At 37.5% G+C, this 126,903-nt stretch overlaps 4 protein-coding genes and 1 long non-coding RNA gene across 15 annotated transcripts; 2 read left to right on the top strand and 3 right to left on the bottom strand.

The window, feature by feature from the left end:
• Positions 1-5,615: 5,615 nt before the first annotated feature.
• On the top strand, positions 5,616-43,008 carry USP53 (ubiquitin specific peptidase 53). 6 transcript variants are annotated; one of them, XM_085222831.1, is made up of 17 exons: positions 5,616-5,792; positions 14,665-14,846; positions 14,960-15,331; positions 17,365-17,457; positions 21,484-21,618; positions 22,902-23,015; positions 23,096-23,178; positions 23,468-23,573; positions 24,442-24,588; positions 25,162-25,311; positions 25,761-25,932; positions 26,776-26,925; positions 27,854-27,997; positions 28,256-28,988; positions 30,613-30,686; positions 35,645-35,744; positions 36,561-43,008. In XM_085222831.1, the coding sequence occupies exons 3-17, from the start codon at positions 15,188-15,190 to the stop codon at positions 37,534-37,536; spliced, it is 3,321 nt and encodes a 1,106-aa protein (XP_085078957.1). In that variant the 5' UTR covers positions 5,616-5,792; positions 14,665-14,846; positions 14,960-15,187; the 3' UTR covers positions 37,537-43,008. The 6 variants fall into 6 exon arrangements, with proteins under 6 accessions (XP_085078957.1, XP_085078952.1, XP_085078953.1 ...); XM_085222826.1 differs by having other exon boundaries at positions 14,665-15,331; XM_085222827.1 differs by having other exon boundaries at positions 5,616-5,832; positions 14,665-15,331.
• A 1,428-nt stretch (positions 43,009-44,436) lies between these two features.
• LOC104910711 (uncharacterized) lies at positions 44,437-45,847 on the bottom strand. Its single transcript, XM_085221945.1, has 3 exons — positions 45,791-45,847; positions 45,217-45,706; positions 44,437-44,770 (listed from the first exon to the last, which is right to left on the bottom strand). Exons 1-3 carry the CDS (start codon positions 45,845-45,847, stop codon positions 44,487-44,489), a joined length of 831 nt encoding a protein of 276 aa, XP_085078071.1. The 3' UTR covers positions 44,437-44,486.
• Positions 45,848-47,005: 1,158 nt separating this feature from the next.
• FABP2 (fatty acid binding protein 2) lies at positions 47,006-49,978 on the bottom strand. Its single transcript, XM_003205711.5, has 4 exons — positions 49,822-49,978; positions 49,014-49,186; positions 48,351-48,458; positions 47,006-47,538 (listed from the first exon to the last, which is right to left on the bottom strand). Exons 1-4 carry the CDS (start codon positions 49,886-49,888, stop codon positions 47,488-47,490), a joined length of 399 nt encoding a protein of 132 aa, XP_003205759.1. The 5' UTR covers positions 49,889-49,978; the 3' UTR covers positions 47,006-47,487.
• A 7,896-nt stretch (positions 49,979-57,874) lies between these two features.
• On the bottom strand, positions 57,875-121,757 carry PDE5A (phosphodiesterase 5A). 5 transcript variants are annotated; one of them, XM_085222840.1, is made up of 21 exons: positions 121,622-121,757; positions 106,035-106,617; positions 104,522-104,611; positions 96,278-96,349; positions 95,139-95,228; positions 93,885-94,022; positions 93,102-93,169; positions 91,061-91,169; positions 87,795-87,879; positions 84,052-84,227; positions 82,562-82,621; positions 78,255-78,401; positions 76,402-76,527; positions 74,275-74,369; positions 70,254-70,341; positions 69,005-69,105; positions 68,841-68,918; positions 67,315-67,378; positions 66,658-66,732; positions 66,064-66,147; positions 57,875-62,811 (listed from the first exon to the last, which is right to left on the bottom strand). In XM_085222840.1, the coding sequence occupies exons 1-21, from the start codon at positions 121,723-121,725 to the stop codon at positions 62,674-62,676; spliced, it is 2,571 nt and encodes an 856-aa protein (XP_085078966.1). In that variant the 5' UTR covers positions 121,726-121,757; the 3' UTR covers positions 57,875-62,673. The 5 variants fall into 5 exon arrangements, with proteins under 5 accessions (XP_085078966.1, XP_085078967.1, XP_003205758.2 ...); XM_085222841.1 differs by having other exon boundaries at positions 82,571-82,621; XM_003205710.5 differs by lacking the exon at positions 121,622-121,757 and adding an exon at positions 120,692-120,831.
• LOC109367301 (uncharacterized) lies at positions 63,981-123,333 on the top strand. Of its 2 annotated transcripts, none has more exons than XR_014883024.1 (3): positions 63,981-64,145; positions 97,488-97,540; positions 119,691-123,333. It is a non-coding gene; the product is annotated as an uncharacterized LOC109367301 (long non-coding RNA). The 2 variants fall into 2 exon arrangements; XR_014883023.1 differs by lacking the exon at positions 63,981-64,145 and adding an exon at positions 96,952-97,363.
• The last annotated feature ends 3,570 nt before the right edge of the window (positions 123,334-126,903 follow it).

The following is a 126,903-nucleotide window of genomic DNA, read 5'->3' as shown; positions in this document are numbered from 1 at the left end:
CTCTAGTGAGAAAATATGCTTTGTAATGTTAACCACAACCACCATATTACTCAATTTTGTATTTATTAAATATTGTGTTTTTTTTTTAACTTAATTTATGTTGGTTTTCACCCAGAAAGCTCAAGTTTGCCAGAGAGATGGTCTATGTGAATCCAAGGAATGAGACATTCAAGAGAACATCTCTCTCATTCTGTCCTTTTCCTGTTACAGACGCATCCACTCTCATTGGCTTATACCCTAGGAGAAAACAATGAACCAGACATGCAAACTTAAAAGGATTGTGCAAGACTCATGTGAGACAAAGACTGTCATTAAAACTTTGTTTGCTACAGCAGTCAGATGAGGACACAACTTCATAAAAAGGGCCTGATATGTACATCACGCATACAAGGTTCTCATACTGTTGCTGTTCAAGGATTTTAAACGTAACAGCTTAAAATAGGAGAGGATTTTCATTGCACTGTCATTCCAAAAAGGTAGATTATCGGACTGGAAACTGGATTATCCAAGCAAAAAATTACTCATTTGCAAGATTTATGCAATCTCCGCTCTTTCCCTCAATCCTGAAGAATGAACATAATTGTGCACACACAGATCTTGTTTCACGCCTATCACCATCAATAGGTCTGGAGGAGAATGGAAACCAACGTTTTCTCACTCTCAGTGTGAAACTCTGCATGACTGCAGAGTGAAATTGCTTCCATCAGCTTATTGAACATTTTAGCACTTGAAAAACTACTGGGAATGGTCAGGATAACATACAGTGTGTAAGAGCAAAATACATTCTGTTTGCTCCTGCATCTAAAGGAAGAGAACTTAAAAGTTAGTGTGTTTATGCCCTATGAAGGTGTGTCTACTGTTAGTTCACGAAGTGGTCAAGTCATTCATGTCTTCTAACGTCCTAATATTTTCTACCCTTCTTGTTACTGCTGATATTAACCCCTGTCTCATTATTCTTTTGCATTTTTACTTTTGTCATCACTATTTCATATTTTCCTCTGTTAGTCTTTTTCTTCAATTATACTTCTGCTCACTGTGTCCTTAATTCTGTAGGTTTTGCCCTTAGTGCTTTCTCCTGTATGTGTGGAGCAGGGCTGCAGCACGTCCATAAGCAGAAATACATAAGGCTAGTAAAATGCTTTTTAAAAATAGCATTCCAGAGAGGCCAAAAAAAGGAGTGGGAAACCAGCTGACTGAGCATCACCTGTCTGCCTGAGAGAGTCTTTAAAGAAATGCTCCACTGGCCCATCTGGAAGAAGAAAATGAATGTGAATGTGTGTATAAATTTTAGCCCCTATACAGGCTGTGGGAACAAGAAGAGAGCACTCAGATCACTACATTTCATGTGACTGCTTGCTACAAGCTACTTAAAGGAAAACTTTGCTAGAGTGTGTTTAAAAGAAAAGGTTGTGGGTACATGTGTTCATGGTTAGGGAAACACAAGGAATACGCCTAGGTAAAGTGACCCACAAAAGAACGTGCGCTTACTTAACTTCCTGAAAGCTTAAGAGAGATTTTTTACTTGCTCTACTTCTGTGTTTGATCTTTTTGTCATAATACAGCTAAGCAAAACAAACAGGAGAACAGCTCTTGGACTAAAGTGTCAAGATGTCCTTTCAGCACCCCTAGAAATCACATGCATATATAATTATGATGATTTAAGTAACAAAAATGCTATTTTTTTCCTCTGGTTACTTTACTGCCTTATAGCTCTTCTTCCTACCAATCCATTTTTCTTATTGCAGTGAACTCTTGCAGTATTATAAAGTCTTAGAATATTTTTTTCTCATCCCTTGACAAAAAGTATAGACTTGATCTGATGATATCACAAAGGCTTAGAGAAAATAGAAAATGAGGCATTCATAAGTAGTCTAGCAATACAGCATCTTAAGATACCTTTATCTTAATCAAACATTACCACGCTTCTGCCTGTGCAGAATAGGGCACAGTTTCCTTGACCTCCTTCTTTCTGCAGGTTCCTCTAGAAGAATGATATTCTCCATTCTTCTTCTGAACAGTTGCACAGCCTCAGACAGTCTCTTTAAGTACTCGGTCATTACTTACAAAAACACAATGGCAGCTCCCAGCCATGGAATTAAATGTATTTTTACATTAAAGCGTCTTTGAATACTTGAGCACGTAAAATTCTTTGACAGTCTGGTTAAACAGTCTAGGCGATATAATGTGTAATGGTGAGTTACGTTGGTCCAGAAGAGCAATAGTAACAATAACAAATATATGAGCTACTCAATAAAATATACTTAACTCACTTTTTAAAAATAACAAATTCAGTCTTCTACTCCTTCAAGGAAAGTTAAAGCAGATATCATTTCTTTATAAATCATCTGAAGAGGATAGTAACTGGTTGAAAAGATCGTTGTAAAGACGTTCCAAGTGTTAAAGAAGAAATATAAAAGCAAATCGAGAACGAGTGTTCTGGAACAGCTACAGATCTGAAAATGTTCATAGAAACAATGCATATTCAAAATACATGACTCAAAAAAGTTATTTCAGATGAAGAAATCTGAATTTATTTACAGATCGGCCAGTGGCAACAGCACTATGAATCACAATGTAAAAACATAACACATGAATAAACCTTGCCACATGCAGCTGTGAAACACAGATTTCCATCTCATTCATCACTGAAAAAGAAGTACAGTGCCTGCAGTTTTAAGAAAAAGAAGGCAACCTTTGGATGCCTTCTAACTATACTAAGATTTTTCTTTCAAACTTCCCCTACGTATATTTTGTCCTGGACTGGAGATGCATATAGCCAAGCCCTTGGATGTACTGAAGGATCTGGACAGGTTCCATCTGTCACTGTCAACTGCATCCCCATAACCATCCACTCCACCACATCATTCTTCCTTCCTTTTGAAAATCTTAATGTTCGTCAGTCAGCCTGGAGCTAAATTGAATGGCTGGATTTCTAAGTAGAACACTGAATACCTTTTTTACTTTATTCTGGATCCCTTTCTTCTAAGCATAACACTCTTTTAACCCTCCAGTCAATTCTCTGGTTTTACAACCTATGTTGTTAATACTATCAAATTTTTACATAAACATCTGAACTAAAAACATGTAAACATTCTTCTGCATCCCTGCATCATGCATAGCACATATCCTGTACTACAAGAGGAAATAATTTGCCCTTGCAGCATTGTTTTGCATTTGCATCACTTACTCTAATTTTAAAATTCTTCTTTTAGTTCATTTAGGGCTTCCTGTGCCACACCTGTGTCATTATCCATCTGAACTGCATGGGAGACTCTCTTAAGATTCCCTGGTAGAAAATCTTAAAATATGCCATAATTAGAGCTCACAGACTACATTTCCTCTGGAAAAAAAAAAAAAAAAAAAAAAAAACCAGCATACGTCCAAAGGGATTTCTAAATAGATCAGCAAGGAAAAACAAATCTGTGCTGAGGAAAGGGCAAAGGCAAACAAGAAACTAGCATACAAGAGAAGCAAAAATATCAAAATGAGGTCATAATCACAGTGAAGTCATAATCCTACTTTGGGATTCACAGATGCTTCTGCATGATTGCCTTTGCAAAGAAGTAATGCAGGAATCAAAGACTAAATTGACACTAAGCAAAATGATATGCAGAAGGTTTTTTATAAATATACCAGAAGAAAATATTCTGACATGAAATTGGACTTTTTGGTGGTAAAGTTAACATGCTGAATTTAGCATGTCTTTACTTCAAAATTTATAGCGAAAACTAGGAATTCAAATACCTATCAGTAAGCAGCTAGTACAGTACTACATAAACTATAGAACACAGGGCCTGTGCCAAAATACTGGATGAACCTGAGGACAATAGGAGAATCAGATAATCTACTCCCTTCAAAAACCACAAAATTCAGTAAATGTATGTATTATTTTCTGTCAAAAATGTATACACTCTTAAACAGATACTTTTTACATGCCAATTACCATCCAAAACATCTGACAGTCACAAGAAAGAAGTTTATATTAATCTTGTATTAAAGCTCTTCCACTTGAGAATATGACTATTCAAATCACAGAAAAAGGTGGAGATAGGTATAAAAATATAATGTCCGGACAGTTTAACTGAACTTCTTTTCAGTGCATCATGGTTTTTTTGTTTTTTTTTTTTTTAAGTAAAATGTTGTCTGCTTGATCATAAAGGTTGGAGAGTGACACTGAGGAAATTGCCTTTGCCAGCAAGACTTTTACACAACCAGCAGAATGGAAGAGACATTAGCAAGATCAGGCTGATTAAAAGGTATTAAAACTGAATTTTGTGAACGTGGATAACAGTTTAACTAAAGTATGGTATCTCCGTAAGGCAGTGAGGTATCTGACACAGGACCTTGAGTCCCACACAGTATTTTAAGAGTGAAATGCTGCGATCTGGAGATCTAACAGTGAGGGCAGTAAACTTTACAAGGATTAAGTGGCAGAAGACTTCATAGTGAAAGTGACCACACATTCTGTCACATAAGCACTCTTCAAGCCTTGAAAAATCATAAAAAAAGGCAACTGGAAAAGTGGGAATGTAAGAAATTGTGTGCTAAAGACTGATCCTGGGCATGGCAATAGTTAAAGTATCATTATGAGTGGAGAAGTGAAATGCGTTAATGAAATCCACACACTTATCCAGGATAATGACGATAAGAGCAAACCACTAAAAGCACTCAAGCAACTAGAACTGCAAGTATTCACAAACAAGTAATCCCTTCTGAAAACAACAAACGGAAGCACCCCTCCCTCCCCAAAATAATACAGCAGATAAAATAATAGGAAAGCGACTTTGGGGCAATGACCTGAGGGCAGCTCTTTAGGCGATACAGCACAGCGTCCAAGACAGCAACGTGGCACTGAGACGCAACGCAGCTTTGGGATGTACGTGCTGGGCTCAGCCTGCACAGCCCTACGCCCGCATTACCTCACAGGCACCTTCAGCAGAGCCCACGTCTGCGGGCAGATATCCTGCAAGGAGCGCTGAGGAACAATTGCTGGAAAAGCAACCGCTGCCCCGTTCTTTTTAACAGGTTATTAACACGAAAAACCGGTAGTTTGGAACAGCCCCAACGCAGGCTTCCTGGCCTGCAACCCACAACTTCGAGAGCCGCTCCCCCACAGTTACCTGGGGCACGGCCGCGCTGCTTGCACACACGGGAAAACCGCACCCTTCGCACATAGGCCGAGAACGATACTAAGAGAGGGGATAAGGAAGGGGTGCCCCCCTCAGCTTGACACTGCCCCAGGGCCGCCCGGCAGCCTCAGCCCCATCTCAGCCCGCGGTAGCGCTCAGGGCCGGCGGCGCGCCCACCTCGCGCTAGCGGGCGGGAAGCAGGAAGCGCGAGGCTCGTCGCGCGACCCCACGAGGACGCCGCCGACGCGAAGGGTGCGGGCAGCACCGCGCCTACTGCGCACGCGCCCTGGGCGCGGCACGCCAACTGAGGCGTCGCGCCGGGCCCCGTCACCACCCGGCCTTTCTTCCGATCATCGCCGGGCGCCGCTCCCCTTCTCCCTCCTCCTTCTTCCTGGCGCCGGGCACGCGCGGCGAGATCCCGTCCGCCCCGGCCACGGCGCCGTTCCGCCACGCGTGCGCGCTGCCGAGCCGGGCGGAGGCGGCTCCCGAGGCGGGGTGGGCGCACGCGCACGCGCCGCCAAAGAAGGCGAGACGCGGGGAGACGGAGGAGGCGGCTGCAGCGAGGGGGGAGCAAAAGTTGCCGTGAGGGCGGGACCGCGGCTGGAGTCTCCGCCGGGAGGGGGCGAGAGAGGAGCCGCGAGCGGGCGTCGCCGGAGACGGGAGGTGAGGCGGAGTGCCCCGGCTGATCCGAACTGGGAATGGGGTATGAGGACCCTCCCCCGCCCCCAGCCGGGATGGGGCGGGATGTGTGGGGGCCGCTTCGCCTGAGGGCGGCCGCGGGTCTCGTCCCGCGCGGAGCGTTTGGGCAGAGGGTCGCCGCCGTCTCCTCGCGGCGCGGTGCCGCGGCTGAGCGCCTCCCGGGGCCGCCGTGGTGCCGCGCGGAGCGGACGGTGTTGTTCTCGCTCCGCGGGTTGTGTAAGTGGCGGTAGGCCGGCACGGCGGTACTCGGCTCTGAGGAGCGCGCGGACTGCGTGCGGGACGGGGCGAGTTCGGGGGTTGTCTCGCTGGGGGCCAGAAGTTAATGTTTAACGCGGTAGTCACATGCCCGTCAGCGAGCTCGGCTGGGGTGTTTTCGGAGTGTTTGGAACAGGAAATGCCAGTACAGGTAGCGTGGAGCTCGTTGAAATTTAATCAGTTCCCAGCGTTTGCAGTCGCCCGCGTAGTGCTCCGGGTGCAGGTGGGCGGGCGGCTGCGTGCAAACTGCTCAGCACCCGGCGCTCCGGCTGTGCCCTGCTTTGATTTTCAATGCAAATACGTTAAAAGACGCTTTCCAGGGGTAATTCGTCTCGTTTTCTCAGCGCGTTTTTTCCTCTTCCCAAAGTAAGTGTGGTTTTTACGTATCTCCTTTTAATCCTTTGTAGCGAACGTGTTTTGCCTTGAAGTTTTGGGATTATTTTAAGATTCGGTCCTGTGAATGGCGTTGTGCCTAACTGGTGATGTGCAGCCCCTTCTCCTGTTGTCCCTGTGCTGTCCTGTTGTGAAGTGATGACTTTGGCTATCAAAAAGCAAGAGTTTGTTGTAATCTGTATGCACATTAATCTAAATAAAGAACAATGATGTTTTCCTGCCTCAACACTGCCGCAATGTAAGATATAGTTACAGTTTGTCAGGATTTTTAATATCATTATTTCTGTAAAAAGTTCTTGCCCTGGACCAGTTGTTGACATGTTGACAGTAAAAACACCAAAAATGTACTTGATTTTTCTGTCTAAACTTGATAGTGCATAATTTTTTTCCAGTTATATAGGATACATGGTGTATGGCAGGCAGAATTGTTTGGTTGTGGGATCTGTGGGGCTCCAGGGCCAATGCTAATGCTGTCACATTTCAGTTACATTGCTTTTCAAGGTCTTGGTTGCAACACTTGTGTAGTTTTTCCTCAGCTATTGGTGCTAGATGCAGTAAAAACAGCTCTGTCACTTGAGAGGCATAGCATCAGAAGCAAAACCTGTTCAAAAACTTCTTCAAAAATGCTTTTTTGGCTTAAATGGAAACAAGCAGGATTTTGGCAAGGCACGGTGAAACACTGATGTGCTGAAGCTGCACCAAGGTTATGGACTTGGTTGGAGTTTGAGCTGTGTGTACTGAGGAAAGAAGGTTGTGGAAAGAAAACTTTGGGGGAAGAAATAAAAACTTGGTGTTTCTCACATCTGTTAATTATCAAACATTCCAGAGAACAAAACACTTCATAAATGACCGAGAAGATGGAGAAACAAAAATCTCTGTAGGTTGTTGTTGTTGTTTTTAATAATATGTCTCTGTGTTTGTGAGCTGTGAGTTAGGATGGTTGGGAATAGTACTCCTGAGATTTCATCACATTCAGATTGGTTTGAGATCTTGATAGGTCTGGTATTTAATGTATGCTGATACTTGAATTCAACAGGGAGAAATGCTATTATGAGAGAACTCAAAGATAACTTGCTGCTTTAGGGCATTTGGATTCCAAATTTTTTATAGCTGAGACACTCTGCTGCCTTCTCTGCCTCTTCTGTCCTACTTCTCCATCCAAATTCATTAGTGTGAGTTTCTATGCATGATGATTCACTGTAAATACTGGCTCGTGTCATGTCTTGGGAATTTGTCTTTAAGATCTTTACTCAGAGTTGCCATTGTGGCTATTTCTAAAGTTGATTCTTAGTTGCAACGGTTGAGAGACACTGCTATGTTGTTTTCTTTTACATGCAAACAGGAAAGTTTTCATTGGAACAGTTTAAAGAAAAAATTGTATGCTTTTACAGAAGCCATCTGTGATAGCATCTACGCTTTTGATTCTCCCATCCTGAAAGGATATGAATAAATATGACATCACTGAGCAGCGACTTAGCTTTTGAGGGACTCTTAAATGGATGTGCAAGAGAAAAGACAATAGAGATATTTAAAATAGAAGAAAAGTTTGGTTTTAAGGTCTTCAGACATTGGGTGGAAGTATTTTGAGAAGATTGAAATAACACTTTTGTCTCCTGAGACTTTGAGTCAGTTTTGAAAGGAAGAAAGAATGTGTCAGACCATTAGTACTGGCTGGTGTACTTGCCGTTACCCCATGAAATCAGGGCTAATTGTCACAGCTGGAGATGTACGTTAATTGGTTTCAGTAATGTTCTTGTTGCAAATCATGTCTTGCAAGTATGTGCTGTTATCAGTGAGAGGTTTTTTGCTCTGATGTTTCAAAGACTGAAAATATAAATTTTTATAAGCATGTAATTTGAGGGTTTTTGTAGACAAATGGAAACTGAGGACTACTAGGAGCATTAGATGTGTATTACAGCAAGTGAGATCTGTTGTCACATACAGTTCAATGCAGAAATAAAGATGGGGACAAATTACTACAGTGACCGAAACATTGAGTCAATTATTTTTATAGTGGCCTTTTCATGGTATAAATAAAGATTTTTGGTCTGTTGATGAAATTCGGCAATTTTAAATGACAAGCTTTAAACTGACAAAAACATTCAAATTTTCATGATCATAAGGTTTTGGATTTTTGCTGAATTTTGTCCTGATGGGGAGGTGGAAGTGTTAACAGTCCTAATAGCGTTAGCTCAGTGTTGAAGTCTAGCAGTTTTCTGTAGTACGTTTTCTTCTTCCAAATACATTTAGTCTCTATTCTTTCCAATGTATTTAAATTCCTAAGGTATAACAAATTATCAGTTAAGAAACTGATTCACCAGAGTCATCAAATCGCTGAGTAGGTTGCCAAGCTCAGCACAGAGGTGTGAGCTGCCAGCAGAAGCAAAGAACTGTATTGCTTAAAATTAACCTCGTTGTTGGGCACTGGAGCTGTTTGTCACTATTCATCTATGCAACACACTGGAACGCATTGCAAAATGAGACTGAGATGTAAGTGCTGATTCTTTAGCCAAATTTCAGACACGGTCAACAATTTCTGAGCCCACTGGCAGGTTTCTACCCAATCTAATGGAAGTTACAGAAGTCCGAACAATGATTGTGCATTTACAGAGTGCATGAAAACGGGCACCTGGCTGGAAAAGCGAGAGTTTGTAAGCAGCTGCAAGGAGCAGAGTTGGTATGTACCCCAGCTAGGACTTGGAGGACTCGGTAACCCATGAGACGTAAGTTGTGTAAGGAGTCGAGCACTTGTAGTTCCAGTGCCCATAGAACCAAATGTTTATCTCCCCAGTTTTAACTGAATGCACTCCAAAGGTGTCTAAACTCAAATGTGCTTATAGAAAGTAGGTGATGTAAAGTAGTAACTATGCCATTTTCTGCGCTATTTTAGCAGTGTTAGTTTTATATTGAAAAGACTGTGCAAGCCCAGGGTATTTGTATGAAATTGGTGAAAATGTGCGTTTTTGCAGATTAGTGCATTTCTTGTTCTGGAAGCCATAAAGATAAGTGTCAGAAATGTATTTTGTCCTGTATGTCTGCACAGCTAATGGTAGCCTGATGCTCGATGGGGAATGGTGATGACTGAGAAACAGTTGCTAAAACTGATCAAGGTGGAAGAACTTAGGCTGATAAATAGCTGTTGCTTTAAAAGTTCATGATTTTTTTTTTTCCTTTGGTCAAGAGTTGCCATCCAAAATTTGTCCCTTGTCTGAAAGGCAAGAATATTTCTTTGATTCTCAGATTATAAAAATCTTCCATAGCATGTTAATTAACTTCATATAAAACATCTGCTTTGCTGAAAGGCTGGAGTTCTTGAAGACTCTGTACAGTTTGGATGAATTATGATCAATCCTCAGTCACCCACACCTTTGTCAAGCCAAGAACTTATTAACCACTGAAATTTAAAAGTCCTTTATAAATGCTTCAGTGCAACAATGGCTTACTATGGATATGAAGGAAGAGTATTCAGCTCCTAATTATAGTCCTGGAGAAGACTGAATTTAGGTCATGTGAGTCAGTGGTCTTGAGTTGATTAGCAGCACTGCTTCTCAGGTGTTTGGAATGGCCTCCATTGAGGGTAGGGAATAATATGCTTAGTGGATGGTTCAAATCAGGCAAAGTTTGCTATGACTGAAAAGCATATCTGTGCCAGCGTCTTCCACAATAGCTGTCTTTGATCTTGGCTTTTTTTTTCTCAGAAAAGCAAATCAAAAAAACTTGAATGCGTGATCTAAATTTCTCAACATGATGGTACTATAAACTTTCCTCTCCTTAGGGAGAGGCGTGGGCTGCAAAAGTAAATGCGTGACAAATGTTAGTCATATTGCTCATAGGACTGTTGGAAGGCTCTTCTACAATGCCCCTCTTGCTAGTGAATGAGAAGTGATGCAACATAATGTTTGATATAGGTTATTAGTGGAGAAGGGAAGATCAGTGGGATTTCCCACCCCAAGGTAGGACTAAACAATGTGATGTCTGGAGAAGTGTGTTGAGTAGAATTATTAGTCAGTTATTTTCTGTTCCTGGGTTCAAGTCTGACCCTTCTGGAGGAGAAAGATGGTAGTTAATAAAACAAAGGGACTACAGTGCCAGTTTTGTATAATTCCAAGCTTAGTATAGTTGCAAATAGCTTTTAAGTGGAGGAGCTATCTGCTATGTCCTTTTTAGTTTAGTTTTTTAAAAGGATTGTTGCATATTTGAGTTGTTTGGGGTGGGTTATTTAGTTTGACATATGTGGTAAAGAATGCAGTTACAGAGAGTAATTTTAGAAGATTGTGTAAGGATACCTTATAAGTAGTCACTCCTGATTTCCCCAGTGTTGCATTTAAATTTTTCTGGAAAGGTATACAGATGTTGTGGGGTTGTTGAAAGAGGTTATATGGCTGTAATACAACAGTATTCTAGAAAATGAGTGGAAAATGGTGCTATAAATGCATTCTGCAATATATTGTTTTACTTATAAGCTATTTGTGTGTCTTCCTGGTGATAATTGAAAAACTTTGTATTCACTGCTTTGTGGATGTGAAATTAAACAGCATGAACCTTCATGTAATGTGATGCTGACATAGAGCTAATTGAGAACCATTTCCCTGAAATTCTCACAGGGAGCCATAAATTTTTGAAACCCACCCCAATGGCCCAATGCTTTGTGCATGGAAGTTACACGTTATTGTACCAGTGAAATGGAAAACAAAGTGACTTTACAGAAGCTGTTAGTGAATAAACAATTATTGTCTTAAATTGTTTTGATAGAGTTCTATTCACAAATAAAATGTATTAGCAGTTAAAATATGCGGGCTAGATGGATTCTGAATTATCCTGTTCTATTCCCTTGGCCCCATATCCACGTGTAAGTCTTTTGCTCTAAAATATGGGGAAGTGGTACTTGGAAGTATGGTAAGAAAGCAACATAAAAATTAATGGGATCTTTTCAACCTCTATCACCAATATAAGACCCAAGGTCTAAAATGAAATCTTAGAGATAGTATTTCCCTAATTACTTCATTATTTTTGTCTGTAAGCTACTGTGCAGAAGATCCTTATCTCTCTTCTGCATTTAAAAAGAAGAGCATCTTCTCTAAGTCTTTTTCTCTGGATATATTTAAGACATATCTGGATGCCTACCTGTGCAACATGCTGTAGGGAACCTGCTTTAGCAGGGCAGTTGGATTTGATGATCTGTGGAGACCTCTTCTGACCCCTAAAATTCTGTGAATCTGTGAAACAAATGTGTCTTTAATGACATGCCCAAGTCATGTTAAGTTTCACTTCTCTTCAAATGATAAAGTAAGTCATGGAACAAGCTCTCTTTTTTTTTTTTTTCTTTTTTCTGCAGATGAATTATGGAGTTCTTCTCTATCCTTGCATTTCTTTATATAACTATCTGTAGTCCAACTTCACAAGCCCCTCCAGTGCGTTTGTAGTTGAATATTGTAAGGTCTGTTTTCAAGCGAAATTTAGATATTAGAAACACTTATTTTGCCTGCAACTTTTCAATCCTAATGTTGATGTACAGCCTACTTTAGTTTCCATTTCTTTCCCCTATTGTTCCATTGCTGTAGGCTGAGCAGTACTGACCTTGAACTGCAATCAACAGGGAACAGGAAAGCTGAATCACCTGTGCTGATGGATTCCCTCTGTTGGAGCAGTTTTGGAGATGTTAATATATAAGAAGTAGGGTAGTTTGTGGGTCAGACCCATACTGATTGTGTTTTCAAAGGTGGTAATGCAGTGAGAGATATTTTGGATATGCTTTGGAGCATGAATACTCCACTGCTTTAATTCTCCACAGACCATTCGGACTATTCCCTATCCAGTCTTTCCCACCTTTTGTTTCCTCTTCAATGTACCTGGCTTGATACTGCTAGTTACCAAAAATTGTCCATCTGGTGTTTAGTTTTGTTTTCTGACACAACAGCAGGAAGCTGGAGAAAACTTTCTCCAGCATTTCTCTATATGGGAAATTATTACAGTGGAATTAAGAAGTCTGTACTGACAGGCAAGCAGGTGCTCAAGAAGCTTCCCTGGTACTTTTGGGAGCAAGCTTTCTTTATGATGGAAATGTAGTAGGTCCATTTTTTTAGCATGGATACTAAAGTTCTAAATCAGAAATCAGAAGAAAATATTTTAGCAATTGAAAGAGTTGAATGTAAAATGTCCGTGCTTTTTTTTTTAATTTGTACTTAAACAGATGATTTATTATTTGTTTAGGAATTAAAAGTTACAGTTCTAAATGAACAGTAGGAGAGCTTGATCTATGTGCTGCTTCACAGCACCAGGCATTTTCAATGCAAGTTACTGGCTCCTACTGTAAGTGTGCCTGTACAGCGATACGTGTGTGTGTACAAGTGTGTGTTTGGGTGAGTGGTCAGAACCAGTTGTACATCCTGCATTTTTTTCTTGGCTCTTCTTTATTTCACTTTATTATAGTGAGCCATTGCTTTTTATTACTATGCTTTAAACTGTAGTGAAGCTTTTCAATGAAAGCATTTGTTGGAAATATTTTCTTCGCTTGCTTGCTCTCTGCAGATTTGTTATGACCTCTGCATGCTTTGCTTCGTGCGCTCTTTAATTGTTTTCTGTTGTTATCTTTGCTTTGCTTGTACCTTCACCTGTGCTTGCTTCTTTGTAGAATGCTTGCTGTTACGCTGTGTAGCACTGTGATTTCCATGTGGAAATAGAATTTGAAGTAGATACTCCCTTTAATTTAGGGTTCTAGTAAGATTTTAAACTGATCTATGTTTACAATTATCTACTATGTTTCGTTGTTTTTTTTTTTCCTCCTCCTGGGTTTATTGCAGCGAACATGAAGAAAGCACAATTATCCTATGATATTCTGTCAAGGTCAGTTTCCAGTTAGATTTCAGATTCTTCGCTCAGTGCTGCTACAGATCACACTTACTACTTCCAGTATTATTAAATCAAATTACTTACGGGTGAGATAGAGTAACATCAGTAAACAAACAGAAAACATCTGATTATGCGCTGGGCAAAAGGGACTTTTGGTTAGGTTCCAGTTATTGATTTTCTTTTTTATAATACAAGCAAGTGTAAATGCTTCTTTCAAATAAAAGGTTTTAGAGGTGCAAGTCTTCCTGCATTACTTTTGAAGCTCATGTGATACATTTCTGTGGCGTTGTAGCTGTACAGTGTTTGAGAGCTGTAGAACTGCTGGACACGGGTGTGCTGTGAACCAGTGAAGTCATCTTCCAACTTAGCTGTTTGTTGTTGGACTGCTGTATTCATCTGGTTTTGGAATGCTGATCTTAAAAGCTTTACGTAGTAGAAGAAAGTATAGTGGGAATCCTGCAAGTTCTGCAATATAATGATAATTTGATAAATCTCACATGCTTGTAAAATCTAAGATGAATAGCTTGTCTGTGAGAGGTTGTTTCACTTTTTTCAAATATGTAGTTATAATTGCTTTGTTTTATTTAAGTTTATTCTGTTCTGTCTCTAAGTATTTATGTGAATATTTTAATAACATCGAACTAGCTGGCCAATTCACTGTTGTATGTGCTATAAGCACACCTATGTGACGTTTTGCATGGAAGTCATTTACCTGGAAATATGTATTTTCAACAGCAAGAGAAACTTACTGCTGGAAAATGAAAGTCTTGGAATTGGTTACTGGGCAGCCAGCTGTAGGACAGCTATCAGAGTGTTTGTGGTCTGCTACTAGCTGTGGTTCTCCTGATCCGTTAAGAATGTGGGTAGGCTAATTGTTTCCTGGATAGTACTCAGCTTTCCATATTTTGTACTGAGAATCCATTCATGGCATTGTCGTAATGTAGACACAAAGTTAGGTGATTTGCTTTGATATTGAAATAAAAAGCATCTTACGTTTTCAGATGTAGAATAAAAATATTTATTTCTTGATAATGTTTTTATTGGACTCTGAGATTTCAAGTTAAAATAATGCATTATGTGATCTTTAAAAAAGCTGCAGAATAAGTTAGGCATAACTGATAATGACAGATAAAATATTGTAATTAAATATTGTAATTTTTCTGTCTCAAATACTATTAGGATTGTTGGGTGGAATTTTTTTTTCTCTTGCTCCCTGATTGTTGCATACCCCTTTACATTAAGGGGTTGTTTCAGCCATCATTTCAATTCTTTGTTTAGATAGTCTTTAACATTTGAAAAAGTTGCATTCTTATATTTCTCTTTTTTTTTCCTATTTCAGATTCACTGGAAAAAGAATGAGATAAACATGGAATCTTCTAAACTGGATTATATTTCATGGATCGCAGTTAAAAGTAGTAAGATGGAAGGAAGTCAGAGAATAGGTGTATAATGCCTGTATAAACTCATGATGTAATACAGCTCATGATTTATAGTAATACTTTGATATTCCTGAAAGAAGAGGTCAGTTACTGTGCAACATCCTTAATAAGAACTTTTATTCCAGTAACATATTTCAACCTTAACTGGACAGCGTATTTTTAATAGTATTTTTTTTCCTTTTTATTTTTATGAAGTCAGTTGAAATGCAGCCACATGAAAATTTTTAGCTGACGGACTGATCCTTGTAAATGACTGACAGCTACACCTGGGATAAGGGCTTAAACCCCCGAATGGTTACTGTTACAGTGTTGAATGGAATACCATGACTTCAGAGCAATTGTCGTAGGACCTTCTTTGCCTTGGATCCATCATATCCTTAAATATTGAAGTGTGAACAGTGCAATTATAAAGTCTAGAAAATAATGGCATGGGTGAAATTTCTAAGAAAACCTGGGGGTAACCTTGGAAAGGTTTATCAGCCTGGAAGTATATTGTCCCTGGCCCCTACAAAAGGCTTATTAAATGAACCAGGACAGAACAGCTGCTTTCTTAATAGTGCTGTTCAGGTAAGAAAATTTTTTTATTTACTGTGCGTTTCTCATTTTGTTGCAGCTTTGGTGGTCATAGCAGGGAAAGAGTTTTCTCGGAAATGCTGCTTTGACTGTTTTTATTGCATTATGTGTGTTCTGCAGAAAAATACAGCACATTTTTCAATGGTGTTAAATTTGGTTCTCAAATTACTAAACTTTTTAATGATGCCGAATGAGACAGAATATTATGTCTTTTGGGAACTCACTTTTCTGAAAAAAAAAAAAGTAGCTACTATTGGAGAAGAGAAAACTGTGGAAGTAAATTTATTTAGCATTTGATTTTAAGGGATTGTGAGTATTAAATAATTTGCCAAAAATGGCAGCATGTTATATTGTTTATATACATTGTCAGGAGTGCTTTCCTTTCAAGCTTTGTTTCTAATCTTAGGAATGTCGTATGGAATTAGGAGATATATCAAAGAAATAAACAGCATTTTGCTGGTTTTGTATGATACAGACCAACTTCTTGCAAGTATTTGCCTACGTACTGTTCTGTATTTATGTGAACTGTAATTGGAAAAATGTTGCCTGTTTAGATCTCCAAAGTATAGTTTAATAGTACAGTAGCATTAGCACAATAAATATTGGTCTTTCACAAGCCTGTTTACAACAGTGAATATGGGAATCTAATTAACTTTGTGATAGAGCAGTGCTGGCCTTTCTGGGTTGTCTGCAAGTTGGAATAGTTCATGAACTATTTATTTACTTTTAAATAAAATAAATAAATTGCTGAAGTGGCAGAGGTCTTAGTAGAGGCTCAGACTTCATATTTTAAAATGTAAGAACAAAAAAAAAGAAAAATGAGACAAACAAACAACCCTAAAAGAAAACAAACAAAAAAAAAAAAAACCCACCCCTAGCATAAAGTCTTAAAAATTGTATAAATTCGAAAATAGCAGATAAGAAATGGACATTATGTAAATATATATCTATGTATGTTTAAAACGGAAATGTATGATAGATTCAGCAGAATGAGTTTGCTGCTTTGTTTTTAGTGAGAACAGCCTGACCTATATTCTTTTTCAGTTTTAGTATTTTCCCCTAGGGTGGCCTAAAATTAAACCTAAGTCATTTTTAGTTACGGCTTCAGACAATCCTACCACTTTACAACTTGCTGCTGTTTATCAAACAGTGGGTGATGATGGTGACTGCCCTTTTGCAAGGAGGAATGTGTGTTCCTTTCTTTTCTCTCTTTTGTTCAACCTTCAGAACTGAGGTTCTAATGTTACCTTTCAAACCAGTACTTATTAATTTTAGCACTTATATTTATGGACATAATATTTTTCTTCAGGTTCGTAACTCGTGTAACTGTGCCTTTTGAGAACTCATTTTTGATGCATTTATTTTTGTGGGCTGTTTTGTGAACTGTTGCACCCATTGTAGCACTAAGACATTAAATGCTAGAAGCAATGTAGTCAGTGCAACCAAACTGATGTTACCTTTATGTACAATAGTTACACAAATAAAATGCTGCAGCTTAAAGCTGATAAAGCACCAGTGGATTATTATGATTTGTAGAAAAGCAAATAATTTCAGCAGTTGTTTTAGGAAGAGGGCAAAATGAAGCACTCTTCACAGTTTACCTAGCAATTCAGTTTCTTTATCTTCATTAATTTTGTTTGAAAGAAGGCTTGGAGGAAGGAGAGATGAAAAATAAGGTAGATCCAATAGCTTTATCCCTCTTCCGTGAAGCCATAGGACAACTGCAGTCTCTATACTATTTAGCTTATTGCTTGTTTCCTAAACAAGCTGTTTTCAGCTGTTTTCCCAACACAAATACAGTGCCATTGTAGATCTCATTTTCAAACTTCTGAAACATTTTATAAGAAGAGTGAATGCAAACCTTCTACGGTTTGCTGAGATAATAGAAAAGGGTGTTCATTCATGTAGTGATCTTGGCTCTCATGCTGTATGGTGGTAAAGTGAAAAAAATTATCTACTGTATGTCACTTCATTAAATGGAGAACCTTTGGATTATGTTTAATTTCTCTGCAATTTTATTCTTGTAGGTTTTATGGCAACTTGACATATTTCGACGAAGCTTAAGAGGTTTAACTGGACACGTGTGCCAGGGAGATGCGTGCATATTTTGTGCTTTGAAGGTAAATAATTAATAAGACTTTTCTAAGAAATCATCATGCATTTGTCCCTTTATGCTTTAAAAAAAAAAAAAGGAAAATAATTTTACTGAGATCTGGTAATTATTATATCCCTATAATTCACACATCTGACTAAATCATTCTTGTATGTAGAAGCAATTTGGTCTTAGAGTCATTTGTAACAGATGTTTGTAAGAAATATTTTCTTTGACTGTAGAAATTTTACAGTACACAAACTGTACAGCCTAATTGCTTAAGCATAAAATTTGTCTGTAGACATAAGTATAACCTGTTTTAAAAATAATAGCCTCATGGAGACTTTTTTCATATTGACATTCATATGCTTTTCTTTAATGCAGTGTTTGAATAGAGTAACAACATTACTGAGTTGTAAGTTATCAAGATTCTTTTTTACTCCATAGTTGATGGTAACTGTACAGAACCTAATTGCTGTACTTGTAAGTACTGAAAGGTATGCAGAGGTACTAGGAAATTAAAGCTGGTGATGTTTTACTGTTTGAAATTATGTAAGAGTTGCATATCTTAACTAGTCTATAAAAGTTGCATTTTGGTTTTGTAACTAATCTGAAATCTGGAAACAAGCATTGTGTTCTGTTAGGCTTTTACTGTTTCTACTGTGCTGGTATTTGGCTGCCTGCAGTAACTAGGGAATAGTGGTAAATGTCATATCTCGTGTTTCACTGGGATAAAAGTCTCACTGGAGAAAGGCATAGGGCTTGTGTGTGTATATATATATATTTATTTATTTTAGTAATATACATTTTCTACTTTCACTGGCAATAAAGGCACTTTTGGGTTTCTGATACAAGAATGTAGAACGTGTGTTGTGTACAGAAGTGAGAATAACTCATGGAGAGCACAGAAAGGAGGTACACTAAAATTGAAGTTCTTTGAGGAAGTGTTTTTTGAGTATAGTAAATTGTAGGCAAGGAGATGCCGAGTGCTTCTCAGGTGTTTGCGGTTAGAGTTCATTCACAGGGAGTTTTACAGACCAAACCTTGTTATTGAATCAGCTTTTTGACTGATTGCAGTATACTTAGTCTTCCAGGAGATTTATAGTCTGTATATTGTTTATTTTTTTTTCTGCCGTTTGTAGAGTTTGTCATGGTTGCAGTAAAGCACAGCTAATTCTCCACTGATCTCTCTTTTTCCAAACGGAGTTTTCTTAAAAGGTGCCATTTTAATTATTTGATTAAAATAGGTAATTTTAAAATGCCAACAAGTTGAAGTAGGTTTTGGTTCAACTACGCATGTTCAAACCAGTTTCCTGAGGCTTTTTTTTCCAACATTTAAAAAGCTTTTGACTCCAGAGAACTTGCATAAAAAACTCCAGTGAAATAGAAGGCATGTCAGAATCTTTTTGCTGACACTTGGTATTGTTACTACAGGAACTCCAGTCGATAACTCAGGGGTACCTGTCTTTTCACATACAATCTTATGTCTGTCTTGAAGTGATAGCTTCTAGTTTCCTGGAGCGTGTTGTGTGTATGGACTTAGATTTATATTTGATGTTGTAATGCAGGGTAAGCTCTGTGGCCTGTTCCCTTTGATGTGACCCATATTACATGTTAAGTTCTGGTCATATACGTTCTTGTTCAAAAATGCCTTGGAACTGCCTTTCAGAAATGCAGAGGGATTGAATGGTGTCAATTGTTGGAAAATATGTATTGAATTATATTTGTGAGCAAACATATTGCTAAAGTCATTGTATAAATACTGTAGCAGCTTTAAGGTGCTCAGAAATGTGAAGATGTCACCTATTTCACAGCACAGTTGAACCTGTAAGTAATAAGTTGTTCTGTTCCAGCGATGCTCCAGTTCTGAAGACAAGTTTTTGGTTTCATTCCTAAGCTGAATATGCCACTTAATGTACCTTTGTACTCTGTCTCTGTAATCATTGGAGCTGCAGTATGGAGATGCTAGATAGGTTTCGCATTATCTCAAGTTATCTACCAAAGCACCTCTAGCTCCTTCCTAAGGCAGCTGCAATTTATGACTTGCAATTTTCTTTATTCTTCCAAGTGTCTTGGATGTTTGATTGCTTTCTACAACACATCTTCTTGTGCCACTTTTCAAAATGGCTTACAGAACCTGAATATTTTGCATTGTCTCGTCTTTCTATTTTGAGAAGTTCCCGACAACACTGATAAGCAGTTTTACTGCTTGGTCTGGAATTGTTTAGAATTGTCTTGATCATTGTTTTAACAGTATAGTTGTGATCTTTATAACTGCATGGCCAGTAGCCTAGGTATTGAACCAGAAATGCTGTAGTTAACTCATATGGAAGTATCTGTCTGCAGTCATTATGTACACTACTGGTTTTGCATTCTTGGCTTATTACAGATACTGGTTGAGTGATTCTGTTTGTTCTGTGTGCAGCACCTAGGGCATTTTTACATTTATGTGGTATATGTTCTGGATGTGGATGCATTTCAGTAACTTGTGAGATTTTTTTTAAATGGTTTTGGACTGTTTTAACCTTACTTACTACTTCACCAATGAAAAACAATATTTAATCTGCTATATTTTTTAAACTTTCCTGAGGGAATTTGACTTTTTTGCTCTATGCAAGTGTTGCTCTAGGGTAGATGAATTTTTCTCAGCCTATTCTGTGAACTGAGAGCTGTGCCAATGAATTCTGTTTCACTTATCTTTAACTTTTTTTTGGTTGTGTGGTGGTCATGTGAGAGTTAAATACACTTTTTTTTCTCTAGACACCACTGGAATGGGATTTGAAATGTGGAGACAAAATGAGCATACATATCTGCATAATTCTGCTCATCTGTATTTTTTTTTTTAGACTGGACTTGTAAGGTTCTCTTGCATACCAGAAATGATCTAGCAGCCACAATGAGAAATAAGTATTTTCAAAGCAAAGTTAACTTGTATTGTTAGCTCTGTTAACAACTTATATCAATGTGAACATTCAAAAGTTTTGACTGTAATTTTTATTAATAGTCCATGATTTTTGGCATGAGAGGGAAGCCTAAACATTTGACAGACAGTGGAATGCATTATGGTTCATACTACTTTCTATAAGCACTGAAGCTTGGCATATCTGTTGCATCTTTGCTGTCTGACCAACAGATGTATATTTTATTTTTTACTGGGGAGCCAATGTGAAGAATGAAAATCCTTATTTCTGTTTCACGTGGCTTGTCTTTGCTTTGTCTTTAATTCTCTTCATTTTTCTGTGAAGTTTGACTTCAGAGAATTTTTGAGAGTGGAATAAACGCTTTAATATCCGCAAATGTTTTTTCATCCATTTAATGGCGTTTGATGTTCAGTTTTTAAACCCAACCTCCCTTAGTTTCTAAATAATGAGGTCAGTTAGATGTATCTCTGCCAAAAAAGTAGTAGTAGCCAGCTGTCTTTTCTGGGAAATGAAGAAAAAATGAAGTGCATTTTTCTTTTCCAGTTCTGGAACTGCAAATATTGATCTGTTTTCTTGCCTGCTGTATGTTCTGTGTGAGTAGATAGCTGATTTAATAACATGGATTACCAGCATTCTGTATAATGGCATTTTCTGCAGATGCATCATTTTAATGAATGTAGAAGTGTTTCAAGTAGTAAAGTAAATATATTCTTTAATGAATAACGTAAGTTAAACTAAAATGAGAAGTACTGTGTTATGCCCCAGGAGTTGCATTTCACCTGTAAGGATGAAATGCTTGAGCATGAACCACTATTCCAGTGACTGAATTAAACAAACTGCATAGTTATAGATCAAGGTTTATGTTCTTTCTGGGAGTTAAGGTCAATCACTTGCATTTTTATATGCTTTTTCGTTGTTTGCTTTTCTATTGGATCAAAGTACAGTTTGGTAGCTTAACACTGTATAATTGAACGAGTAACTGAGAACATGAAACTTAAGAGAAAGGAGTCATTTCTAAATGTGAATATATTTAAGTTTTTCTTATATACTTGCTGCATGAGAGCTGATGTACTTGAACAGAACTACAGTTGTAGTCAAGGCTAATTAAGCTACGTAATCATATTTCTTCCTAGGCAATATTTTCACAATTTCAACACAGTCGAGAAAAAGCTCTCCCATCAGATAATATGAGACATGCCCTGGCAGAAAGTTTTAAAGACGAACAGCGTTTCCAGCTTGGATTCATGGATGATGCAGCAGAATGCTTTGTGAGTACTTTATAATTGTCAAGTAAGATTATGTTAGGTTTCTGGGAAGGATACCAAGCTGGCCTATTGTTTTAATAGCTTTAGATTTGCAGGTGGGGTACAAGTGGCATAATTCTGTTGATCTTATTTTCATCAATTTATGGAGACAAAATGCCTGGAGTAAGTTTCTGATAATGTGGGATGGAGTAGTCTTAGATGTGCTCTTTGGTTTCTTCTCTGGTTCTGTAGCTCAGACAAAGGGATATGTGAAGCACTGCATGAGGTGGGTAACAAATAGCTTCTGAAAGTTTTTTGGGTGGAGAGAGAGATTATCTTCACTGAAGTCTTCTGCAGAAGACATTTCCACTTTTTTTTATCCAAGGGTGAATGAATACGTGAAGAGCTTGACTCTTGCTGCAGGTGCTGTCTGCTTTTATGAAATATCTAACTGAGAAGCTTGAACCTTTATTGGAGTCATAAAAGTCAACTCAAGATCACATGGATGCTGTCAGAGAAGCTTTTCTCAGAAGTCTTTTGTTAGACAATGGAAATTATTCACTTTAATAAATAAGTAAATAAATCAGTTTTAGAAACTGAAAATGCTTTTTGCTTTGATTACTTTAAGATTTGAACATCATCTAGAAGTACCTACAAATGAATAACTACCTGCTAGATGCGTTTACAAATGTGTGGGAAAATCAAATGAAGAACTCCTGTGGCTGTTTTGATTTTTGCAGGCAGGTTACTAAATGTCAGTCAGGAAAGGGGATCTTATCAGTGTTCAGGGGCCAAATGAATGACAATCAGGACAATTTTTTCCCTTTTGTTAAAAACTGAAACCAGGGATGAGTTAAGACATGCAGTTCATGAGCGTTTTCCGGGCCTCTGTCAGCAGTAGTCTTTTTTTGCATAGGCTACACTAAACAAGATTGGGTGATCAGATTGATAGATGGAGAAAATGCTCAGGTATGAAGAACTGAGACGGAGGCCTGATCCAGAAAAATTTCAGGCATTGCGCGCAATTAATATTGTCTTCATTTTTTTTTTTTGAAGATTCCCTTATTTTGAAGGAGAACACGCTAGGAAGTTGGAGTTGAATAACTTTAATGCTCTTTTGTTATGTTTGAAACTCTTGAGGTGACGAGAATTTACATCTACTTGCTTGTGAATAGGGACAGAGCTATGTTCATATTAAACCTGTAGACTGTAAAGGGGAATAGCTGCTGGAATATTGAATTGTAATGTTGCTTATGTATTCTGACTTCATCAATTCAGTTTGTATTTACATTGTTGTTTCTATTTAGGAAAATATCCTTGAGAGGATTCATTTTCACCTAGTGCCAAACAGCAACACAGATATGTGCACTTCAAAATCCTGTATTTCTCATCAAAAGTTTGCAATGACACTGTATGAACAGGTCAGAAATTAATGCTTTAACAAATAATTAGGTTCCACTGTCATGAACAAATAAAAACAAAAGAATTTTTATTTTTGTAGTGTGTATGCCGTAGTTGTGGAGCATCATCAGACCCGTTGCCTTTTACGGAATTTGTGCGTTATATTTCTACCACAGCTTTGTGGTAAGAGCTTTTGTTCTTGTATATGTCTCAGTTTTCTACACATAACCTCCTAGGAATAAACAAAGCATGGCAGAGGAATAATTACTTTTGAGATTGTATCAAAGGAACATGGATTTCAAAAGCAAGATGTAGAGAGATTTTACAGTCCAAAAAAAAAAAAAAATACAGGTTGCTACTGTTTTAGCTGTGAATCTTTTCTTTTTAGACAAACGATAGTTAAGATTTGGCTGAAAATTATTTACTCGTAAGAAGACAATTACATCTTTATTTGTCTATTTATTTTTTACAGTAATGAGGTAGAAAGAATGATGGAGAGGCATGAGCGTCTCAAGCCAGAAATGTTTGCAGAACTGCTGCAGGCAGCAAATACTGCTGATGACTACAGAAAGTGTCCTGTAAGTAAGCAGAGATTCTGTGACTTTGATTAAGATTCAATGGAGAGCTCTTTCAGATATTAAATCAGAGTAAAGTGTTCATCTGCAAGATTCATTGTGGCCGGTTCAGTGCAGTCTAGCTTAGGGTAAGAAAGCCTGTAACTCTTTTCTGTTGCTCCATTTATAGATAAACTTTGTTGTTTAGGTGGCCTGGTTAGAAACTTATTAACTCTGTGCTTTATACTTCACTCCATGTTAAATATACTGCTAGTTATTTCTGATTGGTCTGCAGTGGTGTGTATTGTTTGATCGAAGTACCTTCAGTTCATAGTTCATATACACTGACAGCTTGAAAAACTCTCACATTGGAATAATATGGTGCTTCTAATGATAAAATAGTTGTCTTTTCAACTTTTTCATTAAATAATACTATTGATAGTTATCAGTACTGTTAATTTAGGAATCATCAAAAAGTATATGAAGTATCAAAATAACCTGAAATGATGAAATGGGGGAAGATAACAAGATCGTGATGGTGACTTGAATGTTTTCAGAGCTTCATACTTGACCAGGGTGTTTGCTGGATGTAGAAGTTTAGTTGCAGTCTTCATTGGTGTTTATGTACTTATTATTGGTGTTTATTTATTTATTTAAAACAAAAAAAGATGGAGAATTTGATCTGTAAGTTGTTAGAAACTGATGTCATATTTTAATTTTTATATTTAATTAAGTTTCTGAGTTTTTTGTTTGTCTAATAACTCAACTTGAGAATACCAGGGCTGTTTTTTGGGGGTTATTTTTTTTAACATTATTTATTATAATTTATTGTAATATTATAAATTTATATCTAACATTTCCCTGCCACCATTTTGTTTTTCCCTTGCTCTAGAGTAACTGTGGTCAAAAAATAAAAATTCGTCGTGTTCTTATGAATTGCCCTGAGATTGTTACAATTGGTTTAGTTTGGGACTCAGAACACTCTGATCTGACAGAAGAGGTTATGCGGAATCTGGCAACACAACTTTATCTTCCTGGGGTATCTGACCTAAATTAACTAATTCTTTATTCTATAATTTAATCTGACATATTGATGTAAATATTAATATATGCATATAAATGCACATATATGTATGTACATAAATTTTTAAAAAATTAACTTCAAGTATTATGGCAAATATTCTGTGTAATACGCTACTTGATGCAGCTTTTGTGAGGAAAAAATCTTGTCAGATGTGTTGGTCTTACACCAAACTATGAAGATGAATGTAGATGAATTCCTAATTGAAAATCTAAGTATATCATATTTGGTTTGAAATCTGTAGAATTATTCCAGAGCACTGTTGTTTTGCTCTATCGACTATGTTAAAAACAAATGTCAATAGATGTGATAATAGGTGTAGTGATATAATGATACTTACAGTAATAGCTATAGTAATATAATGAGATGTAATAATATAAGAGATGTATTAAGTGCAAACTTATATTCATGAAAATCTGAATAATGCACACGGATATTTAATATCAATTACATTTTAGAAGTGCTGGAGTAGGTCTTGCAATCAAGGCTAAATGTTCTGCAGACATGTAAAAATATTAAACGTTTCTACAGCTCTTCTATAGGGTTACAGATGAAAATGCCAAAAACAGTGAACTTTTTCTTGTGGGAATGATTTGCTACACAAGTCGACATTACTGTGCCTTTGCTTTTCATACCAAGAGTTGCAAATGGGTGCTGTTTGATGATGCTAATGTGAAAGAGGTAAATACTGTTTTTACTGATAGCAAATTCAGTGATCTTTTAGTTTTCTTGGACACATTTTTTCTGATGCTAAGATTAAAGCAAGTTAGAAGAATCTTAATTTTAGTGAACTTTTATTTTCATAGGTCAATTTTCACAAATGAATTTTAGAATCAACTTGACTCCTTCAGATAGCAGATAATTAAGACTTTTAATGCTCTTCCTGTCAGCTGTTGAGTTTTTCCTTCTTATGAAAAGAAGAATTAATGACTGGCTATATTTGCAGTGTTAACGTTCTGCTGTGCTGCTGGTTCAAGCTTCTTGCCACAGTTTACATAAACTTCTGCTAAAATATTGATTCTTAATGTACCTTTAGAATTAGGAATTGTGTAGCTGATGCTTATTAAATTATTCTTTCCATAATTCTGTTGAATTAGTTTCGATACAGAAAGATGACTTTTTTTTCTTAGATTGGAACAAAATGGAAAGATGTAGTCTCCCGGTGCATTCGATGTCACTTTCAGCCATTGCTGCTATTTTATGCTAACCCAGATGGCACAGCTGTATCTCCAGAAGATGCTCCAAAGCAGATTATTCACTGGTCTCAAAGCAAAGCAACAGGAGGAAATGCAGAAGACTTAGGTAATCAGATGTATTTTAATAATAACTGTATTTATGAAATGAAGACTTGAAAGATGGGAATAGTAGATTTGCTGATATGTTCTTAAATATTTCTATCAGTAAGTATCTAAGGGGGTCTCAAAAGGAAAGAGTAGTGTACTTATTTAATACTGAAACTGTGTGTCTTGTCTCAATTGGTATTCCCACCTCAAACGTATGGATTAAGGGGCTGGGGGGGAAATATGTTTTTATTATAGATTGGTCATTGCTAAAATTACGTAAAGTAATTCTTTCAGAATAAAATCATAGTAAATTTGCATATAGAAGTGCTCTTTTGTATGTATTGATGCATTTTACCAGTATTTTAAAAGTTATGAGATATTTTAAGCAAAGCTTAATATAAATATGGGGGTATGTTTGGTGGTGTTTGCATATCCCTGTGCACATGCACGTTCCCCTCAACTTTGAGAAAAATCAGAACAATTGCAGGAAACTTATTTGCTCAGAGATTTTCACTGCTTTTTTTTCAATTTTGAATGTAACATACAGTAAGTGAAAAAGCAATTGAATTTGACATGCGTTCTCATATGATAAGTTGTGATAGGACTTAGACTGCTTCAGGGAAGAAGGAGAGGAGACTATTCCACTGCAGTCTGCCATTATGAATACAACAGTATATAAAATATTACAGAACCTTAATGCCTAGCATGTTGAACTGTAATGAGTGGGTTGATTGGCTGGTTTTTATTTTCAAATTCTTAACTAAGAATTATATTTTGAATTTTCATCCTGGGGATTTCAAATTAGGAAGCCTTTCATTCTAAAGATAGATATGTTGTTATTATTATTATTATTTTTTTTTAGGATGTGAGAAGCATTCTATTCCTAAATCAGACCATTCAAAAGAGAATGGAATTGGAGACTCTACTAGTCAAAGGGGTAATAAGAAACTTCAGCCAGATAGTTCAGCATTCAGTAGAAGCCACGTTCAAGCTAGTGGTGGTAAAGGTCCAGGTATGTACCTTCACCCCTAACTGCAATACATGGCTTATGAAATAGTTAATAGTATTTCAGGTATGTGTACCTCCGTGCTAGGACTATTTCCAACAATTCTGTCATTGTCTTTAATGGATCTTTGAATAGCAACTGGTGTTTAAGTAATGTCTGACATACTGAAGTGGCTCTTGAGGTCTTTTCTCAAACTTCACTCTGCCTTGTAATCATATTGTCTGATCAAAGGCATGTATGCAGTATTATTTTAAGTCTTGTATGTTAATATGTATGTTTGGGGAAAAAAAGGCGAAAAAAGAAAAAGGGTTTTATTATATATTTCTAAAGGTACATTTTCATTCTGTCAGTAACCCAGGCTTTCAGGAAAACAAACAATAACAACACAAAGAAAACTATAAGTAGTGATACTGGGGATTGACTTCTGTATAACATGTCTGTGTCTTTTCTCCAAACTCTGAATACGTGTCAGGGGGAGATGCTGGCTTCTCTTCAGAGACATTTCTATTCTGTCTTTTAGTGTTGGATTGCCAAGCTTTTTCAAACTTGAGAATGCCTCTTTTTTGATGACGTAATGACTCCAAAATAGTATTTACCTTCTGAGAAATTGAGGATTTTTTTTTTTTTTAAAGCAGTGACTCTGCTGCTTCCTTAAAAATATGACTTCACATTTAGGCAAGAATAACTTGGTTTCAGTTTTTTAATATAATTCAAAAAAGTAATATTTATTGGAGATGTTTATACACTTGTACCTATAATGTCTATCGCTTGTTTTCTTAAGAATCTATCCTTGTGACTTGTTAGTCTTTAAGTAGTGCTAATACTAAAATATAAATGTTATGGTGCATAAATACTACTGTGTATTTTGATCATAAATTGCTTTTTATTAGTGATCTTTGACAAATGAATTTTTTTTTTTTTTTTTTTTTTGCAGCTAAGTTAGCTTATGGTGATCAAAAGGACAGGCTGAAGGATATATCCAGAGAGTGTGCTCAGAAAGCTGCTGATATGAAAAACTTCTCATCTTTACGAAAAGATGCAGACAGAGGACCAAGAAGGGAGTCTGGGAGACAAAGAGGTAACGTTCTAGAGATCTGAGCAGAGGATCAATGAATCAAACAGATTTGCATATCTGTGTTAGCTGTGAAGGATTTCATTTTCCTTTCTGAAGAGCAGATTGTAAGATCTGTTTTTAATTTTCTGAAATATATACTGAATTTGTTACTGAATATGTTGAGAGAATGTAGGAAAAGTATGTACTGTAATAAAATCAGGAATAACTATTTTTGAGAACTTAAATGCAGCTTTTCTCTTTTTTCCTCTCCCTTCTTATTAGATTTAATTGGGGAAGATCGTTCCAATTTTAAGTCAGGGTCTCCTCCGGTTGGAAATGGACTTAGACAATGTATGGATCAGCGCATATACAGCAGCCAGGGAAGAGGGCCTTATAAACATGACAGCGTACCTCCCCAAACAAAACTTCCTGTACAGGTGCTTGGATCAAATAAAACAGAAACTTTTCCTGCTGGTGAGAAACCTATGCTTAGGGCCCGAACTGATGGAGTCACTGGCTATGATACGGATAGCAGTCAAGACTCTAGGGATAAAGGAAGTATCATCAGTAGCAGAAGCAGAAGTAAAGGCTGGAAACCCATGCGAGAGACACTAAACGTGGACAGCATTTTCAGCGAGGCTGAGAAGAAACAACATAGCCCAAAGCACAAGGCAAATCTGAACAGTAAATCTAAGCATGAAAAAGAGCGAAGCTTCAACCATTGGCCAAAAGAGAATCAAATCCAAAAAGGCTTAATGACTATATATGAAGATGAAACAAAACAAGATACAGGAAGTAGAAGTTCTTTGGATTCAGAAGGGAAAGGGAATGCTGAAAAAAGCAAAGGATTTGCAGAGAGAAAAATCCATGGTGATAACTGGCAAATTCAGAGGACAGAATCTGGTTATGAGAGCAGTGATCATATCAGCAATGGATCAGCAAATCCGGACTCACCTGTCATTGAAGGAATCAATCCAGCAGATGTCAAGAATATTAAAGAAGGTGCTTCCTGCAGGTAATGTTAGTTCTCTAAAGAATTTACATAGGTTGTCTACGCAGGAAAATAAGTTGTAATATTCATTTGTTGCTTCAGTCAAGTAAGCATACTTTTAATACTCTTGAGGATGTATAAAACTAGCAACATGTCTAGAAATATGAATGCAGACAGTTAGGAGTTAATCTTACCTAAACTCTGAGGCTGCAGCACTATTTATTTCTGTTGGGAAAGTACTGAGCACATCATTATGGTGCTGAGCCAGGATTTCTAAGCCCTGCTTTGGGCAGGGTGTGTTAATTTGAATTAATTGCTACACTTTTTTAGCTACAAACTTTTTAGTTACTGAGTAACTTGCTATTTGTAATGGAATACAACTGTCTTCATAAATCATATCTATAACAGTTGTATGGACAGGCTCCTGACAAAAAGATGGAAATGGCAGTAAATAAATAAGTGGTTAGTAGCCAAATTTTATTAATCTCGCTATGAATTGCATTAACAAGTATGCTGCTCTAGGGGTTTTTGGAGTTTCTGTCCATGGAGATGCTCATAACCCAACTGAACATGATTCTGAGCAGCATCTGCTCTAGCTGATCATATTTGAGCAGGGTTTTGGAATAGATGATCTCCTAAGAACACTTCTAGTATTGTTTGCTGCACTGAAGTGGTGATTATTGGGAACACTTAAGATAACTGGAGTTAAGTGACCAGTGTTGTCTGTTCCCCCTTGTATGGGGCTGCTGAATCATGGCCTGAACCTCTGATTAATCACCTGAGGCGAGCAATGAGTCAGCCACGGGAGCACAGGTGAAGGCAATTCTCCTGTGCTGCAGGAAGGGGTGGAGCCTGGCTCCACCTCTCCTAGACCCATTTAAGAGCTGACTGCCAGTGGGGAAGGATCTTTTCTGGAGATCTGCTCCACCGAGAGTCTATTTTGTGAGCCCAGGATAGCGTGAGTAACTTTCTTTCCTTACTCCAGTATAACAATTACATCAGCCAAGCTCCTGGATATACCATATCATCTGTATATCCATTGATTATACACCCCTTAAAATCACTGTAGAAAATATTCAAAATAGTTGTGCTTTCTCAGTGATCTATTAGTACATACTTTTTGAAAGTTGTATGAAATGTTTTCTGCGCAATTGGTGGTATTTTCTCACAGATGGCATGTCACTAGTGTTGTTTATAACTTTGGGAACCAGCTGTCTTTACTGAGCAGGCTGCTGTGATAATGCAAGGCACTTTTTCTTTCTTTTCTGTGTTGCATAATGAATGTTCTGCTGTTGCACTCTAGAGTAGGGCTGGGATGAGTGGGCGTATAATCCCCAGAACAAACTTGGATACACCATCCTCATGAACTGTATGTTTTTCAAGTATCTGTACTAAAGACTGCAATTCATCCTAAATTCCTCTGCATCATTACAGCTTGTCATGCAGGGAAGCTGTGCTAAGAGTATTCAAGGGCTACCTCTCCATCTTATGTATGTTCTGTAATGTGTTTTTCTCAGAAACATGATAGTGGTAAAGGGAGACAGTTTCAAACAGACAAGGTTGTTATACTTAATTCATTCAAGGGGATAACATTTGTGATGGTGCATCAGTAGTTTAACCCTTCAAATCACCTGTGCTTATTTTACAGCGAGCAGAATTTGTCAACAAAAAAAGCTGAAAATGTGTTACATTCAGTACCTCAGCAGAACAGAAACTTCTATGGTAAGAACTTGTGTTTAAAAAAAAAAAAGAGCTTTCTAGAAATAATTGAGGTATACCAAAATTTTAATACTAACATACTAATATCTCACAGAAGATGGAGAGGTTTCTGATGATCTCTTTTACTTTATAATGTTGCTGCAAGTTTGCCATGATTTCATTTATTTTTCCCCACTAAAACACTTCATTTTACCAGTACTCACGAGTTTTGAATGACACTGTGCTGGCATAAGGCATTTAGTTTTACTCCTTTTCATTGATGTTAATTGGAGTCTTGTTTGTTTTTAATACAACACAGGAGGTTAAATGTGACTCAATTTTTGTTGCGGTCTTTGAGAACCTCTTTGAGAACATTTCTAATTTTAATGCTTTTTCAGGAAGTGTATCCATTCCCCTTCCCTGTCCCTGCGAAAGTAAACAATCCCCTTCTTCCCATCCCCTCCTCCCCCCAAAAAGAGTACTTTTTTCCCTGTGTTTTCCCCAAAAATAGTTCTGTATGTGTTTTTGGTGGATGCTAAGGAGGGTTTTGTTTTGTTTTAAAAAAAAAAAAGGTCTGGATAGGCTGTGCTACGATTTCTTCTCCTACAAGATATGAGGCAAAATCAGGAAGAAACACTTGTAATAAGGAAACCTGTTTCCTTTTACATAATAACATGTCTACTGGATTTTTATAAATGTCTTGGCAGTATAAATGTTACAGGTCTCCATGAGGCCAGCCAAAATCATTATCTACTGTTGCTGGAACAATGGAATGGTGCTTGTACAAAGAGGTGCAATAAGTATTAAGACACTTCCCCAGGAAATGTTTGATTTTCATAGATATCATACTTTCATTTGAAGAATGTACAGTATAGTTTCTTCTAAGATTTAAATTTAACATAGGGGGTAGATTTGCTGTACTGCTGCTTTGTTGCTATTCCAGTTACTTTTTTGTTGTAGAAAGAAAACTAATTTGGTGTTTTATCTTGATGACAAAAGACAAGTTTTGCATGGAACACAAAGATCTGTTTTTCTGTTTTTTTTTTCTGCTGTAGTTCTGTACTATAACTGTACTTTCCAGTAGGGGGAAAAATAATTAGGTAGTAAAAACAAACAAACAAGAAACCAACAAAACCAAACAAACAACCCACAGAAAGCACTAGTTAAAATATGTAAAAGACTGTCAGGGTGTGAAAAAGGGAGCTTAATTAGCTTACAGAGTAAGCTAATATATTAAATATAGCTATAACTCACCATGCATTATATTTTTTCAGTACTGTTTTCTATTCCCAGTGACCCTTACAGTTATTATAAAACATTATCATAATAACTGTCAAAGAATATTGATGTTAAAGTCCTATCTATTCAATCTCTTCAGTGCTTCTATTTCAATAACTAACTTTTCAATAGTTCCTTACAAAAAAAAAAGTGTAATTCTAAATTAGAAGTGAAGTTCTCGCGTGTTTATGTTTTGCAAAACTACTTTTAATGTGATTAATAGGCTGAGGAAAAAATGAAGAATTTGATTATCACATGAGATAAAGATTTACTTAGACTGATCTTGGTTGTCTAAAAAGTGTGTGTGCATCTGGACACCTTGAGGAGGAGTCATTTATAGGCTTTGTTGTACCTCCTCATGTTATGTTTCAAAATATTATGAGCAAGACTAGAACTGATAGGTAAATACCATGTGGACTTCTAGAAAATGGTACTTCAACAAGTAAATACCCAGTCGTTTCTGAGAGTAAAATGAAATGTAAGAGATCTTCTGTAGCTGCTCATAGCAACTTGTAAAAAATATCTTGTCCCTTTGCAGGGAAATAACACAACTTTTAATTATGCCTACCATTTTTATTGATTCCTGATTTTAACAGGAGCTGAATGAGGATTGTGTCCAGTAGGAGTAATTTTGTCTTTGACCTACAAAAATAAACTTATTGTTAGAGTATTATAAAGATAGTAACGTTGGATCACATGGTGGTAATGCGAATGAAGTTGCTGCTTCTTTCTGTAGGAGTAAGCAGTAGATAACTGTAGTACTAAAGTAAGCGACCCACATAACCAATCTAATTTGTGTGGTTAAATTTGGGGAGGAAAATATTGAGCTGATACAGTGTTGTTAATTTTTATTTATGCATTGATGTTTATGACGCTTGAGTTTGAACTTGAGTGGTGGTATTTTTTGTGTATGCAGAACAAATAATATGAACAGTGTGGGGACAGAATTTGCAACCTTCTGTTTTTCACGCTGGAGAAAGGTGACTAACTCTTGGAAATACAGGATTAGGGGTATAAAATATCTTCTTGTGGCTTTTCATAGTAATAACTATGCTAGCTACTGATAATTATTTTCATAATAATAAAGTGCTTTCAGTTGTCTTTGTGAAAATGATCCCTTGACTCTGAAAGCGCACACCTATGAAATTGTCACTCTGACAATTTCAGTAAAAAGTATTCTTCTTGTCATGGGAAATGGTTGTTGAGTTCACTAGCATGAGACATCTCCAGTTCCATTTAAAATCACTTTGAAGCTCTGATGAATATGTCAGCAAGAGTCCAGATTACCTTTACTTCTTTGTCACACTAGTAAACCATGCAAACTAAAATTTGGGCATAATGCTGAAAAAGAAAATTCTAGGAAAAAATCAAAACTAGAGGAAATATGCAGCTAAAACAATAGGAAGAAATTTATTTTTTTCGGACATTGCAGAATTTTGCACATGTATGTGTAAATTAAGTTATTAGAAAAGAACTCTTTTTTTTGACTTGTTGGCTATAGAATGGGTGTTCATGGTTTTAAAATCTAGATTGCCTATTCAGATGTAAAAGCAAATGTTCATAAATCTTAAAAGCAGACCAGTTTATATTTGAGAGACCGGAATTACCTTTACTTAGCGGTAAGATGCTTATGACCTGTTGATAAGGCTGGCAGTCTCTAGCTGAGCGCAGCGCTCATGTGCCCCACATCTAGTTTTGCAAAGAACCTGGAGCCAAAATTCCCAATAGACTCTAAACCGGGTTTTAACCTTGCATGGTTCTCATGTCAGCAGAAGAGAAAATAACACATCTATTTTTAAATTAGCTGGAATTCTGGAGGCACGAATCGCCTGGTATCACTGAGCAATTTTGGTTGAACGTGTGCCATGGTCACTTTGAAGAACAGCTTACTAACCTTTGCTGCCTCCTCCTGACAGATTTATGATACTGCCTCTTGGAAGGACCTAACGTGCTGCATTCCTTTAGTTTGGCTTGGGATGCTTTTCACATCGACTCCTTTTGTGGAATTAAGGAGCAGTTGTATAGCTTATGCTTTTTTCAGAAAAGTGATTTACGGCTTAGCAATATCTACAGTAGAATGAAATATTTGCTATTTGATTACCTCAGTGTTATCTCTGAAGGCACAGCCTGCTGGAGCAGTTTTGAACTTCCTTTCAGTTTTAGGTCCTTGACCCCTGCAGCTATAAGGGACCATTATGTGAAAACCATATCTTCACATAAGCATTTTTTCTAGGATTGTGGTACTGTTTACCATGATGGAATAGCAGTAACTTTTTTTAATTTGGAGGCTGGAAGGAAAGGGATATCGAAGGTTTTCTTTTCAGGTATATACGCCTTTTCGGCCTCTACAATCTATGTCCTTTGTCAAAGATTAGCATCTTTAATCTTTCCTCTCTTGAAGATAGGACAGATACGGACCCTTGAAGCAAATCTCCATCATTGCTCAAAATTTAGTTGTTTGGGTTTTTTTGGTTGGTTTGTTTTTTAACTTCTGTCATTCTTTTGACTTAAGTAAAAAAGTAAGTTCACATAGCAAAATAATGCTCCTAGGGCTTTATTTAAAACTGGGGAAATTAACATGTTCAAATCAAAAAATGAACAATAAAGTTTACATCAGAAAAGAAAAGATACAAAACTTTTGAAATCTTCTCTGATGTAAAAAGGACAGTCTGTTACTTGTTTCCAGTAGGGTAAGTTAAATCTCTGAACTCAAGATCAATCTGCTAGATTATTTGAGGCAGTGCATGCTGTTTTTTGTGAAGTACATTCCCAATTTTTTTGAGATAAGTGACGTAGTTGCATGATATAGACCATACACTTAACAAAATTCAGCTTATTTTGAAAGGCTGTGAAGTAGGTGACTGATTACAATGAGCCAGTTACTGTGTTAGGAACGCTTACAGTAGCTATCTTTAAACAGGCTGTTGCTTGTCACTTGTCAAGAGAGTCTTTTCTATGTGGTGTCAACATGAATTCTTCAATGCTTCTTTTATTCACTGCTCAATAGGAGCTGCTTTGTTCAGAAATAGTATGTTTTTAAAAGCAAAGAATTTTTTCTGTGGTCAGTGAGTAGGAGTCTTTAGAGTGTATGTAGTACTGCTGGCCCACACTCTTAATGTTGCGTGCTTAGGGTGTGTGGGTGAGAGTGCTCTTTAACTACTCAGTGTCTCTGCAAACTGTGCAATTGTTGTAAGAGAATTAACAGTTATCTGGCATTTTATAAATGTTTCAAGAATGCTTAATGTGTTTCTCATCTTAAAAAAAAAAAAAAAACGAAAAAAAAAACCCAACCCAGTCTTACGTTACTCTATTTTGTTAAGTCGTGAAATTTTAGAAGTCATGAAATATATAACTTAAATTTATTTTGGCTGTCTGCATAAATGCTTGTATGAAAACCTGTTCTCAAAATGTGCTTAAAATTGTGATGTGTTAACATTTGAAAGCATGTCCATAGGACTCCAAAACTGGGATAATTACCCTTTCCTGACAATATTAAACAACAAAAAAAATTGCTCTATATTGTTTTGGACTAAAATATGTTCTGATTCTCTGAAGATTTTTTCAAAAATGTTACTTTGACTTATGTCAGATCCTATCAAGAGTTGTTTCTTGCTATGTTTTGTTTGCCTGTTAACCTCTCAGAAATCAAGGAAGGAAACTGGACTGTATTTCTACTTATTTTGAAATATTTTTTCCGTTTCCAGAGTCTAGGAAAGACCCTATCAATACAGAAGTTAACTGCAGACCTCATGTTAATATCCCAGCAGAGTTGCATTTGCAGGTGCCCAGTCCTCAAGTAAAGAGGTAACTAAATACTAGTATTAATTTACTATGTAATATTACTAAAAAATACTGAATTCTATAATGTGATAGAAATCACTGTTAACTACGTGAAAAAGAACAGATGTTAAATCTTTTGACTGATGACGCCCTTGGCATTTACCTGATTTATAGAGTTGAAAGCTCTGCTTCGGGGAAAAAATTAGTTTTAATTCTGGTATTTGGTAGATGGAACCCCAAATAACTTAAGTAGTTTTAAACCATCTTAGTAGTGCAACAACTTTCACTATTTTTGTTTTTAATTGGTATTATAGGACAAGGAGAGATTTAATGCAATAACCCAATAAAGGTTTGAGAAGCTTGGCAAGAAAGGGAGGAAAATGTTATGTCTACTTAAAAGCTGCGGCTGTATTCCTGTTGTTTCTGATTGAAACTGCAAATGCTCAGAACCTCCTAGAAATCAAGAATCTAAATGCATGTTTGGCACTCAAATGTTTTTCACTTTTTGAAAAACTGATGCATCAGACTGAGTCACAAAGATGTTTAAAAAAAACCAGAATTTGTATTTGATATAATCCAGAATCTCTAAGGAATTTTTTTATTACGGCTGTTTAATTGTCCCAAAAAACCTCTGCAGACACAGTACATTTCAGATGAAAGTAGCTTGTAGCAATTTAATAGAAGTTACAGTTAAACAGCTGTGTATTAACCAGACACCAGATCTCTAGTCAGCTCAAGGATATCCAGGCAGTATTACCAGGCTGTTGTTGTTAAAGGTGCTTGCTCATTTGGCCTTTTGTGTTTGTATAGATACTTATATCCGTTTTGTTTTGTTTTTAGAGCTGAAATGCCTGAGATTAATAGGAAATTTTTCCCATCGTCAACTCTACAACCAGTTGTTAAAGAGATTGTGAAGTCAGACAGTAGGAACAAGGCAAATGAACAGAGTTCTTCAGAGTGGCTTAATCCAGAGAGATTTGAGACAATGAATGTGTCAGCATACTGCGCTGATGGTGTATCTCACCCTTATACAGAAAACAACTGTGGAAGGAAGCCCATCAACAATGACTTTCACCCTTCTTCCCAACCGCAGCCTCACCATGCAAGAACATTTGGTCCCAAGGTGGGGTTTTCACCTTTTGTGCCACAGAATCCCTCAGAAAGGCCTGCTGTGTTGTCTCCTCCCTGTGAGCATGCCGGACACCAGCTCCGAAGGGTGGATGCTCTTTGGGTGCCAGAAGCCGTTTACCAGAATCTTCCTCCCCCCTTACCTCCAAAGAAATATGCTCTGAATATTTTGCAAGGATCAGAAACTAACTCAGTAGCTGATGTAAAATCAACAGAAGTGTTGCAGAGTAATTTGTTAAGACAAACAGGTACGCCTTTTAAGTCTGCATCAGAAACAAATGTATTTGCAAGCGAACAAAGGGAATTTCAAGGGAATGAGTTGTTTGTTCATAAACCAGATTCTCCACCTAGCTTACCAGTTAATGACTTTTGGTTGATGTCTGAGAACTTCTTAAAGAAAGGATCTCGTCATACAGGACCAAGTGCTGGCTATGTGGATGGAAATGATAGTGTATCGCTAACAACTTATTTTTCAGTAGACAGTTGTATGACTGACACGTACAGGATGAAATATCATCAGAGACCCAAGCTTTATTTTACAGATAGTGGAAGCTTTCACAAAGAAAAGCATTTAACACCAACTGGAGTAGAACTGAATGCTACGTACCATACTACTCTTGAGCCCAGGCATCCCACATCTGAGCAAAGGTACAAAGGAAATGTAGAAGGCTTACACTGCAGTAGATAGATGAAAAATACATCTGGATCTGACTGTTGCATTTCATGTAGTCTGTAAATGGGCACAGGACTTGAATCTGTGTGTGATAGGTTGGTACCCAGTCAGCTGTATTTTGCTTAGGAGTTTAAATGAATATGCAGACGTAGGCGAACAGAGGAGAAGAGGTGCTAAATTTCTAGGTCTTTGATTTATTACTCCTAGTTGCCTTAATGCTTACCTCTGTTACTTGGCTTGTCTTCTATAATTTATGTTAAAAAGGGTCCCTTTAAGTGTATGCATTTTACAGCAGTGGGATCAACTAGATGTTACTAATTGAACATTTGTTTTAAAGACTTAAATAGCTGCAGTATAAGAAGTGTTCCTTTAGACTTCAGTCACTACATAGTTAGGCTAACAAAAGGAATAAATATATTACCAGTAAATATTACACAGTGGTTGTAGCAGAGCAGTATTTTCCCTGACAGGCAGCAGGAGGTTGTTTTGACTGATGTTGCTGAGAGTCTGTGCTTTCACAAACCTTTAAGTGTCTTTAATGCAAGTTTATCCAGAAATTTTTCTAGCTTGCTATTTAAAAGCCTTAATAATAATTCTTTAGGACTGTTTTGTTTGTAAGTGATAGGTAAGATTGTTTTTTTAAAGGAAATTCAAGTAGAATCATAAATTCATACAATCGTTAGAGTTGGAAGGGACCTTAAAGGTCATGATTCAACTCCCCTACGATGACCAGGGAAACCTCCAGCTACATCAGGTTGCTCAGAGCCCAGTCCAGCCAGATCTTGAGAATGCCCCAAGAATGGGGCATCTACCACATCTCTTGGCAATGTTCCAGTGCTTCACTAACCTTATGATAAAGGAAAAAAAAAACACCAAAAACAAATGCTTATATTCAATCTAAATTTCCCCTCTTCCTGGTTTTTGAAACCATTTTCCCCTTGTCCTATTACACAGACTATGCTGAACAGTCTGTTCCCTTCTGTCTTATAAGCCCTATGTTGCTTTCAGAGTGCCCTTCCAACCTCAGTCAGTCTGTGGGTCTGCGATTCTGTGCTTTCTGCCAGTGCACCCTGGTTGTGCATCAGTTGTGCACTCAGCATCCTATGCCCACGTTCTTCCACAGAGTTCTGCATAGACACTCACAGATGGAGCATTTGTTCATGGAATCAGTTTATTGACATCTGTACACAGGGGCTCGCAGAAGTAATGAAGTCTCTCCAAGCTTGTGAATGATCACTGCCTGCATGTTAACAATGCTTTGTTGCAAGCCTCCACTCAACATCATCTTAAGTTGTATGAAGTCGGTTCCCAAAAATGAGGTTTGTCAGCAGAGAAAATGTGTGGGAGCAACACCCATATCTGTTGAGTAGTGTCTGCTGCTTGACTAGTATGCTCAGTCCTGGGACAGACAGGTTTTCCACCTTGCCTTTAGCAATGCATCAAGGCACGTTAGTGGTGCCCTTTGCTGGGTCCCTGCATAATCACAGCTGAGAGGGGTAATGTCACGTCCTGTGCAGAATGGCCACCCAGGCTGTGCCAGTTCATGGGATGGGAAGGCAGGGTGAAAATTTATGGCTACATCACTGTCTTCTGTGCTGCAGGGACTGTCTCAGTGAGGATGTTGCTTCTCATTGCAGAAAGTTACAGCACATGGCCTTCCCTTTCCTTTCTGTCTCTGCATCCTGCCTGCCCTCTTCTTCCTTCTTGTAGCAGGGTATCATCTGCCATCAGCTGTGACTCCCATCAGTGCAGTTTTGTGTGAGAAGACCACTTTTTATGTCAGTGGAGACCTCTTTCAGGGTCAGCGTTCTTGTAAGGTGATCTCACAGCTCCTTGAATTAAAGCAGCACCTGGCTGTGGGTAGCTTGCTGGAAGATGTTGAGCAGACCAGCTGTGCAGAAGGCCAGGATAAGACCCATATCCTTAGGCACCCTGTGGTAGCCGAAGGAAGCAGTTGAGGCATTTCTTCTCTAGGCAGCAGCAGAGATGCTGCAGTAGATTATTCTGCCACATGGGCAATCCCTTATGTGTCAGGCTTGATTGGGGCTGTGATTGTCAGGTGGCAAAGCACAACTGTGAACTATGGCTTCAAGCTGTGCCAGGGGAGACTTACGCTGGATGTTAGGAAATACTGCTTCTATGAAAGAGTGGTCAGGCACTGGAATGGACTGCCCAGGGAGATGGTGGAGTCACCAACCCTGGAGGTGTTCATGGAACATTTGGACTTTGTGTTGAGGGATATGTTTTAGTGAGTACTATTGGTGATAGGTGGATGGTTGAACAGGATGATTTTGTAGGTCTTTTCCAACCTAGATGTTTCTGTGATTCTGTGAACTGTTTTCAGGGCTTGGGGGGGGGAGCAAACTTGTGCCCACAAGTAGACGGGTGCAAGATTGCAGACAGCAGTGGAAGCTGTGGTGCTGGACACGCCTGGCTATGTGCCCAACAAACTGAATTGCTGCCCCAGCATAGATCTCTGGCTTATGCTGTGCTGCTGCTTGAAGCTGGCATCAGCCTGTTTAATGCTCAGGAACATCTCCAGGTCGTGGAGCTGTACCTTAAACATCATTTCAATGGAGGTGGGTGAGCTCAGTCCCTGTGACAGCACTCTTAGACAGCAATCATGCAACTGAGGCCTCCAAGCTGCTGTCACCTGGTTCTGGAACTAGTGGGCGGTTTTCTCTGCATGCAGGTAGGAGTCCTTGCAGAATGTGTCTAAGTGGCTGAGCTCCTGCTTCGCTCTCAGCTTGTTCTGAGTGTGGGGGGAAAAAACAGCACATCCCTTAGCTGACGTTTTCTTGTGCAGGTACACTCCAGATGCAGGCAGGACTTCCTTGCTGGTATCTCCTCCATGGTGGAAGATGTACCTAGGGGTAGCCTCAGAGGTGTGAGCAGGCACGTTTTCTTCATGAGCACTCTGTCCTTCAGACACAGGTCACCCTAATGTCTTGCTGAAACCAGAGTGTGAAGCTGTGGCAAGAAGCTTCCTTGGCAGGCCCAAAGATGATCGGCCCCCAGCTATTCCACTACTTAGCACTTGTCAGCCATGTACAGTACTGGCCACTGTGTGCTCTTGGCCCAAACTCTGCCCACATTGCTTTTCTCATTGGAGTCGTCATCTGCCTCTTTGTCCTTCTTGTCCTTCCCTGGGGAGCTGTCCTGCTTCCTGCAGCTAACCAGCTTATGTCTTCTTTTCCTGAGGTGCCAGCAGAGCACAAGGAGCCTAGCAAAGGCCTAGAGCTGCCACTGCTGCAAGGCAGCAAAGAGCAGGGCTCCCTTGGCTGTTTCGCTTTGTTCCCACCTCTGCTGCTCCATACTGTGCAGCAGTAGTGCCAAGTAAACTATACTAATACTATGCTATTAATATACCTGCTCTGTACAAATTCTTAAACTTGCTTATCAGATTTGTTTATCCTGTAAGCTGTACCCTTACTGAAATTCAATCATAAACTACAAACTGATAGAGCAGTAGCAATGTTAATTTTAAAATACAGAGTTACTATACAACTATCAAATGCGTGTTTTTAAAAGGTTGCAGAATTATGGAATCAAAGAACAGCCCAAGCCCAGGTTGGAAGGGATCTCAGAAGATAATCATGTCCAATTTTTTTTTTTTTTTGAGAAAAGGGAGCTTTGAGTTAATCTAGTGCTCTGTTCAGCCACATCTTGAAAACTGGAGTCAAGATGAGATTGCACAGCATGCTAGATAACAATGTCCATAGGGAGGTTGTTGTTATTTATTGAACTTACCTTTTCAGCTTGATGTTTTTGGCAACGTTTAGTGGGGATTATACATGATTTTACTGACAAATTTTACCTCTTTGAAACAATTCTACAAATAGTTAAGTACTGTCATAGCAATTAAGTGTGACTGATCCTGCAGCTGTTCAGACTGGAGTAACATGAAAAAAAGCTTCTTCCTCTGTTCTAGCACTCTGCCCTGCTGTTTTGGCAGGTTTGGCATTTACTGTGTCTTTCACTAATCTGACTTAATTCAGTAAAAAAGCAGAAGAGAAGTGTAATTTCTTTTATTTGGTTATGTTAAATCAGTGCACAGGTAGGAGGTGGGGAAAAAAGCAGGGTGAACAGGATTTTACCCTCGTGGCAGCCATGAGTGTTTGAAATAACCCACTCTGTGTTGCTGAGTCAGAAGCGTAGGCTTAGAGTTCTGTTTCAGTCTATTCTAATTAATGTACACCTTGAAATTAATCTGGAAAGGCTGAATTTTGTAATTATTTCTGTTAGTTTTATCTTAAAAATGAGGTGCTGCTGACTATATCTAAACATAAATGCCTTTTAGTTAGGAAAATATTGCAAGCAGGTTAAATATACATGGAAAACACTCTTGCTTATGCTTGCACTGTCAGTCAGAAAGGCGTTCTTATGTTTATATACCTTATGTGTGAGTTTTAGTGTTTCAACCAAATGCTGACATTTGGTTGAACTCTTTAGCGATAAACAAAGTTATACATTTGGTTATTCTTCATGGTCAGTGTTTTAAACTACTTGTAACTTGTAGTGAAACTGGAACGCAACATATGCAACAAACCAGGTATCTTAGATGAACCTTATTTTTACCTTATTGATGAGAATTTGTTATAGCACTTGAAAAATGAATTCTGGAGTTTGTAGCAAATAATTATGCATGTTTAGGAATGGTTGGTGGTAAACTTAAGTATCTTTTTGTAAACAAATCAGAGAAAAAGCCTTGAGTGTGAAAAACCTTGGAAGATTCCTAGTTGTCTTATTTTTGAAAGAGATTTCAAAACTTGTAAATTTTTTTCTAATGTTCCTACAGCAATGTTACATGCTATGCATAGCATTTCAGTAAAGCTGTCTTCTAATACTTGTGTAAAAAAAAAAAAGTATGGAATTTGTAAATAATGTATAATTTGTAAAATGTTTGCAGAAATGACAGTATTTTTATGTATAAATAGCACAGCAACAACTGTGAATGATGTTATAACAGTTATTTTTAAACATGCATAGCAATGTTCATACTTGTGTACAGTAAGCAATATGAATGCCTGTTACTGATGCCAAATGAATTTGGTTTCCAGCGAGCACAACTGGTAAAACTTATTTTTAAAGTAGATGCAGTAATTTAGATGTACTTCTGTCTCCTTGCTTTGCTTGAAACAATCTTACCGGACAACTTTTTATGTGACCCATGTTTACCAGGTGTTTAATTATAATAGTAAACAGCTAACTAAGGCACCTTTGTTTTTATATTTGACTGCACTCCATGTATGTATGTATGTAATATTTGCTAACAAATAAGTGATAACTTGTCTTGACTTACGTAGGGTGCCTATTTATTTTTTTATAAATGTTCCCTCCTGGCTATAGATTTGTATAAGAGCCTAGACATATTTTTAACAGTAAATACATTAACAAGTCTTGTAATTAATATATTTTTCAGTCTTTAGAATTATTTTCTTGCGAAGTTCTGCTTGTTCAAATTATCAGATAAAAATATAAAATATCTTCGTCTGTATTCTTTTTGTATGCTGCGCTTTCCTTAAAAACAAGAAGTAAACCTGCAACAACAAAATCACACCCTGGCTTTCCAGAACTACACTTTAAAGAAATGATAGCTAATAGTAATGCTTGAAAGCTTTAAAGAGATGGTGGTTCTGTGACCATATTTAAACAGTAAAATTTATCGTCCAAAGTACTGATTTATACAGTTGGCTTTCTAATATATATAGTATACTGTACTATATATATAGTATATAATATAGTACAGTTTTGCTGTACTAGTTATAAATGAAGGTTGTCTTGATGCATACATTCAGGTATTGCAGTCATTCAAGCTATGAAATAACTTGAGCTCAAAGCATCACAAACCTGTGCTTTGATAGCTTTAAGTTTTCTGAGAGATGTAAAACCTTCTATGTCAGACTTAACTGAAAGAAAATACTAAATCACTATATCAGGTTTTCTTAACCTAATGGCTCTTCTGTCAAAGTTGTCAAGACTTATTCTCAACAGTCTTCCTTACAAAGGAGAAATGAAGCAGCTTTAGTATTTCTCTAGTAGCTTGTTCCTTTGTGATTTTACAGTGAAATATCTGGGGGGAAGAGGGAGAACAAAAGTAGACTTACCTCTATAACAGATTCAGTTCAGTTGTAGAAAAATAAAAAGCAAAACACTTTCCTATTTGTGAGAATCTAATCTCAGTTCACTTTTTTTTTTCTGTGCTTTTAAGCTACTGACATTTTCATAGTTCATAAACATTAGCAGTTAAAGTATCAGTTATCTTTAAGAACTGAGTCTTATTTCTGAATACGCAAGTTGAATATGTAATGAAAAGCAGCATCAATGAAGAACTGCTTAAGAATGAAAAAAAGAAAATAAGAGCATGCATACCTACTTCTGTGTCCTGAGTATTGTATTAAGTGAAAATAAGCTCCTGTCAGGTTGTGTCAGAAAATACTGGAACAACTTAACTCAGAAATCCAGTTACATTTTATATTTTTAGAAAAATTAAATTGAACTTCTCAAATTATTAATAAAGTGAAAATAAAGAATACAGATGCTGAACTGCCTTCATCCACAGTCTTCCTAAAAACCTGATTGGTCTAAGCAAGCAAGTTGAGCATTCAAGATGTTCACTGATTCAACACCATTTTCTGAAAGCCTCATTACAGCCAGAGACTTAGAAATTTTTGATGGGAGTGGGTATGTGACACCTGGCAATTGCTTAAGAATGCTCTTGTAAGCTCCTTCGTTCACTGCTTGTAGTGAGGACATCAGAACTAAATCAGCAGGTGAGGGCAGCAGCTACTGCTGTGCACTGGCACAGTAACTGCTGAAGCAAGAATCTTGCATGCACTCCTGTAAGAAGTAAATTTTTTGAAAGCAAGACAAATGGGCTAAGTTTCATCTTCTGAGCAAGTAAATCAGTAACAATTTCAGTCTCTGCTGGATTTTATTCAAAGAGTGCATATTTTCATTTATACTCAAGTCTTCAAGCAAATTACAGAAGCACAGTCAAGCTGTCTCCTGTCCTGAAAGGCACAATTTAGAACATGGAAAGACAAGATACAGGCAATCCTAAAGACAATACTCGTAATACATCCCAGGCTGTACAGCGATACAGCATGCACCCATCTCTCCAGCTCAGGGGCTTCTTGCCTTTCCATCACTCGTTCTCCGTTACTGTCTATGCTGTGCAAATGTTTCTCCTCCAATGGTCCTGCTTGTGTTCCTAAGGTGCGTCCAGTGATTCCAGATCCACGTGGTTCTGTGGAAAAAAGAAAGCTCTGGTTACTTTCAGAGCTCTACAGCCTGTGGGAGATGCAGCTAGCATTAAAGAAGCATCCGGTGTACTGCCCGACCTACAAAGTGAAGCGTTTTTGACGAAAGAAGCCAAGCTGCTAGTTGTTCGGCATTACATCTGCATTTATCGCTCTTTGTCCTGAATCTCGGCCTCTGCTTCACGACTCATTAACCCGAAACCTGTGTGCCGCAGCGGATCGTCCCATGTGGCAGCAGCAGCCTGCAGACTCCGGCTGCGTGTGAGGGCGCTCAGGCCGGAGGTGACGGACCCAACTGCGAGACGTTCGTTTCGCGGCGAGCGGGACAACGCGGCACTGGGCTGAGGCGGCGGCAGGGACCGGCACCGCTGCTCCGCCACCCCCGCTGCCGCCTGGAGGAGACCCGCCCTGCTCCGGCCTCGCCCCGACTGACCTGGGCCCGGCCCGTCAGGGCAGCAGGTAGATAAATACGAAGAGCGCCACGTCGAAGAGGACGAAGAGCCACAGGTCCAGCCAGTAGGACTGCCCCGACAGGGCCGGCGGCCGCTCTCCGTTCGCCGCGCTTTGCTCCTCGGGCTGTGGCCGCCGCTGCACTGCCGCCTCCATCTCCTCGCTACGGAGCGGCCGCCGCGAGAGGCTCGACGCGGTACGCGGCGCGCAGGCGCTCGTTGCGCTTCCGAGTGGGCAGCCAATGGGAGCGGAGCGCACGTACCGCCGCCACGCCGTCGCGCGGGTGCCGCCCTTGCCGCGTGACCCGCGGTCCGCCCCGCTGCTGACGGTTTGCAGCTGCCCGGCGCGAGCTCAGAACTGCCTGTGGCGTTCGCCGTGGAGTTATCTGCGGCCGCGCTATACAGCTTTGCACTGCGCAGCGGTCGGGATACCGTAGTTGGCCACGGCTTCTCTGCCGTGAAGGGCGTTGCCCCCTATCCGTCGGGTAGCCCTGCTGCTGAGGAGCTGGCGGGGCCTCGGGTCAGTGTGGTAAAGATAGGCTAAGAAAGAAGTCCCGCCTCTGCTGCTGCTGAGAGGAGTAGTGCTTTGGGAGGCCGGCTCGGAGCCGGTACCATTCCTACACTGCTCCGTTCCTGCACTGCTCCGTGGGCTCTGCTGGTCGCGGCTCCCTGCCGGCACTCGGTGTGCTCGGTCAGGTGTGTGGAAAACAGACATCAGCCCCCGCCCTCACGTTGGTCTTGCTTCTTAAACCACGCTAGGACTCGAGTGGCAGCATACACAAATTATTCTTGTGGCTTCCTGGAGAAAGCTAAAGGATCAGCTCGGAAATGCTGGTGTGAAGATAGGCGGGAAAACTGGCAGCTGTTCTGAGACACGCTTACTGTCGGAAGCTAGCCGTGCTCCCTAAGAGCGCAGAAAGCCGTGTGGCTTAAGCTGTGAGAGGAGCTTCCAGCACACAGAGCTGGCACTGCGCTGAGACCCGCCAGCTCCATCAGCATTGCAAAGGCTGCAGGTAGCTTCGCTGTGTAGAAGGGTGAGCAGACAATCTATTACAATCAATATCTGGCAGGCGGGGGAAATCCCAGTTTATAAGGAAATGAGTTGCGTCGGTGTCTCTGTTTGCGCCATGAGAGCGTGCTGCCAGCAGAGGGCGCCCCGAGCATAGGCCAGAGAGGCTTCAGCTATAGAAGTAACTGAAGGGTGAAAGGTTTTGTTTTAGTTCTTTTATTCCCAGCGAAAAGTCAAGGAGAGTGGGATAAACTTAACGAAGTACTTAGAAAAAAAAAAAAGAAAGCCGTTAAAATCGAAGTGTAGCTGTGCCCATTAAGAAACAGAAATAAGCACGGGGCAGAGTGCTGACCCTCAAAGGACATTAGGAAATAGCAGTTGAGGCTGGGTTGAACTTAGCAGCTGCAGAATAAGCAGCATGAGCAGAACGTGGTGCCTGTTTGTTACCCATCAGAAGCACTGCATGTGAAGTCAGCTTAATCTGAACTCGTTCTTTATCTAGTTAAGACTCCTTGAATATTTTCATTCATGTCCTGAAAGAAAATCACTCAGAGCTGCCAGTACTTTTCTTGACAGAATGATTTTGACCCTCAATAAACTGGGACAGCTCAAAGCCTGTATGTTTCTAAAGCATTGCCATACTTTTTAAACCAAACTTATAAAATTAGTGAGATATCTGTCTCTCACTGTCAGTAAGTGCTTGATACTGCTCCTGTTGACGTCAGTAAGGTATCAGAGATACTATTTAAAACAACAAAGTGAGATGTATTATCAGAGCATATTTTTTATTTATTGTATATTTCTATTTTCATATAACAGTTTTTGAGACTTGCTTGTTGTCAGGGTTCTCTTAAGCTTTACTATTCTTATTACACAATATCCATACACAAAGAAACCATTTGTCACTACAAATGTCATGGTAAGGAAGCTAAGTTGCCATTCAAGAACCAGTGCAAAAATACTGAAGTTTTGATTATAGAAAATAGTTTTGGCAGCCTTTTACAGTATGTTACTTGGGTAAGACTTCCTATAAGTAACTTTTTAGTCTTTGCTTCAAATTTTAACTGGATTTTTTTTTTTTTTTAATTCAAGGTGAAATACTAAATGTAAACTTGTGTTTTCCTTATGCTGAATAATCACAACATAGGAGGTGCTGTGAGGAGATTAAAAAAAAAAAAGTATATGTAGAAAAATTGTCTTTTTTTTAAATAGGATTTTGATTCCAGTGCTGTTCTGGGTAAAGTATTTACTCCTTTTTGAAGATTCTCTTGGCTTCAACTCCTTCGTACACATAGGTCTGTTCAGAAATTAAGAAGAAAAATCAATGACTGCTATTACAAAATTTCATTTCACAGGTGTTGTGGTCAGAGGTGGTTTAATTAATTATGGCAGGTGGCCATGTGGGGCCTAAAAGCTTTTGGAAGGACTCTGAGGAAAGGAACAGAAGGAAAGCAGCCTTTTGTCAATAGGCATAAATTCTCTATGGAAACATTTGAACCACCACTGGACAGTTCTTTCAGAAACAAAACAAACAAACAAACAAAAGCTCCCAAAATGTTAAAATATTCCCAGGTGTCACATATGTGCTTGCTTTTATTAGAAATGTGAGAAAGAGTTGGCCTGTTGTGTTCTGATAGCTCAGAGCTCACACCTGTCCATTGGAGGGTTATTTACTTAAGAAGTTTGTGACCAGCTGGTCAGAGAGCTATGAAAGGTTTCTCTTTTGTCTTTAGCTTCCTGCTCTGTGTCAGCTGCTGAGAATGTTATCCTTGGGAAAACTCCTATAGCATGACTTTAGAAGGCAAAAAAGGGCCTTCAGGGAGAATGTATCTAGTATGTATGTGGCTTCTACAAACAGCTTGTATTCACAGACTTCAGAATGTGTTGATAAGATACAGCTCACCCAGGTAGGAAATCACACATTGCCAGTTTTATGTTCTAAATTTCAAAGCTCTAGATTTTAATACTTTTAATAGATTTGAGAATTTTATCTGAAGATAAGTGAGGTTATTTGGTTTGAGCAAAACATTTTGGACTTTCAGGACATCTCTGAGAATGTTTTCATTTCATTATATTCTTAAATTGTGTATAAGCAACTGCTCAACTCACCTGAATGAGTTCACTGCCTACAATTTCTCTGTATGCTGTGAGTACTTTTCCATTATCTTTTCTAGTAAACGTTCCTACGAGTTTATTTCCTTCCATGTTCCAAGAACCCTACAATGGGAAAAAAAACAACCCACAAATGTTTTGCAATAAACATGGCACTGATTTGATTTAACAGCTGCAGAAGTGCTTTAGGATGAGTCAAAACAGTGTAATAATGTTTTTTAGGACACAATTGGAAAGGCTATAAAAAATTAAATATTAGAAAAAAGCTTATTTAGCTGCTCTTTTGTCAGGCTCAGGTGATCTTTTTCTCTGTTGATATGGTTAATTTCTTTCAGATACCCACACTACATTCTAGATGGTGTACCTGAGTATTTTAAGAAGTAAAGTTCGCAATTGCCTGGATTTCAGCATGTGAAAATTGCTGGATATTCTGTTTTTTGGGCATTGTGTGGATCCCTGAGCTTCCTATCACAATGCTGAACCATTAACAGTTAATGCTAATTTGTGCTTTTGTATAAAAGGTGCAAACATTCGTGGACCATCAGACCTTAAAGCCAAGTTTAAACGAGAACTTAGGAAGACAGGTCATTAATCCTGAAACTATACTTTGTAAAGTTATTACTATTCAATGAATATATAATGATATCAAAAGTCTCTTACTGAAAGTTCAGTCCCATCAGCCAGACTGTATTCAAAGCTGACTCCCAGAGTGAATTCAATATCGATGGTACGGAAGTTGCTTGATTCTTTGACAAGAAATTTATTTCCATCTTGCTGAATAGTGAGCTTCAGATTATCGTGGGCTCCTAACTTTCTTTTCATCACGTTAACGCCTAAAAAAAAAATCAGTTAACATCAATCAGAGAAAAACAAGATAGAACATCATTTTTGCATTTTTATAGTGACTTTTTCTTTAGTTGAGGGAGTTTAGCCCGGAATTCTGACTCAGAGTCTTACTCTTCTCCACCTTTCATTGAGGCAGCGTTCAGCAATACGCATGGAACACAAACCACCATCCAACAGGATGATTATGTTTATATCCATATTACACACAGTTTGTACGAGCTTAAAGTAAGCATTAACATGTTAAAATTACTCAAATCTGCAAAACTGGAGACCGGCCATTTCCTTCTTGTTTAATTTTTCAAACAGTCTTATCAAAATAATATACCTTACGTATAATTTTATTTAAAGTTTACCATTCAAATTCTCTGAGCCTTTTGCACAAATGTAGACGTAGAGATTCTGCTGAAATGCCTGTACTGGAATTAGCTAAATGCATAAGATTATCACAATGCAAATAAAATCAGTGTTTTTCTACCCTGTATTCCCCTCTACAGAATCTTTTGAAAATAAATGCAGGGCAATGTGCAGGGGCAAAGTAGCAGACGTCAAAGGACAGGTTAGCCAGATGGCAATTCATGAACAGCTTACGTTTGTATTCCGGCTTTCAAAAAGTAAGGCTTACCCATCGCTTCCATGAATTTTTCGTAGTTTTCATTTTTCTCTATTTTCCAAGTACCATTAAATGCCATCTTTCTGTCTGTAGGCAGACTTCTGGTAAGTTGCAGAGCTTTGCAAAGAGAATTTATGAACTGGCTTATCAGGAAAGCAATTTACATGATGATGTGGCTGGCTAAAGCTCAACTATGGCATTGATCTTGTCAAGGAAGGGGTCACTGTAGTTCCACTAAGTTTTCCACTTGTAAGCAACTGTTTGCTGAATCTCTCCCTCTCTTATTGCCCCAAATGATGATAGTATCTTTATTACTCTTCTTTATAAACAGTCACTAACCCATTCATTGTATCCATCTTATTTGAGTTGTAGTAAAAAATTGGCTATCTAGTGAAAGTAATAATTAGACTAAGAAAATGTATTGACATTTTCTTTGTTGCATAGGACTTTATGTTGGTGGGAGAGTCTTTCTACAACTGGAGAAAATGCATTTAGCTAACAAGCCAAACACAAATCTCTGCTTTGTCTGTTCCAATGTGGTGAGAATCTATTGTACTTCACATAATAAGCATGAGATGAAGGATCCACTGAATGTTCACAGGTAGTTTTGGAAACTTGCTTCAGTTTCAGAAACAATTTGCTACCTTCTAGTCTAGTGCTGAGCTATGGAAATTGTGATGATATTCTCTATTCATGTCCTCACTCTTTAATAAGTAGTTTAAATTCAGGGCACTTTCTACATATTCTCTATATTATAGCCCATTCAGTGAATGCTCTGCTTCTGTCCATTTCTACAATAGATGATGTGCTGCTAAGTGAATTTTACCCAATGTGGTTGATTTCTGTAGATCCCAGGTTTTAAATGTTGAAGGATAGTGCAGAAAATGAGCACACTGACTTAGCTTTTCCTTCCCCACGAGACAGCTCTACTTGAAACTGACCAAGTTTGCTGGTACTAAATCTGTTAGTACCAAATTCAGGATTATAGTTAGTCTGTTCCTATGGATGGCACTAAATTTGCTGTTAGCTTTAAAATGTAAATCCTGAATGCTGAAATGAATTTTGCTCATCACACAGGTAACAGGGTTGTGCTCTAACTAATGAATTTTACTAGTCTGGTGTTATCATAATCTTTTTCTTCCAGACTGCAGTAGAAGGTTTTATTGAAGTGTAACTATAAATTTTGCTGGTGTAACACCAACTTTGCTGGTGATACCAAAATGGTGTGGCTTTCCATTCTACACAGGTTCATTTTGAAATCAATGCTAATCTGGCAAACAGGATGCAGGGGGAAGAACTCAATAGCTACTCCTCACCTTTAGACTGTACAGCAGTTAAGGAAAGATGAAAAGAAAACAACTTGGATTCTTATTGTTGCAAACAAAGTTGCTGTAGTTGCGCCCAAAACAAACTGCTACTGACTGTGCACCAGAATTAATTTGTTTTCCAGATCCTTTGGTCTCTCAGAAGTTTGAATGTGGTACAAACTGGTCTGTTTAGTGCAAACACCTCCTGTTCTAGATATACCTATTCCACTTTAAGAAGTTTATCCCAGCTGAGGTTATCTCTGATCTGCCAACAGAGCTCTTTTTATGTCTATTTCACAATCCACATCATTTGAAGTGAGCCATCTCCTCTTTCAGCAGATGTTTTGAACTCGGGGATTTTGCATAAACTGTGTGAGGGAACAAGAACCCACAGCCTTTTCTGCATGGGAAGTTTCATCCAGAAGTGGCAAGGACTGGGGCTGTGGACATAACTTCTTCAAGCTGCAGTTTGTCCTCTCATCTTCCTCTGTATCAGCTGCTGTAGTTCCCCTCCCTTGAAGATGCAGCCTTTCACCTTAGTAATGCCTTTTTTTTTGGTCTAAGTCTAGGAAGAAGCTGTACTAGCTAGCTGTTCTTTCCTTAAAATCCCGTCTTCGATAAGATGGCGTGTCAAGGGCGTGTGGACTGTTTATTTGTGGTTGAAAATGTAAGGCATTACCTCATAATGTAACAACAGCGTTTACATCTCACTGTTACAGTTTTTAAATGCAGATTCTTCCCACATATTCAGGTTTATTTCTTTCTCTTATTTAAATCACACCGACTTACATCAAAGTTCTAATATAAAATTTGCAAAGAAGTAGGCGTAATTTTCATAGAAAATAAAATTTTGCCCCTACAGAAGTATTATAATTCCAGAATTATTGTTTTATATCAAGGAGAAATTTATTATATCTCACTGTGAGCTGTAGCATTGCCAGGTATGGGCAAGACATTTGCTTTAGGGAGATGTACACCTGCCAGCCCTGTAATTGGAACTGGATAAAAATCGGGTAGTTTTAAGGCAGAAGATGTGTAGTTGTACTAGCATGGAGCTGAACACAAACTTGGTGCCTCAGAGAGTGTCCTAGCCCACACCCAGTGCTGTGCTAATCATGGATACCCATCTCACTGTTCAGCAAGCTCAGAAAAAAAGCAACAGGAATGTCTGTTTCTTACACAGATTATCTCTTTTATTGCATTGCGTTGTTTCTTGACCTTTGTAATTATCATTATCTGTCTATATCACTTATGTAGTATATAGGTATAAACAAAAGTTTGGTGTTAGGTGATCATACTGTTAAAAATATTCTTTTTTTTTTTAATAGTCTTTGCAGAAGTGTTCTTTCTGTCAGTGGTGTCAGTGGTGCAGTGTAACTTTTGAGCCACTTCTTCACTTGAAAAGTTGACTTGAATCCAGTAGAAACATGGGGCCATGCCATGCAGCAGTTCAAATACATGTAGAAGAATATGGATACATAATTCATGCACATATACAATGTACAGTATTTTTATATGGGAAGGTTGAACCACCAGTTTGGATATTTATTTATTAGATACTTTGAAAATACTTTACTTGAATAATGGCAACATCTTCCATATTCACATTGTTTCAGGACAGTATGAACTCTTAACAAATGGAAAATTACACTTTATTTGAGCATTTCAAGAGAGTTTCCTAATTTTCAGGTGGATTTGACTTTCTCTCCAAGAAGCTGCTGATCATTACATTTAAAGAACTTTAAAACAGCTGAATTAGTCTTTTATGTATTTAAAGAAAATTAGTGTTGCTGATTTCTCCCCTCATGATTGTCATTGCAGGCCATCTTTTTAAGCTCTGAAAACAAAATCCATGGTTTAAGCATGAATTTCTACATTAAACTTCATTCAGCAACCTTGACAAAGAGGGAGGGGTCTGATGGAGTGAGTCCTAAAGTAACAGGAGTTTCTCTCAGATGTGCTTTTCCTGTCAGTTATCTCACTGTTTGCCTCTTCTCACTTGTGATTCCTCGGGCTCCCTCAGAAGTCAGGCTAAGCAGCCAGCTCCAAACCTTTTCACTGTGGGAACAGCAGGTAGCTGGCTCTTGGATTTCCTGTTACAGCCTGCTGCTGCTCCCTTTCTGTCTCAGTTTTCCATCCTTAGCAGTTCTTTTCATTGAGTATGAATCCTTAGGATTCTTTTCCAATCAGCCCCACAGCTCTGACAAGAAGGGATCCTTCTGTTAAGAAGGAATCTCCCCAGTGGCTGGTATTTATGAGTTACATGGTCCATGTTGGTATAAAACTGACAGCATAAGGAGCTGTTCTTCCCTGAGGTTGGATGGAATGTCAGTGGCAAAACAAACAGCTGCATTTTTAATCTCCCATAATTTACAAGTTAATTAGGGTTACGAACATACTAAAATATGACTTCAGTTTTCTTATGTGTAAAAAGAATGATGCTATGTACACTTTAATCAGAGTTCCTTCGAGTTCTGTAGAAGTTCTTTTTCTTCTTCTAATATTATAACTAATTTTGGGGGAGGTATTTTTATATTGAAATATCTCACAACTTTTTTCCTTCTTCTGCCTAGCTTGTCCTTGTGCAGATTTCAAACCTACAATTTTTGCTTAGATGCTGCATTAAGAAGAAATCTGTGAAGTATTGCTGTCTGCATGAAAGCTAAGGGAGTGGATTCTTGCTTTGTGGCTTTCTTCAGCTTGCTAGCTGCAGGACACTAGAAAAAAGATAAGCGTAACTTCGAAGTTTGATCTTTAAATGGAGCGGATGGAAATAAATGATTAACTTGTATTGCTGTACCAATGTCATCATGCCAGTCTCTGATAATCTCACCAGGCTCTATTATGAAGATAATTATCAATGAGATTCCAAAGATCAGGGTGACAAAAATGCTTTTGCAGTGGGTTGCGTTCTTCGATCCCATTTATTGTTTTGTGGCTTGTTGTCAATTTGCTCAACCTAAAATGAGCTAGGACAGTAGAATTCAGCTTTAACATGGAGTACTTCTTGTTTGGGGTCAGGATAAAAATAAGATACTTATATATTTTTATATTACAGTGTTATTAAACATACTAAGAGAGAAATGAATCTGCTCATACCTGTTTAAACCATGCACGTTACTTAGTTTCTGTCAGGTATTAATTTGGCTGTATTTCTACATGTTTTCTATTACAGGAATCTTCTAAATTTCTAGGAAGGGATAGCAAGGCTAGATGGGCATTTAAATCATTCCAGTGCAACTAGATCCCTTGTCATAAAGCTTGACTAAGCATATAAACCACAATACTCAATTTTATATGGCTATAGTTAAATGGATAATGCATATGTCAACTATGGGTGGCCTAACAGCAAGGAGCTCAGTGTAGCCTAACACTTCCATAAATAATTTCGAAGTATGTACTCAAGTGGATATTGTATTGCAGCAGGCATTGATCATACTTGATCGTACATCTTAAAATGAAAGCTAGGATTAGTTAGCTGGGTTAGTAGAATTTGTCATAGTAGCAGTGAAAATGGCAGGATTTTGAACAATTTCCAATCTAAGCAACAATGTTCTTTTACACCAAAGTTCATACAAATCTCTGAGTATTAGTGCCTTTTGTCACTTGTCACATACAGATCGATGTCAGTAGGGCTTATCTACTTGCTGATGTATTTAAATGTGTATCTTAATAGTCTTCTCCTGTATTTTCCATGCACGTAGTAGCAAGCGAATTTAGAGAAATAGTTTATTTTTATTTAGAATAAGAAGCTTGATGGAAGAAGGATATGAGTTACATTCTAGTGAGCTAACATTTAGTTTTGACAGTCTGCATTTGCCTTTTGGACTTCTGCAAAATTTGAACTGGACTTTTAGTTTATTTCAGCACAGCTGTTAGCTGTATATCTCTTATGGTGATTATCTGGATTAGTGACTTGAATCTAATCTCAATCTGTACCGTGGAGACTTCTCCTGAGTACATCAGGACAGCAAGGGAGCACTCTGTATAGCCCTGATAATAAAGCACTTATATAGAATTGAACCATAGAATTGCTCACGTTGGAAAAGACCATAAAGATCATCGAGTCCAACCACAGCCCGACCATCCTACCCTAACTCTAACAACCCTCTGCTAAATCATGTCCCTGAGCACTACATCCAAATGGCTTTTAAACACCCAGGGATGGTGATTCAGCCTCCTCCCTGAGGAGCCTATTCCAGTGCTTAACAACCCTTTCTGTAAAGAAGTGTTTCCTGGTATCCAACCTAAACTTACCCTGGTGCAACTTGAGGCCATTTCCCCTCGTCCTGTCACCAGTGAAAAGAGACCAACCCCGCTCTTGCTGTAAGAACCTCTCAGATATTGGAAGAAAGCAATAAGGTCTCCCCTCAGCCTCCTCTTCCCCAGACTTAGCAGCCAGTATATATATCCATTCATATATCCAAAGGGAGAAGATGGCTTCAACATAGAACAGTGTTCTTTCTTTTGTTTGTGTCTTGTATAAAAGCAGACCTAGGACACAGATCTTAGTCCTATTCATTCTGTTTCCAGCTCAGATATTGACTTTCTGTGTGACCTTGATCAAATTAACCCCTCTACTTATCTGTGAAATGACTTTTGCTTATGTTAAAAAAAAAAAAAAAAAAGTAATGTCATAAAATAGTATGCCAGTGACTTGGTCAACAACAACAAAAAAAAAGTTCAGAAGAAATGTTTGCATGTGATCTTAATCATGTGTAACATAATGGTAGGATTTAACCATTTATTTTATTCCTAGTGTGTGTTAAAGATCTTCTATAATGTTAAAGAAAAACTTATGTGAAGTACAGAGCTATTTATCAGTTGTTATAAACTAGTGAGAGTGCAGCAGCAGGCTGTGGCTGAATTGATTAGCCTCATATTTCCTCATATCAGGAAAGTGGATTTTATCATCACTTGAAAGTATAGGTTCAGAAAAGGAAATCATACAGCTTTTTGGAGAATAGCTTAATCTCTTAGAGGATGTAAAAATACATGTTGAATAAAAGAAAGCATTGGAATACTGTGGAAAACCATGCAGCCTGGCATTACAAAAAAATTGGAACTTCATGTACTGAAATGAAAAGTTACTGAAATGAAATTGTAACTTGTGATGTTTTTCAACTGAACTTGAAGTCCTATGTAACGGTTCTGTAAATGCTGAGAAATGCTACTCTCCTCTGAAAGGCTGAAAAATGGAGTGGCTGTGAGATGCCTTAAATTCAGATCCTAAAGCTTACTACTGCAGGAAATCCACATATTTGAATGATTCTGTGAAAATCTTAAAAAGATTTCATGGGAATGATAACTGCATTTTAGCAATAGCTGACACCTTTACTAAAATAGGTGGAAGAAGGGGCTATTTTCCATTTGTTAAAAAGTCGTCATAGTTGCGCAAGATGTGAAAGTCTGAGTCTAATATTGCGTTTCTCCTCTTCAACAACATACTCTAGTCTCAAGGGATATTCTTTTCAGGAGTGGATAAGGAATGTATTCCAATATATTCCAGTATTACTGTGTTGAAAACAGCGTCATTTCTCTGAAAGGAATTCAAGCATTCAGGAGGCGACTGAACACTGTGCAGGAACGTGATGATTCTAAGTTGGTGACTGGAGTGGAAAGATTGTAGTCCCAGAGCAAATGATTACCTGGTATATGTAGATATACATAGACAGTTGTTGAGTTGCAACTCAAGTTGGTTTGAGAAAAGTTGCTTTGAGCAAATGGTGCTTGTGTTTTGTGCTGGACTAAATCTGGCCCTTCATAGCTTTTGAATGAGACTGCTGTTCATCAGGGATGCACATACTTGTTGGTTTTGCCTAGAGCTAAAATAATAAATAAATAAATAAATAAACCCACCAACCCAGAACTGTAGCTGTGGAGAACCTAATAGCCAAAGAACTGGACGTGCCAAGAAGCCCATTGGCCAAGATCTAAGTTTGCACACAATGCAACTTTTGTTGCAAAAAATGTTTATCAGTTTTGCTGGAAGTTGGAAGGTTGGCTTTTTCATTCTCTCTTACATACTACTCAGAAATTGACACCTGGGGACAAACGATGAGGACAGATTTGTATATAACAGTTTAATTTGCCAGTTCTACTTACAGTGTATAATCTGGTTTCTGATAGCTCCTAGTAAGTGTAGCTGCAGTGCTCTCTAGTGATTAGTAGTAGCAAATGAGTTTTTGCTGTTTTTAGAATCACTCTCACATCAGCAGTGTGCGTGTTGGAAATATCATGATATTATAGTGAAGTTCTTGTTTGAATTTCTAGGACCTAGAGAAATTATTGAAAATGCAATATAACAAATATTTGCAGAAGCTGTATTTTTACTTGGGACAATGAGATAGGTGTTGAAAATTTAGCTTCAATGATACTAGCTAACAAACAGTAAAATTGAATTGGCATTGTCTTTTTTATTTTAAAATACATGAAATATACAAAGAGAATGAAGAAGAAATGAAGAACTAAGCAGCAGTTTGACTATAGAAAATAACCTGACTCTATATTCTCCATCAACTGCACAGAAAGTAGGAGAGTAGCAATATTTTTCTAAGTAATGTAATTCATTTTACTAAGTATCCATAGGACAGAAGCAAGTGAGAATCCATAACATTCAGAAGACTTTAATTCTCCTTAAAGGCAGAACATAATATGCAGGGTAACCCAGTTAACCTAGTACAAAAATACTGTGTCCAGAAACTATGTTGAAATATTTTTAAGATAAAAGAATACAAACGGACAAACTTGGTGGCTAGTGATTTTGATTAGGATTTTTATTAAAGTATAATAGAAATGTATATTAAAACTATTTACAGTGCATTTCACACTACATTCTTCAAGAGACACATGCATGTGTCTGCCACGTGAATACATAGAAGGCTCAAATTCTAACTTCAGTTACATCTGTGAGGTACCTTGAGCATCAGCAGGAATAGCTGCGTACAGTAAAGAACAGGTGAGGCAGGTGTTACTGAGGATGAGTCTCTTGATAGGTAGAAAAGGTGAATTTGACCTATTCCTTCAATCCTATACAGCTCGATCGAATCCCACTGAGGTAAACAGGAATCATGTAATGAACTTTAAATGGGAATCTGAGCATACCTTAGGTCCTAGCATGACAAGCTCGTGCAGTGAAAGTTAGTGGAAACTATCATCTAGCATCATCACATAAATATACAGTTACACATAGTGGTACTTAGATACGAGTTTCTCTATGGAAACAGACTTCTTTATGTGGAAAACAAAATTTCCCATGCAATTTTCATATCTTGCAATGACAAAAATAAAAGATCTTGAAGTTGCAATTTGTCATATTTAGAAAGAGTTAGCAGTTGCCAGGCCAGACTCTATGATGTTTCTTGTTCCTATGAAAGTCCAAATAGTCCAGCCCTCACTATTTGCTATCAGCTCCAGTGTTCGAGCTTATCTCTCAAATTAGTGCAAGTCCCTGAAGAGGCGGAGCAGAGGACTATGAAATAAAGCTGAAACCTTGTGGAATGTAAACTGCATGTGATTTGGCATGAAGAACAACCTACAGCACTGCAGAGATAAGACTTTTAGCTAGAGCTAATGTAAAAAAATCACCTGAAAGGTTAGATCTCTAAAACCTTTAAACATTTCTGAATTTATTATGATTGAGGCACTTTTTCCATCAACGCTCTATTTTCTCAGGCTTACCTGCAAGGGGCATCAACCAGATCCTTCCGGGAGCATTCCCTAATTTTAACTGAGGGGCTAGGTCTGGCTTTTCATAGTTCTTCTCTCTAATGGATTGCACAATCAGTTACCCAGCAGTTTTGAAAAACACGTACAAGAATCAGTTTTGAAGCACCAGTTCACACCAATACCAGATTAAAATGCATTGGACTGGAGTTTGAAAACTTACCTTTACATGCACCCAGCTGGAGGAAGATGATGCCTCTATCAGGCTTCAGCCCTCTCTTCTAAAAAGAGATCAGCTGGTCATCGATGGATTAGATTACTCACTTTTACCACTGGCCTGCTTGTACTTGCATTCTGTGCACATCTGAGAATGATTTAAACTGCTACTAATTAAAAATCAATACAATTGCCAAAATCAAGATTACTTTTCTCTCTTTTCTTATTGAGATTACAGAAAATGTATATACTATACAGAAAACCTACGTTCTACAGCTAATATTGGATGTGTGGCTAGCTTCTTGGAAAAGTACTACCTACAGCATAAGAGCCTCGTTTTTTTTAATAGAAGAGTGAGGGTTAATCAGTAATTAACATGCATGACAAGTTATTCTTTTCAGAAAGGGACAAAACCAGAAAGAGAACTATACTTAAAGCATTAAACTGTGCTGCAAAGTGACTTCAAAAGAAAACGTGCATGTCTGAGAACAAGTGGGAGTCTTAGATGTTTCTATTGAGACAAGTACTAAAAATTAATGGGACAACTTTTGTACCTAGAAATTTAAGTACCAAATTTCACAATGGCTTTAACAGACCTAAAACTGAAATGACAAAGTGATGCACTCAGTTTCTGCTTGTATCTTGCATCTTCCTCTTGATTTCCTTAGCTAGACAATTTAAGATAGAGCAGTAAACGGTTGAGACCTGACTAAAATAATTAGATACATAATCCATGATGTAACTTCATAGCAACATGGCTGTAATGCATGGAATGGCTGAGTATGAAAATGTTCAATTCTGGAAGGCAATGAATTTAAGTAAAAACAGCCTGTTTTTTTTGTTTTTTTGTTTTTTTTTTCCTCATATTTTCATCTACCTATATTATGAAATAAAAGAAAAATTTTCTGCAAAAAATCTACGCAGAGCTATGAAACAAAACTGGCACCCCTTGCCTTCACACAGAGTGTAACACTCTGATTTTTCATGAAACAACAGCAAAATATGCTTTTAAAATTCTTAAACCAGTAGTTTAATGGCTTTTTTTTCTTGGTAGAAATATATACAAATACAGGCATATTGTGACATTTAAATAGTTTAATCACTAGGAACTATATTTCTGTAGTTGAATCTTGGTAGTGGAACAGATTTTGTACGATAAATGTGTACAATATGTAATTACATGTATGCACATACTGTATAGCTTTGTTCATTTTAAGTGAACCTTTGAAGAATTGCAGATTGTCATGCATTTTTTTCAAGTCCAAGATAAGAATCCAGCATTCTTTTCTAATATTTATAAGTTAATGTCATAATAAAGTTTTGTTGAACACACAGTATAGCAGAGAAATATAGTTACTGGAATCTTACTGTAAATGATAGATCACTACACTGTAATATCACCATAGTTGATTTGCTGTGCTGTCTCCATGAATTGTTAGTCTCAACCATACCAACAAGAATACACCTTTATATACATAAACTTTGTTCATATTTATATTAAATATGTTCTTTATCAGTTGACACACTGTAGTATCTCAGACATTCAAGGAAAAGAATATACGAGTGAAGCAAAATTCCTATTTATCAAAAAGTACCTACAAGCTTTGGTTTTTTTCCTTTTTTGAGCTGGAAGGTTGAAGCAAGACAGGCTGCTGTAGTTTTTGTGCAGAGCCATGACCTGTTGCAAACACATATTGTGCCATGTATGCATATAAATACACATATGTAGATACAAATTCAAAATAGCTCTAGAAATCTGAATTATTGTTGAATTCCATTTTTTTGTTTCTGAAAACCTGGAAAAAAAAAAACCAACACCTCATAGGAGAAATACTTTTATAGAAAAAATACTTTCACATTCAGCTGCAATAAATTATTACTGGTAGTCATAAGAGAAATTTGAGATAGGATTTAATCAGTAACAAATGATAGATGTTGGCAGAAATGCTGCAAACTATCAGAATTCCTTAGTCTACATCAAAAAAAAAAAAAAAAAAAAAAAACAACAAAGTGACTGTGAAAAACAGTACTGTGGAACATTTTGAAACACTTTCTTCATTTTTTGTTAGCTTCTAATGTTGCTTATCTAAGTGCAGAGACTGACAAAAAGAGCTCTTTTTAAGCGTCCTTCTGATCAGCTACTGCAGGTGGGATTGGTAATCTTCTGGGAAGACTAATGCACTGCAGTTTTCTGCAATGCAAACTAACTCCTGTACTTGAAAGTATAATCCCAAATGTATTACTTTTATTGATTTTAACTACAGAGTCATTACTAAAGATTAAAAAAAAAATCAACATTTTTTGTCTCTGTGTAACTGAAATTGCTACTAACCAGTCTAAGAATGCTGACATTAATTTCTTAATCCTGCTCAATGAAATTGTACTCTCTTTGTACTGCTTTATTTTTTTTTTTGACTGTCTTATGTGTATATTTTCTTGAATTGGCTCCCAGTGATGAGTCCAAAATCATTTTTATTAATCATCTTTGTTTGAATGAAATTGATTCTTAGTTTGCTGAATGTTGATTCTTATGTACCAACAGTAAATCCCTGTAGCATTCTGGGCTAATTTTGCTTTCAGTATTCTTTTCTCATGTTCCTTTAAGACATAGTGATAGATAATTTTTAATGCTAACGAGTGCTAAAAATGTTTTTAAAAATATGTTAACATAATACTTTCTTCAAAGTGGTCGTAGCCATTTCATAACAACTCTGGTCTACTGATGGTCATTAATAGCACTGGCCACTGATGGTTACTGGAAGCATGCCATTCCTGCATCATTCCGATTTCTTGCTCTTGCAGTCACATTTCTTCTCCTTTCCTGCCTGTTATTCAGTTTATTTGTTATGACAATGTTAAATTCAACTTTAAAATGAAGTTAAAGTGAGCATACAGAAATATGTTGTTTAGTTTCAATTTCTCTGCTTCTTGCGGTCATTCTTCCAAGGCACGCAGCCTGTCAGTTATGTTGTGACGTATTTCATCAGTCTTCAAGCAAATTCCATTATCCATGGATAATTATGACACCTGTACCATGAAACTCCTAAGCCCCCCATTGCCTAGTAATTCACAGGGTTTTTTAAAATGTAACACATTGCTAAGACATTCTTATAATATGAAAAGACTACTGGGTACACAAATTCTGGGGCTTCTCCACTTCAAAGCCCAGTTCTGTTTCCTGGAAGAAATTAGTAGAGTAGATGCTGGATCAGGCTTGCCAGCATTAGTCCCAGTTTTTCTTCTAAACCTCTGGGAAGAGAACAGGCAAGACTGTGCATTTCTTTTACAGCCTAACACAGCAAGACTGAAAGAGGAATAAAGGTGCGAAATGCAGTAGTCTTTAAGATACTGGCCACAACATAATCACTGAACAACTGTATATACATCTATGAAGTAATTAGGCTCTCAGGGACACTCGAGAAAACTGCACTCATATCTTCTATGGAATAGGTTAGTATAAACTAACTGCAGATCTTTTTCCATCTCATTTAGATGTAATAAAAGAATTATATGATCTTGGCATATACACAGTCACGCTATATATTGAAATGTGGAAAAATAATACAGCAGTGGCAAAAACATAATCCAAATTCATACAGTGTTTAGTAGAATGCAGTACTCCCCTATTACTACGTCTTCTATGTGAACTTAAGCTTGTGGTTTTTAAATCGGCATCTCAGTTCCGTTTGGCTTGATTGCTTTCTCCATTAATCAGATTCTTCTCTTGTTGTTCAGCTAAGGATTGCCATTTCTGCCTATTTTTTCTACAGCCATCCAGTAAAGGGTAGCAGGCCTCTGATACATGCGTTAGGGCCTGAAATAAATTGTAAAACATGTAAAAACAGTTTATATAACAACAAAACAAGCATTCTTAAAAAGTGAATATTAAACAGATGAAATTCTTGACTGAAATATGAAGTCTATCAATACTTGAAAGTGAACTTATATTTTGATTTTAAGAAAGCTTCCTGTTGCACATCAAACATGAATACGCGGTCAATTAGATGAACAGCAGTGTCCAGGTAATACACGATACATACGTGCAGAAAGAACTATGATGAACAGAACACAGAATCATGCACAAGTGACCTATTCAGGATTCCTAATGAGGTAGTATGCATGGACTCTGTTTGTAAGCCAGTTCTTTCTATATATGGCAGCGCTGATCAAAAAGATGACCTTGGAAGGGTAATCAGCAGTTATAGTCAATGTGACCAATGTGACAATGTCAGAAGTGATTCAGAGTTCTTCCAGAAATATTTGAATTCAAGACAATTAGCGCCTAATAATTAAATTACATTTGAGACTTGATGCCTCTTCAAAACAGGTGTAACTGAAGTCTATCAAATATTTTTCATGATGTGACAGTGGTACTATAGCAGACTGAAGAAAAACTGAATTGGAAATTAAATAGATCAATAATCATCTTAGTATTTTTTTTTTCCTGATGGAAGTGATGTATACGTATCCTCATAGACAGAACTTGCATTAAGGGTTTTGTTGACATTTGGAATGAAGTCACACTATTTAGAAGTGTGAAGTGGGAGTTTGATAGTTCAGACAGTGCTGGACGGCAAGATCCATGGGCAAGAGTGAGCCTACTGATTCTGGAACTGCCATGATCAACCGCAAAGTACACAGAGAAAAGTCCTGGCCTCACTGCTGGTTATTCTATATATTTCAAAAGTCAGAATTTCACCTGGAACTTTTGCCTTATTCAAATAACATGAAGTAGTGATATCTAACTCTTCTATAACTTAGGAACAATTTTACATGGGTACTCTACTGAATTATCAGCTTGTATAAATCTTCATAGTTCTTTTTTGCTTTCTAGGCAGCATCATTAGTTCTAGTAGACCTAACTGAATTATTCTTGATTTACAGTTCTTTAAGAAGAGTGGGGCTGTCAAATATTGAGTATTCATGTTTTATTTATCTGAGCACATCTAAATAGTATTAAAACTGCTAAATGTAACACTTCTTTCAATTAAAACTTGGAAGTAAAATACAATTTTGTTTTTTTTTCTTCAGATTTCTGAACTTAAAGGGAAGATATTCAGATCACTCGGTTTAACTCTACTGGCTATCTCTCTAAAACAAGCCACACAGCATCAGTTCACTGGGAATAGAACTATTCTGAATAACATGGTAAGTCACATACATGCAGTGCTTCATTGGACACTCATCTCTGCATTGTCTGTTAAGTTTCTATGGCTGGATCAATGATAAGGAATAGTGAAAAGGCTGTAGTTACAACGCTGCTTATTATTTGCCGTTTAGCATTAGAACACTTAAGAATGAAATGTGTGCTTGTTCTTCAAAGTAACAGTTTATATATTTTACCACTGAAGAAAAGGACTCTGTGTAAGGGCCTGGTATCCCCTACCTGCACTAGACTTAGGTACATTGCATCAGGGCACACCATAGCCCCTTCCTTGTAATTATTAGTAGTCACTAGTTTTGTCACTTTCTCATAGGCTCCCCATTCTTTTCAATCCTCTCTGCCCATGTATATCAGTCTCGCTCACTTTTCTTTCAGGTTAGGACGTGCTGGCATACTCTGAGTCTATATAAAGTCCCAGACACTGCTAGCTTGCTATGTGCCATTCCAGTTCAAGTCAGATTGAGACACAGTGAAAAATAGGAGTGATACGCTGAGGGATGTAAGAGGCAACATATTCTGAACAAAAAGATGCTGCTTATACCCCCTCCTACAGGGACAGCATCTTCTTTCTTTGCTAGATAAAGAGAAGGGAGAAGATTAAAAAAAAAATGTAGGTGCACTTGGCTGCTAGCCAGGAACTGGTTTGTCTTCACTGCAGCGTAACTAAGCTGCAGTTACGGAACAGGAGCTAAATAGCTAGAAATTATTCACACACCTCATTTCCTTATGGGAACTGTAAAATGCTAGGTTCAATTTGGACTACTGTTACAGAAATGTAAGTTTTTGAAAATTTTTTGGTCTTTTCATAAATGGTAAAGCTGTCCCCAGCAAATAAAGTACAGTAGTTAAATCTCTGAAGCTGTGGACATTCAAACCTGTTCAGATTTTCTGTTCCAATATTTTTCTGTTTGTATACTCTATACCTTTTCCACAGCTACTCAGACTTCTTTCAGTGGTCTACCTACCAAAGGAAACAGTTTTGTGAAGCTTCTCAGCAAAGGCTGCCTTATTTTCCTGACAAAGTTTTTACAGTATAGAGACACGCATGTTTCAGGGGCAGCTAGTAGTTCCCTTCTTCCACTACCTTTGTTTTCTTCCAACTGGTGGATGTGGATTCTTTTTAGAAGGATGTGTGATGGAATAGAATAATCGATTTGTTCCTCTCACTGGAATACTATGCTAAGAGTGAGGCTGTCTGTACTTCACCTTTTTCTCACCTTAGTTCCTATAAAATACTTGTACAGTCTCAGTGAACAGGCTTTCACCCTAGTGCTTTACCGGTTTAAAAAAGTCAGGAATTATTATATTTTGTTTCATACTTTATCTGACCAAGCATTTCTGTATGCATTTGTGACCAGAAAGAAAAAAGTTTACATGAATGCTCTCATGCACTGCTTTTAAGTATCATGAGAAAGAAAAAAAAAGGAGGGGAAGTTTTAAACCCAGGTTAATTTCCAATATGTAGCTTATCACCTTTTGCATTAAGAATTCTGAATGCTATGGAACTTTCTTAAACATCACTCTTCATCACGCAATATGTGGATGCCATTCTTTACATAGATAGCAAAGCATTATGTGCTTGTGACTTTCCCTAATGATCACAGCATCTCACTGGCAGAATCTAAAACATAACCCAGGGACCTAATACCCAGTGCACAGAACACAGCAATTACCATTGATTTTTAAAAATGGTATAACAAAATACATTGATCAGCCAAACATACAATTAATGCTAAAATAATCCTTTCTACAACTGAATGACAAACCATATAGAATATATGAAAAAAAAATCTTTTAAAATAGGATACTAAAACCAACTCTAATTTTAAATGTGCAACTATTGAAAACTACACTGAACAGTTCTGGTTTTAGATATTTCCAGTTCTTTGTCAGGCACCATACCTCATACAGCTGCAAGCAAACAGCATCAATGAATCCAACCTGCATGCTTGGAATTTTGTTCTTCTTCTCTCTGTTCATTAGATCCTGCAAATGAATAAATAAGCTCAATGTTTAAATGCATTTAAAGTTGAAACAAAAACAAAGGGGCCAGAATTAAAAGGCAGCACCTCAAAAGGCGCAGCAATCTCAACACAGCAGGGTATTGGTACGTGTGTTATAATGCAGGTAATTTGTCTACATGGCTAGCCTTTAAAGGTTGTCTTTGGGCTTCATTGAACTAGCGGAATAGACAAGCTTACTTATTTAGCATAGGCTGCAATTATGCACTACTTTAGGAATATATTTCCCAGACAATTTAATAATACTGATTTAGAAGATATAATGCTGTCTTTTCTTCCGGCTCAAAGACAGTGACAGTGTTGGTGTCTGGAAACCCCCCAAAAAACTGACTGCTAGGAAGACAGGGAAGGAGTTGGTTCTAGAATCTGATCACTGAAAGAAAAGCTGGCTTTTGAAAGGAATGTTTTAGATTCCATAAAGCCGTTTATGGAAGCCATTTTAAAAGAGATGATTCTGCATGATTCTTCTACTTACTGTTGGTTCTATGTTGAGTTCCTTCCGCTCTTTATCTCCTTGATCAAAGAACTCAGTAGCTACAAGCTCAGCAATCTGTAAGAGATTTCACACATTGAGAGCTATAAAAGTTTGCTTGCTACCTACAATCAAAACCATTTCCTGAATTTCCTGTGCCTTCTTAGGATATATCAGATTGGGATCAACATCCACAAGAATCTCCCATTTAACCTCTAGCTTTTAGATTTACTGACATATACATCTGTTCACAAAAGATACACCTGCATGTGCTGATATGCAGTCTGACAAAGCAAAGTACAGTGGCACAGAAGTGCCTTACCATTGATAATAGCTAGAATGATCAAAACATAGAGGAAGGTCAGCTGATATTAGATAGTGTGCTGTATCAACTGACCACCTTGTAGTAACACAGAAATGCTGGAAAAAAATGGAGATTCCTGATTTACTTTCAGATAATTAATAACAATCTGACATGGCTAAATGCATAGATCTTGCTGCAAAGACCTGAGAAAATCTTCAATCCACATTTAGCATTTTGAAGGACTGCTTGCTAAGTGTCTACATTCTACCCTTGCCTTTGCAATACAGGTTGGATAGGGAAAGCAGAAGCAGTTATGCAGAGTTTGTATTTAAGAAATCTTAAAATTAAGGATATACCCGTTGCTGAACTGGCCATGGTTTGGTTATAGCTGATAAATCACAAGCAGTCATCAGCATTGCTCTATAGAAAAAAAAAAAAAAAAAGAAATCTATGAATTACTGTATTGTGAAATTTTTGTTGCCACCAAGCCAAGTGATTAGTAAATAGAATATCCAATTTCAAGGAAAATCAAAGGCAGAAAAACAAGTGCAATTAAACCAAAGTTAAAGAGACATCTAAGACTTGATTATGTAGACATTTACCTGTATGAAAAGAGCACACAGAAATGAGCAAATCTGGACCAGCTCGTTTGTTGGATTCACATAAAATGAATCGCTTCATTCTATTTGCTACTGGACAGATAGCACATTTATTTCTGGCAGCCAAGATGGCCAACAGTACTGTGGGGTACATCAGGCACAGCACTGCCATCTGGGTGAGGGAAGGGATTGTCCCACTCTACTCTGTGCAGCCTCACCTCAAGCACTGTGTGCAGATTTGAGTGCCACAATGTAAGAAGGACCTGAAACTATTAGCATACAAAGGAGGGCTATGAAGATAGGGAAGGGTCTGGAGGGGAAGGTGTGTGAAGAGCAGCTGAGGTCACAGTTTTTGTTCAGAGGAGACTGAGGGTAGCCTCATGGCAGCCTGCAACTTCTTATGAGAGCAGCAGAGAGGTAGGCACTGATCTCTCCTCTTTGTTGACAGTGACAAGACCAGAGGGAGCAGCATGGAGGTCTGTCAGGGGAGGGCCAGGTGTAAAAGGTTGTTCACCAGGGCGGTGAGCATGGAACGGGCTCCCCAGGGCAGTAGGCATGGCCCCAGTCTCTCAAAGTTCAAGAAGTGTTTGTACAGCACTCTCAGACATAGGTTATGATTTTTGGGTGGTCCTGCATGGACCCAGGAGTTTGACCTGGATCCTCGTGGGTCCCTTCCAGCTTAGAATATTCTACAGTTCTATGATTCTGTCATTCCTTTCTGTCATTAACAGGGACTGCCATTTTCATTGACAATACAAGGGTCAGTAACTGAAATTGGAAAAGGTGATTAAATGCAACATGACTAAATGAGACAGGTTTTTAAAAGCACTGAATTTAAAGTAGGGCAACTGTCCTTTCTGAGACAGTCTAGATGAATGTTTTTCTGTAGCTTTTTATAAAGTTTTTTCAGTTCTTAAATATTCTTTTTTTTTTTTTCTCCACTGCCAGTAAGGAATCTGCTTAAAAACAAAACATCTGTTCTGAATCTTTAGTTATTGCTTTCAGCAATTAAATATTTAAATATAACAGCAAAATAGCATTGTACTTAGGAGTTCTGTGGAATAGAAATGCTTTTGTAGCTCCACGTATTATTTAGCACAGTTTATTGTACAGACTGCAAATTCAGTAATTCAATCCCTAGGAGTGACTTGTGTCACCTGTACCAGTTTGTACAGGCCCCGAGTATGCAGATTGGTTGGTTTTAATGCAATTCCTGACAACGTGGCATGGAAAATTGGACATCTAATATTAAGCAACTTTTTAATCATTCTGCATTTACTTACAAAAATAGCTCCTTCTGCATAGGATCTTCCCAATTAAACTGCTTTTTCCTTAGAAGTTCAAAAAATTCTCCTCTCCTCCTTTAAAACAAGTGAAAAGATTTTACAATGTGCTGATAATCCGAACATCAAGCTATGACTACCAGTCCAACTTGTCTCTGACTTACTTTATGTATAGTGCTAGGTCTGTTGCAAGGATGGCTTGTTTTATCATTTTCAGTGTTGCCTTATATTCGTCAATGGAAAGGCTGCTGAGAATCTGATTTCCCTTTACAAAAAACAAACAAACAAAACAACAGCAACAACAAAAAACAGTGTTAGTTAATTAGGCAAAACACCAATTTGCTAAAATCTCTCTTAGATACTGAATCATTCTGAATTGCTTACTGGTATGTGCTGTATTCTTTTGCCCTGATTGTTTTTGTGGATTCCCTAGTTTAAAAATAAAAATTCCAATCTTCTTGAGTAATGGCAGAAAGAAAGTTGTGCAGCAACATCATCATAATAGACTTTTACAAAATCAAACTACAGGCAGAGCAACAGCAAAATCTTAAGTCCCTTTCATAGATAAAAATTTAATTCACCATGACCTGTATTGGAGCATTTGTCTTTTCATTTCTTCTCTCACTTAAGAACAATAACAGATACCAGTACTTGTCTGTACACCTCACACTGACTGAAATATTTTCCATTCATGAAGCTACATAACTAAATAACAAGCTATTACATAGAAAGAAGAGATCAGCATCCCACTTTTAAACCAAAGCACTGTGAAGCTGGTGAGATGGTAACTTGCCTCCATACTTTTCCATGTTTTTCTGTCTGAGCTGAAGAGAATCATTGCAGTACAAAGTATGTCAGAAGTACCACACCTGTGATACGAAATGAACACTGGAGGTATACTGCTTCGAAATGTTTGTGCACGATGAATAATTGGTCTTAGAATTGGTTAATAATATAAGAATGTAGTTTAATTTGCATACTTATTTAGCTTAGGTTTGGCTTCACTTTGGAACATAAATGTTAGCAGTATTGGTTTGGTCTCATCAGGACTGCTTTGTGTGTGTATATGCTGGAATCTTTTTTGAAATGAAAGCAAGGACTTGGGTTTGCTTGGTGGCTCATAAGAGATCATGACAATGGCAACAAATCTTTTTTTGGTTTCTTTGGTCGAAGAAAGCAGGTACTCAGAAGGATGTTAGCAAGGCTTCCCTTATCAGGCAACACTTAGAAAGGTTTGGTGGTGCTCAGAAATGGAACTGTGATTGCAAAACTGTTGCAATTTGTTTTCCTTACCCAAAAAGGAATACAGATCACTTTAGGAATGTATAACAGTGGGAATCTATCCAAAAGCTAAAAATAAAAAGCAAAATAGAGAGAATAGTTCCCTTTCGGCATACACAATGAGGCACTTACTGGACTATTCAGGATCATCAGGCATTGATCAAAATGGTGATGCTCCATGATGGAGTGGCAGTACAGTTGAGCCAGCGGATGTTCACTTCTGGGGACCAAAAAGACCCATCAGATGGAGAAATCAAATTAAATGTAATTCTCATCCAAAAATAATTTCCTTTATAATGTCCTTTTCTTCTTAACAGTTTGCCCCACCCACCAATGCTTGTTCTTAACCAGTTCCTTTCCCAGTTCTGTGCAACTCAATGAATACATTTGAAAGTCTGCAGGGGGACTGCAGGTAAAAAGGCAAGCCTGTTACTCTGTCAGAGCACTAACCGCTCTAGTTTTCTGCCTTCTATTACCAGCTTCACAGAAAGAGTGAGAATGTAATACGAGGTCTGGTAAAGAGTGAGTTATTCCATGAAAAGGGAAAGCAGCAAGAAAGGTTTTTTTTTCACAAACAGAATTTAAGTGACAGTTTTGTTTTGTGTTACATTTTGCATACCTGCCTCATATATTTAATCAACTACATCGAGCTTGCAAGTAATAATGAGACCTAGTCTAAAGCACAGTGATATCACTGGGAAAGTTCCTGTTAACCTCAGTGAACTCTGGTGCAGGTCTCCAAATGTTGATTTCCTATTGTGCTGGTAAGCACACACATGACCAAACTATGGCAGTATCGTTACCTTCCCTTCATCCAGGATGAAATCCAAAAAGGAAACAAGATGTTGGTTGTATTACAGGCAGTGGGAAATGGGCATAAAAGCAAATGTGTAGATATAAAATTTAAAGCTTACTCTAGAAAAAAAAAATTGTTTGAGTAGCTTTAGACAAAATAGATAAAATTCCTCCCCTGAGGATTTCTAGTTTCCCTCTCATCGTCATTGCATAATAATATTCTAAGCTTTTGCTACTGTATCTTTATGTTCAAACCCATTATTTTCAAACATAAAACAATGTTCCCACGTCGTTTATCTCATCTCTTTAACTAAATCAGGATACTCTGAATTCTGCTGCTGATCCTGAATCTATTACTATAGTTATAAGTTGACCTACAAATGTTTGCTTATTTGAGAAATTCTGACTTTCCGTATGGCTAAGGATCATGCACATGAATAAGTGGTTACAACATCGGGTCCTTATGTAAAGTGAATACACACAGAGATTCAAATAAAAGCCATAAGAGGAGCCTCCGGGGATTTAAGAAGCACAGAAATGTCGAGAGAAAGATGGAAAGACAAACAAAAATACAGAAAGGGAGATTAGAGGATACAAGCCCTTGAGGTTTATGGGCTGGCTGCCCAGCACCTCCTCTGAGACCACTGCAAGGGGAACATACAGCAAATATGCTTGCATGCTTCTGTTAGAAAACAAGTTGTAGGACTGTGCCAATGCATGCTGAGTGAAATTCCCATTGAGTTAAATGAGATGCATACAATGTCCTTAAAGTTCATCCTGATCGAAGGGAGAAGTATGTGAGAAAATTCTTAGGTTATCTTCCCAAGTACTGCATCAAACTAGAGCTTGCTCAGTACTTACAGACCATGACTGTCTGGGAAGATACAAGTGCTAGAAATAAATTCACGTTCTTAATTCTGTAGTACATAGTGTTTCTGTTAAGCCACCACACCAGAACAAAGGACACCATTGCTTTCAGAGCACAGAGGTTTGGTTATGCAGTTTTCATACTCTGTGCTTGTCTATTTTACATGCGGGTTTGAAAAAAAAAAAAGAAAAGAAGAAGAACAAAACCCTTGCATAACTATGACATATTTTTAAACAGTTCATTTCCTGTAATTTCTGCTACCATGACCACTTTAATTTTTGAAACACCAAAAAAAAAAAAGAATCATATGCCAAGAGTCCACTTTCTCCACTTCCAAGAGATCAATTTCTAGAAAAATAACTTTTCATTTAATGTACATGAGGCACTTAAAAACAAAATTCACGTGACTGTCTTTATTGAAAAAGAATTATTAAGCTGTGATCATTTCTGCTTTACAGCATGTATGAATGTTAAATTTTGCTGTCTATGACACTTTCCCAGGACATTGCTGAGACGAGATGACGCTTCTCCAGATGTCTTCCAGGAAATTTATTTTTAAATAAATAAAGCAAAAAATAGCTGACCAGTTCTAATCTCTGCAAGGCTACAAGTTACTGTTGGATTCCCCTATTAGGGAACTAAAGAAAGGTTACACATTCAATTTTGTGGCTTTTTTTTCCCCTTTTGCTTTACACATCAGTCTTAGATTTATTCTGGACATGCATCCTAAAAGGAAAGTATTCTGTTTCAGCTTACTTATCTTCTGCCTTTCAGTATTCTCTGCCTGGAACAAACTTTTCCTAACCTAGTATCATTTCAGCACAGCAAGAACAGCTGACACTTCTTTCAAAGCTTCAAAAGCACTCTCCAGCTCTACCAGAAAAAAATACAAGTAAATGTTCCTTAGTGTGTTTTCCCCTTCTCTGGTCAGATAGGATACGTTGCCATATCACAGTAATAACATTATACCATGTTTTAAGTCAAGCTATTCATTTAATCAAAGAATCGTTTACTGTTTGAATTGAATATTAAATTCACTGAAAAACACATTTTGTGCAGATCTGAAACTATATTTAAAAATATATATTGTTAGTTAAAAAATGAAAATACAGAGAAATTTTCAGAAAAGTTCAGATGATTCATTTTGATAACTTCAGAGCGAAATATCATTTTGGTAAAAATATTTTGTTTCAAGGTGTTAAAATACATTTAGACTTTTTGCTTTATGAAGCTTTTTCTGTAATTTTGGAATTGATCAAAATTAGAGTACAGGTAATCCAAAATAATGCTAAACAGTCATGAATTTGTAATCTGATTTTAAATGTATGCCTTATCCAAATCTACTTAAGAGTTCTGGAAAACCATGACTAAGTCATGTATTAAACAATCAGAGTTCACAGTGATGTGGAATCATCAAGATAGCTGAAGATCTCAGCTCTGTGCTGGCCAGACTAGATGGGGAACAGCTGGATGGGCAGTGAGCAATCTGCAAAACTGCACGTTTTTGGGATGTTGTCACTTAGAAACTGAGATCTTTTGCTATCTCTGTGTGGGAAATGGGGGATGGGACATCTGCAAAAGGAGCAGGAAGACGCTGCCTCTGCACAGTCTACAAAGAGTTCACTTCATCTGCCATTGTAGTTAGTTGGCTCTGTGAGGTTATGTGCAAGGTATTGTGTTTGGGTCAAGACAGTCCCAGATAGGTGAACAGACTGGGAGAAGAACTCAGTGAGAGCAGCCCAGTAGAGAAGGACTTGAAATTCCAGTGGATGAAAAGCTGGACATGAGCCAGCAGTGAGTGCTTGCAGCCCGGAAGGCCAACGGCATCCCGGGCTGTGTTGAAAGACATGGAGCTGTTGGAGTGGGTCCAGAAGAAGGCCATGAAAATGATGGGAGGGCTTCAGCATATCTCTTACAAAGAAAGGGAGCCAGACTTGTTCAGCTTGCAGAAGAGAAGGCTCCAGGGAGACCTCATTGTGCCCCTGAGGATAAGCAGGAGGAAGACTGACCTTTTACATGGGCAGATAGTGATAGGACAAGGAGGAGTGGCTTTAAACTAAAAGAGGGGAGATACAGGTTAGATATTAGATATTAGGAAGAAATTATATATGCAGAGGGTGGTGAGGCCCAAGCATACGCTGCTCAGAGAAACTGTGGATGCCCCATCCCTGGAGGTGTTTAAGGCCAGGTTGGATGGGGCCCTGAGTTGCCTGATCTGATGTTTGACAACCCTGCCCATGACAGGGGATTGGAACTACATGGGCTTTGAGCTTCCAACCCAAGCCAATCTATGATTCTTATGATTCAATGAGTCATGTCTTTGCTTTGGCCTCCTTAAATGTCTCTGGCTTTTCTTGTGCTTAATGCCTAGTGAAGACCTTTTCTTTGCACAACATCACACTGTCACATCAACTAAGTTGTATGTAATTTGGTTCTGTGTACTTGTGTATTCATTTTTTTAATTTAAAATCTCTCAGTATACTTCCTTACCTTTGGATGTAAGAGTTGTTCACTCCCCTGTGATCCAAATCATGGCTTAGAGTTGCTATCAGCAAAGCCAGTGTTTCCAAGTCAGTCAGTTTGCTCTATATGTAAAGAGTAATACAAGAAGTGAGTTAGCTTTGCGATTTCTTTGCACAAGGTGTTTTATATCTGCCATCTTGTTTTTACCTATGTAGGTGATACAGCTTTGGCCCAAAGAGGCCACAGACATAAAACTGTATAGTGAGAATAAGGGGTTATCTCTGAAGTTGTGGTGTTCGACAGTAATCATTCTCCATAGGAGACAATGCAGTATTCAGAAAGAAATAACATCCTCTAAGCCTGTATTACTGATGAGGAAACTGGTGCAGCAGAAGACACAGTGACTTGTATGATATCATCTGATAGCAAAAAGGCAGCATCAGGACCCATAACTTTTAGTTCAGCTTCTATATATACTCAAGGGAGTTAGGCTGCATTCCCTAAATCCGTATAAAAGTACATATGTCCTTGGAATAATCAGAATGAAAAAATGACATGATCTTCACCAATCCACTGTACAAATACATTAACAGAAGTTCAAAACCCGCGGAAAACAAAATTAAGCAGTATCTGATTCATTATTATGAACTTATTCTGGAGCTCCGACAGAGATTAGTGGACAGGTTATTGTTTCTCTCTCATAGCTATTCCTCATCTTTAATATTATTTAACACAAATTGATAAAATATTTCTTTAAACCTGACCAGTGACAAAAAGAGGCTGGACAAAGCTACAGCATTCTTGCAGCATATTTTTAATGGGATAGGCATAGCAAGCACAAAAATCAGGACAGGAATTTGAAAAACAGCACTGTACAGATGCTGAGGGGCTGAATTCTGTGTATGACTGAATCCAGATTTTCTTCAAGCAGATAAAGCTTCTGTGGATTCCATCTGTTTTCTAGATAATGTAGCTTGTTCTAGTCAGATCAGTTTAGAAATGACTGATTCTACACTTCACTTAGGTGTCCTATTGCTTGTTTTTCCTCTCAGGTGAAATTGAGAGACTAAGGTTCAATGTAGTTTCTGAATCAAGAATCTAGGATGTGAAAATGAGAGTGGTATCCAATGCAGTTAGGAAAAATATATGTATATATGGAAATTGCAGTGGAAATTGACAAGATTCCAAAAATAGCAAACTATCAGGATCATCTGAGATTGCTATACTGTATACAGAGCAAAACTACCATGTTTCTTTTTAATGTAGAAGGAATGGGAATGCCTTTGCCTTTGTCTCTTCCAGTGCCCTTTGTCTTTTTTTAAGTGAGATAAAGTTCGCAGAGGCAGGGAATGCCTTGTCATTACTGGTACAGCTGTTTAGTCTACAGACAGGATTAATTTATTCTTTCAGAAGTGCTTATAGTAAAATAGGATAAATGAGCAAGTAACAGTTGTCTGTAATCAAACTGAGAAACACGATTCAGAATGGACAGGAACATTTTCTTTTCTTAAACAAACAAACAAAAACAAAAAAACCCTGCAAATTTATTTTGGAACAATCTTGAAAATAAGTTTTTCTTTCTGGGGTATCATTTGGTTCTTCAGTATTTGTAATAAATAATAATTAGGCTTTTTGAATTTTTGAAATTACTGTTTTCCTTTTATGTGGAAATTTGAAGTATTGTTTAAAAGCACTGAAATTATCATTTAAATTTTTTGTTTCTAAAAATGTTGTATTCTCTGTCTACAACTGCAGACAACTCTGTATGAACTTAAAGAAATTCCTGCTGAATATTAGAAGGAAACGTTCTGAAGTAGGATTGATCCCTTTCTTTTCCAGCATTCAGATTTGCATAAGTATAAGCACTGACTCAAAAAATGTATATATAATCATGTATGTGACTTCTTTGAGACATTCCTATTGGGAGCATCCACTCAATCAATCCAAAGTATTTAACTGAAACTGAATACATATCAACATGACAACAATTTAACAAACCAAGCACTTCAAGCCAGAAGTCTTCAGCAGAAAAACTTTGATTTCATTTGTAATGCTGTAATGTTGAACATCTTATTGACATGACAATCAGAACTATGTACCATTACAAAATTTATTCAGCCAGAAGGTTCGTAATGTAGTAACAGAAAAATGTACCTGAATTTTACCAGATTTTAAAGCAGCAAACATGCACTGTGCTGTATTAAAGGCATGTCTCCAATTGTGATAAGCAACATTTTTCCGATAATTTTTCTTCACGCTTAAAATCCATCTGCAGAGAACCTTTAAAAAACAGCATCATATAGTTAACTGTAAATACATTAAAAGTTTCTTTTTAGGAAAATAAATCCTTCTCAATTGAAAACTGTCATATAGAACATATTTCCTCTTACCTCAATTCAGTTCTAAAATGACATACTTGTATCCGTGAATATAGATAAGAAAATGCTTACAATCACTAGCTTCTCCTTGAGAATGTAGCATTTGTGGTTTTTATTTTGCTAATAATAATAAATAAATAGATAATAGAAAAAAGAACAATAAATAAATAATAAAATCATAGAATCATAGAATCACCAAGGTTGGAAAAGACCTACAAGATCATCCAGTCCAACTGTCTACTATCACCAATAATTCTCACTAAACCATGTCCGTCAACACAACGTCTAAATATTCCTTGAATACCTTCAGAGACAGTGACTCCAACACCTCCTTGGGCAGCCCATTCCAGCACCTGACCACTCCTTTGGAATAGCAGTATTTCCTAACATCCAACCTATGTTAGTATCTGCTGTGTTAGTTAGAAGCTGCTGGTAACTCAGAAACTGAGTTATATTGAGCTAACTGGTAGGAAAAAAATGCTTGCTTGTAACAACATATTTCATGGAGACAATTCATTTTTTAATTACAAAGTTTTCTTGAGAAATGTTTTGATAACAAACATATCTTTTCACTTATATCAGCTTGTCAAAAGACAAGCAGAATTGGACTAAGGAAAGCAAGAATGATAGAAAGACAGTGATTACTATATTGCTGGGTTGCATTTTTTTAGGAAGGAAGAAAGTATGTTCTGAATGTTTTACACAAATGTAATAAAAGTTGTGGGTTATACTTTACTTTTAAGAGAGCAAAAGGCTTGAATATGGTAATCACATGTGCACTAAAACAGATCACTTAGTTTAAATGCATACTGCATACTGCCATCTGGTAAATGCAGGCAGAGGACTTCAACCTTTGTTTGTTCAAGGTGATTTTTTGTGCTCCTACTGATAGGTGACAGAAATGAAAATCCATTATCATTCATCCACATAAACTCTGCACAAGAACAGCAGTATTTCCTGTTTTTCCACTCTTAAATAAGGAGTATTTTGCTACTGCTAGTTTTCTTTACTTCTAGAATGGAAAGACAGTGCTGTAGTTTCAAAGCTGTTAATGCTCTCTTATTTCTATTGAGATGTGTACTTGTATCTATTGTCATGGTGCCATTTTGTTCTTGCAAATCTATGAGCTATGATATAATTACTTCATGGGCCTTAAATGCCACTCCCGTGCAACTAAAGAACAATATTTGCCTTTTTTGCTATTGTGGAACATAACTGACTTCTCACAGTTTCTGATAATATTAGCCTGGATATGTTTTTGTGTGTGTGTGTTAGTACTACTTGTTCTCTTGTTTACTATCTCTAATTTATGCATCTGAGTACTTACGCATTTAGTCTTGCTGTTTTTGAAATACTGCTATACTTTTTAAAACTCACTAGAATTTTAACCACACTTCCAGTTCTCCAGTTTTCTAAGTGCATTTTCTAGTCCATCAACCAAGTTGTTAATTATTCAGTTGAACCAAAATAGAAAGAAACCCCAATACTTTAAATACCTTCATAATTTGCTATCTACTTTTAAATACAGATTTTTAAATGCATTTACTGCAGGTTCCATTCACTATTCTTCTGATTTTCCAGTAATTAATTTGTCTCTTTATGTGAAGCAGCATCTGACAGCATTCATACCTCATGTTTCATTTGGAAATTCTGCACCAAGTTGAGGTCTGTGAACATTCGAATTGTACACAGTGTTGTTTCAAAATCTGATAGTTCAAAATCACTGAAGTTGAAGTCAGTCAGGTTGAGAGATTGTGCAGATGGTACTACAGCAGCCTAGAGAAGAATAAGAGGACAAAATTGAACTAGAAAAGAGAAAGCATAACATAAATGCTTTTTCAGCAGACAAGTAGTAAGATCCTACATTTTACCTTCACATTATTTTTAAATCTGATTATTACTTCCCATTTTATCTTAGCTCTTTCACATTAATACTGCCTCATTCATTTCTTTGATTTAATGAACATTTTTCCACAGATCAAAAGAATAAGGAAAGTATTGCACGATCAGAAAGTTTTACCTAAGTTACTCAAGAGAAACTATAACAAAGAGCATGTATGGAAATTGAGAGATTGTGAAAATGAGACAGTGGTGGAATCCACATTCAACTACTGTGGAAGTTAGAACATGTCCACAAGCAGAACTTTCTCAGGTCTGAAAGTCTGAAAAATTAGTTTAGAGAGTTTACCTCTCATCAGATCATCTTTAAAATCTTTGAACAATGCTTTTAATGTATCTTGAGTACAATCATACAACTTTGATTTGAAATTTGAAATTATAAAGTAGATGCAAAAACTCAGTACATTTTAAAATCTGTAACTTTTATTATATCTTTCATCATATCTCTATATTACAGCTGTATTTTTTCCAGTTATAAAATTTAGAGTGTAAGTATTGAATGTCCATCAAAGTATGGATGTTAAAGTTGTTAACAAAATAAGTGATAAGTCTTAAGCTATACTATACATTAAAAATCACTTTCCCAGTATGAGGCTCCCATTTTTCTGGGCAATTGCAGAACAAATTCAAAATTAATATCCTGTTCTCCATAACTTGTTATGGAAGAAAAGGTAGCTTTTGGGAAGGACTTTTCCACGTGGGCGATTGTACTCTAAATTCCTTTTGCTGTTCAGACAATAGAAAATGGCTGATTCTACTCCTTTTCTAGGTTCTTGAGAAGAAAAGGTGGATAGTACAGGGTTTGTTACTGATATCATTTGTGGCTTTGGGAAGATTTCAGGAATGTTTTTTGTTTGAATCACTTTTATCTTCTGCAGATAACTATATATATCATCATGCATAAGCATATAATTAGGAGAGTTTCTCCCTGGTAAGCGGGAAGAATTAAAACAGTCTTAAAATCATAGGATATCCTGAATTGGAAAGGATTCTCAAGGATCATTGAGTCCAATTCCCAGGACCATGCAGGACTACCCAAAAATACAACCATATTTCTCAGAGCATTATCCAAATGTTGCTTGAACTCCAGGAGGGTTGGGGCCATGACCACTGCCTTGGAGAGCCTGTTCCAGTGTCCAGTCATCTTCTGGTGAAGAATCTTTTTCAACGTGACCCTTCCCTGATGAAGCTCCATGCTGTTTCTTTGGGTCCTGTTACTGTCACAAGACAGCAGAGATCAGCACCTGTCCCTCTGCTCCTTGTGAGGAACTGCAGCCACCAGGAGGCCTGACCTCAGCCTCCTTTGCTCTGGGCTGAACAAACCAAGGGACCTCAGCTGCTTCTTATATGTCTTGTCCTCTAAACTCTTTCCCATCTTCATTGCCCTCCTATGGATGCTCTCTTACAGCTTCATGTCCTTATATTGTTGCTCTCAAAACTGCACCCAGTGCTCAAGATGAGGCTACACCAGCATAGGGCAGAACAGGACAATCCCTTCCCTCAACAGCCTAGAAATGTTGAGCATGATGCATCCCAGGGTACAGCTGGCCCTTTTGGCTGCCAGAGTACACTGCTGATTCCCTTTCAGCTTGCCATCAACTAGAATCCCCATATCTGTTTCTGCGAGTCTGCTCTTCAGCCACAACCCAGCCTGTACTGGGTTGACTCATCCCAGGTACAGAATCTGACACTTGCTCTTTTGAAATTTCATGTGGTTAAAATTTCAAGCCCTCCAATTTGTCAAGATCTCTCTGGAAGGCTCCCTGCCCTCAAAGGAGTCAATAGCTTCTCCTAATTTAGTCCAGAAATTTACTTAATATATCTTCAAGTCCTGTGTCTGAGTCACCGATGAAAACACTGAAGAGAACTAGCCTTAAAATGGCTCCCTGTGGAAGCCCACTAGTGACGCCAGCTGCCAGCCTAATGTAACTCCATTTACTACAACTGTTTGAAGTCCAACTCATCAGCTAATTATTCACTCATCACGTTACATTTTTTTTTCTACCTGTATGCTGGACATTTTGTCCAGAACATACTGTGATAAACAGTATGGAATGTTTTGCTGAAAACCAAAGTTACATCAGCTGGCTTTTCTTGTTCAACTAGGTGAGTAACCTTGTTATAAGAGGAGATAAAGTTTGTTAAACAGAACTTTCCCCTTGTGAACCTGCTATGACTAGTGACTGCGTTGTCTTTCAGGTGTTTTTCAATGACTTCCAGAATAATCTCCATAATTTTGCCAGGAACTGAAGTGATACTGACAGATCTGCAATAACCAGGGTCATCTTTGTTGCTCTTCTTGAAAACTGAGACAATGTTTGCCAGTTTTTAATTGGCCATGACCTCTCTGGATTCCCAGGACTATTGAAAAATAATTGAGAGAGGTCTTGTGATGACAGCAGCCAACTCTAAGTACCCTGGGATGAATTCTATTGAGCCCAATAGATCTACATGTGCATCCAGCTGGAGCAACAAATCCAACACAAATTCAAGGTTGGATGGAAAGTCCATTATAGGAAATAGAATGTATGTAATATGTTGAACACAATTTTAGGAAGTGTTTCTCTTGACTGTTTTTCCAATTTAGAAAGATTACAGAATGTGTCTTTTCCCTCTTAACATATTCTACGTCTCAGGCAGTTTTCTTTTTTTCTCAAAGTAGAGGTTCACTGGAAATAAAGGTCTGTTCTGTGAAATAGCAAGACTACAAAGATCTATGTTGGCTACTGATGGGAAAAGGAAAAAGATTTACTGAACAAAATCCTCTCCTTGACCAAGCATGCTCCAAAGAAGAAAAAAAGACAAGGTCCATTCTCTGGTATTGAGGCCAAACAGCACAAATTGACACATTTACTCTAGTGTTTGGTGATTGGTTTGCATTGGGATCCATGTGCTGGCCTGAAGTTTTAAGATATCATTATTTTTAGTGCATATTTTCTTTTTTCAGCTAATTATCTGAAATAATTTTATTACTCTATTAAAGTTGATAGTTTCATAGCATGAAAATTGAGGTATGTGTTTCATGCCTTGGGATGTAAAGTGAGGATATTTGGTTTATTTAAGGGTGTAAAACTTGCTCAAATAGTGCTGCTAGACAGTAAGATAGAGAAATCCAAATCTATTGCGCTCATCTACGCAGGCTGTTGAAGACAGCATGTGCTGTGTGCTCTGGTACTGCCTTAAGAAGTGGTGGTTGAAAAGGGCAAAAACTGTGGTAGGAGTCATATGGGCAATTGTGCGTGACACAAACCATTCCAAAATTATCCAATGTGGTACATGATCCTTAGTCTTGTGCCTTGTTCTGTGGCACCCTGCTTTGTCCAGTCCAGTCCCATACTATGTGGTCCCCCTGTAGTCCCCTTTTTTTACCTTCCTCTTCATCCCTCCACCACTTTCATTGTCATCCTCGCAGTAGAGGGGATGCAATTTGTCCAGAACATTGTGTTCTAATAGAAAGAACAGCAGAGACTAAGCACAAGATGTGCTTTAAACTATACTTGAAATCATGTCTGTAGTGACTCCTAAGGCAATGGTTTGTAAACACAGGATTAAACATGAGCATGACGGGACACTGCACAGAAAAGTAAACATAATAATAATTAAATGCTGAATTTCTGTTATGGGCCATAAACCTGCATCCATACTTGGGAAGCTTGAAATATACCAAAGATATAAAATATACAAAATTCAGACTTAACTGCTAGAAGAAGGGTTCACAAGATTTTGGCTTTTTTTCTGCTTCTGCATTACTTAATCATTATGAGTTGATAGTATTATTGCATCAACTGCTGCTGTCAGTTAAACTCATAAGAATGGCAGTCAGGATGTCAGTAACTATTTATTTTTCTGTTTTTTGTTTGTTTGTTTGTTTCTGTAATTGCAGCCCTCTGTACATTGTAATGTTAGGTTCACTGTAATTTTAATTTCTGAAAAGTGTGTGCTTCTGCATGTGTAGGGATCATGTCTGTGTAAAGGACCGCCCTTCACTGTTATATCAATGGAATATTTCAAAAGTAATAGGAAAAAAATTCAATTACCGCTGTTACCTGCAGCTCCCTTGTTTCCTCCTCAGCAGCAGAAGCATGGTATGAGAGAACCTAAAGAGAAAAGGAGCCTTTAGTACAAACAAAAGAGCAATGTGATTAAACAGGTTTCAGCAAGCAGAATTTTCATTGCGTTACATTGCTCTTGCATTACACTGCTCTTGCTGATGAAATGTAGTGTCTCTGCAGGGCCTGCACTGCTTTTAAGTTCTGAAAGCATGTAGGGAGAGATCTGCAATAGCACAGAATCTTCTTGATATAATTAGGCCAAGAAAACGTAAATAGTTTCTATAAATGAGCAAAGAACTCAGATTTTCTCTTTGGAAAGTTTTCATGCCCCACTTTCAAAGACAAATAATTCATGAAAGAGCTATAATTATGTGCCTGACATTGTTGCCATAATAATCCTTTCAGAAGTTTATTCAGACATAAAAGAAAATTTTGCCTTAACTGAAATTTGGCAGAAAAGCCTGAAAGAAAACATGTTTGTTTTAAATTAACAAAATAAGCTCATATTTTTCAGTTGTGAGAACTCAGAACATTAAAATGTTTCAGATTGTTTTAGCAACTAAAGGATAAATTATTTTATAAAGAAGTCAATTTAGGTATTAACTTATAATCTTTTTCCATTATGGAACTTGGAGGTATGGAACTCCATATACTGTGAAGTGTTACGGTAGGAGAAAGAATTGCTAATTTGCCACGTAACCAAACAGCTTCTTTTTAAAGTACTTAAATCATTTTGACAATAATTTTACTACCTTTTTACTTAACATGATTTTATACAGGTTTATTTGAGAGAGGTGATTTTTTTTTCTTCTTTTTTTAGAGGCTACAGGGTACATAATCCACATTTCAGAATCCTCCAAATACTCTATTTACATAAAGAGTGCTAGGAGATCCAAAGTCTACAAATTTTTCACATTCAGCTTCAAGTTATCACCTCTGAGTAATTCAGCTTCTCTAACTAAAGCCGTCTTTAGCTATTAAACTTAACAGTAACCAATTCAATGGCTAAGACTTGATATGGTTTGATGGAGTTTGAGGAAATTGCTGAAAACCTACAATAATGCTGTTGTTGCTCCACAAACCAGTTTGTCTAAAGGACTGAGCCAAAATCATCACAGAAAACCTCAGACAAGAAAAGGAAGCCCCTAATCCCCTAAACCATTTCCTCTTCCTACGCAAAAGAACAAACTAACTATGTTGCCAATGGGTAGCCTTGTGTAAAGGGAAAGATGTGTTCAGTTCACTGCTAAATCTCATGAGTCAAGTTAAAATACAATACCAAATAAAATAGTCTGCTGGGAGACATGGAAACAAGCAGAAAAATTCCTGCCCAACTCATCAGGCCAAATGCTGTTCTCATGAAGAATAGTTTCTGTTCATGTGAGTAGTTGCATTTATGTCTAGAACAGACAAGGTTTGGAGAATATGAATATCTCTTTTGTGCCAATTAAACATCACCTAGTTTGTGAGCTCACCTCTAATGTCACCATCTGCTTGGCCATTGCTCTTTCTACAGCTTCATACATCTGTGTATTCTGAATCCCCAAGCCACAAAAGATGACAAATGCTTCCAGAAACTGCTCATCATTTCTGTTGAAAGCTTTGATCTTGCCTGAGTTTTCTTCCATCTTATTCACAAGCTGGCAAACCCCTGAGTCAGGAGAGAAATGTGAAGAAGTAAAAGATTGAACTGTCAAAACATCACCTATAGAATGGAACATCAAGAGAACTACTAAGTCTATTACAATTTAGCCTACAGTACAAACCACCAATATACATAAAAGTTACACACAGGAATGCTATAGACTTTTTTCTGTTTTTTTCCTCCTTAAAGCTTATTAGATGGGCTTCCTTGTATTAAAGCATAAACCTTAAAGCATAATATATTACTTAGTAGACCTAAGAAGCACTTACTAGGATTTACAAAGCTAAAATGTAGGTGAAATTCTAGGATAGTTTTCATCCTAATATTATTAATAGAATTCTAGATTGATATAATCCCTAAAGACAATTTGTCCTTTGGAGGCTAATTAAATTTTTGTAAGCATGCCAAAAGAACATTTATGAAAGTCAGAACACTGGTACACAGAGTTTTTGCTCCCTTATTTGAGTCAGTACTGGAAATTTTTTAAAATAAATGAACTTAACAGATAATAACCAAGTTGAGGCTCAAGGTTCACATATATTTGCTGACTGTATGAAGATGTGATTGAATTACAGCCTGCTTCAAAGATTACCGAAGTCATCAAAAAGCATCTTATAGAAATCAGATTGTTAGCTTCAAAATGATTGGTAGTTGCATCTGTTCATTTTCCATTTATTTCTGCTGATTAGTGCCAGACTTCTTTGTGCACTTGACATTGAGGGGTCTGAGAGGTAACTTTTACAAGCCTGCAGATTAAATTTTCAGTGCTATTTTAAGCAGATGGGAATTCACTTATATACCTCAATTTAGCTTTACTTAGTGCATGGCAGTTTTTGCTAAGAAAGTAGAATGTGAATTAAAGCAGCTGCTTTGTAAGCATACATTGTCCAAAACAGCTGTGAGCGTGATTATTGTCTTAAGGATGTCCATACGTTTCCTTGCTCTCAAGAGTGTAAGTACTAGCAGCTTTAAGGATAAAAGCTAACATTTTCCTACTCAGTTGTAAATAAGTGTCCCAGTGAAAAAATTAGTTGCAAACTAAAGCATCTAAAAAAAATAGTAATTGCAAGTGTCTTATTTTGATATAAAATGTAATTGCTTACCAGTCTGTATGCTTCACATATTTTATAAAGAACATTTAGCAGATGAAACAATGATTGATTAAATATGTACTTTACGAGCAAAAGGGAAGGTAACTATTTAGTTTGATGTTTCTAAAAACACTGTAACCAACTTTCAGGTTGTCTTGCTCTAGCAGAGCTACTTGTAATTTAAATAGGCTATGTGAACAGAATCTGAATGCCTTACACTTTGCCACCATAAGGCCAGAAAAGATGGATTTGCTTTTTGCTTGTAGATAGGGAGGAAATTATAATTAATACTATTTTACAGCAGTCCCAGTATTGAACATTGTCAGCAGCTGCTCTGGGATCTTATCAATGCTACTGTTTTTTGTTTTGTTTTGTTTTGTTTTTTACTATGGAAGTATTTCTAGCATTGTATTACTCTAAATTTACAGACTAAGAAACCTTACTAAGATTTTTAATTGCAAGAAACATACAGTCTGTTAGGGAGCAAGTTTGTATCTGCCCTTTTACAGTAAACAGAAAAAAGGAGAAAAAGAATGTTATGCACACATTTAAACTATGTTTAAGAAGAACAGTGGCCTTGCATGTAGAAGTTTTAATGTCTAATGGCAATATATGAACACTGACCTATTTTCAAATCATATTCTCTTCAGGGAACTGTTATTTTAGTATCAGAGTTTCCTCTAAAAAGATAAGAATGTTACAGCTGTAGTTGTGAACCATTGGGCAGGCATTGTGGTATCTGAATATTACAAACAGGATTCTGACTTAATGGATTAGTAGATCCTTAATTGGTAGTAAAAATATATAATTTTAGAGAATAAGGATTGACCAAAAACAAGATTATCTTTCCCTGGGAAAAAGAAGCAAACTTATAAAACTCAGGGAAAATCTCATGGAACTTACTTTCAGATCTCTGTTTAGTACTGTTTATGATTTTATAATTATTTCCATAGCAACGGTGATGTAACAAACACAACTGAGTAAGCCTTAAAAGCAAATGAATTCTTAGAAGACAAAGAATTTGGATAAACATAAATGCCTTAAAAAAAAACTTGGAAAACTACAGCAAGTATACTCTTCAGTATATTTCAGAATATATTGTATATTTCACCAAAGCATTCAGGGATCCATACATTAGAACTAAAGGAACTCAAAATTCTTTTATTGGGACACAGAAAACCAAAGAAAGATTCAATAAAGTTTCCACCACATACCTGAAAAGTGCACAAGTCAGGAGAATAAAAAGTTCACCTCTTTTCCAGTAAGATTTGCTTGGTTTTGCTATGAAGAGCTTTTCCCACCCTCACCCCACACCTGCACATTCCACACCCCAAGTTCTGGTCATGGGTATACTAATCTTAAAAAAAAAGAAGATTTAAAATAATCTTATATATATTATGCAAATGAAACTTCTGGGTATTATCCCCAGGAAAACTTTTTGACCTTGTCCTACTAAAGATTTGAACATTATCTATGCTGTCCTTAAAGGACTTTGAAGATTTCCCATTGCTCAGACTTGAAAAACTCACCTAAAGTGGTACTTTGACTGTAACTAAGCTTGAACTTCCACAGAAAAAAAAAAAAAGGATTTCCATATGACATCAGATGCAACTGTTTTATCAGTAGTTAACAGCATAGTGAAATATCTCTAATAAAAGCTCAATAGTCCAGTTTTTATCTTGGTCTTCTAGAGTCTGATAGAATATATACAACAAAGTAATAAAAGAACTCACTGAAGAAGCTGATAAAGAAATTTCAGGGAATTCAATTCAGGAAAGACAAGGCTTCTCTTTCTGTTTCAGGAAATAAGATCTGTCTTCATGGAAAAGGGATCTCATATTTAATACAGACATTCATTATGTAGTTTTGTCATAACTCTCAACAACAATTACTTGAAGATGATTAAAAATCCACTCTCAGAAGATTTTCTTGCCAAATTCTGTACCATTGAGGAAGCTGCATTCATGGTACTATCTGGAAGTCAGTATATTTTACATTCTGTTTCATTGTGGTTCTTACTGTTACCAGCACACTGACATGCATTCCAATTCCCATGGTACAGGGAAGTCCTGGTAATTTCCAAAAGCATCATTATACACTTGTCCAAGGTGAATCTGAAATTCACTGAAAGACTTAACATACATTAAGCAAATGCCCTGAAGTGCTGTTAGGATTAGATCCTCCAAACAATTCAGGTGTTTATCCATCTTTGAAGATCCACACCAGGGCTACCTAAGTACTTCGAATCTATAAAAATGTGAAGTATCACAAGATTGTTGTAGATACTTGGTAGGTATCTTGCTCACTTGTCAGGTAAGCAATTTACAGGCAAGTTTGCAATGGACTTGTTGGCTGGAAGCATCATAATTAAGAATTTTGCCCTGCATTTGTTGCTGAGATTGTGCTCGGGAACACAGAAATATTTCCATGAAATATACAAAAATATTTTTTGTGTAAAAGTATTTATTGTAAAGATACCTACCTATCACCTTATTCTTTTTCCCATTTTTTATTGGTGTACACAGCAAACTCTTTATATGTTGACTTACACTTTCTGCACTGTCAGTCTGTTAAACAAACAAAACAAAACAGAACAAAACAAAACAGTTAAAATTTTTAAGGCCAGTGTTTAAGTACCTGAAGTGAAAATGCAGAGCTAGAGTTTCCATTATTGGCTTACACATGTTCCTTCAGAAAGCAACCATGTCTTTGAAGAGATTGCACATCTTTGGCTGGATGGTGTAATAAACATTACATTTGTAACAAGCTTTGGTGAAAAATAATATAAGTAATGATGATAATTACCATTCATACTTTCCAGGGACTTGCAACATCGTGCTAAAAATGTGTTAATTTTATAATAGATTCTTTCACTTCACTTTCATGACAACAACAATTTTGCACGAAGACAAAGTGTTTCACTGAGTGCAGCTGGAAAGAGATCAGCTGGGCTTTAGGACACCTTTCTACTCTCATCAGTTAAAGAGCTGTGAAATTATCTGATCTCTTCCATTTCTAGCATCTTCCCTGTACTTGCAGTAGGGCCATACATGTTATAAAAGAAGAGTTCATGCCATTAAGGTAATTGTGTATTTTGTGACACTAAACTTTCTGTAAACACTTTTGGTTTGTTTGAGATGACTTAATTAAACCACCAATGCAATGAAAGATGCCTTGGTGAAGACCAAATTATGATCCAAAGAATGCTCAGTTTTCCAAATAGGTCAACATTCTGCAGTCTTCCAAAAGCCTTTTATCATTGCTAGGTTGGGTATATTTTGCTATCAGATTGTTTCATGATCCAAGACAAGGACACTGAATTTATTTGTGAGGTAAAAGTGTGGATGGGTAGAACAAAATGACAAGGCATCTTTTTCAAATTTCTGGTAAGAAAGTGACCTAGTTTTGTTCTGTAGCTCTTAGTTCTAGAATAATGTGGCAGTTGCTGAGAAGTAAATTAGGGTCAATCTCTAATTGTATGTAGCACAAAAGATGTGCACACACCAATATTTCAGATCAAAGGATTTGGGTGAAGTGTTTGTTTGTTTTTACTACTGTTGCTTTGCTATTTGGTGCTCTGCAAGAGGTTGAAAGCTTTCTTTGCAAGCGAATGCACAAAAGCTATATTGCCTGTAACTGGCAATAGGAAGTATGAGTATCTGAAGAAAACGTTAAGGATTATGTCATGATGGATACTTTACATGACTATGGGAATTTAATATTCGGTAGCTCATTATCAGAAGGATAGATGGAATAACTCAAGACTATGATTTACTGTTTTCTGTACTTTGGTCTAAAAAGATGTACATGTGTAATCAGCTGTAAAAGGATAAGAGCCAGCATCTCTCCTTAGACCACTCCAGCAGAGGCAACTGAGAAATATTAAATCAAGTTGGCATGAAAATTGGTTTAAGGCTACCCTAATAAGAACCTGCTGTTTTATGGTAAAGTTCAAATGCACTGAAACTCAAACTTATATGGAGTGAGATAAGAACAGAGTTCACAGTGCTTAAAAAAAATACTTGACCCAGTATTAATGAAAAGGAAGGAGACTAAAAAGAACAGGCATAAATGGTTTCCAGGAGTGTTGTAGATATTTGAACTTTATCTCCACAACTCTAGTTTTGTTGTTTCAGGGGAAAACAAAGATGCATGGCTGCTGGTTTACTTACTGTCCTTGTATGTACTGAATCCAAGGCAGGCAGTATCAGGGCTCTCCTGTGAAGGAACCTATACTGGTTTTCCGCCTCATGTCACTACGTTGGCTGCCAATTCAGTTAGAAAGCACAAAGTCCTTTTTATAAAGTTAGTGAGTGAACTGTTGAACGTTTTCCAAAGAAAGAGGCAAGTCAGCGTTTTTAGTTTACTAGGTACACCTGGGATTTTCCTCACGCCATGGTTTGTCAGCTTTAAAAAGATTTTGCCTACAGTCCAGCCTTAAGATTTCTCTTATGTTGCGGTAGAGATGCAGCCATTTATTTTCTTTATGTTTCTTTCACATGCATAATGTGTAAATCGTCTAGATTCCAGGGAAAAGATGTAAGAACTTAACTCCTCTGATGAAGAGAAAGTTTTGTTTTAGACAGTCATTCGGTATTCCTTTTATGTATTTTAAAATGTCTTCAAAATAGTTGCTTTTGTCTTTAATGATCTCCTGATCTCATGTAATATATCCATGTGATTCTTTTTTTTCTTCCACTCCTGCAGTAAGATAACTTTGGGCCTGCGCTATGGTGAGCACTCAATTTTTTTTTTGCTCTGTCCTTCATAAAATCCTACTCCAGAACATCAGTGAAACCTTGTACAGAGAAAAAGGGAAGCAACATAGCTCCCCACCATGATGCTGCTCCTCCTGTCCACTTACTGGTACAATCATAATCAACGTTGTACTTTCTGAACTCTTGGTTGTGTGATTCAGAACAAAGTGCTGGGTAAAAACCTGCTCATTGCCATAAAACTTCTCCCTCTTACTCTCTCCCTGAGCCCCCCCAGCTTACAGGCCTATCTATTGTAAGAAGAGTTTCTTTCAAGATTCTGCATTGAAAGGAAAACACAGAATTACAATTTTGCATTGTATTGACAACAACTTTCAGCACACCCATGACTGTAATCTGAGTTTTGCCAACTGGCCTTCCCTACTGGCCGTAGTACATCATGGCATGAGCATACATCTGATGAAGTGTAAAGCAAAAGCTTCCAGAAAAAAAAAAGTGAAGTTGCTGCTTATCCAAAACAGCAAAGAACTTGCATGCATATCATTAATCTTTGCCAGGATAAGTAGGGAAGGGAGAGAATAAAAGGGAAGGAAATCCTGAGAGCCTCCCGACAATCACAATAAGCTACTGAGGATTATTATGAAAACCTCCAACTGTTCTTCACTTAAATGCTTTCCAGAGAATGTATTGCAAGCTCTCCACGTCGTGGTGTCTATTTATTCACAAATGAATGCTAAGCTTTTTAATAATGGCTGTACAGATACCCTGCCCACTTTGTGAGTATTGTACTATTTCTGCACTGATTAAAATTTTAAAATTTTAAAATTATAAAATTAATAAAGTAAGGGTAGTAAGTCTCTTAGCAGCATTTTGTGAACATTAAATTAAAAATAATAATAATAATCAGACAAAAACAAACAAACAAACAAAAAATAATGGACAAAAAAATAAAGGAAAAGCAAGAAATATTTGAAAGGTAAACAGAAAAGAAAAATTCATTTCTGAATTACAAATCTAAGGTTATTTTACTTACTGTCCAGGGAAATCTTCTGTCTTTACAGACATCTGGGATGTTGAGAGGCTCCATTGTATTCTTGACATACTGAGCATACATATAATTAATTTTGTTTGTACCATAGTCCCTGAAAGATGCAATATTATTTTTATATGCTTAGTAAGACATCAAATCATTTCATTATGCAAAGCAGGTAATTGTAAATATCCTTCATATATAGGGCCAAGAAAGATATAACCAACAGCATTATAGTGGAACTGAGTTCAAATCCTATACACTAATCCATCTGTAATTGCAAAATGACTGGGAGAATTAATTTATACACTGCATCATTTCTTCAATATTCCAAAATTCTATCACCAAACATCAAACTTAAGAAATAATACTGGACATGCAGATGAAGGACAAAGAATGAGCAACTGGGTTTACACTGAAATAAACAACTCTGAAAACAAACTATTTGCAAATCTGACACACCTGAAAAATCAATACTGTATGAGACATGCATATTGTTTAGACTGAGTGCAGTTGGTAATACTTGTGCGGTTTCTACATCAAAGTTTATTTCAAATTTGTTCTAAAAGAACAATCAGCATGGGGATTCTTGATTTTTGATTATTGAAACAGAGATTTTTTTTTTTCGAAATTGAGTCATAAAATACCTTCACAAGATCAATCATCTCCTGCTTTTGTAGACATTAAGATTTTAGTTAGAGGAGTTCAATCAGAACACATTGCCAGCATTAGAGGAGGACATATGTCCTAGTAATGCACGTATTATCATCAAGCTCCTACAGTTTACTCTGACATTTGACTTGACTTTAGTTATCCTTCTGGTGCAAGTGCACTTGCAAAAGATGTTCACAGTGCTAAAGGGTGAAAATTATTCTTTCATTATTTCACCAACTTGGTTATATAAGGCAGTACCCCACAGTTCTGAACACTAGTCTGATTTGGGCTTGATTCAGGGTCCTTGATTATGTAATAAGCTTGAAATTATATCTTGTAAAGTAACTCTTCCCATCTAATCTATGTAATTAGATTTCTTCTGTTGCCTGATAATATGACCTTAAAACAAAGCACCAGTTCTAACTCCAGTGGCTGACTCATAGTCCATGACATGTAACTGTGCTGTTTCATGAACAAAATTCAGATATGCAGCTAAGGTTCTAGGAGTCCCTCCTTATCAATTATGAGAAAAAAATTACTGACAGTCCATGCAAGCAGTAAATTAAATTCTGAGTACATCAACTAGTAACCATAAAAAAGATAATAAAGAGGAAGGTGAATTCTGTCTCTTTACGTAACAGTTATCCTGTGATCTTATGACCATTTTGTACCTATGTACTTTATGACTGTACATTGTCTAAAATCCCAATACAGTTTGAGAGGTATTTGCTTTAGCCACACACTTTGGAGTTCATTTTCAAATGCATATAATTAAAATTCATATCAGAAATGTTCACTAAAAAAAGATCAAAGGTATGGAAATCTTAATTTTCTCTCTGGACGTGAAATCTGTAGTACTGTAGTTTTGATAGGACTGTGTCTCATTCTTCTGACACTACTGGTATCAACTGCCTGTGATGACAGGTTATGGAGGCAGTTAATTTTCAAAACCTAAATATAGAGAGGTTCTGATTAAATTTTGCCAACTATGTAATCTGAATATTTGAATTCAATTATTTTTACATCTTTCTCTTCCTCCAGTTTAAATGCCTAGTCATTTCTTGAAGATGACTGAAAGTTAGAACTTTACGACTTTTCTTTTGATTTTGTCAGTCATATTCCTTGAGTTGTAGCCTACCCGTAAGTTGTAAAACTGAACTTTAGACTTGAAAAAGTGAAGTGGCCAGGCCTTGTTCTGCTAGACTTCTCGATGTGACAATTTGTCTATGTATGTTTCAGGATAAATCTGCTCCACAATAGATAGCAGAAATATGTGGTAGCCGGGGGAATGTAATGGTACACAGGTTCTTTATTATGAAAAATAACATTAAAAACATAATTTCTTCAACATTTTCCGGTGGTAAACAAAAGCTTAATTTCATTGTTTTACCTCTTCTGATTTTCTGCTGAATCTTCTAATTCCTCAGCTTCCATATGAAACACACTAGAAAATGAATCCTGAAAAAACAAGAGGATATTATAATTTATAGATTTGGATGTAATAACTTAGAGTACTAGTATTCATGTGAAAAGCTGCTATTATCAACATCTCTTCTGTAATAAATGTAGATATAAAATTGTTCAACTTTGCTTCATATCAAGCAGCAACAATATAGAATCCTATGACAAAAATATATAATTTTTAATATCACTGAAGTATCTTGAATCTCTACTGATCATTCTGAGAAGAAATGCCAGTATATAAGCTGTACCATCTATCTCTGGAAGGTCCAGTTTTGAACATTTATCCAAGTGAATGCACCAAGAGTGCATAATATCTGCTTTGCTTGTGGAGATGAGGACATCAATGCTTTCTAAACATTTCAACAAATCTGTATTGCTTTTCACATAGTTTTGTTTTTTTTTTTCCCCCTACAATTGAGAATCCTAATTGTAGGGAAAAATTAGATTCTCTCTGCACTAAAGATTCAAACTACAGACTGGAAAGTAAATGCTAAAGTTTGGTTGATTTGCAGAGACAGTGTGACTATGTGAATACATGCATTATGTAAATTCTTCTCCCGTACCGTTGTATTCAGGAGTGACTCTCTTAAATACAGTGAGAGAGATTATTACAAAATAAAATCCTTCTCCTTTTCTGTAGCCTATGGGTTGTTCATACCTCCTCTAGGGAATAAGCTCTTCTGCCTTTAAATAAAAAAATCCTACTCACAGTGCAATCTTCGTCCACTATGAAGATGGTACACCTCTGCACTTGCATGAAGGATATTATAGTGGCAGCTATCTTCTTCAGAATTACTTCCAAAGACTGCTGTTCTTCAAAAATAAGGCTGGCAAGATCAAGAAGCACCTGGAAAACAAATCTTTGTGAAAATCTGACTAGCTGTAATGAAAGCAATAATTACAATTACTACTCAGTATGATTCTTCCCCTGAATTCTTCCTGAACCAAGGAAGTCAACACGTACATCTGTGACAAAGATTAAGCTTTGGCTCTTATACAGACCGCAAGGCAGCAGTAATTAAAAGCCAGTTTGACATGTTTGATGGAAGAAATTGATAGCATACTTAGCTGTCTGAAGTTTTCAGTTGAAGAGACAGAGTAGATTTGGGCATTAACAGTTGATCAAATGAAATTTGAGAAGTCCAGACCACAAACTCTAATTTGCCCTTAGGAAACCTAATAATTTCCTATGGCTCATGTGTGCCATTATAAGAACGTCAACAGTGATATTTAAATTACTTAAGACTATCAAACACAATTATTCATAGTAATTCAAACAAAACCTAATGAACTCATTTGGTAAAAACATCATTTAGACACAGGCTGTCATATTTCAAAGCTGTTGCCAAAGGACTTCTGCTCAGATGTAGGCAAATTATACTCCCTTTATCCCCACAGGAAGCATGGAACCAATTTGAAAAGATTATCCAAATTTGTACCAATTTACAAACACTGGTATTCACTTGGAAACCTAGACCTACCAGAAAGTTATTACAAGACCTGCTGCCTTGTCGTTTCTCCAAAACCTTTTCATACCATATTGGATAGACACACTCCATCCGTAGAGACCATGGCATTAATAAACCATCAATTATATAGATAGATACAGAGTAAAAAGAAAATTCTATTTCCTGTCTGATCATTAATGGAAAATATTGTTAGTGACTATTTATAGTTGTAGGAGTCTAAAAGAGCAATCTGTATAACCTCTACAATTTTGTATGGATAATTTTACCTGAAATTTCTGGAGTACAGTAGCATCTGATTGTGTAATATACACAGTGAGCCACAGGATAACTTCAGGCAATATTTAGTATATTGACATAGTATTATGCATAGTATTCAACTAGAGAAATTAAAAATTGCCAAGGAACAGCTGCCACATGAGAAGAAAACAGCAGAATGCACTGATTTCTAGCTAACTATAATTTTTGTATTTTTGGGACAAACCTGTTGATCATACCTGATTACGCCTGTTTTCAAGCAAAGATGTTTCATACAATTGAGCGTTGTGAAGAACAATTCCACAAAATGCCAAATATGCAGCAAAATCCTGTAGACAAATAAACATAAGCTTCTGATGAAGATAGTGGCTCTCATTTTCTTAGCTTTATTCAAAGTTCAACTGTTACATTATTTCACCTTGAAGTATTAATTGATATTTAAGGATATTTCTGGCAATTCAGGTTTTTTTCAGTCACTCATACTTTTTGTTCCTCAAGAATCTCTTCTCCCTTTTTTAAAAGAATAGTCTTTCAAGTTTATCCTGGTGAAAGTAGGATCGGAATAAGAATCAAGTCATTTTGCAATAGTACAGATTTTACCTAGAAAAACATAGTACAGACAATCAGCATCTGTTATTATGGGGAATTCAGTCTCTTCTGAAGTGGAAATAATATTCTCCTAACATAGCAAAACCACAAGTTTTTTTTCAGTTTCTGAATGTGATTAATTCTGATATCTTGCAGATACTCTGTATACATTTTGTTTTAATTGGGAAAGTTTTCAAAAGGAAAGAGTAAATTCTGATTTTTTTATTGACAGATATTGAATCATCTTCTTCAGCTTTTTTTGCTATACAAATTTAAAGTGAGTTCCAGAAATGTCTGGAAAACAACTACCGTGTGAGAACTGGGAGTGAAGTTGCCATCTCCTCTTCTGATGATCTCATATATTTATAATTTATCCAAGGCTTTTCTCTTCCTGCAATTGCTGTATTGGGAAGTGATACAGTATTTAAAAAATAATCACTAGACAAATTTTAATATTCAAAATACATATTGTTGGGAATGCCAGGAAAGTTAATATCAGTTCATAAAAGATTATGTCTATTATAAGCTATGAAACTGTTCCTACAGTGTATTTCAGTAGAGTAAGCCTGTGTTTCAGAGACATGTGAGAGGTATCTTTCTGATCAAGAAATTAAACGACATCCCATCTACTTTTCTCATGGCTTTACAAGCAAAAAACTGTGCAATATAACAAGAATTTTCTTGTTTCATTTTTCATAACTTTAAAATGTCTGATCAGTGTGAAAAGTAGTAACATATTCAACCCCTGCTGTCCTATGAAAACAGAGACATAAATGTCCAACTTCTATACCTTTTCATCTTGTTCTGTGAAAGTCCCACCAGTTCCAGATTTCTTATTAATTGCTTGAGCCACACCAACAACCTAGTGTATAAAAATGAAATAAATAGATCATTTTTGAGAAGTCTGTCATTGGACTGTGGTATTCCTAGACATACATGAAAATAAATGATTATTGCATGTATTCCTTTGGTTGACCTTTGCATTTAAACCTGTTTATTTCTAATTTATTTGTATTACAAATTTCTGAGCATGAACCTGACTTATCAGAAAGAAAAACAGTGGCAAAAAGTCCTGGATGCTCTTATGAAGAACGGTTGGTTTGATCCAAGACTTATTCTATAAAGTGAAGCGATCATCTCACACAAGGACAGCAGTAGTTTATACTTCTGAAACTGTCATCTACTTTTGTGTGTAGAACCTACCCTTCCTGCAAGCTCTGATGAAGTTTCCAAAACCTTCCCCTTCTTACTGTAGGCTTCTTACAAGATCTCTCTACTGTGATCTTTTTGCTTTCTGTTTATTTCTGAAACTGTTTGGATAGAATTTGAAAAACAGGTTGGGTACCTGCCAGAATCAAGTTTGTTACTGTAAGTATTTACTTAAAGATAGGTTCTGAAAAAAATTGCTTTGAGACTGAAATAATGCAAGACCATTTCAAGTTGTTAATGACAGTAGTTTCTTCATCTTACTTTTTTAGGATAAACAATATCAGGAGAAAACTATGTTGTGGTTGTGTGTGTTTAAGAAGCTGTATTTAGGTTTACTCATGAAATTTGTAACTGCTAAACTGAAGGAGGTCATACAGTTATATTTCTGTAATGGAAAAGACAACAGTTTACTGTCTCTCACACCAGCATTCCCAAAATACTGATGCTACAAGTAAGGTCATTGTTCTGCAGCATGAGTCACTGCCAACTGTGGGCTCAAAAAATGTCTGTCTGAAATAAAGCTCAGATGTCATGTCCATTCTATACAATACAAGCCTTCCCACAGTCAACTTCTCATTTACTTCAGTGATGATTTCTTATCTAGAGAACATTCTCACTGTAATAACAATATACTTGCCATATTTATTTCTACAGCAAGCTTTGAATTGTAAGCAAATCCTTTAGAAATCTATATGCTTTTACATTTACTTGCATGTGGAAAGACTAACACTTAGGCCTTTTCTCCTACTGCTATCTTTTCTGGGTTTCTCATTTTCTTTTTCTTTTTCCAGCTTTGGTCCAGCATGAAGGAAGACAATTTTAATGAGTTAAGAGGCTCTTAAAGGTGAGTAATTTTGTCTTGTGTAAACATCTCCCCCACAATGAAAGGAAAGCTGGGCGTGCTTAAAACTAAAAGGAAACAGTAACAGGACCATATTAGTACCACAAAAAGACTATTTAGCCTCCCTTCATTAGCCTGCAGGTTTCTCATAAATTAAAAAAAGCATGTGTTCCAATGGAAACGGTCATTTTTGTGTCTTTGTTAAGTCCTTCCAATAAAAGCTTTTAATAGAATGGGGAAAGAATACTGAGGAGAGTAAACCTATTAAAAATTCATAGTTGTCTTGATGATAACAATTTCATGCAAAAGACAAACTGTATGTTTTTTTAGTAAAAAATATTGACAAAAGGAATACATTTTCCAGTAACATTCTAAGCTTTTAGAGAGAACCTTGTTTTATGAGCAATTTTTGCATATAAAATTACACATTATAAAATTAAACTGACTCAAATTCTGGCCTGAATTGTATTTATACCAGTACAAATTTAAGTGAACTCCACTGAGATGTGTATTATTCAGGTTAGGTATTAAGAAAAATTTCTTCTTAGAGAAAGTGGTAAGACATTGGAACAAGCTGCCCAAGGAGGTAGTGGAATCATGGTCCCTGGAGGTGTTCAAGAAATGTGTAGGTGTTGCACTGTGTGATGTGATATAGTGGTATGGTGGTGATGGGTTGATAACTGGACTACATGATCCTAGTGGTCTTTCCAACCTTAATGATACTATGATTGTATTAGTTACCAGCTGGAGTCTTGGCTACAAAGGGTAATTAGGAGAAGATGTAAAAAACTCAGGGAGATTTGTTCTTTTTACTGAAATGATTACGTAATTAGGACAAAAGCGATAGCATTTGAGGCTGTGTCAAACATAGGCCTGCATTTTAAAGAATGCTACGCATAGTATGAAACCCAAAACTTCATTTTTCAAACTTACTATAAATAAATCTGAAATAACATAGGTCTGGTCCCTCCAGATGGGAGTTATGTTCACACCGGCAGAAAATTTGAATAAAAGGTTTACTGTCCGCCAAGCTGTACAGAAATGTTATTCAGATAAAAGTGTGATATATTTGTGGCAATAAACAAGACATATCTGTATATATGAGATAAAGATGATTCTCCAGAAAACCTGAAGAACACTGTAAAAAAAGCCCACTTGAACATTCACTGATATATGTACTGTTCCAGTCTAAGAAAAATATGTTTTTTTTTTTTAATTACCTAGGCACTGTTTCATCTTTCTTCCTTAACAAGCAAGCACTAAATGAACCTTCTTAAAAGCTGTAGCACTGAATCAGATAGTTACTTTTTGTCACTGTCTTGCTATGCCTACAGAATTATCCTGCATATCTGTTATTCAACAAAGGAAAAACTAGTAGGAAACAGAGGCTTAAAGGGGATGACTACTAGAAAATCATAAGGAAGTGCTATGGAAAGAAGAAAGCCAAGAATGAGAGAGAGTAAACATTAAAGTAATCACTATTTGCTTGTACTTAGATATCTGTAATTTTGTGCCCTAATCCCTAAAGTAACTAGTGGTCAGTTGAGTGCTAAAAACTCTTTTTCATGAGCTTTTAGATAGGGTGTTACACAAACCAGTTATGCAGCTCCTAGTAAGACCCTCTGTCCAGGTTTGCTGTATTTGAAGCGCAAGAGGGATGGGCAGAAAATAATAAGCTGTACACAAAGGAGCTTACTCCTTTGTCCAGCCTTTCAATAGATCAATAAATCAATAGGAAAAAAAATCCTCTTGGATCAGATATCAAATACTTTGTTATTTGCTATTCAGATGCTGTAAGGCAAACATGTATCATGAACACAAAAGCAATTTTGATGATGGAATAGTTCTCTTATTGTCAGCCTCAAAAAAGGAAATAAAAAACAAACACCTAACAGTTACTGGGTTGATAGCCATACCTGCTTTTCCAGATCAGAACACAACTCTCCTAATTGTATTCTTGCTGGCAACACAAGCAATCTTCCAGTGCTGCCGCTTTTTCTGTAACCTTTCTTCTTTAGCTGTAACACTTATCCCATTCAATAAAATGTGATCCACGCTACAAGGAGAGATTTCTTTTAATTATCAGAGGGCATTACTTTTACTAACTATTCTCTTCCAGTAGTTGTCTCCTGCCTCTAGAAGTAGCAGGCTACCTGGAATGTTTCTTATCCGATGATAACTAATGACTTCAGTCCCGGTAACTGTGATCTGAATTTTATCTGAATGTGCTGCAGTTTTCTGTACATTAAGACTGCAGACCTAATTCTGTGAAAGCTTTTCCAGCTCTACAGGGATTCGGTGCCCTTTTTAGTTTGTTCTTACTTCAGCTGATTTTAAAAAGACTGTTTTGCATCCTCAGAATAAAAAATATATGTATTTTTTTCCTGGCACCTGAAAAAAAAATGGGCAAAACCAAAAAAAGGTAACAGGAAAAGTCAACCTTTATCTCTTTGTAAAGATGGGACATATTCACATGAGAGGACAAATTAAGTAGTTTTAAGCTTCCTTTGCTCTCCTGCTCTTGTAGAACTTTGATCAGGCTTACAAAATTATCCTGTAGGGACAGACTTGTGTTTACAGGCTTTCAATTTTAATCAACAAATTTTCACATCCTCTATCATTCTTGCCAGCAGTAGCCTGCATGATTCCTAGCAGTCTAGCTGCTATAAAATATCTCAGCATAAGATGAAAATCCATCCAAGAAGCAAATGACTGTTCTCCATAATCCTGCAGCAAGTCTGCTACCAGAAACCGGACTTAGTTTGCTTCAAGTGAAGTTGGCTATTTCTACACTGCACTAGGTTAACATGGTTACATTTTATAAAGTTCATCAGGATACTTAAAAAGTCTGGTGTAAACAGAATACCCCCCTGATGTATTTGGAAAAGTTTCATGGTGAAAGGAGATAGAGAAAATTAAGACAACAACAACAACTAAACAATTGAACTGTGTATTGCCAGAAAAAAACAGTTGCCTTGCCAATTAGTAGGAAGTTCAGTCTCACATACTTGAGGCCTAGAGCCTGAATGACAAGTCTCACTCAATACAACTAAAGGTATCCACATGAGAAAATACTACAGATTTTAATAGACATTAAATCAAAATAGGATATTATGGAAAATTCTTTGCACAACTGAAAGAAAAAAAAATGTAAAAATAGCAGAAACTGATGTCATTTCTGTACACATTCTACACTGGTTGTGATGACTCTCCCAGTCAGGAACCATCCATTCTACAGATATCCCAAACCAGAGAGCTTTACTGACTCTTGTATCAGTTCTGGATAACTCTACAAATTGGTTTCACCTAATGACTCCCATTCAAGGTCTTTCTACTTCATTCACATTCCTCATTCAGGTTGGATATTAGGAAAAATTTCTTCTCAAAAAGAGTGGTAATGCATTGGAACCGGGGAAGTAAGTGGTGTAGTCAATGTCCCTGGAAGTGTTTAAGGAAAGGGTGGATGTAGCACTTAGGGACATGATTTAGTGGGCAACATTGGTGATAGGATTGGACAGTTGGATTGGATGATCTTAGAGGTCTTTTCCAATCTTAATAATTCTATGGTTCTATGATTCTTCAGAGGTAAAAAATAGCAAATGATACAGCCTTGTCTGCCCCCAAGTGTCATGTGGCAATACTTTTGGCATATGATGAGATGGACAGGATTTCCATTTAATTATTAGACAATCACTCCACAGTACTGATTTACAGGTATCAGGACTTTGATCAAAGCTCCTGAAGTTGAAACAGAGCTTGATCATTTTGTATTTGCAGTGTTTTATGAGCAAATGAGAACTATACAACCATCTATGATCTGATCACAGGATGTAATGTAATGTTTCTGTGGCATTTCTGTCAGCAAGAGTAGATTGAGCATGGGAATGAAAAACGTTAAACATTCTACTATCAAGTGAATGTATTTCCATTCTTAGTTCATCTCTGCAGACAGACTTATACTTTACTACTTTTCTCTTGGCAAGATTAATTAGTTGCTGGGTTCTTTTTATGAGCTCTACTGTGAACTAAACTGTTTTCTTCTTTTCATTTATGGAATTTCTTATTAGTAGTTATTTTTAAGTAAGATGTTGGTTTCTCACATGCCTCATGGAAATAAAGGAAAATGTGAAAAACATCTACTGGAAAAATCTCCATACTTCAGCAGGCCCAGAGGATTTAATAATCAACATGAGATTTTCTTCCTGAATTAACGACTCCTTTGTTTTAAAAAAGAATACCAATACTAAACAAACAAACAAAAAAAGACACATTTGCTTCTCATTCTCAGTGTTTATTTTTGGAAGTCTTCCAGAATTATCTTTTGACTGCGATTGCTGACGTGGGCTAAGGAAGCATTCACTAGCTTCAGTATTTCTAGAGGGGCCTTGGGAATTTATTTACTTATTTAGTTAGTTTTTACAGGGAGGAGACAGTATTCTTTTTTTTTTTTTTCTCAAAAAGCAGATGGCAAGTTGAAGACTGTTTCACTGACTCTGACATTTGTCCAGAAGCATATCAGCAAACTGTTACAGTGAGAGGGACAAAAACCTTCTGGTAGAGACTTCAAAATCAGAAGGGAAAGAAAAAGTGTTATCCTTTCCTAGCAGAAATCTTCTGGCTTAGCTCCTTCAAATTATTGCATATATAAGAGTGAGTGTAACTCTCTCCACAAAATTCATGTTGGCTGAAGCTTTCAAAATAAATACGTATCTGCTTCATTTCCATTTGCTGATGCACTTAGGAGTAGAAACCTAACAGAAGATACGGCCAATTGCAGGTTTATTCAGCCTGTAAGTCATGGCATATTTCACCAACAAACACAAGTCCTGGTCTGTCCTCCATTCACCATGAGGACCCAATAAGAAGTTAGCACTTCCATGCTCTCTGGCTTGCAAGGCCTTGTAATTCATTTCTGATTGCAATTACAGGAGAACACAGACTTTTTTCCACTTGAGAACAAAGAAAATGGGATGGCATGGATGAAATTTAAAACCTTACATCAGTTTGACATGGAGCACTGCTCTCTGTGAGCCCTCCGCACATCATCTGACTTGCTTGTCAGCTGGCTTAGGGCCAGCAGTGACTGCTGCAGGCTGGAACAGGGGAGGCTTTTAACTGGGCATGAGAGCAGGAGAGCAAGACTAGAAGTGTTGTCCGTGAGACACTATCAACTCAAGCCAGTTTCAAGCTCTCTCCTTGAAAGTATTGAAATAATATTTTAAACCAAAGTTTATGGTAAATAAAGAATAGAAATTCTGGCTGATTGTCTGGGTTAGCTAGAGTAAGGTTCAATAGATCAGCTAAGTCAAGAGCTTAATCAGTTTATTTAATAATGTGACAGTTAAGGTGACATACTTTTTAAGAGGATTTGAAAAAATGGAAGAGCAAGGAAAAAGGTAGTTTAGTATCTTCAAAATAATCTTTGCAGAATTTGTTCTTGGAGTTTGAGGACTTTGAACTATCTGGAAATGATAAATAGTCTGAAGAACAAAGAAAATATGGGAGAGGAAATCTCCATCTTAAATCTCTGGTGCACTCTGTGAAGAGCCTTACACTATGCAAGCATTCTAAGAACTGGTGATGTGGCTGAAGCCTATTACTTTCAGGATCAAATACCAAACAAAACAAAAACCAAACAACAAAGAAATACAAACTACCTCCCCAGGTAAGAAAATGGATCCTGCCTTTTTTTCAATTCCAGTTTTATGCCTTCTTTGTCTTTACTGAATTCATTCTTGAATATCTCAGCATAAGAAGACATTATAAGAATTTCATAACAAGAATTCTCCCTACTGCAGTAGCATCATATTCAAAGGGAAAACTTCTGTAATAATTAGCATTGATGGGAAATGCATGCAAGAGATCAACAAGCAGATACATTTTATTTTAGAGTGATTTCACTTTAAGTTAGATAAACATTGTGTTTAACCCAGTAGGCAGCTAAGCACCATGCAGACATTTGCTCACTCCCCCCACAGCAGAGAGAATTGGAGAAAAACTAAAACTCATGGGTTGAGATAACAACAGTTTAATAGGACAGAAAAGGAAGGGAAACTAATAATAACAATAAAAGAATATACAAAACCAGTGATGCACAATGTAATTGCTTGCCACCCGCTGACCAATGCCCAGCCAGTCCCTGAGCAGCAGCAACTCCTGCTCGTCAACTCCCCCAAGTTTAACTGTCCAGCATGATGCTGTATGGTATAAGGCATCCTTTTGGCTGGTTTGGGTCAGCTGCCCTGGTTCTGTTCCCTCCCAGCTCCTTGTGCCCCAAAACGTTTTCTGGCAGCGCTGTGCAAGAAGCTGAAAAGACCTTGACTTAGTGTAAGCACTATTCTGCCACAACTAAAATATCAATGTGTTATCAACATTACTATCATCCTAAATCCAAAACATAGACCCATACCAGCTACTGGGAAGAAAATTAACTCTATCCCTCCCAAACCAGGACAATAACTTAACAGAGATTTCTCTGAATTATATAAATACCACATGTTTTCAATGCCTGGTCTTAAGCACTTAATGTGGTTCTAAATTTATTGTTAATGACCAAAGTTAACAGAATCCAAAAAATGTTTTAGACGATGATAAAAACAATTAGTGTCCTGTGATGAACATAATTGTCTAGATACAATCCAAGTTGAAGCACACTAACTCTTAACTGCAGTCTGAAAGTGTGCTGATAAAGACCAATAAATATACAGAGAATTTGAATGCTGAAAGATACTACATACAGGAACAATGAATGGCACATCTAGAATTAAATATATATTTTCTACTTCTGCCTATTGACAATTCCATTTGTCTTATACTACTGAGCTAGATAAGAAAAAATTGAAGTCCAGGCAATCATAAGTACAAAGTCTTTTTTAAAAAGAGAGTTTTATGCTGTAAGATAATGATTGATAGTTAAGAAAAGTTTAAAGAATTGGCATAGCAAGCAACTGTGTTACAGAATGTGATCCCAGTTCTGCAACTTACCTCTTCCTTATGATTCTTTATTGGCATACAGAGAATACTCTGAGTCTTATACCCTGTGATCTGGTCAACTTCTGCATTGAATCTTGGATCCTGATACAAGAGAAAAATATGATTATTTGAATACATGCCTTCTTAAAAGGTTGAAAAAGTCTGATATCTGAATTAACTGTTATATAGGATAGCAAAGGTTCTATTACTACCTAATAATCTAGGTTGTTTTTAAGTTGTTACTGTGTGTTCAAAGAAAAAAAAAAGTGGATCATGAGTGCCAGTGGATAAATACAGTTGCCAGACAGAGCAAAAAAAAACTGTCAGAAGAAGCCTTTCTTCAGTCTAGACCATTATTATAATTAATTTATGCATATATCTCCAATACAGCTTTTATCATCAAGAGGAAATTACAGAAATATACAGAAAGGCATGTAGCCACAGAAAAACAAAGTTTCATGAAGATGGTTAGACTTTTTGCCTCACTCTGTTGCATCTTTTTTTTTTTTTTCAGCTCAATGTTGTTATAAAGCTTTGATTTATTTAAACTCAATATCTATTTCTAAAGAGCTGCTGTCTTTTCTTAAGCAATTTATTTCAAATTGAGTACAATGACCCAATTCAAGGAGAAACTTTTAAAATACAAGAGTAGGTAAAGTCCCACTGAAATAATGTAATTAACAAATGTTTAGGCACTTTTTGAGTTTCTTGAAAATTTAAACAACATATGCAATCATTCTGCACTCCTTGTAGCTTCTGAAAAATACTACTTGGTAATGGTACCCAATTCTATAACCATGCTCAGAGTAACCAAGACATGATCGATCAGAAGTGTGCATTTTTATCTCTGTATATTTGAATCAATCAATTAATTTAATAAATTTCCATCACCCCTAAATTCAAAGCACAAAATAAACATATCCAAAGAGTCTGGAAATAAGTGATGTTAAGATGAGGTGTAAGAGAAGTCTTCTCCCACTGCTGGATTCCTTTCCTTTTTGTCATCTAGCCTTATATTAAATTAGACAAATTATAGTCTTATTTTATTTGGAAGACTGCTATACAGTTCAAACCCTCATCCTGGTCTTATTTCTTCTGCTCCTGCTCTTTTTGCCTCAGATACAATCAAATCCTCAAAACTGTTTTCTGTTGTAGGACTGTAGTTTTTCAGACAATTACACTCATAATTTCATTCATTTTGTTGTTCAAACATTTTCTTAAGAAGTCCAAATAGTAATGTGCACATAAATGGTTAAGGCTGAAAATCAGACTGCTAATGACAAAGTTAAATAATTTATTTGGAAGTTATCATTCCAGTTGCATTAGTCATAGCTCCAAGTTTCTGTGTCTGTGTATGTGTGTAATACATGTATTATAATTGGAAGTTTACTGTCTGCTTTCTATCTTGACTGGTGTATGTCAGTGTAGCTCCAAATACATATACTAAAATGATAATATTACATCAGCTGATAATATGACTGTTTCTAGTTTCATTAATAGTTCATGACAGGTTTTCTTGGTTTACCTCATATGCATTCTTGATGTTCAGAGGCTGGCCTGTAGCTGCTACGTGGCCCACGATGCCCTTGTTCCACTCCAGGCGAATGCAGTTATTTGAAGCTTCTTCTAGGGTGGAACCTTCAGCCACATCAAACAGCCTGCTTACAAGAAACTTCTCGTTAGAGCTATCCTCACATACCAAGAACAGGGAATAGCGATCAGCAGCTATAAGCTCATGGATATGTAGGAAAATTTTATGGCAAAGTGCTGTGACATCCAAATGACTAGAAATGTCTTTCACAAGTTCTAAAAGCCTTGAGCACCGATCTCCTGCACTGGTCCCAGTCCTTGGAGATTGCAGAGGCATCTGTTCCTTCTTTTCAGAGCCAGAGAGGAAGCTTACTGCTCCTACTGAGTCCTTGACAAAAATCGGCCTTAAGGGTCTGTCAAATTCTGAAGCAGAGATTTTCCTTGCTGGTGTTCCAGAGTTGGTGGTCTCAGGGCAGGCAGGCTGGTGACAAGCACAGGATTCACTCTGAGACTTGGTCCCCTCCTTGCAGACAGGGATGGTATGAACTCTCTCAGCAAACCATGCATTAACCATTTCTCTGTGAAACAAAAATAAAATACAGTAAACAATGTAAGTTAAAAATCCTCAGGAACTAATATATTTGAAGAAGACACTGCAAAGAGGATAACTTTAAACATTTTCATTCAGTGAACATGAGTGCACCTTTAGAGCTCCTCTCTATCAATATTCTTCTACTTTAGGCAATGTTTAGCCTATGTTAAGTGGTACTGTTTTATCCTCCATAACAAGAAAACTCTTTCTCCTTGAAGGAAATACCTGAATAGGGAAAGGAAGATTGCTTATTATGTGGCTTTCAGAACATAGAAGATCAAAAGTTTTCACTAATTTTGTCCTTGAAATTTATAATTTCAATTATTTATAAATGAAACTGAAAAATCTATACATTGATTTATAAAATGTATAAATGAATGAAGACAAAACTTCCTGTTTTAATTCTACTTTTCTATCCTGATTTATCTGTAAGCACGTATATCATCAATAACATAGTATACTTTTTCTTATCAGTGTATATTTACTCTAATATTTTTCTTGTCCAAAATGTATTGATTCATTTTAATATGGGGCTTTTTATTTAATTCTCTCTGTAACAAGGCTTCCTCACAGCACATGATCTGCTCTCAGAAGTATTTTTTTTCTGAATTACATAATGTTTGGTCCTATGAACAGCAAATATCTTATTAAAAAGTCTGATCTCTTGGAAACCTTTCATGGTGGTCATGTTTTAAATTTGGGATATTTTTTATTTGCTCAGCAGACCACAGGAATTTCAAGAGTGTAGCTGAATGAAACCTTGGAAATTAATCAGGTTAGTCAGCTGCTGATCGGTTACAAGCATCAGCATATGTTAAATATGTGGAGCATAGCACATGACCTTTCTTTTATTAATCTGTTGTAGAGTGCAACAGCATAAGTTAGTTGCTAATTGCTAATTCAGAGAAATGTAGCTGATTAAAATCTAAAATTCACCAATACTGTATTTATGAGCAAGCAATCCACAATAGAAAACTTATCTGTCTTACACTGAGTAGGTTTGAAAGAATTTCTTAGATTTTACAATTGTATACAACTCATAGGCCTCAGCTGCAGGCAAACATGCTATGAAAAAATAAAATGACTTTGGAAATTGTGTGACTATAATGTGCACCTGGCAAAAGAAAGTCATGATGTTACTGCACATATTCCACTTCTGTGTGGACTACCTGGAAATTCTTCCTTCTCCAAAGCTGTTTAGTTGAGGCAGATCTCATTTAATAAAGCACTGTAAAACTATATTCTTCTCTTATTCACAATATTGAGAGAGCAAATATATACATGATAGATAATTATTTTTTTTAATGTATTTATGTATGTTGTCCTGATTATGGTAAACCTTACACAGATGGTTAATATCATTCATAGCCCTAGTAATCTTCATAGAATCATAGAATCATAGAATGCCCTGGGTTGAAAAGGACCACAGTGGTCATTGAGTTTCAACCCCCCTGCTATGTGCAGGGGCATCAACCAGCAGACCAGGCTGCCCACAGCCACATCCAGCCTGATCTGGAATGCCTCCAGGGATGGGGCATCCACAACCTCCTTGGGCAACCTGTTCCAGTGCTTCACCACCCTCGTGAAGCGTAAAAAACTTCCCCCTAATATCTAATCTAAACCTCCCCTGTCTCAGTTTAAAACCATTCCCCCTTGTCCTATCACTATCCACCCTCATAAACAGCTATTCCCTCTCCTGCTTATATGTTCCTTTCAAGTACTGGAAGGCCACAATGAGATCTCCCCGGAGCCTTTTCTTCTCCAAGCTAAACAAACTCAGTTCCCTCAACCTTTCTTCATAGAAGAGGTGCTCCAGCCCTCTAATCATCTTAGTGGCCCTCCTCTGAACCTGCTCCAAGAGCTCCATGTCCTTCCTGTTCTGGGGGCCCCAGGCCTGGACGCAGTACTGCAGATGGGGCCTCGCAAGAGCTGAGTAGAGAGGTACGATCACTTCCCTCTCCCTCTGGCCACCTCTTCTTTAATGCAGCCCAGAACACAGGTGGCCTTCCAGGCTGCAAGTGCACACTTCTGGCTCATGTCCAGCTTCTCATCCTCCAGGACCCCAAGTCCTTCTCTGCAGGGCTGCTCTCAAGGAGATCTTCCCCTAATTTGTATAAATACCTGGGATTGCCCCAGCCCAAGTGCAACACTTTGCACTTTGTCCTGTTGAACCTTATTAGGTCCACAAGGGCCCACTTCTCCAGCCTGTCCAGGTCCCTCTGGATGGCTTCCCTTCTCTCCAGTCTGTCAACTGCGCTGCTCAGCTTGGTGTCATCTGCAAACTTGCTGAGGGTGCTCTCGATTCCATCATCTGTGTCACTGATGAAGATGTTGAAGATCACCGGTCCCAAGACTGACCCGTGGTGGACACCAGTTCTGACCAGCCTCCACCCAGACACAGAACCATTGATCACAGCCTTTTGGCTGAGACAGCCAGCCAATTCCTAATCCATTGAACAGTCCATCTTTCAAATCCATACCTCTCCAATTTAGAGAGAAGGATGTGGTAAGGGACCATGTCAGAGGCTTTGCAGAAGGCCAGGTAGATGATATCCGTACCTTAAAGGCTGAATGTCCATTGTGGACACATAAAGACATTTGTGAATTTTCTGAAGATGAGAGCACTGAGTTTCATAGAATTATAGAACTGTTTGAGTTGGAAGGTACCTTAAAAGGTCATCTAGTCCAGCTCCCAACTCTTTAGTTGTAAGGGTCTTTGTCCAAAGCCACTAAATGAAATATTGGACAGCATTAAGGCAGTGAGAGATTTGCCTCTGAGTTCCACAGGTCTAGGATTTCATTCCTTGTTTTTCCATTTTCCATAAAGCTCCTGAAAAAGTGCTTGCTATAGCAGTAATACACCTCAATCAACAGATATTATAACTTTCCCAGCAATCTAAAGCTAATTCAATTATTGGAAACATTGTGCCAATGAATACTATGAAATTCCGTTGTTATTCTGAGTTTTGGCTCATTGCTTAGATATTTAGTATTCAAGGACGTAAACTCTGTCTTTTTAAGTATATTAATAAAAACTAATCATGATCTTTTTTAATTAAAGCAGTAATATGTACTTTTTGTGAAATCACCTCAAATATTTCTTTAAATGAAGAAACATAAGGAACATTTGATGTATTAATAAGACTGCAATTTTAACAAGTTTACTTTATAGTACTTACACAGCATAAATATTAAATGTGGGAGTTGTGACTATTTATTGCTGAAATACATAATACACATAAGGCAATATCACATTTGCAAAAGCTATTTCAATGAGAATCAAAATAACATTTATAACATTCGTTCATTTTATAACATTTGAAATCTTCATTTTTAAATTGAATGAAAAAGCAGAATGAAAATTAGCGATGGCAGTGACTAAAAATATCCTTAAGATAAAAACATAAATGGAAAAAATGTGTAAGTAAACCCAGTACAACTTCAAATATAAGTGCTGATAACTTTTTATCAGACGCAGTATTTTATATGTCAAGGTTAGTTTGTTTTTTGGTTTTTTGTTTTGTTTTGTTTTAATATTAATCTCCTTAAAAGAATCAATTACTTCAAAATTGTTGCTTTTTCTAAACAAAATTTGGCATCTAGCACTAAGGCTTCAAATAAGAATCTGAAAATATGAGCTGAGTACATTTAAAACACATTCAAACACAGGCAGATAAGTAGAGAATAATCAATAGTTTGAAAAGAAGTCTTGTGAGTTGAGCCAATTTCATGTTTGTGTGTGCTGACTTGATTTTTGGACACTGAGGACTGGCACTGGTGTAAAATAAGATTTATATCCGACTGCTATAACTTAGTATGAGATGGAGAGAGCTGTATGCTTTCTTAAACTAGCCAGTGATTAGATATAGGAAGCTGTATGTTTTGTCTATGTGTGTTTTATTAATGGATTGCCATGAATCTGTCTATTGTACTGAGTGACAATATTTTTTTAGAGGAATCTGATTAACTACTTACTTATATATGAGAAAGTAGAATATAAAATGCTATTATTTTGTTTAGCTCTCATTTACATTGAATTTATGCAGGTGTATGTGTTGATATAAGGCACAAAGCAAAGAAAGATTCAGGTACCCTGTATGGAAAAGCAAAAACTAAAGCAGAATTTTGGTTTGCCTTGAAACTTGTCCTTTCATTTATTTTTGAGTGTTGTGTAATGATGTCCTCTGGCTTTAATAATGTAGTATGAATAATAAGTAAAACCAATTCTGAAAAAAAAAAACATTCTGAATTCTAATACCAATTCTCAAACTGTGGACATGAAATAATTTAGTTTTTACTTCTTTGGCTTTTTGCTCTGTAAAATAAGTGCTCTAATGTTTCTCTGTCTTCTGGAGGTTATTGAGGGATATGGAACATAACTGTAAAACCTTTCCAGTGAAAGTAATTGCATTTCTTTAATAAGGTCTGGCTACTTGTTAGCCATCTGCAGTAGTTAGAAGTGCTTTGACATTGAACAGAACTGTATGTGGAGCTTCATAATTATGAGTAACATATTCCTCTACCCCTTAATGCCTCTTAGATGACAGTCCAATAGATGGCCAACACAGAGTGCAGTTGTCAAAGAGCTCTGTAGGTTAACAGCAACAACAACATTTTTACCTATACTTTTTAAAGTGTGGTTTTGAACTTCAAACCATTTGGCATTTTAGTTTAGGCAACAAGAAAGCTGTTCAAATTCAGATGGAATAAGAACAGTGTTTGCTGACCTTTTACTGAACACTGTTAACAAGGAAACTATTTAGCCCTTTTACACACAGTTATGGGTGGAAGAACAGATTTTCACATCAACCCATGTATTCTAGTTGTGTGTGGAATCTATGAGATGAAGTCTTGAGAAGTATTGACAACCTGTCCTATTTAAAAATGCATGACAAAAGAATTTCTACAAATAACTATTTTCTCAGCAAAGAGCACAAAAGATCCAATGCTAGACACATACTGAACCACAAATGCCATGACTGAACTGGAAATTAGTAAACAGTGCTATGTATGACCAAGATGTTATTTTGAAAGGACAATGTGAAGAAACAAACACCCTTGATTATTCTATTCACACGAGCAGCGTTCAGTTAGCATTGTCATTGTTAAGAGCTGATAGTAAGGACGGTGGTGAAAGTAAGCTTAGAAGTTACAGCACTTAGTCTGTTAGTCAGAAGGAGATACTGAATTTTAGTGATCTATGCAGATAGTTAAAAGCATGCAGTGTTTCCATCACAGCAAAGTTTTTCAATCACTACAGATTGGAGAGTTAAGGATCTGCACTCCTTCATATGTGCAGCATACATCCTTTTATGCACTATAATCCTTGAGCTTCCACTTGAGAAAGCTATGGTTTATCCTAGAATTCGTAAGCAGGAATAGTTTACTATGAAAAAAATAAATCCTTTAGTCACTTAAACCAGACAAACCTGGTCTTTCCTCTACAAAATACAATTTCAAAGGACCATGATAATACCGACTGCCGAATTTGGCAGGTGACCTCATTGAGCAGATGATAAATCTTGAGATAAATTTTTGAGAGGTAAAAAGCAAATGAAAATACAGCAGAAGATGAAATATTTGAAGAAAAAAAAGAAAAGACTATTGTGAGATTTGTGTGATTCTTCTCTCTATCATCACTTGTATCCAACTACACGTGTAAAATCTGCATTACATTATCCCTTGAGAACTTCAGAAACTTCAGAATACTTCAGACTCTCTTGCCCTGGTGTGTTAAACTGTACAGAAAGTGGAACTGTCCTCAAAAGCAAGAGGTTTTTAAGAGGAATAAACAAAACAAAAGAAAACAAAAGAAAGAAAAAAAGAAAAATGAAAATCAGAAGTTGAGAAAACAGAGACAGCTTGGTCATGCAGAAGAGAACACAGACCTGAAAAGAACCTCAGCTTCTTTATTTTCTGTGCCTTATCAATCAAACCATGCTGATCTCATTACTACTCTACTCACAGTCTAGGAATATTAAGTAATTTCTTCTACCCTTCTTTGCATCACTGTGCTTGTCTTCAGAATACGCAGTGTATTTCTCAAAGCACCCAGAACAACCAACAACAACAAAAAGCACCTGGTAAAGAAGTTCAAAGAGTAACAGCCAAATGATAATTGCCTTGCTCACATGTAACCATATTTAAGGCCATACAAATGTGACCATTAGGCAAGCACTAAGTATGTTTGGAGAAAAAGTGAAAAAACAGTACAAGAGTAACACTGAGAATCAACTATGATAGTATACTGCATCCTACCCATCTGGCACAAAAATGTGTATAATTACTCCATAAAAGGAGTAAGTGCTGAGTGGATTTTAGTGAAACAACAAATAACAAATACATTTTCTCTGTTGCTCATAAATCTTTCATATATACAACGTAATTTTTCAGGTGTGTTGAATGTTTTGCCAGTGTTTCATTCAAACCAGCAGTTACTGATAACCCGCCTATCTTCATTTCAGCTGGGACAGTTTTTCTTCTCAGTGTCTGGTACGATACTGCATTTTGGTTTTAAAAGAAAAATAATATTGATAATACACTGATGTTTCTAGTTGTTGCTGAGCAGTGCTGCACGGAGGCTGTTTCAGTTTTATATTTCTCCTACTGTACTACCAATGACAGGGGGCCCAAGGAGCTGGGAGGAGACAGAATCAGGAGAGCTCATAGAGACTGGCCAAAGGGATATTCCATACTGTATGATATCATGATGAAAGGAAAGTTTGGAAAGGAGTGGGAGTTCAGCTCTCACTTTTACTTCCATTGCTTGGGGGCTGCCTGGATACTGGTCAGCATCTGGGATAGCAATTGCTTGTGCATCACTTGTTATATATGTTTGAGCATAGAGAGAGAGAGAGAGAGAGAGAGAGATAGTATATATATACTTGTTTGTCCTAACTATTATCTTGTTCCTTTCCTCTATCTTAGTAAATGATTTTATCTCAACCCACGAGTTCTATCTACTTTGGTTCTTATTTTTTATTATCTCCCCATCCCACTGAGGAAATGGGGGAATGAGCAAACAACTGTGTGGTGCTGAGCCACCTGCCAGGTTAAACCACAACACTGCTTCAGGAGGGAACTGAATTCAAACTTGCCTACTACACATAGATCACTCTGAAAGTAATGCCTCCTATTTATTCCCATGGAAACTACAACTACAAAGAACACAATAACATTACTTCTTAGAGCAAATTCTCAGCTACAAAACACTACCTTTCAACAGAGTCACCACCATTAGCTGCACATTTTGCCGGTGATGAACAAGAGCCTGCATGCTGTATTTTTAAAAATCTGCATGGCTGTCTGGAATGTGCCATGTCTTTCATGTCAAAGTTTCCACTGCTGAAATGCACTACCCACCATCTCACTGTGCTCACATCCACTGTTTCATCTCCTTAAACATTCAGCAAGCACTGATGAATATCAGTGGGTGCTATTTTTTTCACATAGTTCCATACCTTTGCTTCATGTGCACTTCCATGTCTGATGCCACTTTGTCAGACTGATTTTGTGATTCCATCTAGCACATGGCAATAAAATGTAACAGAACATTCAGCCTCTACTGCTGTACCACCAACATCCGCCTCTGATGTCATGGGCCAACATTATAAAATAGGACATATTACTTTCAGAGCAGCTGTCATAGAATGCCAGCTTTTAGGTATCTTAATTCCTGTGGTCTAATCCTGCAAATGTTGAAGTCAACAATATTTCACAGCAAGCTTGTCTATTTTCTCAGTGGCTTTCCTGAAAATAACCACAAGATGTCTTCAAATTTCTTTCCTATGTCTTGACATAATTTAGACACAGAAATCATTCAAAGGGTTAACAACTTGAAATCTATTCAACATTAAAAAATAAGTTTGAAAATTACCACAAGTCACTTGGAAATTAAACTCGCCTTCCCATTTTCTTTCCAGTATGTCCTATTTCACCATCATGTTTGATGTGTTTATGTCTCCTTTCTAGCTATGGAAAGACTTAAATAAACTGTGTAAGGCCTCATTAGATGGAAGCATTAGAAATGACTGTGAAAAAAGTGTTTCCCCATTTACTGAAAATGTAAATTGACAAGGACAATAATTGTTTTTCCTCAAACCCTTTCCAGTTGTGGTTACTAAAGACGCCATTTCTAACAGCGGTAGGCAAACAGTTTTTGAAGACAAAGTATAACTTGAAGTTGATGTCAATTTTTTTGGCACAACTTGTTCAAATATATGGACTTACATTTAATGTTAAACATGTAAGTGGTCCAACTGATTTCTGTTTGAATACAGATCTAAATAAAGAACTCTGATTTGTGATTCAAACCACACTCATGAAAGAGAAAGAACCACTTTCTGGAAAAATGAAATAGTATAAATCTTGTCTGATGCTCCTATAATTTTTAAAGTAGGAGACAGAAGTTGATTTATTACTTCAAGCATAAGTATTAGAAATGGGAAACTCACTAACAGCCAATTCTTATATCTTTTCAAGTATTTTTTAAACGACTGCAAACTTAGTGTTTTACAAGAATAGCTGTCTTGTATATGGACTTTCTAATCGCAGCATAAAGACAGAGAAAATCCTCAGAGGCTGAAGGTCAAATGCTAAAATGTGACCCTTAATTTCCCCTCCAAATGTTTACTTCTCATTCCAGGCTCAAAAATTTTAAAAATATCTATGGACCCACTTATTTAGTTCTGGAAAGCAATGGCACAATACCAATGATGAAAAGTTAAGTTCACACCTGCCCAGCAAATTTCCATAAGTCTCCACCACTTCACTTCCACTTAAAGTCCCAAAATAGGGGTTAAGTAAGACTTAAGTGGAGCACAGACTTTGGGCTGGCCCTCTGTTCTGGGGCGAGTTCACCATAATGCACAAATAAATGGGAAAATATATATATTTCACTAAGCAAATATATTTTGTGGCTATATTTTCAGTGCCAGACCTAATGTGAAATTACAACTGCTGAGTAATTCACAAGGTCCATTTGAGAAGAGTTTCTTTTCTGGCACTTTGTAAATAGTTCCTTTTGTATTTAATGCCTTTTCTTTTTTTTTTTTAAGTAAGTCATATAAGTCAGGAAGCATTCCATATAAATTTATCTATGCTTCTTTGTCAGAGAAAGACTTGTATTCTGTGATTTTATTAATTATATTTATTCATTTAATCATGACAAAAGCAAAATGCTTCCTCTTTTCTACTGAACATGAAAGTACGTTGTAGCATATTAATTCAAGTCTAGAATGTGCTGTCTAAACTGGCTTTGCTTTTATTTTGAATCTGGATCACGTATTCCCACACAATTCATCTTTAATCTAGCATTCAAATAAGCATAAACATAGTCTTTAATATTTAAATGTGCTTCCTTTGATCTCATGACATCATAGGTGGTATGTCATGATTTTAATACTCGTTTGTTAGCTAGCACAATTTCTATACCCTATGGATAAAAGCGTTTAACTACCTTGTCTCCCAGAAAGGCAATGTATACCTCAACTCAGTGTTTCTTCCTAGTTGCCATACATTTAGACCCCGTTTTCTAAATTCATCCTATTAACAGCAGTAAGAATGGAAATGAGTTTCAAATGCCCACTCGTGTTATCACAAATACCATAAGTTATCCTGAAACAAAAGAAAGCAGAAAGATGTAAACTGAAAGTAGTTAACCACATTTTATTTCTACCTGGTCTCTAAGGCTTACCAATTGTATTTTAATTAATGTATTGTGATTGCCTGTTCATTTATCACCTAGGGCAAAAAATAAGTAGTAAAAGCGTATTCTCCTTGCAGATGCTTCATACTATCTGCTGGTTAGTTTATCTTCAGGCCAAAAATTCTGTGTGGGATTTAAGGTTTCAGCTTTTGAGAGATTAAAGATATAAATTGCTAGTAAGTGATTTCTGACTGTTTCTCAAATGATGTTTTCCTCAGTCTACAGAATTTGCTGCTTTAGACATTGTTTCCAAAATACTCAGGCACAGACATAACTTTACTTCCAAGAATAAATGCCAAAAATACTTAATCACATTTACAACTTCATTAATGTGGATAACATTCCTAATGCTTCCTGAATGCTTTTTGAGTCAGGAGGTTAAAATATTTTCAGATGATCTTAATACTTGCAGTTATCAAGAAAGGCAAAAGGATTTGAAGACTATTTATAATTGAGACAATTATGGAGATCATTAAACTTACAAGAAAGCCTTCCAAGTTTTCATAGAAATGATTTTTTTTCTGCACATCTTTCTCAGAAAAGCTCTGTAAGCATCTAATAAAATTAAGTGGGAGAAAATATTCTGATCCCTGTATTAACACCTCTGCTTCCTGTGGCTTTCAAGCCATGGTCCACAGAATCAGTGGGTCTGCAGTCCTCTTGTAAATGCTTCAGATCAAATTACTTAGAAAACCAAGTCCGCTTTCAGCATACCTGAACAATTTGTATAGGATTCTGCGCCTCCACGGGAAAATTGTAAAGGGTCCTTCAACCACTGCCTATTTTCTGTGGTCACAATAGGTTTAAGTATGGCTCATACTTGCATGTTCTTAAAAAAAAACTACTGACATATGAAAGAATACTAATCCTAAGAAAAGCTTTAGGCCATAACACATTTCAGCGCAGAAAATTTTATATAGCTCTGTGATAATCTGAATTGTCATATAGTTGCTCTAAAAATTCATTTCTTTTCAATTAAAAAAATGAAACAATTTACCAAAGTAATAGCATAATGACAGATAATCTTTATGAGATTAAGCATCAGACATTGAGATCCAGCTCAAGAGGGAAGACATTTCTGAAATGCCCTCTAGACACAGGGATTAGAAGGCAAACATACCTGCAGGCAAGCCAGCATACCACAAACTGTCTGTCCACCAACTATCAAGAAGAAAAAAACCAAAACTGTACTTATTTTCGAAGTAATAAATGTAATTGATATATTCAAATTGTGCAGTCTCTGAATTCCAGCAAAGTACAGGTTCCCAGTAAATACCACTTCTGGAAGTGCCATGCTGTTAAGGACCTTTATTTTTCCAAAAAACAACTCCACCTTAATTCATTTGTAAGTATTTTCTAACCCTGCTTAATAAGCCAAGATGTATTTATAACAAAATAACCTATTTCCAGTGAAAAACATACTTGGTTTAATAATTTATATCCACTGTATCATACATTTAGGAAGCTTGATAAAAACTGCCTGGGACAATGCCTCTAACCAAGAGAAGAATTTTTATACTGTTGTTTTGGCAGTCTGCTGTGTGAGATCGCTAAGAGAACTGAAAGAGAATCACTCTTGTATTTGTAAGAGAAGGGACAAATATAAGTCAAAAATGCAGAAGTATTCCACAGAGAGATGGAATACGTATCAAGTTTGAGCATGACAATGCACGGATCGTTTTTTAAGGGAACGTAAAATGATTAATCTTTAGGAAGATGAAAAGGGTAATGGATTCGGCCATAAAAGCCATTCAGTTTTCTGACAATAGCATCTAATTATACTTAATAGCTTCCAAGAGCTACAAAGAGCCTTCAACAACAGTGTGGGTAAACAAGACAAGACAGTCTAAAAGAAACAGTTTTACTTGAAAACTTTTCTGCTTTCTAGGAAGCGAACATGTGCTATGCAATTCTAGAGCTTTGAAAGGAAAATATAGCAAAAAAGGAAGGAATAAAATAAATTGCTTAAATGTAGTTGCAGCCAGGCATTTAGGAAGTCTTGAACCCTAGGTGTGCAGTAAGACACTCTCTGTCCAGCAGGTTTGCCAGCCAGAAGACTGAGTCCCTAAGTGAGCCAAATTCATCTCTGATTAAACTTCTCTGAGAGTACTGATGACATACTTCCCCTTTGCTGATCTGCACTTTGATCACACTGTAACACTTGGTGGATAATAGCTATTTATATCATCTCTGTATATCACTTATCTCCCTGGTGCAAAATAAAGTAATAAATAGGTGATTCTGTAGCTTCCTACTCGTGGGATCAGAGTTTGTTCACATACTGGAAGCTGGGATAAATGTAAAGCTATTAAGCTGTACCGCACGTTTGTGAGATTGGAACCTTGTGCTACACAGGTAGAAGCTGATCATCATAGCTTTAGAACAGAATTTGTCAAAGCATGAATATACTGGCTTGTGCAACTCCCATACCTGAAAAATAAAATCAGCAGCATAAGACCACCCACAGTATTAAGTTTATAAGTAGTGACTATACACCTAGTTCTACAAACTATTTATTTTGGTGGTAATTAACAAAGCACTGAAGAAATGAATTAATTATAGTATATATAAGTATATATGTTACTTGATACCTTGCATAAAACAAAATTAGGTTCTGATTCAAAGCCAATTATCGTCAGTAGAAAGGGCTTGTAAGGGTAATAAGTGGTTGAGCTGGTGATCTGTGTACAAATACTTGAAAAACAGATACAGAAAGTTTTGTCAGAAGCGATCACGCCTAGCAATTTGAAGTGGAGTGTGCCTCTGTGCTCTGTGAGAGACCAAGCTAGCTAACATCTAGCACTGCTTCTTTCAGTACCTGTGAGGAATTTGCATATTATGAAGCAAAACAAAACAAAAAGAGAGAAGTAAATTAAGATTAGAAAACAGTCAAAATAGGCTCAATGAACGTTTTTTGGCTTGACAGAATAAGTTTACTGCTAAGTAACCAAAGCACTCACAGCACAGCCAGTTCACAGCCAGTTGTTGTACAAAGATTCAACTAACACAAAGCATAACATTAAACATTATGGTGGTTTTTTTTTCTTTTCAAGTTCTAACACATCTCAACAATGTAGAACGTTAAACCTTTTTTATCAAAAGAAATCAATTCTATCAGACTGCTCAGGTGTACAGGATATCAGTTCAGCGAATAAAATCTGGACCAGCATGCAGTCGGGTAACTCATAACTTGTCTCATCAAATCCAAGATGTTTTATGAAGGAGGTATTCCTTATTAAATATTTATAGCTTGCTACTTAGACAGTAAGTAAAAGACAAAAAGCAAACCAAAACATTCCATGCAAAGCAACAGAGAAGATAGTTTTGAAACTAAAACAATGTTTCCACCACAGTAAGACATCACAGAATTATCGCCAAGCAAGATCTCCAAGTCAACAGCTTTTCTGCAAAACCTTCTCTAAATGCAGAAGCATTGCTGTCACCATGACATGCCTGAATGGTATTTTGCAAACTACTGCCTGTTTCAGACTCACACAAACACAAAGCTGTGCTTCAGCAGAAAAAAAACCAAAAGGACTAACCAAACTTCTCCATGGGGAAAACAAATCTGACATAGCAGTTACTATTAATTAACATTCTTATTTGTTCAATACTACTTCCAGTTTCCAAAGGAAGTGTGACAGGCTGAACTAATAAAATGCTACTTCTCAAAGCCGCTAACCTCCTATTTCCTGGAAAAACAAGCTACCCTTCGATTCCATACCATGCACTAGGGTTCAGCAGAACAGCAGAGTTAACTGCATCCATCGGTTACAGCTATGCACAGCCTTTTTTAAAAATTCAATACTTTAAAGACCTTTTTAAAGGCGTTTTCGTTATTTTTCTGCCAAATGAACCTCAGGAAGAAGCAGCAGAATAAAGGGACTGTGTGACAGATGGTCACCAGAAAGCAGGCGACCCCTGAAGCTTTCTAGCTTGCTGTGAGTCAATTATTAATGTGGATTTCTCTTCTTACCGCCCCATCCCATGCGGAGAGGAGCGGCAGCAAAGCCTCCCTCAGAACGCATCCATCCCCGCTAAGTGACTTGCGAAAGAAGCAAATCGGCAGCGGTGAGCAGATGGTGCAAAGCTCAGGAACTGGAGAGGAGACGAGAGGAGAAGTGAGCCCGCGGAGATGGCGCGTCCGAGGCACAGAGCGCAGGACTTACTGACCCGAGCTCTCCACTGGGATGTACCGTGGGAGCTGCAGATCGCCTGTGCTCTGCATCCCCACCGCTTTGTTTATCGGAAAATATTCAAAATGGAAACCTGACTCCACTTCTAAAAATAGCTGAATTTACTGAGTTTCAACTTGAAGTCCCACTGCTGAAGTGTGACAACGGTACGCAAATACCTCGTCTTATCTCCAAAAGGCAGCATGTCAAGCCACTGGGGGAAAGCCTAGACGAGCTCTTCGGGTCTTTACATTAGCTCTTCGCAAAAATAAAGCAAAACCCAATAAAAATAAAGAGGGCAGAGCAGGGCACGGAAGATCAACCACCGCGAGCGCTGAGCCGCGGGGAACTCGCCGCTCTGCCCGCCCCGGGCCGCAGCCCCGCTCCGCTCTGCCCCCTGCCGGACTGCGCGGCGCCGCTCCCTCCCCCGCTCCGCCGGCCGCCCCGGCCCGGCCGGACTCGGCGCTGCGGAGCTGCGGAACCCGCCGCAGGAGCCCCGGGTGCCCGCCCGCGGCTCCGAGAACTGCTCGCCCCGCCGCCCGCGGCTCTCGCCTCCCGCGCCGCTTAGCCCCGCGCTCTCCGTCCGGACGTCAGAAAAACTGAGGAGCTCGCGGGTCGAGCAGCACTTTGTTTTGAGAGGACCGAGTCGTGGCACGCCCTCCCCCCACCCGCTCGGAGAAGACGTTATTGTGAGGCTCCCGCGTATTTCTGTCCAACTCGCAGGGCAAGGGGAAGCGTACTGCCCGCCGCTCTCGAGAAGTTGAGCGAACCCATTTGGGAACAGCCCAAGCAACGCGCGACTGGAGCGGGGCTGCGGGCAGAGCCCGGCGCTGGGACAGCTCCTTGTGCCGGAGGGGTACCGCCGCTCCGCACGGCCCCGCACGGCCGCAGACGGCCGGGAGAGCGGGAGGAGCCGGGCAGCGTCCGCCTGGGAACGGCGGTGGCAGCGAGACGGAGCCGCTCCTGCCTGGCTTCAGCTTGGGTTCCTTCGAGGGTGGGGGTGGGGGAACAGCTTTTTCATTTTCTTCGGAAGCAGCCAAGGGAAACCGAACAGCGACTTTTTGCCGGCAGGGAAGGATCTGTCCCTCTCCGCCGCCTCCCAGCCTTACCTTGTGGCTTTCCTGACAAAGTAGGAGCGGGTGAAGTCGCAGTGATCGTCCAGCCACGCTTCCACCGCTTCCTGCTCAGGCGAGGGGTGGCAGCTGCGCTCCATGCTCCGCTCCGCGGCCGCTCTGCCTCCTCTCCCGGCCGCCGCCGCCGCCGTCGCTTCCCCCGTGAGCGGGACTGGGGGCGCGGGGCTCCCTCCTTTCCTCCTTTCCTCCCTTTCTTCCCCTGCCGACGGGGCTCCCGGCCTGCCGGGGCCGGCTCCCAGGTGCTCGCCCGGCTCGGGCGGCAGGAAGCCCGCGTCCGGCCCCGGCCCCGGCCCCGCCGCCGCACCTCAGCGCATCCCCGGCCGCGGCAGGCAGCCGGCTCCACCTCCCGCAGCGCCCCGGGGGGCTGCCGCGCCCCCGCCCCGCCCGGCTCGGCTCGGAACGGCCGCAGAGCACCGGCGGCAGCCCCCCGGCTCGAACTGGCGATGCCCGGCGCTGGGGAGGGCGAAGGAGGCGTTTGTGTGCGCCGGGAGTGCTTCGGGATGGCTGGCTCGGGCGGTCCGCGCGGGGCAAGGAAGAGCGCAAAGAGATGAAAAAGTAAGTCGTTCTCCGTGAGTCTGACAAAGGGACCTCCCTTCAGTTTTTCTCCTTTCAAGATGTGGCCTGCTTAAGCCTGCTTGAAAAAGTGGGAAAATAGAAGCCGCCTCGGAGTGTTTCACGGTTGGGTGTCAGCCTGAATACGAGTAGGAAAGCCCTGGCTTTTCGATCCTTCATCCACAAAGCCTACAGTGAGGCTTTTAAATTCGTTTGAGACCATGAATGAACACAGCCTAGCTTTGAAGATGCTCCAGACTCACGGCTGCTTTTTTTTTTTTTTTTTCTACTATTGGAAAGCAGCATTGAAAACCTGGGTTAATGCCAAGCATCGCTTCTATGTCTTATGGTTCCACTCTGTGCTATACATGTGCACATATAATAATTTACCAGCTGCATTCACAAAAGAGTGTACACAAAATAGAATGTGTATATATTGTTTCCTGTGTCATCTATGTACATAGAGTGTCTTTGAAGTAGCATGCATGTCTCTATGGAAAGGAATCTTTGGGGTCTTTAAAATGACTGTCTGATACAATAAACTGAGAGACTGTGAGTTTGTGTGCCCTTCTTAAAACCTCTCAGTGTACATGGGGTGGTGCACTTCAGATGGAGTACGCAGCCCCACACACCTCCGCAATACTCTGCAGTGCTTCTAGAGCCTTGCCTCCAGCTCCTGGCAGAAGAAGTGGGATTCTGCAGTGTGAGCAGAGGCTGCAGCAGGAACTTCACAGCAAAGCGACTGAGAGCCTGTCTGTGAGCTGGGGGGGAACTGTTTTCTTCCTTGTCTTTGTGTAACATCTGTCTTCTGGCTGTAAGTATTTGTGTAATATGAGGCACACTGAAAGGGAAGGTTTACATCAACCTTATAATCCTTATAATTCAACTTGGAAAACAAATCTCAGAAGCACACGTGGTGACCAAAGAGCAAAATGTGAAGATAAAGTATAAACTGGTTAAGGCACGCTGCAAAAGTCAAGCCACTATTCAAGCAAAGAGGAATCTTTCAACGGGGACATTCAGAATGCAGTAAACCACAGAAGCAGACAACATGGCAATAAAGGTGCGTGGTGTTTAGTGTCAAAACGTGAAAAGTATGATCTGTCAGAAAAAAAATAAACTTGTCACGTAACTCATAGATTTCTACTTTAACTGTTTCATTCAGAAAAGGGGTTTGAGGATACATTAGTCATGGCAATATTTTTTTTTCTAAGCTGGGCAAAGCTTTCAGAGAACAGCATTATGTTAGAATGCTTAAGAAATACAAGATAAATATAAAATATACAGTTATTAAATACAGACTTCATAAATATCAGAAATCCTTTCCCTGAATGATCTCGTATACGATACTGATCACAGTCCTGCACATCCTGTTCCCAAGAACTATTGCAGAATTATCACAGTTGATCTAGAGGGGAAATCCAGGACTGACCAAACAGATGGAAATCTCTTGTCTGTGAAGAGACAGAAAGAGATTTTTTACAAAAGGATGAATGCAAATATATAATTTCATTCCTGGTATTTAAAATACAATAGGATTTGCTCTGTGTCACTGCAGAATAACAAAATAATAGTCAACAAAATTATGTTGGCTGCAATACATACCATCTCATTTCATATAATTATGAGTAGATGAGCATTTATACTGTAGCAAGATTCAGTAAACACCAGACAAGAATAAAAAAGCATTGTACTGAGCTCTGTAAACAGTAGTGTTAAAGTCTAGGCTTAGTAATGATAATCACAGAATGGGTTGGTTGGAAGGGACCTTAACGGTCACCAAGTTCCAGCAATAGTATTAAAGTCCAGGCTTCCTGAGAAGTGAGAGTACAGCATCCCTGCTCATGCCACAAGATACTGGGACCATGGGCGAAGCTTCTCGGACTGTGGATAGCTGCCCAGAATGGGAGAATGTGCATTTGACTTTGCACCAAAGGAGGGGAAGTTGGGCAGGGCCGCAGTGCACTTTGCTCCAGGCTGACAGCCACTCACTTAGCCATCCTACAGATATGAATCAGTGAAGTCAATGCAGGAGATCGTCCTGTGAATTCAGTGTTAAAACATCAGTTCAAATACTGCTACCCAAGCAAAGAATTGTGTAGTCTCTCCCAAAATAAATCATAAAAATGAAGATGTTGGGGGGAAAAATCGATACTTTCTCCATATCCAATGGATTTCCATGAATAAAAATGAACATGCTGTTTTCATTTTTAAGGTGACAGGAGGGGGTGAAGGCCAAGCATAACAGAGAAGTGAATGTTAAAGGTGGAAAAAGTCTTTCATAGTTTTGGCTTCCAAAGTCCTGTGAAAAAGCTCCATGTATCTTAACTCACACCCAGCTTTCCAGTTTGCTTCCAGAATTTGGATGACAGAACTGTAGTAGCTGTAAAGTTGAAAAGCGTCTGTGGTAATGACACAAGTAAGTATGTACAGTTCAAGCTCAAAAGCTACTTGTAGCAAAGCAGGGTGCTTGAGAGCTTCATACAGAAACCAGAATGCTTATCCTGTGGAGGACCATTCTGCAGTGGGAGTGGTTGAAAGAAAAGCTTTGAAGCTGAAGTTTTTGTATATTTTGCAAATACTGTAACATAAGTAGATAAGAAAGGGTTTTTTTGTTGTTTTTTGTTTTTTTGTTGTTGTTGTTATTTGCAAGGCACTTGAATCAGAGATGCTGCTAACTCATGGTCAGATGTAAGAATATGACTATAGAACAAATGCATAATCAGAGAAATATTTATGTGATATTTATGCTCAAAGAACCCTTTATTTATTTAAACTTACTAGAAGGTCATTTATTTCTATAACATTCCCATTCAAAAGGGAAGAAAATAAGGTTTCAAATGTCACCACAGTTGACTTATTTGTCTGACTTACTCATTAGATGAATTGGAGCAGCATTTAGCATTGCTAAGAAGTGGGAATTGGCTGTCTTTCTACCATGCTTTAAATCTGAAAAACAGTTGATCCATTTTGGCTCCTGAAACAAATTTAGGACTGTATCGTATTGCCAATGAGACTATAATACGATAAGGCAGAGGAAACTATTCTGCTTTCTTATTAGCCAGCACTTTTACACACATGCAAATATGTAGACAGTGGAACAATCTTAGTATTAGTAAAGCAAGTTTCCATTTCCCTGCCACTATTTAAGATGTACAAAGAGGATGAAATAGCAAACAAAATCTGATTCATTTAAAATCAAACTGGTACTTTGGTGATGAAAATACTAAATAATGAGAATTTCTTATCAGTTTATTCTCTTGGTTCTTTCTGAATAACTATTGGAAATGCTTCCCAAACAAGCATAGTTTTGCAGAGCTGCTCGCTCATTGCATAACCTGCCTTCTCCTCTGGGATAACATTACATATGTCCTACAGGAAGCCATGTAGAATAGTAGCTTCCTCCTATTTTGATTTGAATGTCATTGAGCATTTGCGTCAATCAAAGTGCCATGCAAAATTATTGTTAACCCCAGGAAGGCAGCAGTTTCTCTAAGTAGTTTGTAGTACACAGAAATTTGTCTGGAAAATACTGTCTAACTTTATCTCCTGAGAAATGTAATTCAGAATTTGAGTTTTAACATATTAGCATTTAAAGTCTCAGGACAAAGAAATTGTTCAAAGACTGTTGCTGAGTTTCTCTCTTTTCCTCGGCCTTCTCTGGCTTAAGATAAGTAGTGCTAGTTATTTCAGTTCTTCCTTGAATGTCATGTTTTTTAGCTCTCCGATCATTCTTTCTCAATGTGGGCTTTTCCCACATTGTCTCTGCCATTCCCATGGTGCCTTATTGAGTTAGGATCAAGTAATCTAGTTGAACGCATATCAGTAACAAATAAAGTGGAAGAGATATTCTGTTTTCCCTGCAGGCTCATACAATCCCCTCTGGATATGTGATCTTGGCAACAGCCTGATCTTATTGACTCATGGTGACCCACTGTATTCTCTATTCCCTTTTCTTAATGAGTTGCCATGTAGGCAGATGTTCCCTGCGCACCTGCTTCCTTTTGCCTAAGAGTACTTCCTTCTCTTTAAACTTGTAAATTTCATCTTCTGATAACTACCCATTTCTCCAATTTATCAACATTATTTTGATCCTATATCTGCTGTCCAGTGTATTCTTGGCCTTGCCAAACTAAGTGCAAATTTGCTGAAGGACATGGGTCTAGGCAATGAGTGGGATGGCAAAATTGTAAAGGGGATTCTCAGCGTTATTTCTGGCTTGTTTTGTTTAACCAGAGTTTCTGTTCCTTACAGATGTCAGAGCCACATCTTCATTGAATGTACTGACATAGTCCTGATCAAAATAGGGAGGCTATGCAATGGTTATACTGTGGAATAAAAGCAAGCACAAGGCATTGACTGGTTAAAGTGGGGAGGCTACAATGATCTGCAGATGTGCACTCACACAGTCAATTTCCAATTACATTCAGCAGATGCTTCTGGACTTCTGATATGTTCGAAATTGAAGCTTTAATAATCTCTCTTCTTTTATGTATTTATTTATTTGTTTTTAATATATGCATTCAGAGTTTAAATCGGAAGTATTAGGAAAGTAGGGAATTGTGTAAGCCAGATTTGATTCTATGCCCTTCTCAGTGTATATGGAACAATTTTTCTTTTTTCTTTTTTTTTTTTTTTAATTGACATGATATGTTATTAATTTTGAGCCAACTTTTTAGCATCTACTGGCTAGCTAGTTATTTTCA

Source organism: Meleagris gallopavo, chromosome 4 (assembly GCF_905368555.1).
Source record: "Meleagris gallopavo chromosome 4, MGAL_WU_HG_1.1, whole genome shotgun sequence".
Lineage (NCBI taxonomy): Eukaryota > Metazoa > Chordata > Aves > Galliformes > Phasianidae > Meleagris > Meleagris gallopavo.
Note: the sequence above shows the minus strand (reverse complement) of the source record. Positions and strands in the feature narration are given on the sequence as shown.

Bases quoted from the DNA above. Each gene is read 5' to 3' on its own strand.
- USP53 (XM_085222831.1), top strand. From the start codon at position 15,188: ATGGCATGGGTGAAATTTCTAAGAAAACCTGGGGGTAACCTTGGAAAG. The intron at 17,458-21,483 runs GTAAATAATTAA...ATTTCTTCCTAG, and splicing joins GCATATTTTGTGCTTTGAAG to GCAATATTTTCACAATTTCA. The intron at 26,926-27,853 runs GTATGTACCTTC...TTTTTTTTGCAG, and splicing joins TAGTGGTGGTAAAGGTCCAG to CTAAGTTAGCTTATGGTGAT.
- LOC104910711 (XM_085221945.1), bottom strand. From the start codon at position 45,847: ATGGTACCGGCTCCGAGCCGGCCTCCCAAAGCACTACTCCTCTCAGCA. The intron at 45,707-45,790 runs GCGGGACTTCTT...CCCGACGGATAG, and splicing joins TCCTCTCAGCAGCAGCAGAG to GGGGCAACGCCCTTCACGGC. The intron at 44,771-45,216 runs GTCAGTCGGGGC...TTTTTTCCACAG, and splicing joins CCCTGACGGGCCGGGCCCAG to AACCACGTGGATCTGGAATC.
- FABP2 (XM_003205711.5), bottom strand. From the start codon at position 49,888: ATGGCATTTAATGGTACTTGGAAAATAGAGAAAAATGAAAACTACGAA. The intron at 49,187-49,821 runs GTAAGCCTTACT...TTTTTTTTTTAG, and splicing joins AAAATTCATGGAAGCGATGG to GCGTTAACGTGATGAAAAGA. The intron at 48,459-49,013 runs GTAAGAGACTTT...TTCCCATTGTAG, and splicing joins CTGATGGGACTGAACTTTCA to GGTTCTTGGAACATGGAAGG.
- PDE5A (XM_085222840.1), bottom strand. From the start codon at position 121,725: ATGGAGCGCAGCTGCCACCCCTCGCCTGAGCAGGAAGCGGTGGAAGCG. The intron at 104,612-106,034 runs GTAAACCAAGAA...CTCTTGTATCAG, and splicing joins ACATCAAGAATGCATATGAG to GATCCAAGATTCAATGCAGA. The intron at 94,023-95,138 runs GTATGATCAACA...TTTGTTTTCCAG, and splicing joins TTGAAAACAGGCGTAATCAG to GTGCTTCTTGATCTTGCCAG.